Source organism: Choloepus didactylus, chromosome 1 (genome assembly GCF_015220235.1).
Source record: "Choloepus didactylus isolate mChoDid1 chromosome 1, mChoDid1.pri, whole genome shotgun sequence".
Taxonomy (NCBI): domain Eukaryota; kingdom Metazoa; phylum Chordata; class Mammalia; order Pilosa; family Megalonychidae; genus Choloepus; species Choloepus didactylus.
Window position 1 is genome coordinate 4967756 of NC_051307.1, and position 128796 is coordinate 5096551.

General features: G+C 51.0%; 1 protein-coding gene across 1 annotated transcript; it reads right to left on the minus strand.

Moving 5' to 3' along the window:
- Positions 1-18548: 18548 nt before the first annotated feature.
- On the minus strand, positions 18549-86889 carry UMODL1 (uromodulin like 1). Its single transcript, XM_037846512.1, has 23 exons — positions 86775-86889; positions 86299-86496; positions 83362-83604; positions 76449-76610; positions 75567-75688; positions 73010-73196; positions 71010-71150; positions 58041-58295; positions 55706-55818; positions 53917-54136; positions 50431-50568; positions 48701-49336; positions 39793-40050; positions 37827-37939; positions 35074-35287; positions 33107-33244; positions 31515-31852; positions 27321-27466; positions 26929-27165; positions 26561-26720; positions 25099-25183; positions 21527-21729; positions 18549-19491 (listed from the first exon to the last, which is right to left on the minus strand). Exons 1-22 carry the CDS (start codon positions 86887-86889, stop codon positions 21548-21550), a joined length of 4401 nt encoding a protein of 1466 aa, XP_037702440.1. The 3' UTR covers positions 18549-19491; positions 21527-21547.
- Between the last annotated feature and the right edge of the window lie 41907 nt (positions 86890-128796).

The window sequence follows — 128796 nt, forward strand, 5'->3', positions numbered from 1 at the left end:
GCTCCTGAGTTGTTGCCACCTTCAGCCCTTGGCCTCTCAGATTAGAGTGATTTTAATTGTCTTTGCAAAGCGCATGGCTTGAGTCATGTCCCCACAAAGACACAGTCAACTCCTAAGCTTGGCCCTGTGGGCGTGAGCTCATTTGTAAACAGGAGCTTCAAAGATCCTGTTGGTTAAGGGGAGCCACACTGGGTCAAGTTGGGCCTTACTTCGACATGACTGAGTCCCTATAAGCAGAGGCGATTCAGACACAGCAGGAGACAGAGGAGACAGATGGGGAGAGAGAGATGGCATGTGACGGAGGCAGAGGCCGAGCTGTGGGTGACCGGCAAGCCACCTCCAGAAGGCTACAGACTTCAGAGAAAGCTGGCCCTGCCGGCTCCTTGTCTTGGACTTCCAGCCTCCAAAGCGGTGAAATGAAACTCCCCTTTGTTCAAGCCGTCCAGGCTGCAGGACTTTTTTCCAGGAGCCCTGGAAAACCAAGACACAAAGTCACTGAAAACTCTGGTGATGCTCAGAACAGATCTTGCCTTAGCGTATTGTCCTGAATCTCTTCGGATTATAAGAGATTATGGTTCCTTGTGGTCAAAGGAGTTTGGTTCTCCCCGAAGAAGGCTTGTGGAGGGAGCCCTGCTGGACTCTGTAGCCAGGGGGACAGTGGGGGCTGGCAGGTGAGCTGGCGGCTTCCCCAGACGGAATGGCCAAGCAGTGGGTCCACGTGAGCTGCCCTGCCCGTCTACCCCTCCTCCGTCTCTCCTTCCTGTCCCCCTGTTGGCTGGGAAGCTTTCCTGGAGACCTGGCCACGCCTAAACTAACTGCAAAATCCCGAGCTCTAAGAATCACTTAAAATACACCCAACACTTTCTCTGCCTTCTCCCCGGATCTGCGGTTGTCAGCCATCGGCACACATTGCTGTCCCAAGCCCGGGAGGGAGGGGTTCCCGTCGACCGTGTACTGACATGAGGACAAACAACTTGGCCAGCTTGGAGGAGGTGAGGGAGGCTGGCCTGAGCCCCCAGCCCTCGTTGTCCTGCTCCCACCCTGTTCCTTCCCATGGGGCTCGTGGAATAGAAGGACCCAGGTAGTGCTGGGTTCCCACTCCGGGGCGCTCTCCATGGGGATCCCCGTAGAGAAGCTCCCTGTCAGGGATGCCAGGCAGCTGGTGCACTGAAGCACTGTGCCCGCCCTCTGGACACAGCAGCTGGCACATGCCATTCACCCCGCTCCCTCCCACATGCCCAGAAGACCCCATCTGCTGGGAACTGGCCCTCTAAGAACCGTGTTTAGACCATTGCTTTCTTTTTCTTTTTCTATCTCCTTCTGTGTCCTGGGAGATACTCGATGGCTTTATTTAGTCCTGAACGTTTCCAACTCCTTACATGAAATCTCCCACCCGTTCTACCACGCAAATATTCGTTGAGCCCCTCCTATGTAGGAATTGTGCTTGGCTCTGGGGACTTAAGAAGGAAAACGTACAACCCCGTCTACGAGGCAGCCACAGCCCAGTATGAAAGCTGGGGGAGCAAACCTCGATTCCAGTGGCACGTGGCACATGCCGTGCCGGGGAGAGGCCCGGGGCCAGCAAGAACGCCGAGGGCACCTCACCTGACCTCCCAGTCAGGGACAGCCTCCCTGGGGAGATGGCTCCGGGGCTGTGCCTGCAGGACAAGGAGGACCAGTTGGGCAATAGGGCAGGGGTGCGGGGGCCACCCCACACAGAGGGAACAGCATGTGTGCAAGCAGGGGTGCTTCCAGAAGCTGGGAGCAGTTCACAAGGCGCAAGCACAGGGCGTGAGCTGCAGAGAGCAGGTGGGAGCAGCAGGTGGGCAGTGGCCCGCTGACCAAAGCTGAACGACCAGCTCTCTCAAAATGGTGAGTGTGTGTGTATGTGTTTGGGTGTGGATGTACATAAGTTTATTCTAAATTTTGCTGATATAAAGCATGTTTAGTGTGCAGTTTACAAATAATAATAGAATAACCACATAAATTCCTTTTGCCAATGATTCACAGAGGATGCTTCTGTTGATTTTCATCAAACTCGTGTATTCATAGTTGCAATTAGACCACACTTTGAAACATTTTTTTGCTATTCACAATGTAACAATTATAGAGGAAAACAGGTTAGGTTAATCTGTGTAAGATATTTTTTTCTCCATCACTTTCTTAAGCCTAGACCGTCAACAAAACAATAAAACCAAGCCCTGAACTGCAGCGTTGGTGGAGTCCTGGGTTGTAAACACTCACAGCTGGGGCGGTTCCAAGCTGCCAACTTGTTGCTGGGACGGAGCTGGGACCGAGGCCCCGCGGTTCACTGCGCTGCGATGTTTCCAGCACGCCCGTGTGATTGGCGCAAATCGGCTCAAACGCATCGGGAATACTAAGATGCAGGCATTAGAAAGAGACGAGCACTTTTTATCTCTGTTTTAACTGTAACTTTGCATTGTTTGATGTTTGAAACTGGCTGTTTGACACAGGACTCTGGGGCGTGGGTCCCAGCCAGCTCTGGCCCACCCTGGTTAGATCCGGGAGCCCCCAGGCCCAGTTAGGGAATGAGAGGCCAAGGGAAGGCTAAGGTTGGGGGCATGATCAGACCCCTGCTGTAGGCGGTTCAGCCAGGCTGGGGAGGCTGGAGGAGGCAGCTCGATGGAAGCAAAGCTATAATGAGAGTGAGAGGGGAGAGAGGGACAGACAGACAGACAGACAGGTGGAGACAGAGAGAGAGAGGCATATTAGAGACCTCCACGCTCTGCTGTGGGACAATCCTGGCAGGTGGGAGCAGCACAGGAAGGAAGGAGCCAGTGGGGAGGAGGAGGACAGCGGAGGGGTGGAGGGGGACAAGCAGGGGGTCGGCCAGCGGGACGCGAGGGGAGTGTCGGTGCACGGGCAGATGCCCGAACTGGCACTTTGCAGAGGTGACGGGGCCAACGCAGGAGGAAGGTGGCACGTCTCTACCTGATCCTAACCTCTGAACAGCAACTCACCTGCGTGCAACAGGGAAACGAAACAGCTGTGGCCGGCGGGGTGATGGCTCAAAGACGCTTGTGTCCTAATTCCTGGAGCGTGTGCAAGTGTCACCTTGCGTGGCGGGGAATTAAGGCTGCTTATCAGCTGACGTTAAAGCTGGGCTTATCTGATGGGCCCAGTGTTACCACGAGGGCTCTGAGTGGGGATGAGGAGGCAGGAGGCTCAGAGCCAGGGTGCTGTGCTGGGAGGGGGACTCGGCCGCCGTGGCTGGCCCTGAAGATGGAGGCCAAGGACTGGGGGCCTCGAGAAGCTGGAGAAGGCTGGGGAACCCATTCTCCCCTGGAGGGGAGCCAGCCCTACCCATACCTTGGTTTTAGCCCCTGAGGCCCATTTTGGACCTCCAAATCCAGAACTGTAAGAGAGTGAGTTTGTGATGCCTGTGGTTGGTGATCACGGCCGCAGAAGGAAAGTCACACTCAAACCCTCCATCTGTCCCTGCTGTTTGTTGACCCCCCGTGAGGAGGCCACGGGGGCACATGGGGAGCACCTGGGGAGCCTGGGGTGGCCCAGCCCTACCTGGCCTGCCTTGCTCAGCTGCTGGGGGTCACGAGGATGAAGGAAGGTTGAGTGGGAATTGCTCGGGGTGGGCCTGCATCTGCGAGGTGAACAGACACGAGCTGGGCCCATTATCACTCGGCAGTCGGACGCCCCGGGCCCCAGTCCTTGTTAAGCTTCTCTGTGAAAACTAGGTTTCCTTTTCCCAGAAAAACAGCAGAGGCTGAAAAATTGCCGAAGCCCAGCCCGGGGACAATGACTACTGTGCACTGTTTTCCCACAGACGCAGCCTGCATGATCTGCTGAATTCCTGACAGTGGCCGCCCAGAGCCTGAGAACGGGGGTGTCTGTGTGTTTGCCTTTGTCCTTTAATGGCTTGTGGGGAAAGCCATCTTTGGGAGCTGTTCCCTTCAAACAGAGCAGCAGAGCAGGCCCACAGCCTGCCCGTGGGGCGCCGCGTCCTTTCCAGTGAATTCCTGAGCGCCTGCAGCCGGGGCCTGAGAGAAGGGCAGGAGGAAGCCAAGGCTGTCAAGATCAAAGTTAGTGACCCGAAGCAGAAGTTTCCACGTGCAAAATCAGAGTGGTTTCTCCCCAAATCACGGCTAAGTGAATGAGGGAAAGCAGATCAGAAAGCAGGATAACTGTTTCAGGGGCCACGGCCCCACACCTCCTCCTGCAGGCTTCATCTCCTCCCCAGTCCTTGCCAAGCCACAGGACCCCTGAGTGCTTCCGGGGTCAGAGATGGGGGCCCCGGAGTCGGGAGAAATCCACGGGGCAGACCAGATGGGCAGAGCATGGGCAGTCAGGGGCCGGGAACGTCGTCCTTGGGGTCCCAGCTCCCCTCCCCGCCCCTGCCTCCTGGCCGCCTCCTCCCCCTGCACCTCCGAGGTCTCCAAGCCTCCCCCTCTCCAGGTGGCTCCGGAGGTGGACGGGAAGGGACAAGCATCAGACTCTTACATGGCTTGATCTGGGGGTGGGGAGTCAATGGCTTTTTCCCGAAGGGCCTGGGGAGAAGATGGGCACTGTTGGGCCAGGAGGCGGGGGAGCGGCATCTGGATCTTTCCAAAGGTACAAGCCCAGAGCCGCCGGGGCGGGGGCGGGGCGGGGTGGGTGTTCAGGGCACCCGGCAGCACAGGTCCGGGTCCGGCCGGCTCACAGAAGACCCCGGCTCCCCTTGCCCAGCGTCCTGCTGGGGACACGGATGCGCACTGCAGGAAAGCAGAGAAAGGCCTCCCAGTTCTGCCACCCGGAAGTGTGGCCTCAGCTGCGTTGTGGGGTCCTGGCCACAGGGCAGTCGGGAGAGAAATCTCCAACTTCACAAAACACCTGGAGTGCACCCGGGGGCCGAGGGAGAGAGAGTGGCCGGGGAGCAGCTTGGTCTCCCGGCAGCTAAAACACTCATCGTGCAACGGGCTGCGTAACTGCAGGGATTTATCGGCTCGTGGTTTAGAGGCTCAAGGCTTGCTCCTCTGGAGAGCCTCATCTCCGGCTGGCTGGCAATCTTTGGGGCTCCTTGGCTTTTCCATCACCTGGCAGTGCACATGGTGGCATCTTTTCTCTTCTCTTTCTGGCTCCGTTGACGTCCAGCTTCTGGCTGCTCCCGGGCTTCTCTCTCTATTCCCTCTCTGTGAAGACCCCAGTAACAGGATCAAGACCCATTCTGATCCCGTGGGGCCCACGTAACTGAAGGAGCCTCGTCAAAGGGTCCTATTTAAAAGGGTTCCCCCCCCAGGAATGGATTAAGATTTAGAACATGTCTTTCTGGGGTACACAACTCCAAGTCCCCACGAGGGATTTGGAGGGTCTCAGGTCAGAACCCAGTGGGGTAAGATCGGCCTTGCCAAGGGGCCGGGTTTGCTGTTTGCAGAGCCAAGGTAGAGTGCCTGTGGTTCTGCCAGCCCCCACTTGGCAGGGGTCCTACCTGTTCTGCCCCCCACTTGGTGGGGATCCTACCTGTGCACCTCTCGTCCTCCTGGACCAGGCCGTGTGTCTTACTCTCCACTGCTGGTGCTAAATAAATGTTTCCATCAGACAGCAGCTCTGCAAACCACTCCACCACACCCTATGAACGCAGACCCTGGGGAATGGCTGTGGGGTCCGTGACCTCAGATTCTGGCCTCTGCAGCTCTCACAAGCAGTGACATCTCGAGTCACCTAGAGCAGTGGGAATCTACCTCGTGTTTTAAAATCTGCAAAGAAGGTTCCAGTCTTGCTGGGAGCCTTGGGGGAGGGTGGAGGGATGGAGGAGGGTCACCTGCCTATTTGCAAGAAATGTGGGTAAGAAATGAGGGCTGCCTCCCCTGGTTGAGCCAGAAACCCTGGGAGTGGGGATTGGGAAGCTGCGTCACAAACCCCGCAGACCCCAGCTGGCTCTGCCGCCTGGGAACGTGTGCGAAGGCCCTTCTGAGAGCAGTGTGTGCTGTGCCCCGGGCACGCGGAGCCTCTCTGCATCGTCTCATTGTGCGAGGAGCACACCTGGGCAGGTGTTTGCCTGTATACCAGGCACCCCTCCCGCCTCCTCTCTGAGCTGTGGTGTAAGTCCAGAATCACCGCGGTGACCATCGGAATGCTCCATGGTGGAAAGGTGGTACCAGTCCACTAAGCCTTTGCTCCAGGGGGTTTTTCATCCCAGCCTGGTCTCCAGTCCCCAGGGAAAGGCAGGGGTCTCGATGGTGAGGCCGAGGGCCAGTCTGCAGCTGGGAGCCTGGGCCAGGCTGGCCAGCTCTCACGCTAGCACCCAGGAGTGTGGGCCTCCCAGTACCCAGCCTTGTGCCTCTTCCTCCCCGTGCATCTGTGGCCGTGGAACCTGCTGGACTGTGTGCATCAAAGATTGCAAAACCTCAGGGAGGAGGCCTGTGGGGCTGGCTGCTGGAATTTTCTAAGAATTCTGAAACGATTTCCACAAGCGTTTCTTCTGACACTACCCACCCCAGATGAGAACACAGTCAATGTGGGCGGTGAAGAGGTCAAGCCTCAGGAGCCCTGGGGTTTGGGCCCTGGTCACGCCCTGGGAGCCCCCTCCCCGGGAGGGTGCACAGTCTTGCCGCCCGCCTGGGGAACAGTCCCTCCCCAGGTTCTGCTTGACTCCCCCACCCCGTGGCCACCTTGCCCCTCCTGTCATCTAAATGCACCCCCATCTGTCTCCTGTTCAAGGATTTAAGAAGCTTTAGACTCAGTATTTGCATCCTAATACAGATACGTTCAGCCCACTGAATGCAAAGCACACCAGACTCAGGCTCCCTCTTTAGAAGTATCCTTTTACACCTTTCTCTTACCTGAAGTTGCATGGATTTGCATGGGTGGAATATGTTAATGACTTTTACAGACAATCATAGGCACAGCTCCCAAACGTGTGGGGAGGCTGTTGTTGATGACTTGGGTGTAATTTTCCATCGAAAATCCTGCATGTTAATGATAAATTCCCTCACCCTTAGTTCCCTTGGACTTTTTCTCTTCTTTTCTCTTCTTCTTTATTATTTCCTTTAACCTCAAAACTCACAGAGATTAAGACTCAAGTTTGCTGGTGCATGTTGTAATACTCGGACTTCCTGGTGCCAACTTAAAAAAAACCCACGTAGATCCTCACCTGGCCTTGTGCACTCATTACCTACAGCTGCTGCCCGGGGTGGGGGTGGGGGGCTGCTGGAGCTTGGCCCTGGTGACAGCAGCTTGTTGTTGCTGGGACTCCGTGGGTTGTGAAACGGGAACAGCCACCCTGGAGGAAGTCCAGGGCAGGCTGGTTTTCAATTTGATCAATTCTGCCTTTAATCAAACCCCCTGGATTAGCATATGGGCTGCAGAGGGAGCAGACCCCCACCTGTGGCCATTTCTGCCCAGGGCTTGAGTGCTTACGTCACCATGGTTACCAGCATGTTTATTTTGGGTAGCTGGTGAGTTCTACTACTCTAAAGAGAATATTTATAAACACTTTCAAAATACTATGCAGCCAAAAATAGACTTAAGGGAATCCCTGCCCAGTTTCACACTCTTGTCATACCCTCCAGCCAGCACCTATATTTTTTTACACAGCTGAAATCAAGGAAATCCTGGGCTGAAGTCTCCTTTGGAACCTTAGCCCACTGGTCCATGTCTCTGGATTGGGTGAATTCCCTGCTCCAGAAGGCCTGGCCATGAGCTGGGGCAGGGGGCAGGGGTGCCAGGATATCCCCTTATGAGAATTCAGAACCCAGAGGGACACTCCACCATCAGACCCTCGCTTCCTTTCTCTCCGTGCTACAAGTCCCCTGTGCAGTAATGGGTTAACTCAGCAGCCTGGGGTACCCAAACCCTGCACACTCCAAAGGATGGATGAGACTTTGCCCAGCTCCTAGAAGATGATCTGTCAGCTTTGGGATATCCTGTCTGATAAGAATGCCATCACCTGGGGCTTGGGGTCATGCCAGGTAGTTTATGCTAGGGGTGCAATATGTGGTGGACACCTGTGTTTGTGTCCTGGGGCCCTGGGCTGCACTGTATCAGTTTGGCCTCTGGGGATGCTAGAGAGTGAGTAGTTTAAGGTCAGACACAGGGGCTCTCCCTGCCTGTGTGACTGGCCCCCGATAAAATCCCTGGACACCAAGGCTTGGGTGAGCCTCCCTGGTTGGCAATACTTCTGGGTATTGCCACACATCGAGGCTGGGAGAATGGAGCTCTGTCCACACAACTCCACTGGGGCAGGGGGTGGGAGAGGGGAGAAAAACTGGAAGCTCTCACCTGGTAGCTCCTGGATTCTGTCCTGCATGCCTTTTTCCTTTGCTGATTTTAATCTGCATCTTTTCACTGTAATAAACTGTAAGATACAGCATCCCACTCCTGGTACCAAAATCTGTTCCGGTTTGCTAATGCTGCTGTTTTGCAAAACACCAGAAATGGATTGACCTTTATAAAGGGGGTTTATTTGTTTACAAAGTTACAGTCTTAAGGCCATAAAGAGTCCAAGGTAAGGCATGAACAATAGGGTACCTTCACTGAAGGATGGCCAGTGGCATCTGAAAACCCTCTGTTAGCTGAGAAGGCATGTGACCGGCATCTGCTTGCTCCCAGGTTGCATTTCAAAAGGGTGTTCTCCAAAATGTCTGTCTCAGCTGCAGCAAGCTCCTTCTGTCTGAGCTCTTATATAGGACTCTAGTAAACTAATCAAGGCCCACTCTGAATGTGGGGCCACACCTCCATGGAAATAATCAGAGTTATCACCTACAGTTGGGTGGGTCACATCTCCATGGAAACAACCTAATCCAAAGGTTCCAACCTAATCAACACTAATATGTCTGCCCCCACAAGATTGCATCAAAGATAATGGCGTTTTGGAGGACATAAGACATCCAAACCACCACACTCCATGTTCTGTGAGTCCTACTAGGGAATCATCAAAACTGAGTATTCAGTGGGGATTCCCAACACATCTCCTCCCCTGCCAAGAGGCCCTGACTGGAATCTCCATTGGAACAGGATTTAAATGATTCTGGCCCTTTAATTAGAGAAAGCAATTTGTCCATTTCTAGGTCTTATAAAAGAGTGGTGGGCAGCAAGCTGGGGGTGGGGAGGAAAACAACAGACTGAGTCCCAGGCTCCACCACCTTCTCTGCCCTACCACTAAGACTCCCTGAGGTCCTGGGAAAGCCCAGCCTCACTGCAGTGCCTGGGGCCCATCCCAAGAGAAGGAGGGTGCCGACCCCTTGTCCTGAGTTCCAGGGCTCATCCCAAGCAGGTTCTGGCTCCCAAGCCCAGGTTTGCACACTGTGCTGGTTTGAATGTATTATGTCCCCCCAAAAAGCCATATTCTTTGATGCAATCTTGTGGGGCAGACATATTAGTGGGGATTAAGTTGTAATGTTTGGGTTAGGTTGTTTGCATGGAAATGCACCCCACCCAACTGTAGGTAATAACTCTGATGAGATATTACCATGGAGGCATGGCCCCACCCATTCAGGGTGGGCCTTGATCAGTGGAGCCATATAAATAAGCTGACAAACAGAAGGAACTCCATGCAGTTGAGAGTGGCAATCTGAAGAGGAGCAAGAGCCAAGAGGGACACTTTGAAGAAAGTACAGGAGCTGCAGATGAGAGACAGTTTGAAGACGGCTGTTGAAGCAGACTCTTGCTCCAGAGAAGCTGAGAGAGGACAAATATCCCAAGTGCACTAAGAGTGACATTTTAGAGAAGACCTGCAGCCTAGAGAGGAACATCCTGGGAGAAAGCCATTTTGAAACCAGAACTCTGAAGCAGACGCCAGTCACGTGCCTTCCCAGCTAACAGAGGTTTTCCAGACACCATCGGCCATCCCCCAGTGAAGGTACCCGATTGCTGATGTGTTACCTTGGACACTTTACGGCCTTAAGACTGTAACTGTGTAACCAAATAAACCCCCTTTTATGAAAGCCAGTCCATGTCTGGTGTTTTGCATTCTGGCAGCATCAGCAAACTAGAACACACACTGAGCCCACCCTGGTACCAGCCTGCTGTGGACTGAACTGTCCCCAGTCTGGATGCGTGTTCTTGTTCTCGATCTGCATTCTGGTGGGTATGGACCCATTGTAAATAAGATCTCTTCAAGGTGTTGCTTCATTTAAGGTGTGACTCCACTGAATATGGTTGGGATTTAATCCAGATTACTGGAGTCCTTTATATGCAGCGTGAAACTCTGATGGGAGAGGAGCCATGGGAGCAGCCAGAACCCGAAAGAGAAGGGAGAAGCCGGGAGAGGCCACCCTGTGCATTGCCACATGAGGGAAAGGCCAAGGACACAGGATAGCTGGCCCCAGCCCCAGAACGCCAGTCTTTTGGGAGAAAGTATAAGCTTGATGATGCCTCAAATTTGGACATTTCCTAACCTCAAAACCATAAACCAATAAATCCCCATTGGGTAAGCCAACCCACTGTATGGTGTTTGTGATAGAGGCTGGGACACCAAGCACCCTAAGGGCAATGTGTGCTGGGTTAGAACCCAACCCTGCCACAGGCCATGGTGACCTTGGGCCAGTCAGGACCCCTCTCTGTGCTCCATTCCTCCAGCTGAAGAATGAGGATAGTGGTGCCCGCCTGCAAGGATAGACTAAATGGCAAAATCTGCATGAAGGGCATAGACCAGTGCCTGGCACATAATAAAAGCTCAATAAGTCAATAAGTGTTAGCACTAGAAACTGTGCTGGCTTAGAGCTATGCACCCTAGAAAAACATTCTTAAACTTCATGACTTCCTGTGGAAGTCCATTATAAATAGGACTTTTGCATAAAGATACTTCAGTTAAGGTGTGGCCCAGCCGAATCAGGATGGGTCTCAATCCTATTACCAAAGGCCTTATGGAGAAGGTCACAGAGAAAAAGAAAGCCAGAGGGAGTGACCAGGAGCTGAAGGTCAATGAAACCCAAAAGAGAAAGGAGAAGCCAGCAGAAACCGCCACGTGCATTGCCATGACATAGAAAAGTCAAGGAACAAGGATCACCAGCAGCCAGCCCCAGAGTGGAAGAAAGCATTGCGTTGGTGATGCCTTAGTTTTGGACATCTCTTAACTTCAAAACCATGAACCAATAAATTCCCATTGTTTCAACCAAACCCATTGCATGGTATTTATTTTGGCGGCTAAGAAACTAAAACGGCTTTCAAACTTCTGTATGGCATGATTTAGCGTCCTGGCTGTAAAAGCAAATGCCATATGATGGGTTGACTTAACAACAGGAATTTATTGGTTCATGGCTTCAGAGGCTAGAAGGCTTGCTTCCTCTAGGATCTGTATCTTCCTGCTGGCTGGCAATCTTTGGGGTTCCTTGGCTTTTCCATCACGTGGTGGTGCACATGGCAGAATCTTCTTTCTCTTCCGGGTCTGTTGACTTCCAGCTTCTGGCTGCTCCCCGTGGCTTCCCGTCTGTCTCCAATTTCCTGTGCTTGTAAAGACTTCAGCCCTTTTGGATGAGGGCCCCTTCACTCAGTTTGGGCACTGTGCAGGTGTGAATATATTATGTCCCCCAGGAAAAGCCATATTCTTTAATGTAATCTTGTGGGGGCAGATTGATTAATCTTTTTGATTAGGGTGTGACCTCTTGATTGAATGTTTCCACAGAGATGTGGCCCTTCCCACTCAGGGTGGGTCTTGATTAGTTTCAAAAGATCAGTGAAGAGAGGAAATAAAAACACATCAAGAGATGTTGCTGATGCTTAGAGATGCTTGGAGATGCAAACAGAAGGACATTTTGAGATGCTAACCTAAGAGATTCTAGCCTAGAGTTTGCTCCAGAGAAGCTCAGAGAGGACCCTGACACTTAGATGCACAAGAGCTGAAGAAGCTAAGAGAGACCCAGAGACATTTTGGAGAAAGACATTTTGAAACGCAACCCTGGAGCAAAGGACAAGCAGATGCCAGCCACGTGCCTTCCCAGCTGACAGAGGTGTTCCAGATACCATCGGCCATTCTTCACTGAAGGTTTCATCTTGCTGATGCCTTAGTTTGGACACTTTTATGGCCTTCAGTCTGTAAATTTGTAACTTAATAAATCCCCTTTATAAAAACCAATCCATTTCTGGTATTTTGCATAATGGCAGCTCTAGTAAACCGGTATAGTACCTTAACTAATAACGTCTTCTGAGGCCCTATTTACAGATGGGCTCACACCCCCAGAACCAGGGGATGGGACCTGAACATGCTTTTTGTGGGACATGATTCAATCCCCAACAAGGCACTAGTTACACGACCTTGAGAAGGTCCCTTTGTGTGTTTAGCATCAATGTCCCCAGTGGGAAACTGGGAAAATACCAAGGTAGGGTTTTCTTGAGGCTCAGATGATATAACATAAGTAATAATCTAAAAAGTCCACAGCCCTGTACAAAAGACAAATGGTGCTGTGCTTTCTAGAGGCACATAGGGTTTTTGTTTAGAATAGGCCGACACTCTTTCCAGAGCACAGGTTGTCCTGGGACAGCAGCTGGAGAGCTGGAGACAGGGATGCAGTCGGACGTGGAGCAGTGGACACACAGAGTTAGCCTGTCCCCAACGCAGCAGCCGGAGAGCCGGGCAGCTGGAAGACACAGAGACCCTCACGGTGAGAGTCGTGAGTTCTCCAGACAGAGAGAACCTACATGAAACTTAGAATCGAGTCAGGGAAGAAGTAGAGATGCTGAATCTAATCCGGGGTGAAGGCACCTGCGAGGCGGAGCAGACTGTGATCCTATGGGAGGACTGGGGAGCATGGCTCGTGGCGGGTGACAGAACCTTCCCAGATCCTTGCAATCGCAGGACTCTAATCCTGAAAAAAATTTCTCAGCACTTTGAGAGAGTGATCCATTCTTGCTTGGGCCAGTGAAATTTTCTCCACGGGAGAGAAGCCTCTTTTAACTCCAGGTTTGGAATCAGACACAGATGGTAAAGCAAATCAAACCCACCTTTAATACTTCCCTGGTGAGGGTGTTTAAAGTATCAGGAATGTTCATGAGGACAAAGCATGTTAGGGGCTCCAGCAGAATAGCTTTGTGACCCTAGTTTAAAATGTGCCATTCCTTAGTGACTTAAATGGAAGGATGTAAGAGTAGTGAATGAAGTATGCCAGCAGAACCAGAATGTTTACTATAATCTGAGAGGTGCCATGTTTATAAATTTAATTGGTTGTGCCTTTAAAAGAAAATCAAACGACTAAAATTTATAAATACATTTTTAAGTGGCCGAGGGAATTTAATTCACAGGATTGATGGAGGGGGTTTTGATTGTTGAGTTCATCAAACATTAATCAAAGCCTCTTTGAAAGTGATTGTTAAAAGATACCAGATGCATGGGGGAGAAAAGATTCCTGAGTTGAATTGGATTTATTTAAGGAAACAAACGGTTTTTAAAAATTAAACTTCAATGGATTATAAAATAAATGCTAGGGCCTCAAGTAACTGTGAAGATATTTACTGTCACAAAAGCCTCCTGGGACAACAAAACCTCTTCCTGACAGGCGTGTCTCAGCACCTGGCCGGCGGCCAGAGCCGCAAAGCTGAAGGCCCAGGAGAGGCCCCAGAGCCTGGGCAGGCTGGGGGAGAGTGGGGGCAGCAGCCCTGACCCCCAGGTCTCCTCCTCCTCCCATCATGAGGCGTCTCGCTTGCTTCCCACAGCAGGTGTTGACCTGGCAGCAGGTGGGGCAACCGAGAGTGCACCTGGCAGAGAGGACCAGGCAGCTGGGGGCTGTCACCATAGCTGTCCACGCCCAGCCCCCTGCGCAGCCCCTGGTCCTTCCTCACACCTGGCAGACCTCACACCTGGCCAGCCAGGTTATCTGCAGGTATGCCCTGGGCCGCTGCTCTGGGCAGGAGACAGAAGCAACCACTCAACGGCCAAGGGATCCAGGCTGAGAAGGGGTCCTTGAGGTATGTGGGGGTCCCATCTGCCCCAGGGAGAATGTGGCTGCCCTTGTGAAGTTAGAGATGTCAAAGCAATGGAAGCCTCCCAGGGAAAGCCCATGGAGAGCCCAGAGGGGGGCTGCCGGAGTGGACCCCTGCGCAGCCACCCCCTGGAGACGGCAACGGCCTCCGACGAGATGTGGGAGCCTGTCCCAGGACACGCCGGGCCTTGGGCTGCCGAGTGGGAACGTCAGGACCCCAGTATGGAGATGCAGGGAGAAGTGGGGGGAGCCGGCCTAGGTGAAGGGTGGGCGCTGCGGAAAAGCAATCAGGCCCTGGGTGCTGGGCCCAGGGTCGCACAAGGCAGTGTCAGGGTCTGTCGCAGGGACCAGGGAGCCGAGGCCAGGCCAGGCGCACACTGACACTGGCCTCGTGGTGGCTGTGAGCAGAGCACCGAGGCCTCCACCTCCCCGGCCAGCGGCCCCCCTGAGCCCTTGCCCCACTGATGTGGCCGCACCCAGGCGTGGACCCCATGCCCACCCCAGCTCCCTCCTGGAGCAAGGAGGCCCCTGGAAACCTTTCCCAAGCCCCCACCCTGGGGCCGGACACCACACAGAGAAGCTCAGAGGCCACCGGCGTGGCCCAGCATGGGGACAGTGTCCAGTCTGGCCTCGTCCACGCAGGTTGGAACAGAAAAACCTCTCCTGCCCCACAGCCTGGGGCACCCTGTGGAAGGCACGTTTTCAGCTGCACTTTGGGAAATGGTGTGATGGGCGCAGGGGCCTGAGCTGAAGTCCAGCCTATCTGCATTTGGAATCTAACCCGAGGCTTGTCATGCAATGTCCAGGCCTCGCGTTTGCTCAACGGTCTGGTGGTGCAATGCGGCCCCCCCAGGATAAGTGCCCCAGGAACTTAGGGGATGTGTGCCCAGCTCCCAGCCCGCCTGGGCTCCTCTGCCACATGGGAAGGCACGTGGCTGGTGTCTGCTGGCCCTTCCCTCATTGCTTTTAGGTTCTGGCTCTTTCGGTTTCTGTGGGTCCTTACTTCTCCCTGGACTTTTCTCCCCAAGCTCTCTTAATGTTTTTCTCTCTGAGCTTTCTTGGCTTTTTTTGTCTTTTATCCTCATAAAGGGCCCCAGTAAAGGATTAAGGCCCATCTTGGATGGGCTGGGTCACATCTCAATTGAAACACCCTAATAAAAAGCTCCCACCCACAGTAGGTCTGCACCACAGGGATGGGTTAAAAGAGCACGGCCTTTTCTGGGGTGCAGAACAGCTCCAAACCAGCACAGATGCCGTAAGCCTGGCCCCCTCTGGGGTGGAGGGGAGCCCATCCGCGTGATTCGGCTCCCAGCCTTCATCGTCATTTGTCTTTCCGGAAGGACGGGGAGGTGGGGATGGGGGTGTGGGGAGGGAGAGAGCAAGGATTTGACACTCCCTCTCAGGACGAAGTGGGGACTCAAATCCAGGGTGTTTATAACCACCCAGTCCCTGCTGGATACTGGAGTGAGAAGTGCTCGTCCTGCCCGTCCTATTGAGTTTAGAATATTCGTCATCTCTTTCGAACACTCACTTTTGGTTTTGTCATTTATTACCAGTCTGTCTCCCAATCAACCCAGGTGTCACCCACTCCTGGGGACGCTGTACTTGAGTTAGCACCCTGAGTGTCACCCCACATTCATGCCCCCAAGGACACAGTTCCTGAGCTGGGAGTATCTCAACGTGGGCATTACCCTGGCACTGGCCTTTCATGCAGCCATGCCTCGTGGCTCCCTGGGGGCTGCTTGTGCCCCGACTGTCTGTCTCACTCACCTGGCTGAGCTGCTCTCTCTCAGCAATGGAAAGGAAGGGGCAGAAGGTGCTTTCTCTGCCTTGGAAAGCAGGCATCCCCACGGGCCTTGCCCATGCGGGCATGTTTTGGTCCTGTCCATCTTAATAACTCATTGTCCCTGAAGCTGGTTTGACTAGTTGCCCCTGAAATACGGGGGTCATCTTCTGAGCTGCTCGCAGGGCCCACAGGGCACCACCCCAGCAGACACGTGTCCTAGGGCCCTGCAGCCCCGAGGAACCACTTCAGGCTCCAGAGGACCAGCAAGGGAGCAGGCTTGGTGCTGGGAAAGGCTGAAGGAGCGCGAGGGGCAGCGCGGCCACAGCCTGGTTTGCGGCGCCATCTGGTGGTGGTCATGGGGGGTGCAGCCTGGACCGGCAGGTGCGCTGCGGAGCAGGGGCTAGAAGCCGTCTCTGGTGGACCCCCCGCCCTCAACCCTCTCAGCCGACGGGATCACAGCCTCGGTCCAGTCCCGGGCAGTAGGATGCCAGGCCCCAGGGGTGCTGGATGGGAGAACGGCCTGGGACCCAGAACCCCAGCAGGCTGAGGTCCACCAGCCTTGGGGACATCCAGGTTGTGTCTTCCCAGCTCAGAGGCCTCCGGGGTTATCAGGGCCTCAGGGGACCCCTCCCACTCACCCTCAGCCAGGTCCTCCCTGGGGTCCGGAAGAGCAGAACTGGGAGTGAGAAGACCTGGGTTTCCGCTCTGGGCCACTCGGGCCAGAACTTTGAATCTTGGCCTCAGTCTCCCTACCTGTAAAATGGAGCTAGCAGCACGTCGCTCAGAGGGCGGCTGCAACAACTGAGTGAGCGAGGTGGGAGAGCTGATGGCCATGCTCCCTGTCCCAGCATGGCCTGCTGCAGGAGGCGGGGCCCTGAGCAGTGACCGTGACCTTCCCGAACAGAGGCTGGTTTAAATCCAGCTGCAGCACCCGCTTGGTGTGTGACTCGGGAAAAGTGTAAAATGCCTCCATGTGCGCATCTGTAAAAGGAGGATAACCACAGCAGAAGGCTTTGCTGAGGACGGAATAAGATAACATCTGCAGTATGTGCCTAGGTCTCACACAGCCCCTTCCCCACCGCAGGCAGGAGGACCCAGTCAGTGAAGGGGTCCTCTCAAGGCCCTCCACGGCTCCTAAGTCTGGCCTCCCACGTTGCTCACTGCACAAGCCCAGGGATGACAACTCCCTTGACAGCCTCTACAGATGTCCAGGGCCCCCCTGGATCCCTCCCTCCCTCCTTCTCTTTCAGTCCACCTTGGATTTAATCCCTTGAGCCCTGACAGCAGAAAGGCTCTGGGTCTGGAGAGTTTAAACTACAAGCAGTGTGCACACAAGAATATTCCAGCAGTATCCCAGAGCCCCCTTAAAGGCACTGGATGCACACACATACACACATGCATGCCTTCTTTTTCTCTTTGTCTCCCTGCCTCCCTTTTGAGGGCTCCCCAGCCTTACTGCACGTTGTAGTCACAGGGTTTTTTCTCCAGATAGTTTGTGAATACCTGGGACAAGGACTCCACCTCATTCTCTTTGTCTTGCTAACATCAGCATAAATGGTAGGACTGAATATACTCCTTGGTTAGATGGATGGATGGATGGATGGATGTTGGAGGGGTGGATGGTTGGGTTACAGATAACTAGAAGACATTTGCAGATTGCTTATTTTTCAGTGATCCTTTTCATGTGAGTTTTGCACATCCACACACAATATACAGGGTGTTCCCAACCCCCCAGTAGGACTATAAAAGCTTCGGAGGGTAAATGCATTTCTGAGATCCCAGGCCCTGACTCTGGGTTTCTAACTTCTGCAGCTGGCGGCAATTGCCACATCGCAACTTGGATGACACGTCTTGGAGGAACAACAGTCTTAACCCATCCAAACTCAGACACTGGACCACCCCCCCAAACCTCTCCCCTACAGCATTCCATGATCCAGTCTACAGTGTCACCATCCATGAGGTTCCCAAGCTGTGAACCTGGGGTCCTCCTGAATCCCCGCCCCTTCATTGCTCACACACCCAATTGGTTGCCACGTTCTGTCCACTTCATGTTCACTGCCTCCCTCCCAGTACAAGCTAGTAGCAGCTTTGCCCAAATTTGTGTAATCACCTCTTAACCTGACCTCCCAGCACCCACTCTTTTCTCCTTCAATCCACGGCTTAACTGCAGCCACAGTGACATTTTACAAACACAAATCAGATCTTGGTCACTCTGCTGACTTGACAGCTCTCCGTGGCTCTTAGAATAAGGTACAGGGCTCACCCCACAGCCCCTGAGCTCTGTAGATTGGGCCCTGCCTCCCTTCCCCACAGCCCCTGGCTCCCAGCCAGGCCACCTTCTCTCTGACCATCACGCAGAGCCAGGGACTTCCTGCCCCAGGACCTCCTGGGGTCCTCTGTCCCCACTCCCCACTCGGGTCCCCTGTCTCACCACTGCACCCGCAGCACGGAGCCCAGCACAGGGTGCACCACGGGCGTCGGGAAATACTGACCGAAGGGACAGGGGCAGGAGAGGGGAAGGGAGAGGAGGCCAAGTTTCCACTCTTCCAGGTAGCTCGAATGCAAACGGCACGTCTAACAGGAGTGCATGAGAATTGCAGAAGCAGTGAGATTTAGAAGTCCATGTCAACCACTGTGACCTGAAATCCACAGAAGCACACAGTGCAGGTGCCCACTGAGCACCTCACTCTTTTCCAAGAAAGTTGAGGGGCAGGTATTGAGCTGACATCAGAACAAAGGGACACCACTAGGGTGGAGCCCCAGGGCCAGCTCAGACCCCGTCCTCGGCAGACGGGCAGGGGGCACCCACCACGGGCGGCGTCTGGGAGAGCACCCAGCATGGCCAGGGGTCTGAGTTACACGCATTTGAGTCATTCAAAGTTGGTTAACCACACACATTACAGACTGTAACTCTTTATTCACTCTGAGAATGTCCAGTAAATCAAAGCATTCCCATTTCCCAAATGTTCTGTAGGAATGACAGTTAATTGCATTCAGCAAATTTAATCTCACAATTAAAAACTAGGACCATGTTACAATTCTCAGTTCCATGACAAAAACACAGCCATTTCTGGTGCCACTTATATAATACTATTCTAATTTTTTTAAATAAAATGAAGAAGGATTTTCTTCTAGAAATGGGGGAAATTCTATGCTGAAATACTTCAATTCTAGACCCATATCCTTGTGAATTCATTTTATGACCTCAAGTAACTCACTCACTCTTTCTCTAGTTTCTAAATAGTACATTCCCCTGAGGCAGGATTAAATGAAAAAATAGCTGTGAAATGCTTGGAAAAATATCAGGGCTCTGTAAGTATATTATATTATTTTTATTAACTATAAAGATTTTCATATGAGTGGTGTGCCTTTTAGTCATTGATGTCTAAATAAAAACAACCTCCTAGTAATGCAGCTGTGAAGTTTCCCACCAACTTTTAAAGAGAATATACACTACTTAAAATAACACCAGCAATATATTTATAAGACCTAGTTTTAAAAGAACTTCAAGTGCAGTGTCAAATATCTTTGAAAATGTGAGCCATAATGTATCTGACAGAGGGTGCTGGGTGATGCACGGCCATCGTGAGCCAGCCTGGGAGGGCTGCACTGAACCCCCATCGACGCTAAAGCTGCAGAGGCCTGGGCTGGAGGGGACGGCCCAGAGATGGGGGTGCCGCGGTCATGTTGGGTCTGAAGATCTTGGGTCTGTCATGTCGGGCACTCCGGGGCCCCTGCACCGTGCCCACGTTGCACCCACCTGCTGGGGCCAGGTAGCGGGCATCCTGGGGCAAACCGATGCTGTTTCTGTCATCTCCAGGGCTCCTCCAAGCACCGGCCCTGTGTGGGGGACACAGTGACCCCTGTTAATGCTTGATGGATTCGTAACTGAGCCTGAGTCACTGCTACTGGGACAGGGAAGGAGGCCATGCAGGTGAGCTTACCTGCAGCGAAGGAGCAGTTTGGAGGAAACCCCTCCAAATGTTGGTGGAGGGAGGATGTTATGATTATGGAATCATTTCCCCAGATAAAATAGTATAGAGAAAGCCCTGGGGATCCCTCAGAGACAAATGAACCCACATCCTCTTGAGTGTTCTCTTTATCAGTTGAAATTTGAACTCCCCACCCAGACAAGTGACCGAGACAGCCAACCAAACCCCTGGTTCACTCCCTTAGACCAAACACAAAGCCCACCTGCCCTAAATCTGCCCCTGTAGGATGGACAAACCCTATCTAATCACTAGGAGTCAAGCCATCTTGTATACAAAAATGTTTATAAAAATTGTTTGCCAGCCTTGGAACTCCAAAGCTACTTCTGTTTTACTGCAGCAAAACTTTGGTGTCCAGAATAAAACGTTGAAATCAGCAAACTCGACTCCAATTTATCTTTCACACCCCAAAAACGACAGTCCTCACCCCAGGCCCACGAGCGTGACCTTATTTGGAAACAGCTGCTGTGAAGACGTGGTTAGTCAACATGAGGCCACACTAGACAGGTGGACCATCTTCCAACATGACCAGTGCCCTTTTAAGAAGAGGAGAAGTGGACACAGATGGACAGAGTGGCCAAGGCCACTGACGACTGAGGAGGAGAACACCGTGGGTGCAGCAAGCCACCCCCAAAGCCAGAAAGGTGGTGTGGGACAGATCCTCCCCTGCACCCTGCAGCAGCCGGCTTCGTTTCACACTCGCAGCCTCCAGCACTGGGAGAGGATAAAGCTGCTGTTTGAAACCCCCCACTTTGCTTTGTTAGGGCAGCCCTGGCTAACTCCGATGGAGGGTCGCCTCCATCCTCCAGGACACGACTTCCAGCGCCTCCCAGACGCAGGTGGAACGGGGGCCATGGGGACTGGGCCGGGCGCAGCATTTGTGGACTCAGCTGGGGGAGCCCCCACCCCATCACTTAGTGGGTGTGCTCAGCACAGACCCCAGGCCAGACAAAGAGCTTTGCTCTGCCTGCAGGGAGCCTGCTGGGATGCCGAGCGGGTCTCAGGGGGACTGCTGGGGGTGTCTGATGCTTTTCTAGAGAACAGAGCTTTACAGGCAACTCTTAGTACCTCAGAGATCACGTTCTTTTAATCCATCCCTGTGGGTGCAGACCTGTTGTAGGTGGCACCTTTTGGTCAATTGAGTTGTGACCCACCCCATTCAAGATGGGTCTTAATCCTCTTACTGGATAAGACAGGAAAAAGCCCCCAGAGAAGTTTAGAGAGAAGGACACACAGAAGCCAAGAAAGACCAAAGCAAAAAGAGGGAAGCGCACAGAAGCTCAGAGAGGAGGCCATTGAAGCCAGAAGGTAGAAGCAACGAAACCCAGGAGAGAAGGACCTGCAGACGTTGCCATGGGCCTTCCCATGTGCAGAGGAGCCCTAGCTCGCCAGAGCCAGTCTTCAGAGAAGGTATCGTCCTGTCAATGCCTTAATTTGAACATTTTCATGGCTTTAGAACTGTAAACTTGTGAGTTACTAAATCCCCATTGTCAAAGCCAAACCCGTTTCTGGTATATTGCATTTCGTCAGCTTTAGCAAACTGAAACACCCACATCTCAATTTGGGAGGCCTCACTTTCAAAACCATGGGCTAAGAAACTCCTGTTGTTTAAGCCAACCCATCGTGAGTATTTGTCCCAGCAGCCCAGCAGACTGGGACAACCCCGTGGCCAGCTGTATACATGGAGGGGAACCCATCGTGAACCCCCTGACTGGCCGTCCTCCCCTCTCCAACTGCTCATCGCTGGATTATCAGGTGGGAGGGTGTGTCCCCAGTCCAGAAACACAAATGCCAACACCCTGAAATCTACACCCTGCCGAGAGGCTGGCCGGCATCATTTGCGTCCGAGGTGGGTCAAGAGCACCCAGCCTCTCTCCCATACCCACCTTTGGTTCCCCCGAGGCCCCTTACTGACGGAACGCCCGGTAGGTGAAGTCGTCCGGCTGTCCTGTGAAGCTGTTTCTCCCGCTCACCCTCTGGGAATGCACAGTCAGAAGGCCGGCGACCCCCACCAGCACGGCGAAGACGGCCGCCCCGATGAGGATGCTGTAGCCCACCCCCAGGCTGGGTCCTGCACCTGGGGGGTCCCCTGTGGGGAAACGAGACAGGCATGAGGTGACATGTCTGCCCAATGAGGGGCATCCATCTCCATGGGCACCACCCGGGGTCCCAGCACCTGCAAAACTGAGGGTGAGGATGAAACAGGGAGCTGAGGGTGGCACCTGGAACAGAGCAAGCTCTCTACAAGTGTTAGCTACTTTAAAGACTAGTATTATTATCTGGAGTCGATTGCTCAGAAGCACAGTGACACTGAGGCCCCCCTGTGTGCCCAGGTAGCTGTGGGTTCCCAAAGATGATGGAGGCAGGAGGCTAAAGCCCAAGGGAGCTGAGCAGCGAGGACAGCTCAGTGCACCCCCTGGATCTGGGACAAGGGTCAGCCCAGAGGGGGAGGCTGCATGGGGAGCAGTGGGCCCTCCACTCAGGGAAAGGAAAGCTGAGCCAGATGGGCATTGTGGAGATACCGCTGGGCCTGCACTCGATCCCCAGGGTGGGGCTGGGGCCTGCCAGAGACCACAAGGAGTGGTGAAAACACACCACAAAAGATTGAAAGCAGGGACTCAAATGGATGCATGCACACCAATGTCCATGGCAGTGTCCATCGATAGATGGACCAATGGACAAATGGTGGTACATCCATACAATGGGGTATTATTCAGCTGAGAAAAGGAATGAGGTGCTAATACATGCTACAACCCAGAAGGACCTGAAAACAGCACGCTACATGAAAGAAGGCAGAGGAAAAGGACAAATATTATGATTCTACTTATACAAAAATGTGCAGAAGAGGGAAAACCACAGCACCAGAAAGGATAAGTGGTTGCCAGGGGCTGGGTGTGGGGAATGGGGAGTGACTGCTGATGGGTACAGGGTTTCTTTTTGGAGCGATGAAAATATTCTGTATACAGATAGTGGTGATGTCTGCACAACACTGTCAATACATTAAATGCCCCTAAGGTGTACACGTAAAAATGGTTAATTTTATGTATGTAAATTTCATCTCAATTAAAACACTCACACACACACACACACACACAGGAGAAAACTGTGCTGCCTGAGAAAATGGAAGCCACCAGCCAATCCTCCAGCCTTGCCTCCATCACTTCAGGGGAGAGACCACCCCATAAACCCACCAAGGTGGCCCAGCATCATGGAAGTAAGTGTGTGTGGCAGGTTGCAGAGGGCATCTCTAGCAGGTGTCAAAGCTGCACCTGCAGTAGGTTCTTCTCTGTCCAGTTGCAAGGAAACTGCCTTGGCATAACATGAAGGTCTTATTTATGAAGGATTCTTATTTACTGTTAACCTGTTGGACACTCACAACTCTGTGAGGTAGGGAGAACAGGTATTATAACTTCTGTGTTGCAGAGAACAAACAAAGGAGATGGTGAAATAATGCATAAATGAATGGATGGATGGATGGATAAATAGATGGATGAATGGATGAGTAGATAAATGGATGGATATGGATGGATGCATGGATGGATGGGTGGATGGATGGATGAATGGATGATGGATGGATGGATATGGATGGATGGATAAATGGATGAGTAGATGGATGGATGGATGGCTATGCCTAGATGGGTGGATGAATGGATGGATGAGTGGATGGATGGATAGGATTCAGAAGGTTCTGTAATTTTACCAGGACAATAGAACTCATAGAACTCATGGGTGTCCAACCCAATATTCAAACCCAGGTGTCCTAACTCCAAGTTTCTGCTTCGCCCACTCCAGTTTTGACATTCCCTATAATATCTATGAATAAATGAAAATGTACCCTTCCTATAAATGCATTTCATATGCATTTCATTTCATATCAGGGCCTGAGGCCAACCAGTTCCCCCAACTATTAAAAAAGAAATGAGGAGGGCAGGAACAGCATGTCATCCTGGAATCTACACCAGCAGTCCCCTGCAGACCAGTTAGAATGAGCCTGGGGTGCAGCTCCACAGGTTCTGAGTTAGCAGGTCTGGGGTGTGGCCGGGGACCTGGGTCTATTTATGAAACATCACAAATGCTTTTGATGAAAACCAGTAGATGAGAATCACCAGCCAAGAAGGCTTCCTGTCCTGCATCCCCAACTTCTTCCCCAAGGTCTGATCAGAACTCAGCTTCCAACCCATACCTGCAGCCCAAACCAGAAGTTCTAGTACAGGAAATTACAGAGGCAAGTGGGGTCATTAATGTTAGGAAGAAAAAAGTAGGGAGGAAACCAACTAGCATGGATTCAGTTGCAAAAAATAAGAAAATCCTAAATAAGAGTGGCTTTTAAAAAGATGGATGGAAGTCTTTCTTTCCTGCATAAGAATGGGAGGTCAGAGCCAAGGCCTGGCCTGGCAGCTTTGCTCCGGTGTCCTTGGCACCCAGGCTCCTTCCCGCTCACCGTAACCACATCCCTTGAGGGTGGCCCTCCACCTCATGGTGTAGGACAGCGACTGGCCACAGCGATCTCATCCGCACATCAGGCAGCAGGAAGGGGATAACAACAAAGAAGAAAGGGGCAAAGGACAGGAGCCAGGAGATTTTAAAGAGGGTGACTCAAAAGTTGTCACCTGGCCTTTCTGTTTGCATCTCGTTGGCCAGAGCTTACTCATTTGGCCACACTTAGCAGCAAGGGAGTTGGGACTTACGGATTTCATTCCAGGCAGCCATGCGCCAACTAAAAATTGGATTCCTTTTCTGCAGAAGGAGGGGAGAATTCATATTGGGGGACAGTGGGCAGTTTCTGACACCTAATGTACACAATTTCATCAAACCAAAAATTTTTTTCAAAACAATAAGATAGATCGTATAGAAAATAAAATCAAGTTTCCCTGGAAAAGGTATCCTGGAGTTCTGAAAATAAATGGGTGAAATGGGCTGATGGAAGTTGTGTATGGAAGGAAATCCACAATGCCACTTTTTGTCTTTTCTGATTGAACAGAGCCCTGGATAAAACAGCTTTTTCACGTGAGCACACATGAGCGTGCACACCAACACACAGAATTTGACATTGCCCGGTTATAGCTTGAGTTCCTTCCTCTTAAAAACCCACTTGATGCACCCACCCAGCGTTAGAAAGCTTTACTGGCTGCATGTTATGCAGCTCAAATTATTGCATTATTTAAACTTGTGCTTGACCTCTTGAAACTTCCAGTTCTTCACCTAAAACACGGGGCTAATAATAGATCCTACTTCACGGCGCTGCTGAGGGGCATAAATTGCACTCTGCACGTTGCCTGGCGCAGAGCAGGCTGTCCATAAACTTTAGCTACTATCATTTTTACTATTATGTGTCTTAAGAAAATATTAAGAATTTCATGTTTCCAAGCTTTTTTTGTTGATGTTGTTGCTAACACGCTGGTGGAATGGAATTGGTTTCATCTTTTCTTTAGTTGTTTAAACCGAGTCATCGCCTCACCTTCTGACCGAATGAGGGGTCCCCAGGATGTTTGGTGTGTTCCAGACGCTTCATTACTTCTCAGTGAACGGAAATCATTGCAGTTCTGTTTTTTAAAGGAGAGAAACTTCAAATTAGTTGACAGTGTTGATGAGCTACTACCTCACTATCAGGGATGATAATCTGATTCATGTAGTATTTCCCTGCTGGAGAAATCGAGTCACTGGATGGCGAAGTTTTGACAGGGGCTAGGAGACCTGGAGAGGCCTGGACCCCGGGGACACAGGAGGCCAGAGGAGGGGGAAGGAAGAAGGTGCACCAAAGCGGGGAGATGTAGAAAGCCCTTGGCATGTCTTCAGTTGCGTGCGGGACCTTCTCATCCCTCCAGGGACCGCGACTCAGTCCCAGCTCCCAGAAGCACCACAGGCCACCACTGCAGCCGCTTTGTCCTCTTAACGCCTCTGCCTTACAAAAAGGCTGCCTGGCTCAGTGACGTTATGGGATCTGCTCACCATACGCCCATCCCAAAGGAACTGGGTCATGTTGCAAAGAATTTGAGGACTGGCAGCTCTCTGCAAATGCAAAGCGTTATTGGGGCTGATCCTCATTATTCCTGAGGGTTTCGTGGGACCAGGAGCAGCTGGAGGTCGATACAACTCTCTTCCTTTCATCTCATTGCTCAGGAAGAGCCTTCGGGTGAGAAGAAGTGACACCGACAAAATCGACCATCATTGCGTTTTCTTCTCCTGTTGACGTCCCACTACCACTTGCAGGTTGTCACCAAGGAAACCTGCTGGAGCTCTGTGTCATCCTCACAGATGACCTTGGGAAAAACTATACCCCTTAAAGCAGGGGAGCAAAAGGCCAGCACAGCCCCCAAGCTGTCCTCGCCACAGACAACACGTGACCAAAAACATGGTCAGTTCACATACATGTCGTAAAAGGAGAACAAAGGATGGCTTTAAAAACTCAGGATGGCAGAGCACATTTCAACCTCAAAGGTCTAAGGAACTGAGAATGCAAAATTATTCATAATCCCAGCATGAACGTTGAACACGGGGGAGAAAAACCCTCATTAAATACCTCAGTGCCTGCTAGTTAGCAGACCTTTTGTAAATATTGCTGAAAACACTATTAAATTAAATAACCTTTTTATGTCTGAATATTCATTAAATCGCCTTGACGGGAAGCACCGCTCACCTTTACAAATTTGTGCTGACTGAGCCAACCCACTGAATGGTCTGGCCTTGCGAAGGACTCAGTTTAGGCATCGAAAACGCCAGAATGCCCCAGGCAGCCCTGGCCTCGGCCGCCACCCAAGGGCTGCTTGTCATTGAACATCATTCCTCATCATCAGGTGCCACGACTGCAGGGTCCGGGGCCTCCTTCCTGAAGTTGGGGTCCAGAGACCCCCAGAGCAACTTTCCCCAAAGCAATAAGGAACAGCAATCCAGACAAAAGTTTAGGAAGCAAAAACACCTACTATTTTGCACGTGGCTTCCGGGGACTCCAGGCAGATGCGGAGCTTGCAGTGCAGATAGACGATCGAGTTATTGACGAAGGAGAAGATTTTCAGCTTAAACTGGGCCTTATTGGAGTTCCCGTTCTCGATCACCTTGGTGTGGGTATTGGGGATGGGGCAGCTGCAAACAGAGCGGACAGGCCTCGCTAAACACACCCTGGCTGTGCCCAGTGGGTGTGCTTGTTGGGGACCACTGAGGCTCTCCCAACAAGGGCTCTGGGGGAGTCGGGGAGATGGGCTCCCCTCCCCAGCACCCCAGAGAAGTGTCCAAAACCCAGTCCCCCATCAGTGCTTGTCCAGAGCCGCCTGGAGCCCACCTTTGCCCCCACCTGTTGTTGATGAACCCGAACATCACCGGGTCCGTGGCGTCGCTCGACGGCGTTGCCCAGCACTCTGTCAGGACCACCCTGAGGTTGCTTTTCTGTCGGTAGAGCCCCACTTCGATCTTGACATCATCACTGGCAGACACACTGTAATTTTGAGGTATGGGAGACTCTCCAATAAATAACTGCATCTCCGTGAGAAAAATTCCAGCTCCATGGAGGTCCTCAATGATGGTATAAACCCTGCAAGAGGACGGTTTGAGGACACCCCTTTCCATGGTGCCTCTCCCACTGACCTGCCCCCAAAGGGTCCACAACCAGCAGAAACCGTAAGGAACCCCAAGTGCCTGTGAGGTTGTAGAGAAGCGCCCAAGCAGCAGGAGGGAGGTGCCACTCACCCCCACTCCGGGGTGTACCCTGACGACGTCAGGAGGTCGTTCCGGAAGGCGCAGTGGATGGGGCTGAGGATCTTCAGGTAGTGGATGACGCCCTCCGGGGACAGGTCATTCCGAAGCGTGGTCGTCACCACTGTGACCGTCATGTTCTGCACCGAGAGGGCGGCGTGAGCCAGCTCCTGGCCCCAGCAGAACCCCCAGACTCTCTGGGTGCTGGGGGAGGGGGTGGCTCTATTTCAAGTGTATTCCCCCAAATTTCAAGGCCCCAGTGATTTTTTCCTAACATTGCCTAAGTGAACAACAGGTTTTGGCTCCTGCTCTAACCCGTTTCTTGTTTACCAAAAGTAGGAAGAAACCACCAACATCTGTGCACATGGCATTTCATCAAGGAAGTCTTCAGGGGAACCTAAGTTTGCCAAATGTCAAAAAACATCCAGTGGTTCTGTGGACTCCAGGGGCTTGGATGGCTCCTAAGGGACAAATTAGCCTTAGCGCTGAACATGCTCTGAACATTTAGAACTTAATTGCCAGGCCAGGTGTCTGTCTGGCTCTGAAAAACAACGGGAGGGGGCCGTCATCTGCCGGGGGACAGTCTCTGGAGCCCCCATCACCGGGGGAGGCGCCGAATCACTGCTGGGAAGGCACACCTTTAACTTATGTTAAACTTTAGCACCTTTAACTTATGTTCTACAAACTCTGCCCCAGCTGCCGCATATCTCGGATCCGAGTGCGGCTCTGCCCACACCAGCCTCCGAGTCACGCTGCCTGCCTTCGGCAGCTCAGGCTGAAGGCTGCCAAGAAGCTGCCACTGGGCCGCCAGCTCGCAGCGGCTCTCCCCTCCCAAACAGTCCTCGGGCTGAACTTGTCCCTCTCCTCCAGGTGAGAGTCTTACGAATCTTAAGAACTAAACCCAGGTGGTATATTTCAGTGGTGCCAGTTTGGGGGTTTGGAGCAGGGCAGTGGAAGCTGTGTGGCGCAGGACCCTCCGTCAACCCTCACGTCCCACTGTCGTGGGTCCAAGTTCCTCCTGGAGGCGAAGCTGTGCTCGGCAGGAGCCGGCCGGACACACTGCCCAAGGACAGCCCTCTGTGGACGGCCCCAGCACTTGACAGTTTACCTCCCAGCTCTGGAGCCCCCACGTCCCCGGCTTGCTGCTGGCTCTCCACTCCACTCCACAAAGTCACCTTTCCTGGCCCCATCTCAGAGCTCATTGTGTCCCCAAGTGCGTCTCCTCCATGGCCACTGTCTCTCCCCGGCCTCGGGAGCCCCCTGCCTCCACGCCCCAGCGGCACACTCTTCTCAGCCTCAGGGTCCCAGTCTGAGCCCCCCTATGCAGGGTACATGCCCTGCTCCCCAGACGTCACCCCTGGCCCGTGGGACCTTGGCCCATATCTTAGCTTAGCCCCAAACTTGTCCCTGCAAGGGAGCACGTCCAGGCTGTCACCAGGAGCCCCGATGTCTGCGTGTGGAGGGTCTGAGGGGGAGGGTCCCCTGCGGGCCTTGTGCCCTGATACAAAATCCAGGCCCCTCGAGAGTCTGGGTCATGGAGAGGCCAGGCTAGGTCCCCAGTGGCTGGGCTGACCTTGACCTTGACCTTGACCACCTACAGACTTGCTGAGCCTCTGGTCTCGTGGGTTAAACGAGGATAACAGCACCTACTCCTCGGGGTTGTTCAGGAGTAAATACCGGCCAGAAAGAGGGTGGATCAGGGCACTTTATCCCCCCAACTGTTTCTGGGAAACAAGGCCTTCCCTGACTTGCTCTCATGTGCTCCTGGGTTGGTGCCCCTGGAGCTACTCTGTCTTGTCCCATGTCCCTGGTGTCACAACCTCCCTGCCCCACATCCCTGGCCAGGCTCTGCTCTTTGCTGAGATCCTCCCACAGTCCAGTCTTTAACCCTGAACCCCACATCCCACCCCCTTCCATGCATGCCCACATGGGTGGGCTGGTCCCCAGGATGGAGACCCTCGGATGCCCTAAGTCTGAGCCCCACCCCCCACCTGGCTCTCCGGCCACTGCCAGCACGTCCCCACCGGCTCTCCCCACTGGCCTCATGGGACCACCCAGCCTTCTTCCAGGGGGCTCCCCTTCCCAGAAGGCCCTGTCCCCATCTGGAGCCATCCCAGCCTTGGGAAGGAAGCCAGGAACCCCCTGCCCTGCTTGGGCTCCCTGCTGCCCCAGGCCCACACCCTCCAGGCTGCTGGCTCAGCTCTGAGCCAGGCCACCCCTGCTACCTGCGTCATCACCTGTCTGTGAGCCCAGCTCTAAGGTCACACATTTCTCCAAGGGACAACCAAGCCCTGCGCTCCTTCTCTCTCTCCCCTGCACTCAGAGCTGTGCTACGTTCTAGAAGGTGCTGGGTTTCTCCCTCCGCTGCAGCTGGTCTGCCCAGCAGTGCCCGCAGAACGGAGCCTTTGAGCTCAGCGTGGCTGGGTGTGGGGAGCAGCATCAGTGGAGACCTGGAGCCCCAGGCCACCCTGTGGGGGCTGCAAACCAGGGGGGCTCCTGGTGGGGCCCAAGGGTGACCCCACAGTCACCTGCAAGGGGCACATGCCCAGAGCCCCCACCCAGAGTCCCTGGGGAGCCTCTGGCGTGGGAGCGTGAGGGCCTTCAGTGAGGAAAGCCCACTCTCCTACTTGAGAAGGCCTGCGCTGCGTCAGAGACCCTGGGTGAGGAGCTTCTGATGGGACCACAGCCCCCAGGCCAGGCAGCTCTGACCCACCAACACACAAACAATTCCACATGTGCACACAGACACACACACAGCACACACAAACTCCACGGCATGTACTCTTATGTGCACATATTCATGCACTCACACAGAAGCGTACACACAATCTTATACATTCACACACACACACATACATACACACTAGTATACATTCCTATACACTCACATAATACACAAACACACACACACATGCGCTCACATTCACATACACACATGCACACACATTGGCACATCTACACACAGTCACACCCCCCGTATTGTAGGGGACCGAATCCTGCCCCCCACAAAAGGCACGTTCAGGGCCCAGCCCCAGTCCTGGGGTGGGAACCCTTTGTAAACAGGCCCTTTAGAGAGGTATTTGTTAAGGTGCTTGCACTGAATGAGGGGCCTCAATCCACTGGGGCCAACATCCTATCAGCAAAAGGAGTGGACACAGGGGAGAGCCCCAGGGAGGACCAGAAGCTGGAAGGCGGTTGAACCCGGAAGAGAGAGGAGAAGACACTGCTGCCACGTGACGGGAAAGCCAAGGAACCCCAGGGATTGCCGGCCAGCCGGAAGGCACCGACCCCAGGAGGAAGCCAGCCTTCCAGCCTCTGAAACAAAGAGTCAATAAATCTTTAAGCCAACCCGTTGCGTGGTATTTGTTTTAGCAGCCAGGAAGCTAATACACATACAAACATACATGCATACACATACATACACACACATGCACACGCAACCAAACATATGCATACACACACATTCACACACATGCACATCTGCACACACATATAATCCACACATATACACACACCCATACATACATACATTCACATACATGCATAACACCCATACATATGCACACACATACTCACACTCACATACACACACTCATACATTCACAGACCCATTTATACATTCACATACATAGTCACGCAATCACACTTACACTCACATTCACACACACCTATACATAGACACATTTTCACACATACAAACAGACCCATACATACATACACACACATGCACACATGTCCATATATATATATATACACACATGCACATTCACACATACAAACAGACCCATACATACATACACACACATGCACACTCACATACACACATATTCATATACCCACAGATTTACACACACACACACACACAGGCTCCTGGACTTCCCTATCCTCATCCTCTCCCACTGGCTCTCATTCCCGCCGGCTCATCGTGGGAGGATTTGCAGGGATGCTGGTGCCACCGGCCCCAGGTCGCTACATGAGGCCCCTGCAGGGTGGGAGGCCCACAGCCCACCTGCCTCCCGCCTCCAGCTGGCTCTGGGCTCAGAACCTCAGCCCTCTCCTGACCCCCTGGCTGGGCCACCCTCCCTTACAGACAGAGACTTGGGGTGCGGGGTCCTCCCTGGTCCCCAGGCCAGGTGTGAGCCTCCTCCCAGCTGGGATTCCCGGAGCTTGGCTCATGTGGGCACTTACGCTTTGCACGATGGTCCCGCACTCGCTCCAGCCGGCCGCCAGGAGCACGTGGGTGTCGTTGGCGCTGCTGACGTTGCAGGCCGGCTCGCCCAGGTACAGAGTGGGCTCGGGGATGGACTCCTGCTGCAGGAAGCGCTTCTGGACGGCGATGGTCACCTTCTCCATCTCACACAGCACGCTGACCGCCCCGGTCAGGCTCAAACGCCGGGGCAGGCCCTGGGGGGCAGCAGAAGCGCCTGGTGCCGGGGTAGCCCCCATTCCCGCTGGGGTGGGAGGCCCCTCTGGGTCTGGGGTCACCGGGGATCCAGGGGTCCAGGTGGCATGGCTGGGAGAGTCACCTGCAAGGCATGAGGGAGACCGAGGTGAAGGCTGGGTCTGTGTCCGGATGCCCCGGGGGCCCGGCACCGAGCAGCGGGGAGGACACCAGATGGGGCCTGGCAGCCCCAGCCTGAGAATGGCACATTCAAGCCACAACCACATGCACACTAGTGTTCCACATTTCTGCCTGCCGTCAGCAGGCTGTGCCTGGCTCGGCTCTCCACGGACTCCCACGGACCCCCGCGGACCAGGCACCAAAGGGCCTTCTGCCCCTGCAGCCTCTCCCAGGTGGCTCTGGGTGTGCACTGAGCCCAAAGACTGGGGTACATTGTCTACACCAGGGGCCTCCGAGTCCTGATGGCTAAGATGGGGTGAATGATACCACCCCACCCCCCCAGAACCCCACGACCCTGGCTCCTTCTCCCTGTCCCCAGCCACACTTGAATTCAAAGACTAAGAAAGCAACAGAGGGTCACGGTGTGTGTCACCAGATTCTCAGATTGCTAGTCTACACTACAGCAAGAGCTAATGGCACCTCAACACGTTCTCAAAAAGCTCACCTTTTGTCTACACTAGAAGACTGACAAGGGCTGATGGCCTGCCTCCAGGTTCTCAGTGAGCTCACCTGTTGTCTACAGGGAAGCAGGGGAAGGACAAGTCACAGTCCAGAAACCTGAGGCTCAAGCCACAGCCCTGCCTTGGTCTCCTGCTCACCTCGTGCTCCTTCCATCTCACGGCCTGAGCTCTCTGAGCCCCCCAGCTTCACCCGGCTCACCCCCATTGCCCTGCATTTACCATAGAGCCCTTAAGGCTGCGTCATCTCCGCATCACGGCCGAATCCCCCACGTCCCTGTTTAATAGAAGTGCTGGGTACAGGGTGGACAAGTTTCCCACCCGCCCTTCATCATAACGTCATGTTTTGCAAGGTTGTCTTTTAGCATCTGAGCGCTCACCCTTCCCCTGCCTGAGCTGATGTGCTGCTCCAGAACTAACACCTGTAGCTGTAAGGCACCCCCTGGAAGGCTGGAGATGGAGAGAATGTGAAGGGACACACACACATACACACTGTCACACTCACACACCCACACTCACACCGGGTCACACACATGCATAAACCCCCCTACACGTGTGCACGTGTGTGCATACAATAAAGGAACTTGCCCAGGCCACAAAAATAAGCTGACCTCATTTGGAAAAGGAGCACTTTGAGAACGACAATGCTTAAAAGCCCAGGCTCGCGGGCGGTGCTCCAGGCAACGCGTCGCACTTGTTACCTTCACAGCCTCGTCCAGGGTTCTCCACGCCGGGGTCAGGGACCCCCCCTGGGCAGATGCAAGTGAAAGACCCCAGCGTGTTGTGACACGATGCACCCGCTGCACAGTCATCCTCGTTGTGCTCACATTCATCATAATCTGTGTGACATTTAGGAAAAGAAACATAAAACGTCACAGTGCACGAGGCCGAGAGTGCGGGCACACCTGCAGCCCCTTGCAGCCAGCCTGCAGGCAAAGTGCATCTCAGGGAGCAAAGAGGAAAAGTAGGAAGTGAGGGCAAGCCATGCTGCAGAGCCGCGTTCTCGGGGGGGCCGGGGGGGAAGGCAGCACCCCAATTGTCTGTGGCGGGGGAGGAGCAGTGAAAGGACATCCGCAGGGGCTGCCTCTGGTCTGGGGGGCAGCTGGCTCTTTGGGGAGGACCCTGGGAGCTGGGGCTTGGAGGGCAGGGGGCCAGGTGGCGGGACCCACCCGGGCAGGGGCCCGCACACAACCTGCCTACCCTCCTTGGCAGGCTCAGTTAGCGTGTGACAGTAACCCAGGTGGACTGCGGAAAACGCATGAGAGCCAGAAGAGTGTGCGAGGAATATAGCATCTATCCCGAAGGCCCAGATGTAGCAGTGTTCCCTTGTGGAAGTACTTCCTTCTGGTCTTTCAAATTACAGATCACAGCATCGCTAAGATCATGTTTCACACACAAATCAGCAATATTTTCTCTCTCAACAAACCTCATTTTAAATAATTTTGTAACAGTCTATTGTATTTACTTAATATCTTGCCCTATTACTGGACTATCAGTTATTGCTGACCTTTTGCTTTTAAAATATCTTGGTATGTCAACCACAATCCATATTGAGATCCATTTCCTTAGGAAAAAGTCCTGGAAGTGTTATTCTAAAGTCAAAGTGGATGATCATTTTTTAAAGCCCTTGACACAAATTGCCAAATTGATTTCCAGGAAGTATTAGCAGTTTCTATTGCCACCAGCAACATATGCAATAGATGTTTTGCCACACTTCCAGCAGTAGTAATACTATCAGTAGAAGTGTTATCATAGGAAAGAAAAACAAACAAAAAGCACATTGCACTGTGTATGTCTTTCTTACATCTTTGTTAGTCATTTGTACGTCTTCTTTTACATACTGTCTGTTGAGATCTTTTGCACATATACCCATCAGGTTCTTAGGATTTTATTATTAATTTGTGTGAGCTATCGTGCTCTATATATTTAGGATATTATTCTTCATCAAATTTGTTGAAAGTATTTTCTTTTGCAGGGTGGGGAGCTTGTTTGCTTTTAATGTTGTGTCTGACACGTAGCCAAATATTTCAGTCTTCCTTTGTGGGTTGTTTTCCCTCTGTTTTAAACTTTGGAAAATCTTTCTCATTCCAAAAATCAGAAAAATATTAACCTATATCTTCTTCAACTTTGTTTTGATACGTAACTATAAACCATTTGTAATTTATTTTCAATTAATTTTCAATAATTAATTTAATTTAATTTTTCATTCACTTATTTTCAAATAATTTACTTTCAATGACTTCAATATATTATGAGGAAAGCACCTAGATTGCCTATTTCCTCTGCTTTCTTTTCAATTATTTTTATTAGGCTCTCCTTGCAAACTGTGCTTGGGAGGAAATCCGGCTGCAGAGAGGAGCACGGTGCCCTCAGTGCATTGAAGTGAGGGAGTCATCGGGCGGCAGAGAAGCACCCGGGCACCGGTGCACAGCCCTGGGAAGCTGTGCGGGTCCCCCCGAGAATGCCTGAACTCTGACGCCTTCCAGCAGCCAATCGCTGAAGCAACGAGAGAGATTAGGGGGTGGGGGTGGGGTGGGGGGTGGCGTGCATTTCATGGTTGCATCTAATCCCCAGGAAAGCCCACGCAATGAAGAGCACGGGAACAACCTCCTCCCCACACGAAGGGACGCAGCTGGGCTTTGCTGGGTGGGGTCCATCCCCCGCGTACCCTCTATGAAGGTGTCGTCTCTGATGACCTCCAGCAGCGACGTGTTCTGGAAGGCGGTGAGGAAGACGGCAGACACTTCCCGGGCATCCACGTCTGCGACTATCAGCAAATGGAAGGCCACCACCACGCTGCCCTCCGTTATGCTGCTGATCTCCAGCCTAATCCCACCGGTGTCCAGGTGGTGAAGCATGGCAGCGGGCAAGGATTTCCGCACCTGTGCAGAAAGAGCCAGGAGAGAAGAGCTCCACACCCTGCTGCACCCCGGGCAGGAGCAGGGCTGGCCCTTGGCAAAAGGTAGAAGCCGCAGGTCCATTCTGGGGCCCCATTCCCGCCTGCTGTCTCCCCAAACCCAGCCCAATGGCCTGGGTGTTTCTGTGACACTGAGAAGAGCCATTGCCACCATCAAAACCAGCAAACAGTTACAGAGGGATTTCTGTGGTTGAGGGTGGGCTGGGGGGCAAAGGCAGGGGCTCTCCCAAAGGGCAGGGGCCACGAGCACATTTAGGATCTGCTATTCTCAGCTCAGAGCTGCTGGGGGCTGCGGGAGGAATGAGCAGTCATGGGGGATGGAGACCACCTCCCTTAGTATTTTCTAGAACAAGTCTTTTGCTCCTGACGCTGTACAACATCTCCCCCTTCCATGCTTCCTCCCCAGATTGCTTCCCCATGAGCAAAGCTAATGTCCCTTTTAGGATGAGCCGCTCCTGCCCTGAAAAGCCTGGTTTTATATTCCATAACTTTGGACGGAATCATACACTATACATTGTCTTATTTCCTGTCTAACCCATCAAAGGCCAAAATGTCCTGGAAAGATGTAATCTTAAACAATGAGTTTTAAATATCCGATATAATGCAAATCTTCTATGGAAAGGTGCACCTCTGAGATTTACCCTCAAGGGGAAGACCCCTTCCTTATCTGAATTGTTTGGGGGCAGCGTCTCAAAGCATGAGCTCGTGGCCACATTTCTGGGCTGTGGAGTGGCCCAGTGTGAGCAAAGCCGTTGTCACCTGTCACCCACCAAAGCCTGCAGACCCCGAGAGCTCCAGAGCGCCTTTGGTGGGTGCTGCCACACAGCTGTCACCACAAGCCTCTGGACAGACAGCCTCTCTCTCTCTCTCCCTCCTCCCTCCCCCTCCTCCTGCCCCCTTCTCTCTGCCAGAAAAGGGTCTGTCTCAGGCTTGGATTAATGTCACTTTTAGTTGTGTTTCAAACAAGTCCCAAAGTGGAGCCCCAGGGTCCTTGCCAGGAAGTGATGGGAAACTAACCTCTCAATTAACCCACCACCTCCCAAAGTTGGTTTTGACATCCTACAGACGTAAGAGACGGCACAACTATTTGCTATCCTGAAATTCTAGAAAACAAAATAAACAAAAAAACAACTATGCCCAAAAATGGACAAAGAAGGAAACATTCATCAAGAAATGTGGGGTGGAGAGGGAGCTGAGGGGGTGATCTCCGTGTTGGCTGAGAGCGATGAGTAACTCGCTAAACCTGAAGGAGACAACGGAGCTCAACATCCGTCAGACCATCTGCGACTCTTGAATGCAGACACTGGGCCAGGAGCTACAGATCCCAGGTGAATGAGGCAGGACTGAGCCCCTGAGGAGCTCCGGGGGACGGCCCCGGGAGGAGGCTGGATCCATGGGCCGGAGAGGAAAGCTGCTGGGTTGAATGGATCCCTGTCGTGGACACTGGCGCCGCCGACACTGTCCTCCCACACTCCGCCACCAGGGGGCACTGCGAGACGCTCTCCATTCTGTGTCGTAAAATCAAACTCCCAGACCAAGGAAAAGCTACAATTTATGAGATTCCCACTCTGCCAACAAAATCCCTAGATTGTCATTTTCAAGTGCATCCTCTATTCTTCAAAGGGTGAGCTAACCCTTATCCCAAAGAATATTGATCCCTAATAGGGAACCCTAGTAAACAATATGCATCCTGAAGAACGCTAAGGGGATGCACGAGAAAGTGGGCAAGTGGTTGCAGCAGCGTTACTCACGGTAACCAGAAGGTGGGAGCAACCCACAGGCCCATCAGCCAAAGAATGGATACAAAATGTGGCATATCCATTCAAAACGGAATATTATCCAGCCATAAAAAGAAGGGAAGCCCTGATGCACACTACAACCTGAGGAACCTTGAAAACATCGTCCTAAGTGAAAGAAGCAAGACACATTTGGTCCAATTCCATTGACAAGAAAGATCCAGAATAGGCAAATCCAAAGGACAGAAAGCAGGTGGGTGGTTGCCAGGGGCTGGGGGAGGAGGAATGGGGAGTGATGCTGATGAGAACAGGGTTTCTTTGGGGGGGATGATAAAAAACTTTCTGGAATTAGATCATGATGATGGTTGCACAATTTTGCGGACATACCAAAAGCCACAGAACTGTATGCTTTTAAATGGGCAAATTTTAAGATAAGTGAAATAGATCTCAAATTGTTAAAAAATTTAAAGGCAGTGGAGCAGCTTTCCACTCCATAGGGTCCCATAATCATTCAAGAAGTTTCAATGGAAAAAAAAAAATCAACGTGAAGGAAGGATGCAGCAAAGAGTGAAGGCAAGTCTCCTGTCCACATCGAGGTCCTCAGAGATGGGGGAACCCAGGGCACCAAGCAAGGGTTTAGGGTCCTACAGGAGGCCGTGGGGACTGACAAGCCCAGTTCCTGGTTGGTTGGGACTAGAATTCTACCCCTCCCATCCCGCACATCCCAAAGGAAATAATAATAACAATAAATTGATTTCACCAACTTACCATCCTAAAGAAGAGTTCTAGGAAATCCTGGTACTCCTTGCTGCTTGCATTGCGAAAGGATTCTGAATACCTGACATTGGCGATTCGGACTTTCCCACTGAGCTTTTGGGCCGCTGCAGGATGCAGAATAAAAATACTTGGAATAGCTTTGTATAAGGTAAAGGACAATCATTTTACTATTAATGATAGTATACCCCTCACCCCCGTGGCCGTCTGGGCCCCAGGAAGGAGGGTCAGCACCCGGAGCTCACGGACACAGCCCGGACCCCAGAGGGGCCACCCGGGCGGCCAGACCCGAGGGCCTGGGAGGCCGAGGAACCCACCTTAGCCCCCCACCCCGCAGTAGCCTGCCTCCCCCTCGCTGCCCTCTTCCCTGCCTGGAGGAGCATGACCTGGGCTTGGGGCCTGCAGGCAATGTGCCGGTGAGCCAGGACCATTTGGAACTTGGAGTGATAATTTTGAGAAAGGGGGCTGTGCATAGTGAGGCCAGGGCCACAGGTGCAAACCGGGGTGTCCCAAGCAAGGCCAGGCCTGGGGTCACCTTCCAGTGCCTTTGCTCACAGTCCATGGCCCACGGCAGGTGCTGGGGGGCCTTGGTGAAAGTCAGCTCTGTTTTCTGCCTCGACGGCCCTGCCTCACTTAGAGTTCAGGGTGCTCCCTGCCCTGCACAGGTGTGCTCCTCCATCTGCATCCCTTTCCCTCCAGCGACGGCTTTCAGGTGCACGTGGTTTGCAAGCGAGGTCCGGGGAAGGCAGCCTTCTCATGCCCACTCGTTCCTTCACCCAGCGAGAGTTCAGTCCCTGGTACATGCCAGGGGACCCCTGGGCAGTGAGCAAGGAGATGAGGGTCCCCTGGTAGGGGGCATCCAGCCCCTCTCCATGGGTCTGCCCAGCCCACCTCCTCTCCTGGATAAGCCCCAAGCCCACGTCCTCAGGGACCGTCGCTGCTGCTACACCTGAGGCCACTGGTCCCGAGTCACGACAGCTGGAGCCCTCCACCTGGTCTGAGAGCCATCAGGAGGAGGACAGGTGAGTGGGTGAGAGGGGACGTGGGCTCAGGCTAAGGCTGGGTCACAGGCCAGCATGATCCCTCCCCGCACGGCCTTTCCCACGAGCGCCCAGCTCCAGCCTCCCTCGGGCCGGCCTCCCTGACCGCTCCGGCCACGCTGACGTCCTCTGCTCATGCTCACCACCAACTTGATGTCCATCTGGCACAATCAGCATAATCAGACCATCTTTTCTTCTGATTTCCCAATCCAATGCTAACTAGCACTTTAAACTGTATAAATGAGAGTTCCACACTTCTCTTGCCGCACCCCAATAGATCATCGTATGCGTCCTCCGAAGGTTTGCACCCCACCTTGGAGAACACAGCTGTAAGGTCTCAGCAGCTCCCCAAGATGTGAAGACTAACCCCAAGCACCATGCACTGGCTATTCTGGGAATTTAGAGATTCCAGAAACATCTGGATCATAAATTCTCCTGAGGAGAAAGAGGAATTTTACCAGGCTCTATAATTATTGACAAGGATTAGCTCCGGCTTTTTGGAGTCTACTTTTGATTTGTTATCACTCAATTCTACTCCTGCCCCATTTTCTTCGTGCTCCCAGGCTCTGGCAGGCTGGTGACAGACTGACTGGCTGACCGCCCGTGGCTGTCCTTCCTAAAGCCAAGTACACGAGGACATGTAGGAGTGAGCGGCTGTGACTTCTGTGGGCAAAGCTGGAGCGCCCGGCAATGCTGCCCCTTGGCCAGCAGTCTGCCCGACACCTTTTCCTGAACGAGCCGACTCACATCTGGCAGCCCCATGCCGGCCAAGTAAGAAGGAGTCCACGGAGCAAAACACGAACTCCAGCAGCCCTCAAACAAGCCAAGCTCTTTTCAAACCTTGACCCACCCAAAACCTCCTCGAGCATTCCTTCCTTCCTTTTGAGAACAAGTGGTGACACCTTTCTGGAATCCAGTACCTGTCCTCACTTTCAGGCGGACCGTGGCACTTTCTTCTCCACAGGCTTTGGCCACGATCTCAACCACGTGCAGTACGCCAGGCTCCAGCCCCGACAGTGCCAAGCTTGTGTTCTGAGTCTCCAGGCCCTGGATGAGGTTTCCCGTAGAGATCAGGGTGAGCTGGAAAGTGGGGTGCAGGGAGAGATCTGCTGCCCACGCCACATGAAAGCCAGTGCTGGTCACATTGGAAACCCTGATCCTTTGGATGGGGACCGGAGCTGGGAAGGGAATGCAAAAGCCAAAGTGAAAACTAATCAGGCCATCCTGAGGAGGAAGGAAATGAGAAGCCACACTTCATGCCAAAGCCTGTAAGGACCTGCTATAGGGACAAGCATTTTTAATGCTATTATAAATCAGAGGCTTTTATTTACAGAAATGCTCAGCCTGTGGTGTCTGTGTTCTGATTCTGCCACATCTGTCCCCAGACCAGCAGGCTTTTGTTGTTTGGTAAACGCCACATGTGAAACCCAAGAGCCAAACATCCCAGATCACGGGTGGATGCAGCAACCCTTCAGAGCTTGCCCCAAATCTTTCAGGTGCTCCCCACCCATGGCTAACCAAGAACGTGCAAAACAGAAGACAGTTTAAGAAACAACTATTGGGCATTTGCCGTGGGTGAGGCACGCTGCCAGAGGCTGTGGGGGGAGAGGCGGGGAAGAGATATGAAAATAAATAAGGCAAAGTTCTTGCATTTGGAAGCACATAAGGGGTGCTGGGGTTCAAAAGACCAGGACTTTTGTGTCACCGAAAGCCACTGGGCCCAGGGTGATCGGATATGCCAGGCAGGGCCGACTACGTAAGTGGGGCCCAGTGCAAAATGAAAATGTGGGGACCCTCATCCAGAAAGGAGTCAGGATTTCACGACAATGACAGTAGAGCACTAAACCAAGCTCAGGGTCCCTCTGAGTATGGGGTCCTGGGTGATGCAGGCCAGCACCCTTACGCCAGCCCTACGTGGGAATTCCAGCATTCCTCGGGGAAAGGAGACGCAGACGCCTCCGGTTTTCTTTTCTCCATTGGCGGTGTGGCATCTGCCTGCTCCTGGAGGCTCTTAAAGTAAAGACAAGGCCCGGGGCCTCGGCTAAGGTGGCACCTACTCGGCACGGCTGAGTCTGCTCACCCCTGGGTGCTCCCACCTGACGGAGACAAACGGACACACCGAAAGGAGCATGACTTGGTGAAGGCAGCAGGGGGTTTGTGGTGAAGCCATCTGTGCCAGTTTGAGTGTATTGTGTCCCCCAAATGCCATTATCTTTGTAGTCTTGTGTGGGGCAGAAGTTTTGGTGTTGGTTAGATTTTCTTGGAGTGTGCCCCACCCAGCTGTGGGAGATAATTTTGATGAGATGTTCCCATGGAGGCGTGGCCCCGCCCATTCAGGGTGGGCCTTTATCGGTGGAGCCATATAAATGAGCTGACTTGGGGGGAAGAAAGAGAGTGCAGCTGGGAGTGATGTTTTGAAGAGAAGCAAGCTTGCTAGAGAGGAACGTCCTGGGAGAAAGCCGTTTTGAGGCCGGAGCTTTGGAGCAGATGCCAGCTGCCTTCCTAGCTAACAGAGGTTTTCCGGACACCACTGGCCATCCTCCGGTGAAGGTACCCGATTGCTGAGGTGTTACCTTGGATGCTTTGCGGCCTTAAGACTAATTGTTTAGTGAAATAAACCCCCGTTTTATAAAAGCCTATCCATCTCTGGTGTTTTGCATTCTCCAGCATTAGCAAACTAAGACACCATCTCAGACTCCCACCCCTGTTTTTCTTTTTGTTTTCTTTTGTTAATTAGAGAAGTTGTACTTTTACAGAAAAATCATGCAGAAAGTACAGATTCCCATATACCATTCCCCCAAACACACACGCAGTTCTCCCTATAATTAACATTTTGCATTAGCATGATAATTTTATTACAATTGATGAAACAATATTATTATAATTATGCAATTAACTTTAGCCTACTGTTTACATTAGGTTCACTCTCGATGATGTACGGTTCTGTGGGTTTTGTGTATGAGTGGTAATTCATATATAACCGAAAATTTCCATTTTTATCCCTTTTCAAATAAACAATTCAGTGGTGTTAATCACAGTCACAGAATTCTGCCTCCATCATCCACTGCCAAAATTTCTCCATCACCCCCAACAGAAAATCCACACCAGTTAGACTCCCCGCCCCCTCCCCCACCTGGACCCTAGCACCCCATCTTCTAGTTTCTGACTCTATGAATTTGCATGTCCTACTTAGGCGTTCTTTATATATTCTAGATAGCAAACCCTTATTAGATATATGGTTTCCAAATATTTTCTCCCATTCTCCAGGTTGTCTTTTTACTTTCTTGATAAAGTCTTTTGATTTTTGACATACAAAATTTTTTTATTTTGAAGGGGTCCCGTTTATCTATTTTTCCTTTTGTTGCTCATGTTTTTGGTGAAAAGTCCAAGAAATTATTGCCTAACAGATACAAGTTCCCAAAGATGTTCCCCTATACTTTCTTCTAGCAGTTTTACAGTGTTAGTTCTGAAATTAGATCTTTGATCCATTTTGAGTTAATTTTTGTATATGTTGTGAGAAGGGGTCCACCTCATTCTTTTGCACGTAGCTATCCAGTTCTCCCAGCACCATGTGTTGAAGAGACTATTCTTTCCCCCGGAGTGGACTTGGCAGCCCTCTCAAAAATCTATTAGCCAAAGCTACGAGGGTTTATTTCCAAACTCTCAACCAGATTCCATCAGTCTCTTTGTCTATCCCTGTGCCAGGACCAAGGTGTTTTGATTACTGTAGCTCTGTATAAGTTTTAAAATCGGGATGTGTGAATCCAACTCTGTTCTTTTTCCAAGATAATATTGGCTATTTGGGGCCCCTTCCCCTTTCATACAACTTTGATTATTAGTTTTTCTATTTCTGTGAAGGCTATTGGAGCTATATATCACTTTCAGTAGAACTGACATTTGAAAACATTTAGTCTTCCAATCCATGAACTTGGAATGTCCTTCCATTTATTTAGATAATCTTAATTTCTTTCAGCAATGTTTTGTAGTTTTTCAAGCACAAGTCCTTTACATCCTTGGTTAAATTTATTCCTACATCTGTGATTCTTTAAGTTGCTATTGTAAATGGTATTTTTTTGTGTGTGAGTTCCTCTCTGGATTGTTCATTACTAGTGCATAGAAACACCACTAATTTTTGCATTTGCTCTTGTTCCCTGCCACTTTGCTGAATTCGTTTATTAGCTCCAGTAGCTTTATTGCATATTTTTCAGGATTGTCTATGTATAGGATCATGTCATCTGCAAAGGGGATTTTTACTTCTTCCTTTCCTAATTGGATGCTTTTTATTTCTTTTGCTTGCCTAATTGCTCTGGCTAGAAGTTCCAATACTGTTCTAGTTTGCTAATGCTGCCGGAATGCAAAACACCAGAGATGGATTGGCTTTTATAAAAGGGGTTTATTTCATTACACAGTTACAGTCTTAAGGCCATAAAGTGTCCAAGGTAACACATCAGCAATCAGGTACCTTCACTGGAGGATGGCCAATGGTGTCCAGAAAACCTCTGTTAGCCGGGAAGGCACGTGACTGGCATCTGCTCCGAAGTTCTGGCTTGTTATTGGCTTTCTCCCAGGATGTTCCTCTCTAGGCTGCAGTTCCTCAAAAATGTCACTCTCAGTTTCACTTGGGGTATTTGTCCTCTCTTAGCTTCTCCAGAGCAAGAGTCTGCTTTCAATGGCTGTCTTCAAACTGTCTCTCATCTGCAGTTCTGATGCTTTCTTCAAAATGTCCCTCTTGTCTGTAGCTCCTCTTCAAAGTGTCACTCACAGTTGCACTGAGTTCTCTCTGCCCATCAGCTCATTTATATGGCTCCACTGATCAAGGCCCACCCAATGGGTGGGCCAACACTCCATGGAAATTATCCAATCAGAGTCATCACCCACAGTTGGGTAGGGCACATCTCCACAGAAACACTCAAAGAATTACAGTCTAATCAACACTGATATCGTCTGCCCACACAAGATTACATCAAAGATTATGGCATTTGGGGGACACAACATATTCAAACTGGCACAAATACAATGTTGAATAACAGTGATGAAAGTGGGCATCCTTGTCTTATTTCTGATCTTAGGAGGAAAGCTTTCAGTCTTCCACCATTAAGTTTGATGTTACCTTTGTGTTTTCCACGTATGTCCCTTATCATGTTCAGGATATTTCCTTCTATTCCTGGTTTTTGGAAAGTTTTTATAGGAAGAGGTGCTGAATTTTGTCAAATGCCTTTCTGTATCAATCATGATGATCAAGTGGTTTTTTTCCTTCATTTTATTAATGTGGTATATTACATTACTTGATTTTTTTCTGTTGAACCACCCTTGCATACTTGGGATAAATCCCACTTGATCGTGGCATATACTTTTTTAAATTGCTGTTGGATTTGGTTTGCTAGTATTTGGCTGAGGATTTTTGCATCTATACCCATTAAGGGATATTGGCCTGTAATTCTCCCTTTTTTCTTGTGGTATCTTCATGTGGCTTTGGTATTAGGGTGATGCTAGCCTCATAGAATGAGTCAGCAAGTGCTCCTCCTTCTTTAATGTTTTGGAAGAGTTTGAGCAGTATTGGTGTTAATTTGTCTTTGAATTTTCAGTAGAATTCACCAGTGAAGCTATCTGGTCCTGGGCTTTTCTTTGTTAGGAGGTTTTTGATGATTGATTCAATCTCTTTGCTTGCATTTGATCTGTTGAGATTGTCCATTTCTTCTTGAGTCAATGTAGGTTCCTTGTGTGCATCTAGGAATTTCTCCATTTCATCTAGGTTATCTAATTATTCATGGCATCCTCCTATAATGCTTTTCATTTAAATATTTTTATTTATCAATACTATTGACCCCCTTTGATTATAGTTATTTACATCTTCTCTCTTTTTACCTTTGTCAACCTAGGTAAAGGTTTGTAGATTTTATTGATCTTTTCAAAGAACCAAATTTTGTTTTTGTTGATTGTCTCTTTTGTTGTTTTGTCCTCCATTTCATCTGTCTCTGCTCTGATCCTTGTTATTTCTCTTCTTCTGCTCACTTTGGGTTTAGTTTGCTCTTCTTTTCCCAGTTCCTTCAGGAATGAGATTAGGTCTGTTACTTGAGCACCTCCTTTTTTAATGTAAGCATTTAGAGCTAAAAATTTCCCTCTGAGCACTACCTTCACTGTATTCCATAAGTTTTTATACATTGTATTTCTGTTTTCATTCATCTCAATATTTCCTGATTTCCATTGTGATTTCTCCTTTGACCCTTTGGTTATTTAAGAGTGTGTTGTTTAACTTCCATATATCTGTGGATTTTCCAGTTCTCCCTCTGATACTGATATCTCACTCCATTCCATTGTGGTCAGAGAAGATGCTGTGTATGATTTCAATCTTTTTAAATTTATTGATATTTATTTGTTGTGACCTAACAGGCAGTCTATCCTGGAAAATGACCCATGTGCCCTTGAAAAGAATGTATGTTCTACTATTTCAGAGTACAGTGATTTATATACGTCTGTTAAGTCTAGTTCATATATAGTATTGTTCAAGTTCTCCATTTCCTTATTGATCTGGGTTCTACATATTCTATCCATTGATGAAAGTGGTGTGTGGAGGTCTCTAACAGTTATTGTAGATGTGTCAACTTCTCCCTTAAGTAATGTCAATGTTTACCTCAGGTATTTTGAGGCACAGTGGCTAGGTGCGTAAATGTTTATGATTATTACTTCTTCTTGGTGGGCTGACCCTTTTATTGATGCATCATGTCCTCTTTGTCTCTTGTAATGGTTTTTTACTTTAAAAGTCTATTTTGTCTAATATTAGTATAGCTACCCCAGCTCTCTTCTGTTGACTATTTGCATAGTATATTTTTGTCCATCCTTTCACTTTCAACCTATTTGTATCTGTGGGTCTAAGGTGAGTCTCTTGTAAACAACATGTTTGGATCATGCTTTTCAATCCATTCTGTCAACCTGTGTCTTTTGATTGGGCATTTAATCCATTGACACTCAGTTGACACAGCAGTTATGAGTAACTGCTCATAAAGGCAGGTCTTCCTTCAGTCATTTTGTTCTTTGATTCTTACACATCTTATTTTCTTTTTTCTGTCCTTCTATTCCTTAATGGCAGCCTTCTTTTGTGAACAGTTGATCTTTTGTGATGTAACTGATTAATTCCTTCCTCATTTCTGTTTCTGTATATATTTTAAATACCTTCTTTGTGGTTACCCCAGGGTTTGTATTAAACAACCTAAGTTTATAATCTACTAGTTCAAAAAGAGACCAACTTAACTTTGATAGCATACACAGCCTCTGCTCCTAAACCCCTCCATTTCCTCTCTGTATGTTGTTGTTGTCATGCATTCCTTCTTTATATTTTGTGTGCCTGTAACATGAAAATATGATTCTTTCTTATTCAATTGCATTATAAATCTTATAGGAAATAACGAATAGAGTTATATATTGAGGACACACGGGTTTTGCATTCATCCACGTAATTACCTTTACTGCAGATCTTCACTTCTTCACACTGCTCCAAGCTACCAGCTCATTTCCTTTCATCCTGAAGAAATTCCTTTAGCATTTCTCATAGGGCAAGTCTCTTCGTGGCAAACTCTCACAGTTTTTGTTCATCCATTAATGTCTTAAACTTTTCCTCAGTTTAGGTTTTGCCAGATAAAGAATGTTTGCCCCTACCCTGTTTTCACACCAGTGATTCTCAGACCTGAGTGTGCAACAGGAGCACCTGCAGGGCTTGGAAAAACAGAGGGAGGGCTGGCCCACTGCAGAGCTCCTGGTTCAGTAGGTCTGTGGTGAGGTCTGAGAATTTGCATTTCTCCAAGTTCCTGGGTGATGCTGAGGCTCAGACCCATGTGGATATACATGTCTGTGTGTGCCTGTGTGTGTGTGTGTGACTACAAGCACATGAGAACACGCCTGGGAGAATTCTTCTCTTTGCTGAGTGGTCAAACCACACATGGACTGTGGTGCTTGATTGGGTGAGTGTGTTTGTTAGATTCAGTGTTGAAGAGGTACAAAGAGTCTTGACATCATCTAATCTACTCCCCTCAGTCTAGAGATGGGAAACAAAGGCAAGGCAGGGAGCCCCCTGAGCCACACAGGGGCAGTGGGGTAGCAGGATAGGAAGCACACACACGTGTCCTCCACCTGCTCTCATGCACACACACTCACACACTCAAGCATCATGGCTGATTAGAAGTTGAGCACACAGAAGTGCCTTCCATTGAAGCGATCTGGCTTTCTAACACCAAAACCACTCCTAAAAGACAAAACCCAAACCAATATTGCTAAAAAGGGAGAGCCTTGACAGGGCAGCATCCAGCCCACTGTGGTTTTCTGGTTCTCACTTGCCTTTTTTCCCACTGTCCCTCTCAATGGCCTTACTCGAGGTGCTATGATTCAAGGACAAAGTGCACCCCAAGGGCTCCCTGCCCAAAGGAAACATTAAATCATGGAAGCATCTGCTCCAGGTAAGATAGCAGAGCCCAGAGCATGAAAACACAATAGAACCCCATCACCAAACTTGGAGAACAGCATTTCATGAAGGGCCCCCCAAAAAGGGCACAGAAGGAATGGAAAAGGCACAAAACCACACAGAACTGAGGTCGGGGGGTGGAGCGGGCCAAGGTCAAGGTGAAGCAGAGCAGAAGAGGAGTGTGGAGTGCGGGGAGGGGACATTATTTTGAATGTAAAAGCCCCTACGTCGCTCTTGTTTCCATCGCCTGGTGAGAACCCCCCCACGGAATGGCTGCTCAGCCAAGAGGATAATGCTCCCCACAACTTAGGGAGGTAGAACCTCTCAAAGCAAAACTCCAGGGAAGGAATTTCTGAAACCAAGTCCTCATGGGCAAGCTCTGGGCAGCTCTGCCGAGGGGCTGCCCACCTTCAAGCCCCTGGGTGGACCTACTGAAGGGTCGGCAGGGTGGACACTGCCAGCCAGGAAGCCCTGGGGGCCCCGATAGGACAGGCTTATGCAGGCTTTTGGGTTTAGACCAGGAACCTTCTCTACATTTAGCAGACAAAATGCATGGATGGCACTCACAGTTAACAATGAGCTTCATTTGGGTGAAATCCAGGGCTGGGAAAGCTCAGTGATCTCACATAGACACATCAGCCACATTTCCAGCCCGTGTCCTGCACAGCCCAGCCTATGTATCCCCTGAGGGTACCCTCAGAAGAGGGCCTTGTTAATGTCTAAGCCCTCTCCGTGCAATGTGGAACTCCTGGGGATGCAGCACTGTGGGGGTGCAGCACTGCTGGGGCTGCAGAACTACTGAGGTGTGCAGAGCTGTGGGGGTTCAGAGTGGTGGGGGACACAGAACTGCCACAGGATTTGGAACTGTTGAGGGGTGCAGAACTGTTGGGGTGCACAACTATGGAGGGTGCAGAACTACTGGGGAGGTACAGAGCTGCTGTGGGGTGCAGAAATGTAGGGGTACAAAACCGTGGGGGAGCATCATTGTTGGGAAGTGCAGAGCTGGGGGAATGCAGCATAGTTGGGGGTGTAGAGCTGTGGGGGATACACCACATGGCTGGGGGGTGCTCCAGGGCTTAATGTAACCCACAGACCCAAAGGCCCTCCCCAGGTGCCCAGCTTCCTGCCCAAGCAGCTCACTACCTGGTGACTCATGAAGCAGGAGGAAAGTGCTAGAGAGAAAGAAGACACCCAGTTCTCACTAAACCAGGACTCAGCACTGAGTGACCCGGCTTCTCTGCATCAGGTAGCTCCAAATGACTTTGGACTATGATTCTGTCTTTGCCAACTTGAAATCACACAGACTACACGGTTTCCATCACTCTCTGGTGTTTTCCGGTCCCAAGAACTACAAGACGCGCTACTCAAGCACTCACCACAGGCAGGCGTCCTCAGTGAAGCGGGGCTGGGGGCCGATGTCAGGCCTGGGAAGCTGGAGGGTCCAGGGCCCATGTTCCACGGCAGCGTAGCGTTCAGAGGTGCAGGAGGTGCTCCCTGTGTGGGGACGCTAGGGTGCCACAGGACATGGCCCGTGGGGATCTCGGTAGGGGTGGGCCGGGAGGGCAGCTCAGTGGTCGCGTTTTGCAGGAGCTGTCCAAAGGGGTCCAGCAGGCCGTCTGCAGCCCCCAGGAGGGGGCCGTGGGTTGGCCCGGGTGACCTGGAGGGGGAGACGGTGCTGGCCAGACCACCGGTCCTCCTCTGGCCCGTCACCAGGCCTGGGGCCAGGCTGGACACCTCCTCCTCCACCCCTACCCCCGTGCTGTTCCGGTCATATCCAACCACGTCTCTGTCACCCTGTCTTCTGGGTGGGGGTCCAAGTGTCTGGGCCTGGCCTGCTTCCGGGGTGCTCCGCAGGTGCCTGGGGCTGTGAGACATGGCGGAGTTCTCTGGGCCCGGGGTGGAGCTGCCTGCAGTTTCCGCTGTATCATAAGGTGTGGCTCCACTCCCGAGAGCTGGGGCCATTACCCCTGTCGTGGGAGACAGCGTGCCTCCCATGGGGCTCACCATTTCACCTGCCAAGACACACAGCTACTCTCAGACACACAGCCAGTCTTGGAAGGGGCATCTGGTCTACCTCTGATGGCTGAAGCAGTGCTGCACACGGGCCTGAGACCTGCCTGGGAGGAGAGCTAGGCTGCACCTGCACCCCCCAGGTGGAACCAAAGCTGGGGCTCGGGTTGTGTTGGCTGGTATTTATGGATGTTTACTGGGGTCCATGTCTGCAGTCTCCCCAGAGCCCTCAGGGGAAGCAAGGTGGGCATCTCCATGTTGTAATGACTAAGCTGAGACCCCGAGAGCAAGGGGAACCCCTGGATGGATGCAGAATCAGGACGCAGGGGCAGGGCTCGGTTCTCGCTGGCCTCGGGTCAACCTTGCAGCTGTCGGGAAATGGAACAACTCGCACTCAGGGTGGGACGTGGTGCTAGCTGACTTTTGAGTGAATAAAAAAAAAAAAAAAACAGGAGAAGAGGAGATGGGGAAAAAGGAAGCAGAACAATGCACCTGCTCCTTGAGGGCAATTCTCTACCTGCCCTTCCAGCCAGAAGCCTCCGCTGGGGATGCAGACAGGGGTAAGCGTCCCCACCACCCACCCCGCGTCCAGGGCAGGTCTGGCTAATCCATCACCGCATTTGAAGTCGGGATGTCGCTTCCTCGCGCTTCTGAACCCAGCACTCCAGGCAGCCTCGACGACCCCCCAGAGCTGCCCGAGATGGGGCTCGGGAGGACCAGGTCAGGGCACCTCTCCACCTCGGCTCACCTGGGCTGCCACGCGCTCCGGGGCTCGCGGCACCTGGCGAGGAAACCCTCCCCTCCCAGGGCCAGGGCCACGTCTCGTTTCCGTGGGCCCCTTCCTCCACAAAAAAATAAAACAAAAATTACATTTTACAACTGCCTTGGTATAAGATGACTAGAACCCTGGCTGGATTCATCATTTTATGTTCATTATCACTATATTAACTTTTTCTTCTGATTTTTAAAAGAAATTAAAATGGAAACATTTCCGTGGGCTCCTAAAACTCCAGGGGATTGTCTAGACAGTGCCCCGGGCGCTGATGGAGAGTCACCCCCCAGCCGGCCCCCATCCACCCGGTCCCGGGGGACGCACCCTCACAGGCCCGGCCTGCCCGGGAGGGGTTGGCGTCCCGGGCTGTGCGGCACTCGCAGGTGTAGGAGCCTTCCAGGTTGACGCAGCGGGCGGCCGGCGAGCAGTCGTTCTCCTGGCTGTCCGCACACTCGTCCCAATCTGCCAAGGGAAAATGATCAGAGGCCGGTCGGAAAATGGAGCCCTGGGCACGTCTTCCTGGCTCTACTTCGCAGGGAAGGGCCGGGACCACCCTGGCTGGAGATGGGGTGGGGGTCCCACCAAGCATCCCCGGAGGAGGGCAGGCCCCTGGGTGGAAACCTGCACTTGACCCCGGGCAGCAGGCCGAAACCCTTCTGGGTGCCTGGCTTCTCAGGGGGCAGAGATGGGGGCTGGTGGTTGCTCTGGGTGCTGTTAACATACAACACAGCCAATGCAGTCCTCTCGTTTATTCTTTGTTCCCAGAAAGCTGAGATTTTCCCCCCTTTCTCCCATGTGCCAACATCCCCTAATAGTTGCAGCTTCAATCAAGAAACAGAAAAATGAACTGAGCCGGGAGGTATATGGTGAAGTGTAACATAAACTTCACACATTGATTTAGAACGTCCAAGTGTCATGACAGGTGGAGGATGGTGCTTGAGTGCCCCCCATGTGTCCTAGAATTGGCTCTGAGAGCCCTGTGTGCCTTGAATTGTGTTCCCCAAAAGACACACTCAAGTCCAAACTCCCAGTCCATGAACATGACCCTATTTGGAAATAGGATCTCTGAAGATGTGATTCGTTAAAATGAGGCCAACTTGACTCCTGAGGACGGTTGTATGACTGTGTAGCTGGCACTGTGTGACTGTGTGACTGTGAAAACTTTGTGGCTCCCACTCCCTTTGTACAGTGCACGGACAGATGAACGGAAAAATAAGGACAAAATGTAAATGAATGAGGAGGGATGGGGGGGATGGGATGTTTTGGGTGTTCTTTTTCAATTTAACTTTTACTCTTATGAAAGTGTTCCAGGAGTGAGTGCGGTGATGAATTCACGGCTGTATAATGGTGCTGTGAACAATTGATTGTACACTGGGGATGACTGTATGGTATGAGAATATATCTCAATAAAATTGAATTAAAAAAAAAAGATGACATGTGGATTGAAATGGAAATTTGAACACTAACTGGATACTTGATGAATTTAGAAATTACAGTTAACTGTTTTAGACATGTTTTGGTACTGTGATCCTTTTCTTTTACAGATAAATACGAAATATTTATGGATAAAATAATATGGCATCTGGGATTTGCTTCAAAATGTTATAGTATGTCCTTGAGTAGAAAATTGAACTCGGGTTGATAATTGTTAAGGCTGAATAATAAGTACATTTGCATCTGTTTGTATATGTTTTAATTTTCCAGTTATCAAGGATTAAAAATGCATTTTTGGAAAAGCTGCTATTTAAAAAAAAAAAAACAAAAAAAACAGTGAGGTCAAGTGGGTAGGGTGGGCCTGATCTGATAGGACGGGTTGCTGCTAAGAAGAGGGACTTTGGACACAGACAGACAGACACAGAGAGGAGACGGCCACACAAGGGCAGAGCAGAGACCAAGTCACACCACAAGCCAGAGGACACCTTGGATTTTGGCCATCGGCAGAGCCCCAGACCTCCGAAAGCACCTGGCCCTGCTGACACCTTGAATTCAGGCTCTGCCCTCCGGAACCTGAGACAATACATTTCTGCTATTTCCAGCCCCCCACTGGGGCCTTTTGTTACAACAGCCACAGGAAACAAAGACAAGCCCCAAGGACGCCATGCAGTGTCCCTTCATAGCCCAGTCCCTACTGATTCAGGCAAGAAAGTGGGTCAAGAAAGCCCCTACCCCTACAATCACCCCGATCACTGACTCCCTCACCTGCACCCAAGGGACCCCATGTTTCCCAGTTAGCTGGGACTGACATTAGGCCACATTGGGGGCAGAAAATTGCTCAAGGGCACTATCCCCTTCCCTTTCTCCTACCTCTTCCTCTCCTCCCCTTTGGGTCTCCCTGGTGATGGCCGCCCCCATCCCACACCTGCTCTAAGAAAAGAATTTGACAGTCTTGCGTATTTTGACATATGACTGAACAATCAAGTGTTGATGCATCAAACCTGCCACAAAGCCTTAAGGAATGAACGTCTGGAGCTGTATTTCAAGGGTAAAGGAGCCGGGGTGGAACAGAGTTTCCCACAACCTCACGTTCCATCCTTTAGCCCAGAGCCAGCTCTGCAGGTCACTCACTGCCTGTCCCCTACCCCTCAGGGAAGCAGGCTGGGTAGGCAGGGCTGGGACGTTGCGGGACACTGATTACGTGCTTCAACTTGGCGGGCCTGGGCCAGGGGACCGGATCCGCCCCTGGGGAGGGTGGTGGGCACGGGCGACAGCGCCCTCCACTGCCCCCCAGGCCTGGGAAAGTGAGGCCGGAGGCAGGCCCCATTTCCTCACCCAAAATACCACCGTTAGGGGAGGCTTGCCGGAGGGAACCGCCTTTTTCCCACCCCCTTATCTTGCCCGGACACTCCCCGTTGCCAGTGCAACTCCCATCACCACCAGTGCGCATACATTGTTGCCAGACACCGTTGCCAGAGCAACTCCTGCCCCTTTTCAAACAACCTCCGTGCTCTCTTAGAACCAATCCTAACCTCCGCACCCTCTCAGAACCAATCCTAGCCTTTATCCCCTCAGCATTGACTTGTAACAACCCCCGCCCTCTATGCCAGCCTATATGACCTGTGCTCACCCCTAATAAACTCTCTTGGCTTCTTCACCCTCAAAGACCGTGTCCTGCCTGTTCCTTCTCGCCGCCCTCCACACCTTGCACGCCTCCGCCGGGGACCTGGCCAATTCCCCCGCCTCGCCCTCGCCTCCGGGAAAGAGCCCCCGCCGCCGGTACCCTCCGAGCAACGCCGAGAGCCGAGGGTTCAGCAACCGGCCGCCCCCCCCGCCACAGATAAATCAACTGCGACCGCAGGACGTCACCTGGGGTGGGTGCTTGGTGGTCAGGGAAGGGGCGGCCTCGGCTAGAAGGATGGGGTGCCTAATGCATGGGCCTAATGTACGGGCCAGGGAAACAGCCACACATCGGCAAGTCACACAGTCTCAGGGCGAGGCCAGGGCCCCTGAGCATAAGACGCAAGCAAGCACCCCAGGCTCTTCCCCTTCCTGGGGTCCCTCACCCAGAGTTTCACCCTGGGCCCTGGGCCTGCAATAACCAAGAGCTTCATCTTTGCGGGTTTGAGCTCAACCCCAGACTCTCTGGAAGCTTCTCCCACCTGGGCCAGGGAAGGTGTGAGATGCAGTTGGACTTGGTGTTTCAGGCCTTAAGTCCCCACAGCCCCTGATTCCGGTGGAAGAACACAAACTAAGGATTTGTATTTCGTTTACTCTATCTCCCTTTGGGGATAAAATACATGTTGACCCAAAATAACGCAGCCTAGTAGTTGGAGGGCATCATGGCACACACAGGGCCGGAGAATGAAAACCTACCTCGCACCAGCGTCCCCTGCTGGTCAATCTGGAACACTGCGCTTGCCAATAGCCGCGGGAGCATGGGAGCCAGTGTGGACACGTCCACGGGGAACTCGGGGTCTTGTATTGCAATTCTGAGTCTCACAACCACGCTTCCAGCCTGGAGCGACACAATCTGCATCTGCAACTTCCCTCTTCTGTGCAAGTCAGAAACAGGCGGTGGGAAAGACTTTTCAACCTGGCCAAGAAAAAGCAACTCAACTCAGAGACAGCATATATTTCCATTGTCACCTGCTTTAGAACTATTAACCAGGGACCTGGTGTGGCCGATGCATGGTTCACGGAATCCTTTTGTCCCCTTTGAGATCAAGAAGAGACACCCAGCAGCCAGGCTGTCCGGGGCAAGCAGAGACACCTGTTCGGCTCAACTGCACTTTCCCCGGACAACTGGGACTGGGCCTGGTCTTTGTCGGGGAGCTCACAATCACCCCTGCAGTCAAGCACCTGGTCACGCAGCATTGGATGAAAAGCTCCCTCTGGGTGCATTAAAATTTGGTGTGAAGTTAATTTGTATGAACGGAGAGAGAGACAGAGCCAGAGACACAGAGAAAGACAGAGGACATTGGACTGACTGATTGATTGTTGGATTGAACGATTGACTGACTGATTACCAAGGAGCAATCCCTGTGGCTATTTGGAGCTATTCTTCTCCCCACCCTATGTCCCCCAGGAAACCCACAGGCAAAGCCGAACGCTCAGGGTCACTCCAGCCCTGCCCCTGCCTCCCTACTGTTCTGCTCCTGCACACACAGCTGAATTATCAGACACAGAGAGAGAGGGAATTCTCTAAGAAAGTTCAAACGCTGATCTCCCTTGCAGGGGACTGGTGGCAGAGAATTCTGCATGTCTTAGGAACAGAGGCACTAACTGCCATTTTGCTCCAGAATATTTTTTCAAGGATGCCTGTATAGTAAGCAGTCTCAGAAAACAGAGGTAGCCTCTGTCTCTAGAGCAAAGGGAAGGTCTGTCCACTGTCCAGTGTGATAAAGATGATGGTTGCTTCCAGCCCATCATAGAAGATTTGGGTTCCCTAAGCTCGGGGTTCCTTCGCTATGACACAAGCCACCAGGTGTGAAGCATCCACCTGGGCTTCCTGCACCACCCCGAGGAACGTGGGGGCAAGGGGGAGCAGGCACGAACACGAAGCTCATGCCACCTGCTGTGCCGTGAGTAACAAAGTTCTTTATCTCTGACCCAGGAGCTCGTGTCTTCTGCCAACAGCCATGAAACCATGATGGACAGAAAGGGTGAAATCTCAGACGTTTCACAATCTTGATGGGTAAGTCAGTCGTTTTTCCTCCAATTCATCGTCTAGAGGTAGCTACTACCTAACACTGGCCTGGTCCTCCTGGCACGTGTGCTGATGTCTCCCTTTAGCCATTGCAGCCATTGGCAAATGCTTAGTCGGCAAAGCCACATCAAAGCAGGACGACAGCTCACCCAGGTCCCGCAGACAGAAAAAAATCCGGGTGTACAGTTCAAGTGGGGCAGCCCACTGGAATCGAAGGTGTCTGCTTCAAAGATGGGGCAGCCCGGTCCAAAGTCTAGATTAAATATCCCAGGAAAGGGAAATACAAAGAGCCTTTCTGTGACTACCATTAGATTTGGGTTTCACTTTCCCTGAAGCTGTGATAAAAGATAATTTTGCCTCAACCACGGAGGGTCAGGCAGGTCTTACTGGCTCGTGTTTGATGTTCTCACTTGGAATCTCTGTGAAAAGCTCAGCGTCTCTGCACTTGGGCTTTACCTCATGAAGCAACTGTCTGGAAAAGCCCTGGAACTCCATGCTCCTGCGGATGAGTAGCTCCTCCGTGACGTTGCGGTTTGTGATCCGTATGGTGACTTCGAATACCCGGGCATCTGAGGCAGAGAGCAGGGCACATTAGCTGAAATCAGGTGATGGACAGTCACACACTTTTCTACCACTAGGTTCCATAACACCTATTCTTTTGAAGGGAAATTCTTTAAAGAGCAGGTGGAAGCATGTGTCTTAGCTTAGCGAGTGCTGGGATTCAACCGCGCACGTGGGCATAGGGAGGGCCCCTCCAGCCGTCGGCTCACGAGAGGGGGCTGCTGCTTTCCCTTGAGCCGCTCACAGCCCGGGGACCGCCAGGCCCCAACACCTGGGTGACCAGCTTGTCCCAGTTGGCCCAAAACTTACCCAGCTTTCACACTGAAAGTCCTGCTTCCTGAGAAAGCATGGGGGACATCAGTAAAGGCGTTCAGCCCACAAGGAAGCTCCCGTTCTTTGGACATAAGTGAAGCCAGAAAAAAGGCTCCAAATGGAACACATCTTTCATCACTGAGAATAAATCCACCCACGACCGCCTCTTAGTTGGTGGGCATCGCAAAAAGATCCTACTGCAACTCCGTGCATTTCTCTGATTATCCAACAGCCACCAACTGCTCTGCCCCCATCCTGGTTCATCCCCTGCTGGGAAGCTTTGGCCCAGTTGACTGTGGGGGGATCACACAGTCCATCACCTTTGCTTGCCCCCGTTTAAGGCCATGGAAATGTCACCACTTAGTATTTGTATATTTCCTGCTCCGCTCCACTCTGAATCTTCTCCCATCCCAGCAACACAGACAAGAAACCTTTACAGTCCATGATTCCCAGGCCTTGGGGTCAGTTCCGATCCTCAGTGTCCTGGGGTCCTGGGTTCACAGTGAGCCCCTGGGTATCAACAGCTACACCAGTGCCTGCTTCTTCCCCATGTCATGGGCTCACAGTGGTGGTTCAGGGCTCTACATACCCCAGAAAAGCATACTCTGAAACTTCATCCATCCATGGGTGTGAACCCATTGTAAGCAGGACCTTTTGATGAGGCTATTTCAGTTAGTGTGAGACCCACCTCAATCAGGATGGGTTGTAATCCTATTACTGGAGTCCCTTCAAAAGTGCTCCACTCAATGTGGGTCCCAGGGGGAGCAGCCAGAAGCTGAGCATCAACAGAACCCAGAAGAGAATGGAGACGCCAGGAGAAGCCGCCACGTGCGTTGCCGTGTGACAGGGGAGCCCGGACGGAGCGTGGCCGGCAGCCAGCCCCAGCACCACAGTCTTCAGGGATGACGCCTTGATTTGGACTTTCTCTTAGCCTCAATTTCTTGAGCAAATATATCCCCCTTGTTTAAGCTGACCCACTGCATGGTATTTGCTTTAGCATCCAGGCAACTAAAACACTCATCAAAGTGGAATTAAACAAAGTTTCAAAGCAAATTGAGTGCCATATTTAGAAGAGCTTTACAAGAGAAGGGCATTTTTTCAACACTGAGATTGAACAAGAATTGCAGCTGCAGCACAGAACAGCCAGCAATTCAGGGATCCCCCAGATTATCCCTGGAGTTGGAATGTAGGTATTTTTTTTCTGAGGACTTGGGGTTAGAGGAGTGGAGGGTGAACTGGAAGGTCCTATTGCGCATCCCCATGAGGATATAAATTTGGCCCATTTAGATAAATGCATGGCCCCACGATAGGCCACGCCAGCTGCCGTCTGCAAACAGGAGCTCCAGCCGTACGCGTGTGCCATGTTTGTTTGGGAAAAACCTTTCCCCCTGGCACAAACGTAGTGTGTGCATCACATTCACTTTTCATGTGTATCCCCAGGAAATGGGGCATGCTCTGTGAATACTTTAAGGAGACGCTCACATTCGGTTTTGGAAGTTATACAGACTCAGCCTGTGGGACTAAGGGTGGCAAAAGGCTTTTAAATACATGCAAATTACTGCTATCTTTGGCTTTATTATACTTTTGCCCCACTCAGTCTGATTATTTTATTTAAGTCCTTTGAAATATAGAAAGATGGAATCTCCATGGAGCTCCTCTCTGGTCACCTGGGACACCAGAGGAGGCCCAGACCAGAAGGAGATGCACAGAAGTGAGAGAGGCCCGTGGAGGTCAAGTCCAGCAGGAGGCAACCCCTCCCAGCAGAGCCACCCTGACCCGTTAGCAACCGTGCACCCAGCTCCCTCACTTCTCTAGCCCTCGTGCAAGCAGAACAATGATTTGAAGCACCAGGACAGATAGAAATGGATGGAAAACAAACTTGTGAAGCAACACGTGGGCCTGGGACCAGGGGTCTTACCGGTCTTGATGGTCAGCGCAGCTGTGATGTTGGCCCCACATGCCTGGTAGCTGGTCTTCACCCCGTACAGCACCGCAGCCTCCAGTCCAGTGACCACCACAGCCCTCCCCGTGGTGCTGGTGCTTCTGAGTAACTCATCGCCCTTGTAAACCTGGACGTGGAAAGTGTGGTTCTGGGTGGAATTTAGACTCCAGGACACCCGAAAGCTGCTGCTGGTGACGCTGGAGAACATGTAGTTTCTGATTGGAGGACAATCTATAAAAGCCCAAAACAAGGAAGGTTCATAAAATGTTAGAAAGGATTGCTTTCTCTTCTGTAATAGGTTATATGGTTTTGTCTTCATTTAGTTCTCACCTATTTATTGATAAAGCCAACAAATGCAAGACAGCACTCACTTTTTAAAAATTTACGAACTAAACCCATTAGTTCAAAAAAGAGATACCAAGCCTTTCTCCTTGAAACTTCTGAGTCATTTTGGAAGGTGACATGGGATGGCTCTGTGGTAACTGGGAAATCTGAGATGAAACAAAGGAGAAGCAAAATAAGGCAAAGCGTGAACTCTCAGCCCCTCTGCCACGGAGCCAAGTTCAGGGGCAGCTAAGCCAAGGTCCACATTGCAAATAACATGTTGTTGTGCTACTCTTTTGGTGATCCAGAATCTGTGATTACCAGAGAGCCAAACACTCTTCTGGGCCTGCTGACAGATTCATCCTACAGAAAACGTTCAGTAGTGACAAGTGACAGCTGCTGCATTGTGACTTTTCCTGTGCTCCATCTATAAATATCACCTCATCACCAAGTCACAGAGCCCCCGGCCGTTCTGATTCATGACATGTACTTGATCATTTGCACAAGGGATTTCTGCACTCAGCTAATTCACCACGCCGGGAGGCTGACCCCGTTGGACAACACGACTCGGGGGTCACATTGAGATCCCTGGAATAGGATTAAAGCTCTTTTCTTGGGTGGCGGGGCATTTCTGGGTCTATCTACTACAGGCAGCTGAGGGCAGACTGGGGGCCCTCAGCATAATCACCATCATTTTTATATCAGAATTTTTGTTCTGTGAAAAACAATCAATGAGGAGATTTTATCTTTTGCAAAACCATATTTTAAAAAACTTTTAAGTGTGGGACGTTTCTCAAAGTCCTTTATGTAAGGGTTCATAGGATATATATACTAGAAATCAGCATCATGAAAAAAAATTTACATGCTTCCAGACAAATTTGTATGCTTCTTTTCAGTAAAAAATGAGAACCATACAACTCAACCCATTTCCCTTTTTGCCTTGGCTGCCAGGAGGCTCAGAACCAAGTTGAAGACTCAATCACAATTGCATGGCTTAGCCCTGCTGGTGCCCCCTATGACTGAGTATTGATATGACTTTTCTCATATCTGCAGCACCAGAAGCCCTCACAGATCCACTTCATAGAAGGTGGATATAAATTATTGGAAGCACACAAGAGAGGCTGAGCCCAGCTCTCCCTCCTCTGCCTTACTTGGACAAGTCTGTGAAATCCATCCAAATGCTTACTGTTCCTAATGCTTTCCTAGCACGGGAGGTCAAGAATATTTTGAAGAAAGCATATCGGTAGTTTTCACTAACTTGCCCATCCAAACAGACATGCACACAATTGTTCATTCTTCATGTTTTTTTCTTTGTGGCAAGAAAAGAAGAATGTGTTAGAGCTGAGGAGCAGCCAGCAACTTGAACCCTGAGACAGCGTAGCCCACACCCCATCTCCTCGGTCACTGGAACACTGAAATCAATAGCCCCACCCCAACCCCCACCAATACCATTGCCTGAGCCCTCCAACAACCATGTGGCTTTTGGTCTGTTGCTTGGAAACACATGTCTCCCTGGGTACAGTTTCTTTTCTGAAAACCTGCTGAAAGCACTGAATGTTCTATTTTTATACCATAAAATCACGCGACACCAAATGCTTTCCGAGCCCTGCTTGTGGGTGACAAGGTGTCTGCCAAGCACTGTGAGCGTGCCGTGGGGGCACCTGTGCCTCTGCGGTGACCCAGCAGCTCCCTCTTTTGTCACCTTGCTGCCATTTGGAAATATAACAACTTGGAAAGAGCAAGTCAGGGGAAGGCAAATGGCTAAGACGGACTCTGGGCTTGGTGGGAGCCTCTGTGCAGCTCATTGCACAAAGAGCACGTCAAAGCCGAGGGGAATAAAAAATCAGGCACCTCCAGGAATTTGAAAAGACCCCAGAGGAGTGGTGCTGGGGTTGGAGTCTAAGAGAGAACCAGGGCTGGCAACGCCCACACCACCTCTCTCACAATGACAGAGTCACTCGTTAAACAAGGTTCCAATGGGCTCTTAGACCACGGGGCAGGGGAGCTGCAAATCTGCCCACTTCTCAAGCTGTGAAAGCCTCCAAGGCACCTGCAGGAAGTCCTGCTGGTAGAGGCTGTGGGTGCTGGGAGCAAGACAATCCCTTTTAATCCAAAAAACAAATTCTCCCTGAGGATCATGTTACCACTGAATATTTCTGTGGCTCTTTTCCCAATTTATTTCTGGCAGGCACTTGAATTTGCCAACAGCCAACTATTTTTGACCAATCAAAATAGTGATTTCATGTGGTTCCACCTAACATTTCCATCAGCATTGATCGAGCATCTCTTGTGCACCAGCACTGCAGGAGACATTTATGGGGAGACACAATGAACTCACACCCACAGCAGATGCAAGACACAGCCCCGGCTCCTCTAACCCCACGGGGCCTGCCCTGCAGCAGCAGGAGGGACCCGGGGCTGTGGGGACACTGTTCCCTGGAAAAGGCTGCAGAGAAGGAGTTCATCTCACACCCATTACAAGAACGGAGAGAATGTCCCCAAAGCTCCTAGTCACAGAATGCACTAGGGCTGGGTCTACTTCCTCCCCCATGTTCCAGTGATGTACCCACCCACTCCCGCCACGTGGCTGTCACACCGCCATCCAAGCTAGCAATGGTGCAGTTGGAGCTGACACTTTCCGCGTGCCTTGTGTAGCAGGCGTGTGATCTCATTCAGTCCTTCCAACAATACCAGGCTGCGGGTTCTTCTGTGATTTCCAGTTTACCTAGGACGAGGCCGAGACTCAGGTCAAATAGTAACTAAATGGCAAAGCTGGCCACGGACAAAGTCCACTTACTGTCCTACCCTCTGTGGTAGGCTGAATTACAGCCCCCAGAGATATTGGGTCCTCATCCCTGAAACCTGTAATGTCACTGTTCTGGTTTGCTAGAGCTGCCGGAATGCAAAATACCAGAAATAGACTGGCTTTCATGACGGAGATTTATTAGGTTACAAATTTAGAGTTCTAAGGCCATAAAAGTGTCCAAACAAAGGCATTAACAAGAGGAGACCTTCACTGAAGAATGGCCAATGGTGTCCAGAACACCTCTGTCAGCTGGGAAGGCATGTGGCTGGCATCTGCTGGTCCTTTGCTCCCAGGTTGCTGTGCTTTCAGCTTCCAATTCCAGTGGCTTCTCTTTAAGCATCTGTGGGTTCTCACTTAGCTTCTCTGGGGCAAACTCTGGGCTTCATCTCTTAGTTTAACATCTCCAAATGTCTGTCTCTCTGTCTGCATCTCTGAGCATCTGGGTCTGTGTGTGCTCTCAGCTACCTTAAGGGCTCCAGTAAAAGAATCAAGACCCACCCTGAATGGGCAGGATCACATCACCGTGGAAATAATCTAATCAAAAGGTCCCACCCACTATTGAGCGGGTCACATCTCCGTGGATACAACCTAATCAAAAGATCCCATCCACAACAAGTCTGTGCCCACAAGACTAGATCAAAAGAACATGGTTTTTCTGGGGTACATAATAGATTCAAACCAGCACAGTCACCCTATTTGGAAAAAGGGTCTTTGATTAAGTTAAGGATCTGGAGATGGGAGGTTTTCCTGGATTCTCTGGCCAAACCCTAATTGCAGCCACATGTACCTTTCTAGGAGGGAGGCAGAGGGAGGTTTGGCACACACAGGGGAGGAGATGATGTGACACTGGAGCAGAGAGAGACTGAAAGGTGCTGGCCTTGAAGATTGACATGATGAGGCCCCCAGCCCAGATTGCTAGCAGCAACCAGAGCTGGGAAAGGCAAGAAAGCTTTCTCCCCTGGGGCCTCCAGAGGACGTCGAAATCCTGAATTAGGCCCAGTGATAATGATTCTGGAGTCCTGGCTTCAGAACAAGGAGGGAATAAATGACTGCTGCTTTAAGCCACCCTGCCTGTGGTACTTCGTTATAGCAGCCACAGTAAACTCATACACTTCCTGTTCTAGCTTCCTAAAGCTGCTGAAATGCAGTATACCAGAAATAGGCTGGCTTTTCAGAATGGGGATTCATGAACTTACAAGCTTACAGCCCTGAGGCTGTCCAAATTAAGGCATTGTCAAAAGGACACCTGGACTGTGAAGACCGGCTGTCGGGGATCCTCAGCCCCTCTGCCACAGGGCCAGGCACACGGTGCGTCTCCTGGTCTCTCTTGTCTCTCGGGTTTCGTTGCTTCAGCTTCTGGCTTCTCCATCTGCAGCTTTCTTTCTCAGCTTCTGTGTGTGTCCTCTCGCAGCTTTTCTCTATTTCATCCTCTTATAAAGGACTCCAGTAAGAGGATAAAGACCCACCTGGGGCAGCCTCAACTGAGCTAATCTAATCAAAAGGTCCCACCCACAATAGATCTACACTGCAGGAATGGATTAGCTTTGAGAACATGACTTCCTGGGGAGCACACAGCCATCACGCCCCCCAACTCTTCTCCATCTAGCTTTTGGGGCAGCAGCCCTTGGCTGCACAGCACGGCTTGTTGGAAAGCTCTTCTTGGTGTTGCTATCAAATTGGCCAGTTTCTAATGCAGTAATTAATATTAATCCCTCTTCTCTATGGCAGACCTTGAGATATTTTAAACTAGAACTATCCCCCTCTCCTGCTCCAGAGTAAGCCACTGTCACTTGGCTTTTAGGTGCCCATTAGCCAGGACACCCTCTTTTGGTTACACTTTAGCTTTTCAATATTCCTCCTAAAGTGTAGTCCCAGAAAATAACACTCAATCCTTGACTGCGAGCATCACTCAAGGGCAGAAGCAACACGGATAATCTAAAATTCACACACCAAGATCCTTCAGCTGGGACTTTCCCCATCTTGGACTTAATATTTATCTTGGTAAAATGCATCGATTTCCATGGCCTGTGACCCTGCAGCCCTGGTCTGTTCCAGGCAGACCTGATGAAAGGGCACTGCTGGTGATGCCTCTTGCCCGTTCTCTCATTGCAGCTCTACGCCTCCATCAGGGAGCCTGCCGGCTTCACACCTGACACAACGAGCATTTGAGCCAAGATTCTGAACGTCCAATTGTTGAAAATCTGCTTGGTGTTGGAGTGCTGGCCCGGGAGAACTTGAGCTGCTACTTCTTGCCAGCCCCAGCTGCCTCCCCAGCGGCAGCTCTCCCCTTGCTGGGAGTCATCTCTCTCCGGAGCCGAGTGGCCAGCTGAGCCGCTGGGTTCCAGCTAAGACATGGAATCATGACAGAAGGTGATGGGATGACCCTTGAAATCAGCTCCATTCCGTTTTAAAAGCAGAACATGTTCCTGGACTCTTAGGTGCTAATCGTGCAAGTATTTCCTTCAGTTTTCATTTGTGCAATCACCCAGAGGCCCTGCGTGTCATTAATTGGGTGACTAATTTCCCAAGAAGTGTATCTGGAATTTGTGCTGTATTTTCCAGGGATTTATACCTCTAAGCCTTTCCAGCAGATTGCTCATTTATATTTGCTTCGAAATGTAAAACATATGTTGTTTCCCTCAGTAAGATGTGATTGGAATCCACTCTAAATTTCTGATCTGGAAACACTGGATGTGTCTTTCCTGCCCTTTTAGAAGTGAAGCCTGAGCACTGCAGATTTCCCGAGCAGCCCTTTATCTCGAAGGAATCCTGCAACAGGTGACAGCAGGTAAGCACGGCGGGCTTTGGCTGACAACCTTCCTGACTGTAAATAAAATATATATATATTTTAGATTACCAACCAGCATAAAAAGAGCCATATTCCAATCTAGTGTTCTCACTCAAGGACAGGACACCACTCTGGGTGCCATAACCTGGAGACGGGGGACGGTCTTAAGGCGAGTTGTCTGCAAAACTTCGTGGGTACATTTTGGGGGGTGGGGAGCATGGCTCTAATCAGATTCTCAAAGGTCGTGAGCTGCCATATTAGAGTAGGGTTTTGTCACCACAGATAGGGCTGATGGTTGCTTTTATTTTTTTAAACATCTAGAGACCGTAATACGAACCACCCATCAAGCATCCCTATCCATTCACTTAGTCAACAAACATCTATCGAATGCCTGCTTTTTGCCAAGCACCGGGCACTCGTTTGGCAGCAAGCAGGAGACAAGGTTCCTTCCCTTGTGGAGCTTCATTCTGGTGGGAGAGAGAACATTCCAGTGGACGAGAACCAGCCCACAAATGGTGCTAGGAATCAGCCCAGGTCCCCGCATTGTCCAGCGTCGCCCTGAGCCTCCAGCCCTTCGCCAGCAGGAGAGTGAGAAGGGTCTGTAAATAAGAACCTTGGGCTTGTTTTCCAGGTCTGGTTCTGGAACACCGAGGATAATAGCTCAATTGCTCTCCAGCTCCGCTCAGTTCTTGGTCCTCCTGTAGTGCACAGGGGAGGGTGTGGCCATTGGCTGTCACCTCCCCAGAGCACTGTTCAGGGAACACACTGGGAGTGGCAGCCCTGGAGAACTTCCCGGGGGCAGGGTATCAATCACCCAAATTCACAGTGGCATCCTCCTGCTAGGGGAGGATGGCCACAGCACAACGATGGACAGGGATAAACGAACAGCCTGGGTCATGTGCAAGTTCTGTCTGTTACCATCTCTAAGCAAGCTCCCTTCCTTGCCTCAGCTTCCTCTCCTGTAAAATGAGCACAGGAGCAGTTGTGTCATGGGGTTAATCTAAGAATTCAATGAGTTAACGGTCACACGTTGCTTAGAACAGAGCTTGGTGTGCCCTATGAGCCAAGCAGCTCTTAACTGTGTTATTTATTATGGATAAAGAGTGAGTCCTTTGCAGGGAAAAGAAGATATGCATTAAATTGTTAATTAACTCAAACTAGGTATAACGAGATTCTCTATAACCACCTCGTGATGTCAAGGAAAGTTCTAGCTTTCATTGCACAATGTTGGAAACAACCTAAATGCCCTACAGGATGGAAATAGCTCGAGGTATTATATCATGGCTACAAAATATCATTATTATTCAATCACTGAAAATTATTGTTATGAAAACCAGGTTGCTTCTTGGAAACTTTACATGTTATTACGTTAAGCTAAAAAGGGAGAATATAAAGTTCTATCTATAGCGGGATTTGTGTAAGGTAAAAACAAGCATTCATGGTGTAAGATCCTGGAAGGGAACACGCAACAAGTGAAAACAGTTGATTTGCTGAGGTGGTTGAGACCATGGGTGGCTTTTCCATCATTGTCATTAAAACATTGTTAAAGTACTACGTCAAAATTGGGAATGACAAAGAGACATACTTAGCGGCCAACTAGGATAAGCTGTCCGCCCTCTAGGCTGAGATGTTTGAGAAAAGGGTACCAAGGCCACCAAAGTCCTCTCCTTACGTAATGCAGAAATGACAAATTTGGGAAAGTGGCTGTTCCATTTCTTGCTGGTTGTCAGGGAAACTGCGAGCTCTGTGAGTCCAGCGGCCCTGCCGACTCTGCCCTGTCCCTTGTGCCTGCAGTTTACCCTTTGGTTCTCCCCATGCCCCCCGTGGCTGCCTGCACCCTGGCCAGTCCCCTGCCCGGGAGACACCTCCCCACCGCTCAGCCCATCCCACTACCCTGCTCCAAGCTGCTTACAACTGCTCAGCTGGAATCGGGATCAGCTGCTACGTGGGGTAGAAAACCCAAAATAACAGAGGCTTAGACACCTCAGGGTTTATTCCCTCACGTAGAGGATGTGCAGTTCCCAGCTCTGGCCTGGAATCGGCTGTTGCACCCTCCCCAGACCCACCTCCACCCTTATCTTCCAGGCACCACATGTCCAAACGGCCAGTGGGGCCTTGACCATCACCTTCCTGCTCTGGCATGTTCTCGGCAGGGTCCGCACCCGTTACTGACCTCCCCGATCCCACAGGACACTTCCACGCTCTCTCGCTGGCTGGAGCTGAGTCCCGAGTCCACCCTACAGCAAGGGAGGTGGAGAAAGGCCGTCTTTTCAGCCGACACTTCTCCACACAAAACTCCGCCGAGTTCCATCCCCAAGGAAGGATAGATGGATTTGGGGTCTGCTACGACCCCTGCAATCCATTCTCCACCCAGCAGCCAGAGCAAGGCTAGACACAGGTATGTGGGAGAGCACCGTCCACGGCTTGCGGCCTCCACAGCTCCATCCTACTCCAGCAGGGTCCGTAAGCACCCGGTGTCATTGCAATGCCCACATCGCAAAAGGAGCAGCACCAGCTATTGTGAAAGGATGGAGCAGCCCTGCAGAGCTGTCTCGCCACCCCCCGCCCCCAAATAAAACCGTGGGAAACAATATGGCGGTCGCTCGAAAAGTTCCATACAGAATTGCCACATGATCTGGCATTTCCACTTCTAGGTATAGAAGAAAATGAAATCAGGGACTCAAACAGACACTCGTACGCCAATGTTCACAGCAGCATTATCACAATAGCCAAAGGCTGGAAACAGCCCCAATGGCCATCAACACATGAATGCAGAGACAAGATGCGGTAAATACAGGCAACAGAATATTCTTCAGCCATAAGAAGGAATGAAATTCTGAGACAGGCTGCACAAGGGATGAACCTTGAAAATATTATCTCAGTGAAACAGGCAAGACACATACGACAAATACTGCATGATGTCGCTTATAAGCGATGTCTAGAAATAGCAAATCTGCAGAGACAAGCAGTAGATTAGAGGTTACCAGTCGATGGGGAGAAGGGGGACAGGGGGTGTGTATTTGGTGGTTATGAAGTGTGTAAATAAAATTAATTTTTAAAAATCAACCCTGAGTTTGCTAATGCCTCTGGATCAGGGGTTTTTAACCTGGGTGGGGAACCACAGATGGAATTCAGGGTCCCCAAAATTCAGATGGAAAGACATCTGTCTACTGTCACTGATCTCCACCTGGAAAACAGCCCTTTCTGCAGGGTGAACTCAGGCTGACAACAATCATGGAACGGGTTCCTGTGCTTTTGGGACCCACAAAATCACGGAGAGCTTCAGATCACATGACAGGTGTTGCACATCTCAAAATATTTATGCTCACAATTGCCATGGTTAAATCTCACCAGTTAATAAATGAATCAAGATAGAGATTATACCTTAGTCTGGGTTCTCCCAGGTGTGGGCCCAGGGACAAGGATCTGAGTGCAGCTTCTTTACTTGGGAAATTTGGGAAGTAAGGAGGTGATACAGGGAGGGAAGGCACTCAGTAAAGTCTGGATAATGGGGTCCAACTCATCCCCTACTCCTGAAGGGTGGGGGAGCTGGGGTGTTCATACACCAACTCCAGGATCACTGGTTAAGGGCTGCTGGGGGCCCCGGGCTCTCAGCACGAGCTGCAGATCCCTGCGATGGGCAGCTGGTGGGAGCCCACTGAAAGCTCCAAGGGAGGGGAGGGACGATTGCTATGCTGCAAACTTGGGGTGGTACGTCTTGAATCACTGTGTCTCAGTAGAGTTGGTTTCCTGTCACCCTACATATTTTATGCATTTGGGATCCAGGCACAAAGAGAAGGTGCCTCTACTCCAGAGACACTGCAGTTTGCAGGAAGCCCAGCGGTTGGCCCCGGCAAAGGACAACCCAGTGTGTGACCAGCTACCCCAGACCACAGGAAACCCAACTGGTCAAAGGACCCAGATTCTTTGACAAGGAAATTACAAAAAGTAGGAAGAGAGTTGGAAAGGAAACATCTAGGTTTAAACAAACAAACAGAAAGCAACTTGAGATGTAATAACTAATTGGTCACCTAATTTAAATTTTAATTCAAACAAACTTAAGAAATTATGACAATGATGAGACAATAAAAAATTTCAACAGGATATTTGATGATTTAATGAATTGTGACTCTGGCTTTTTAGGGGTGATAATGGTGTTGTGGGTTTTTCAAGTATCTCTCATCTCTTAGAGATACATCCTGAGCTAGTGACAGAGAAAATGCCGTGGTGGCAGGGCTTAGTGTCAGATCATGTGGGACGGGTGAGAGGAGCTTGGTGGGGATGTAGAAGGAGCAAGATGGGCCTGAGGGGCCCCGAGGCAATAATTACGAGAATTCATTATACCTTTCTCTCTGTATATGTTTGTTTACAATCTTCTAAAAAAGTAAAACATGCCTTGGCCCTGCCGGTTCCCTGCCTTGTCTTTGACCCCTCTCCTCTCAGCTCTGGCCACAGGGCCTCCTGGGTCCTGGATCCCACCAAGGACGCCCCACCTCTGCAGCCAGGAGCTGCCTCTGTGTGCGTTTCCTGTTGTTGCTGTAACAAATTATACAGCAAATGTCCTGGCTTAAAACCACACAGATGCATTCTCTTACAGTTCTGGTGGGCAGAAGTCTAAAATCAAGGTGTCAGCCAGGCTGCAACCCCTCTGGAGCTCTAGGGGAGGGTCTTTTCCAGCCTCTAGAGGCTGCCCACAGCCCTTGGCTTGGAGCGCCTCCCTCCATCCTCAGAGCCAGCAGTGCAGTGTCTTCTCTCTGCTCTAACCTCTGCTTCCAGCGTCGTTGCACCTGCTCTCTCTGATTTTGCCTGCCCTGCCTCAGTTGTATAAGGACTCTTGTGATGACATTGGACCCACTCGAATAACAGAGGAGAATCCCTCCATCTCAAGGGCCTTAACCGAGTCACATCTGCAAAGCACCCTCTGTGTACCAGGTAATGTACCCAGCTTCCAGGGATTTAGACATGAACAACTTGGGGGCCACTATCAGCCCCCCGTGGGTTTACGTCTCCCCCCGACTGCCTGTCCTCTGGATGGCCCCCCTCACTCCCTCGGGTCGCTGCCCAAAGGCTGCCCTTTTGGAGGGCCCTGCCCTGACAGGTGCTGAGACAGCACCCTGCCCGGCCGCCTCCGACATCACTTCTCTTTATAGCACCTAATCATCAGCTCTGTAGTTTGCATTTGTCCACCTCTGTGTCCTCTTCCCTGAATGAGACCTCCATGGCAGCAGTGCCCTTGGACCCTGCAGAAGCCCCAGTTGGAGAGGACCTGGCATTTAGCAGCCACTCATTAAAATGGGCATTGAATGAGTGAGCAAATGAGTGAGTGATGTTAAATTGACCCTCACCACCGGCAGTCTGGAGATCAGCATCACCACCCACCTAAACTGAAGCCCCACCGTCTCCTGCTCCACCATCCCACCTGCCAGGCCAAACCCCGGCCCCACCCACCCAAGCAGCTGACAGCCCCGCAGCCTCCGACCATCACCCTTCCTGAGCCACTGAAGCAGGTGCCAAGTGACCTTCATCCCTGCTACTGGAGTCCATGGAAATGAGGGGTGGGGGTGGGAAGAGGAGTCCAAGGGTGGCTTCCCAGAATGGAGAAAGCTGTAGGAATTGGCCAGGATCTCTCCCATCAGCACACAAGTAGGATTTAGTATCCTGCATCTTGACAAAGGACACCCCCCACCAAAGTCCCCATCCCCTGCAGCTTCCACCAAGTTCCTCTGAGCCACTTTGCAGTGAAGCTTCCACTAAGGATCACCTATTGCTGAACATACTTCCTCCCACTGCTCCCCAAAAGGCCACTGCTGGCCCCCCGGCTTCTGGTGGTCACTTCCCTGCACTCCTGTCACGTGGTGTCGTGGTCTCTCTGCAGCTCTCCATGCAGTTGGCCATGCCTAACCTGCTGTGCTCCCTTCTCTCTTGACCCCGTGGGTGCTGTCCTCTGCAGCTCTTCTTCCTGCCTCACTAGTCTCCTTTGCTAGCTTCGTCTCTGGCACTGACCTTGAAATGTCAGGGTTCCTTGGCCATAACCCCAAGGCCCTCTCCCCACCTCCCAGCCATGCCCATAGTTCAAATGCCGCTTGCATGCTGATGACTCCCAGGTGTACAGGTAGACCAGACCCTGCCTCCAAGCTCCAGCATCAAATATCCAACCCAGTTGCATTTTGACGTCTCCATTCAATTTAGATCCCATCTCAATTTTAACAATTATTTGTCAAAAATAATAAAAAATAATGACAGTAGCCCCCTTGCTAATCTCATTCAACAGACCCACCATCCTGTCAGTGTTCAACCAAGACATCTGGACCTGCCTTTACCCCCATCTTCCTCTCCTGCATCTGATGAAGCAGTGGGTGCTCTGGGTTCTATCCCCAGCATTGTGTCTACCATCTTCACTGCAGTTTTCTAATTTGAAAGTATGTACTTACTTTCACCATACACTCCTTCATGGCTGAGGCCAATCGCGTTTCCCGGCACCTGGCACATACCTGGCAACCCTCCCACCTGGAACGGAGCTAGACACCTTCTCCGCTGAGTCACCCCCACATCCAGCCCAGGCTTTTGCTGTCCAGATGGACCACATGACCCCAGGGACAGTCCCAGGTTGTCTCTGTTGTCCCCATGTAAGTGTTAACCATGCCCTTTCACTATCAAGTGTCCCAGTTTAAACAATAAATGGTGCATACAGGCATCCTTACACATCATGCATGTAAATATCTGGCATATCTTTTATGAATTTCCCCAAATTAAGATTACGCTCTATTCGTGTATGTTTGGACACTGACATCTAACATCTAGGGAACAGAACTTAAGCAAAAGAACGAATGCAAGAATAACCCACTGTGAGATCCAGAACACCTAAAAGAACTGAGTGATCATTCCATCTCATGAACTAGATGAGAAGTTTCTGAGAAGCTTCCCAGTTTCTGAGAAGGAAGAAGGCTCTGTGCTCCGTGGACCACCTGGCCATGAGTGAGTTCCGGAAGCCTTCCTAATGCCATCTCGGAAGAGCCCAGGCCCTTACCTTCACACGTGCCGTTCGGGTGGGGGGGAGGCGAAGGCGTGGAGTCCGGGTGACACACGCATTGGTAGGAGCCCTCCACGTTTAGACAAAGTTCCCTTCCAGAGCAGGCATTGAGTTCATCGTGTAAGCATTCATTCACATCTATCGAAAAGGAGACTATTTCAGAAACACTCATTCCACCCTGACATTCTCATTAACTTTGGAGTGTCCTCATGGACTTGGGTCACGTGAGCTAAGGAGGTGCACAGAGCAGTGGTCCTGAGAGTGAGAATTAAGCCCTGCCTTGGAGACCCCCATATGGCCTGTGACCTGCAAGCTTCTGGCCACGTCTCACCACACCAGCTCACCTTGTGGTCACCATAAGCTCTCTGGTAGCTGCTGTTGCCTGAGCAAAACCCTGAGGGGCTGTGTTGAGTCTGAGTGCCATGAAATGATGGAGACCACATATAAACCTGGTGAATAAGCAACGTTATGAACTGAGCAATAAAAAAAAGAGCATCCCCTGCTCTTAGCAGCTGGCCCAGTCTCACAGCCAGGCCACCTTGTTCTCCTGTTAGACAAATCATCTCACAGGAAACCAATTTCAGATGAGGTCACTCTCAGGCCATGGTTGGATGAAGCCAAAGCAAGAGCACTTCAGACTTTTGTCTAAGCACAGATGAAAGCAAGGCCTCTGTGTCACCCACGAATTACCCCCAGCCTCTTTGGCCAAAAACAAGTGACTAAGACTTCTCCACCAACTACAGCTTTACCTTCTATATAGATCCTGCTCTAACCTTCCTATAGATAAGGTTGACGGAGATACGCAATCATAAGATTGTTCCCGTTTTCTGACAGCATCTAATCTAGAACAAATCCCCACTGCCTTGGACCTTCCTGCAATCACCTAATCAAAGCCAAAGTCCTGTACTAGGCTCTTTTTAATGCTCTCTTCCTGAGCAACCCAGTGGTTTCTAGCGATGTGTGTTCTCCTTGCTCTACTAGTCACACACCAAACTTGGTCAACTGCAGGTGTGTTCCTGCAATTTGGTCTTTGGCTGATGGGCATGGACAGAACAAATGACAAGATAAGCACTGACTGGCACTGGGACAACTTATCTTGGTTTTCAAGAACAGTTGTGGATTTTGAAGGAAAATAAAGGCAATGACTCAAGCTCTCACTGAGCTCAAAACCCAGTAATCTTTAGTGTCACAGAAGACGCTTCTACAAAAGCAGCCATCCTTCCTGTAGCCCAGGCGGCAGCAAAGTATGGCACACCTGCTTTTGGAAAGGAAGTATTATTGGCACCCAGCTACGCCCATTTGTTTATGTATCATCTATGGCTGCTTTTGCACTACAACAGCATGGCTGAGTAGTTGAGCCAGAGACCGTGCAGCCTCTGCAAAAGCCAAAAATATTTATTGCCTGGCCTTTTAGTGAAAGGTTGGTCAACCCCTGTCATAGATTTTAAAAAAGAAAGAAAAAGAAAGGAGCAGGAAGTTATTTCTTCTAGACCACATCTACAGGATTTAGAGTATAAATTCAGCTTTGTACAAATTCTGCTGAAAGAGCTTCTTGGTACAAAGACATCCACAAGGAGAGTGGGAAAGAGGTGAGAAGGCAAATTTAGGAACCCAGAGGACTAAAGAAACAATTATTCTTGTGTTGCTCTTGGATTTTATAGTCCGTGCCAATTTGGACAGAGATAAACCTACCTTGAAAAGTGTGAGAAAGGCATGCGGGAGTTTGGAGGAGACACAGAGTGGAATAAAGTGGGGAGGTGACATTGGAGAAAACAAGAATTCTCCTCAAATCCTTATTTCAGAACCTGGAGTTTAAACTTGGTTGAGCCTAGAGTGAGCTAAAGATGTGTCAAACCACACCAACCAATGGTTCTCCCACTCTGAGTTTAAACTCCTTTAAGACATGAAGGACATAGTCTTGGCTTTGGACCCTCCCTCCCATTTTGGCTGTTCAGCCCATTTCACAGCCTCCCCCGGAGGGCACAGGGAAGCACAACCTTGCACCTGAATGTTGATCACTTCGTACGTTCGCGTCACGATGTCGTCCAACATGGCGGAGACGTTGGCCACAGGCAGCGGCTGTGGCAGGCCCAGCAGCAGCTGCGACACCATGATGGAGGTGTCCTCGCTGGCCGAGTGCAGGTGGTGGACCGCGGAGTCCAGTGGTTGCAGGGCACTCATGACCTGGGAAACCAGAATCAGAGTGTCATTTGGTGGGAGGGCACCCCCATTTGGCAGAAAAGGAGACTGTGGTCCAGAGTAGTTAAAATTAACTGTCCAAGGTCACTCAATGGATCAGCCTCAGGCTTCAAAGTCAATGACCTTTGCACAAAGTGCTTACTAGATGAACATGATTAAAAAAAACTAATAAGGCACGTGTGAGCATACACACATGCAAACACCATTCTGCTCTACAGAAAAGAACCTCAACAATATTTTTATATCTGTAATCATTCCAATAAAAGTCCTGCAAACCAGAATCATAAAAATTTTGCAGCAGCTGTCAACCACAGGACTCTCAGCCCACTTCCCCTGCCAATACTATGTGTCTTTTGCAACTGAGTTCAAAGAAAATTAGAACTAGAATTAGAGAATTAGAGATCAAAAGCCATGGTCTTTTGTATACAGCTGCTTTTTTACCAGAGGTGGGGGGGGGGGAGGTTTAATGATTCCTTTTCTCATCTCATATGAATTCTCTTTAATTTCAGCCTATCTTGAAACTCGAATCCTTGCCAAGTCAGGCACATTGATGTGATTGCCCAAAAAGTACAGCGTCACCAAAGCAGATTTTCTCAACAAAACCTTAAGTCTCTACTGGGAACAAGAAAAGAGTTTGGGGAGATAACCACAGTCTTTCGCCTTGCAGCCTTTGGACACCTTCCCAAAAGGAGCAACAACTCATAATTTAGAGGGCAAGAAAGAGAACCAAGACCTGGCCTCTTAGGAATTCCTGATTCAGCAGCAAATGCAAGCCCAGCACCTGCCCATCAGATCCTGAGCTGGGCGGGCTCCATCCTTCAGGGAGAAAGAAATGCTACGCATATGAAAAGATGACTGGTTTCACACAACAATTACAATATTTAAAACACCATTGACCCTAACGCCTTGGAACCCACACATGTCAGGCACCATCTTACGCTCTTTACGTGTACTACCTTGTTTAAATCTCACAGCCATCCTCTCAGGTAGGATTCTGATCATTCCTATTTAAGGAGGTAGGGCAGGTGAGGGACCTGCCCAAGGCCACACAGCTGATGATTTGAACTCAAGCCATCCGAGCTCAGAGCTATGCACTTACTGGCCAATCAGGCAGTCCCCGCCCCTGAAAAGCTAAGAAGGGATAGAAATTACTTCCAGCTGGGGTGGTTAAGGAGGCTTCTGGGTGAAGTAGAGGATTTGGACCAACTCTCAAGCAGCTGTACTGGACACGGCACAGGAACAGGGGTGGCTGCGTCTGTTCTGAGCCTGCCTCAGCCAGCTGGGTCAAAAGAACAGGGAGGGACCAGAGTCCGTGTCTGACACCACCATACCCTGTCACATGTGAGACACACCCTGGGATCTGAAAATATCTGATAAACATAATGGGCAGGGCTCAGCGCAGAATGAAAATGCACAGCCCCTTGTTCTAAAATTAAGAATCTTAGGAGGCAACTGTAGAGCGTCCTTCTGAGTGCCAGGCCCTTGGGATGCCTTTGGTTGCCCACCCCTGGCACTGGCCCTGAGATCAGGCCACTGCCCAGGAAGGCCACCTCAGGGTTATGAGCCCAGCCCTGTCCACCACTGCTGCTCCCACAACAGATGGCGACACCTGGCGAGAGCCATTCAGATGGAAGATCAAGCTAAGGTGTCAAAAAGCAAAAGCTGTGTCGACCAGTGGTTCTCAGCCAGAGGCGATTTTGTCCCCCAGAGGACATTGGATGATGTCCAAGGACACTTCTGGTTGTCACCACTGGGGGACGCTACTGGAATCTAGTGGGGAGAGATGAGGGTTACTGCCAGACACTCCGCAATGCACAGGATACCCCCACAACTAAGGATTATCTGGTCCAAAATGTCAATGGTGGCATCTAAAAATTTCCATCTCAGCACTTTCCAGGATTCCAGCACTTTTTTCCAGGATCTGCTGAATTCCATAAAGCAGGGGCGAGAACTTCAGGAATTTGTGGACCAGGTTACTGAGGGTGGAGCTCATGGACCGAGTCCATCTTCCCTGGGCCACGAAGTCTTCCTTTGTTGACTGGACAGTCCACGGCATGTTGGAGGCTCTGGGTTCTCGACCAGGGTGGGGTCCCTTACAAGGCACATCCTTCAAGACTCACCCAACTAGACACTTAAACTCTTGTGCAATTTGCTGTATGTTAACTATACTCCTTGAAAGCTGTCTTTTTTTTAATTAAGAATTCAAACTTGGTTCAGTGTCAGTCATTTTCAGGCCACTCAGGGAATTTCCCCTCCCCAGACCCCTCCCCAGCCCTCGCCCCCCAGCCCCCATGTCAGCTGCAGAAGCTGCCGCAGGAAGAAACCCACCCATGCTCTCTCTCCCTTCTCACCTACCAGAGAGCCCAGAAGTCTCATGTGGTTCAGGAGACCGGGGTCCACTTGACTGAGTTCCTGAAAGCCCATTTTCACCAGGACGGTCACATTGTACCAGAAATTTGTCAGGTTCTTCTCTGGAGCTGCATGAATGCAAGGGCGCATGGGTTGCGGGTCCCAGGCCAGGGCAGGTGCCCTATTAGGGCCTCGGGGGTGAGAACAGGAAGGGGACAGAGGCCTGGCAGGCAGGAGGGAGGCTAAGGAAATCTGCCACCAGAGACAGCCTGGGAGCCGGCGGTGACAGCCTTCCCCTTGAAGAAATGCACTTGTATACATGATATGTGGTCTTAAATAACACTGAATAATTTAGATGTAGTAAGATTTAAAAGTTCAAATATATATAATATTTTAAAATAAATATTTTCTATAAATATACATCCTTTTTTTTCCCCACTGAGCCTTGACTGACCAGTTCTGCCGGGTGCAGCCCACAACCTCAAAAGAACTTTCCAGACCAGCCAGGTGTGCACAAGCGAGCCAGGGACCCACCAGATGTGTGGCCTCAGACAGACTTCCGGAGGTTTCTGGGGTCAGGGGTCTGTCACTGTCACCGCTATCTGGCAGGTGAGTTTCCAATGAGCCCCACCAGAGCCCCAGGAAAGTGTGGGAAGTTTGGCTCATTGCACTTCTCTCCCAAGACTGTCTTCCCTCAACAGGGCACCTAAGCGGCTGTGAGCCCTCTTCTCCCCCAGAAATTCCACTGGCCGGATTTCGGTAAGGAAGCTGCTAGGGAGACGACCCTGGCCCAGCGCAGAGCTAGCCCCCCTGCTCTGCGCCCTCACCCAGGTCGGCGCCCCCAAGCCCCCTGGACACCTCCTTGTGCCGCAGATGTGGGGGCCTTACCTTGGGGCTCTGGGGCCACACAGCGGGGGCCCCCTGGCGCAGGGCAGCACTTCTGAAGTCCCGGGCAGTCGGCATCCGTGGTGCACAGCTCGGTGGAAACTTCCAGCCCATCCTTCGGGCAGACCCCAGGCCTTGATGCAAACTCCCCGGACTGATTCAGGGCTGGGGGGAAATGACACGATTAGCAATGGTGACGAGACAAAACCTCTGGCCACGATGTCAGGCTCGCACCTGCGGCAGACGCTGCCTGGATTCCTGGAGGTGTGGTTTGGGCCTGCTGGGAACCCCCGGGCTGGGGCCACCTCGTCCCCGGACCCACAGGTCAGCCACCCAGGCCCTGCAGGGCCGCCCCTTGGAGGCCATTGGATTTGTCTTCCATATGGTGTAACAGGCAAAAACTGCACACCTATTTTATCTGAAAAGAGGTTACACATATGGGGGCAGATGCAGCAAAACGCAAGAGCTGGTCAATTTAGATGAAGGCTATCTATACATTGTTCTTGTTTCTGTCTTTTCCAACTTCTTTATCAATTTAAAACTTTTCAAAAGAAAAAGTTTGAGAAAAGATTTCACAGCAATAGGACAGGACAGTAACACTGAACAAGAGCTTGAGAGTAAGACTCAGACCCTGGGAGAATTTACCCTAAACGCTGGAGGGAGCATCTCTATGGAGAAGGACGTTCTCCCACAATATGCCATCTTCACACCCAGGAAGATCAAGTTGTATATATTAATTTATAGAAACCTATATGCCTTTCCCGGAAGAGGCCATTCCAGCTGAGGCCTCAGGTGCCCCCTTTTCTGTGTGGCTTAGGGGTCCCCTGGCTGCTGAATGTCCAGATGGCTCATTCACTCATTCACTCATTCATTCATTCACTAGATATTGACCGAGCACCCACTCTGAGCCAGGCGCAGTGCTAGGTGCCCGGCCCAGCGCTGGGCCACAAAGGGCGCTGATTCTGGTGGGGGGAGAAGGATGTGCACGTGGACGGGCAGAGGTCAGTGGGGCTGGCGCTGCTGAGAAGGAGGCCGGGCACAGGCTGGGAGGTCGGGAAAGGCCGTCTGGAGAGGGGAAGGGAAGTCGGGCAGCCACGCAGTGCCCAGCCCTGATGCCTCTGAACACCCTCCCACACGTGCCCTGGGGTCCTGGTGTGGGATGTGGTGGGATCAGGCCCACGGAGGGACTGGACTGGGGCCCCCCCGAGATTCGGAGTATTTGTGTGGTGATGCCAACACATTGGTGCCCTACTCGGATGCTCAGAGGGCTCTGCCCAGCTCTGTGCCCCCTCCCCGGTGGGCTGTCCCAGGCCCGGGGTGCCTGGCACTGTGCAAACTTCCTTCCCCCTTTGTGGCCAATGCCACAAGGTTGCCGCTGTGCTGGGCCCCATCCCGCCTGCTGGCTCCTGGGAGCACCTGCTGGGAGCACCACCAGGGGTCTGCTCATACCCCACTCCAGCTCCTGGTGGGGAACAGCCTGGGGAGGGAGGGGCTGCCAGTCTGAGCAGGGGGCCCTGCTCAGGGGTGTCACAACAATCCAGGCCAGAGATGGCCGGCACTGGACCGGGCTGGTGGGTGGAGGCAGCGAGAAGCATCCAACTTGTAGATGGAGGCACCCACAGGATGTGCTCGCAGATGGGATGGGGGATGTGAAAAAAAGAAGCATCGAGAAGGCCCCAGGGCTTCCAAGTGGGGAAAGGCTGCCAGGAGAGCCACCTTGGGTGGAACTGGAGTTTGGCCGCGCAGATGTCATGTCTGACATGCAGATTGGACAGCCACGAGGAGATGCACAGCGGACGGCACCGTCCACTCCCCCGGTGAGTTTGAGGGAGATCAGCCGAGGTCGCTCAACCTGGTTGTTGGGCTGCACACCTCCAGGGGGCACCATTCGCGTTGTGCTCTGTGCAGATGCCTCCCCTGGGGCCCAGCTCTGCACAGGTGACGGATCCATGCAGAAATCCAGGCGATCCACTGGGGATGCAAAGATGATCAGGAACACGCAGCCAGACATGAGATGGGACCCAGGGGGGTCACTTGGCGATCCCAGTGACCCCAGACTACCAGGGAAGCAGGTGGTGGCCAGGGTGGGCTTTGGAAGAAAAAGGCTCTTGGAAATCAAAGAGCTGGAATCGTCCGAGAATCCATGGGCTCCAAAGGGGAACCGGCTGGGAGCCAAGGGTGCTGATACTCAGGGCCGGTGAAAAGCATTAGCAAGAGGGATGACAAGAAGCTGACCCTTGAGGACAGACTCTGCTCAGGAAAACTCGGCCAGGAGTGTGTGCCTGGTGCCAGCCCCAGGGAAGACAGGGCAGCAGGACAGATGTCATGGGACATGCAAATTGGAAAGGGGAGCTGGGCTCGGAATAGGCCAGGACCTCCTTCTACCAGACACAGAAGGAAACAGAGAAGACAGGGGCCAGGGGGCAGAGGGAGGTGGAAGGAAAGAAGATGGGACACCGATTTTGGGGTCCAGGGAGGGGCCAGTGAGCTCAGCAACCTTCGTGCCCAGCCTTGCCCCAAATGACAGAGGGCCAGCCAGACTGGGTGCTATTCAAACCCCCTTTGGCTAATGCCCAGACCCGTTTAGAGCCCCGCACATCTCCAGCTGCCCACAGGACACTCGGAAATGCAGATCCAGGACCCTGCTGACTCAGGTAACCCAGACACAAGGGAAAATTGGCTGAGCCCTGTGGAAGGTCAGTGGGGGGCTGCAATCCCAAGGACCAACCCCCTGGGTCTCCCTGCTGGTCTTCACCAAAGGTTTCCACAGCCGTGAAGGAGGAGAAGGCCCTTCCTTCTGATGAGGGCACATCACCACCAAGACAGACAAGAGGAAGCCCGGGCTGCTCGTGCGCTGAAAGTCATCTTCCCCTCTTCTCACTGCTGGGGGCTGCACTGTCCTGCTCCACTTGACTCATATCATTGATGGAAAACTTCCTAAGACTGGATTTGAGGTTCTCTCTCCATGACGTCCTCCTTCCAACGTTGTCCTTGGCCCACTCTTCATCTCCTAGTCATCTGGGCTGCTAGCCCAACATCTAAAAAGGTCTTGGAGAAATCATGGGAAAGTGATGGGCTCTGGGGCATGAAAAATAGACATCCCTAATCAAGAACCTAAAGGTCATGGCTTCATGCCCCATTATAAAAAGCAATGGTTTCAAGGCTAAGGAGACGTGACGACTAAATGTCAAGTGAGATCCTGGAATGGAAGAAGGACATCAGGAAACACATATAGTGGAATCCAAATAAAGTGTGGCGTTTGATTAACAGGGATGTACGCTATCGTCTCCTGAGTGGTGACAAATGTAACTGGGAACCTCCGATGTTAGTATTAGGGGAAACGAGCTTGGGGTATCCAGAACCACCTGCATTATCTTTGCAACTTTGCTGGAAGTCTACAACTATTCTAAGTTAAAAAGTTTATTTAAACCAAAGGAAACTATAGGCTACTGCCCCCCAAAATGGCTTCCCAAACTGTCTGCCTAATAACAACCACAGTGTTTTCAAGTTAAAGTTCTTCATCTCAACTTGGGCAATTCTGGGAATCCCCCGCCACGGCTCGGGGCTGGCTCGGTTACAGAAGCCCCAAGAGAACAGCCCACGGTTCCCCCGGTAGGAAGCCAAAAGCCTGCGTGTCCTTCCCCTAACTCAACACAAACAACGAAACAGGAACTCCCATTGCCTGGCAACGGGGGCTCAGCGGTGACAGCAGAAGTTCTGTTTGAGGGACGCTATCAAAGGCTGAGGGGGTGGTGAGTAACTGGCCTGGGAGGTCCTGGAGGTCTCCCCACGGGCCCTGCTCCGTGCCTGGGTCAGTGGGGTCCCGGGTTCCCCCAAGGAGGGAGAGCCTGCCAGGAAGTGAGCCTGTGGAGAAGGGGGGCTGTGCAGGGACCGGGGGTGTCACCGTGGTGTGGGAGCATCAGCTGAGATGCTAACTTCCACTTCCAGGGACGCATCCTGAGTAAATAATCCAACTTGCACTCAGCAGAGCTGGTCCCAGAGCACGTTCGTTGCGACGTTCCTTATGATGCACGTTGCACGCTTGGTGTTAAGTGTGGGAGTTAGTTTAAGCAAGGCCGACGCGTTTGTAAGTGTCATTCCATGTGCCTCAGTCATCCTGGAGAATGTTTATCCACCTCGAAAGGTGTTCAGGATGAACTGCTGATGGAAAAAGTGTGCTGCAAAAGATCTTGAGCAGAGTAGCCGCGATGCTATAAAATGTCTGCACTGAATAAAGTCTAGAAGAAATGCTAATGGTGGTTATTCTTGGATGGCGGACTTAAGGGTAATTCCTCTTCTTTGTGCTTTTTCTGTGTTTCCAAATCTTCTGCATGGATCACATATTCATTTTTGCAATTAGGGAAAAATGCATTTAAAGAAAGTAATGTTCTACTTACTGCTGCGCTGCAAATCTGGATTTAAAAATTGAAAAAGTCATTTAGAGCGAGAGAACTATCCCGTGTGTTCACCTAATTTCTTCCTTTTTGGTAGATACCTTGTTGTTGAGGGGGGTGGAAAGGAGGCACTTGGGGGTCTCGCAGCTGCCTCGGGTACGTCTGGGCTCGGAGCACCGTGTTGCTGAGATGTGTCACACCACACTTTGGCAAGCTTGAGGCCCTGTCCCCAGAGGAGATCATCCTCTCTTCCCCCAATTTCCAGGCTGTTCCTCATGTCTCCATGGCCGGGCTTTGGCCCCCGCCTCGTTCGACGTGAATCAGAGCCCCCGTCTGAGACCATCTCGGCTCTGGGGCCCAGCAGCCACCCGTCCGAGGCGTCTCCGAATGAGCCCTAACGTCCCAGCTTTCAGCAAAGGAGCGTGGAGCAGGCTTTGGGGGTGACCCCCATCCTTTGGGGCGATTGTGAAAAAATTGGGAGTGAGGAACTCCTGCTGCTGGGCTGCTCGAAGGAGGCCGTCTGGGGACCGCTTCGTCCCCTCCTCCTTCCTTCTGGCCCCAGGGGGCTGCCTCCCGGCTGCTATTCGGGAGATCCTTCTAGAACCCCACTGCAGGACCCCTGGCTCCCAGCAATGTCTCCTGCAACAGCCCCACTCCCCGACATCCCACACCAGCTCCCGCGGCTCCCAGAGCCCCTGGGGCTCTAAGTGGAATGTTCTCGCCCTGGTGATTTAGGCTCTGAACGTTGGGGGTGGGGGTGGGCTGACGACCCCTCAGAGGTGTTTGTGGAGAGGGAGGGGGAGATGCAGATGTGGGATGAGCTCCTTTAACAGGCAGAAGCGTTTTCCTCCCAGGGCAGGAAATGCCACAGAGGGGGAAGGCTCTGCACTGACGCAGGACCCCGGGGGGGTGGGGGGAGCCACTGATTAGCATCCCTAGGGGCCCCTCCTGCCCCTGGCAGGGGAGGACGGGCGGGCCAGGCCGGGCCCACTTTCTCCCACAGGCCTCTGCCCTCGCCCTTCACAGCCAGGGGGTCCCAATAGGACCCCAGCCCAGCGCCACCTCCCAGGAAGAGAGGCTGCTCCCAGCTGGCCGCCCTGTCCGTGCAGCCCCGACAGACTGGGAGAACAAGAACGGGAAGGGAGGACCCCCCCAGGACCCCTGGGGTGGGCGGCCAGGCCACCAAGGCTGGATCTGGAGGCCCCTTCCCTGCAAGTCCCCCTTTAGGAGCCAAGGGGCATGAGGACAGGGCCTGAGCAATTGCACCTCGAGGTGAGCTAGCCCCGTCAGGGTGTACAGGTGGAGGTGGGAGTGGCGGTGTCATTTTAACACCCCAAAAGAGGAGGGCTGCATTAAACCACTCAGCCCTGCCCCGTCAGGACCCTGGCCTCAGCCTGGCCCTCTGAGCACATTCAACTGAAAAACATTGGCCATCCTTGTCCCCTGGGAAAGACGCTTTGGGGGACCCAAGGTCATGCACGAGATGACTCACCGTGCCAAGCCAACTTGGTGTTCTGGGGGGACCCTCCAACTTGCAGCCCCTGGTTTGGGGAGGGGGCCAGGAGTGGTCCATGCCCTTGCCTCGGGTCATGGGGGGCCATCTGGGGTCCCCCTCCCAGGCCCCCAGGCTGGCCTTTCCCTCACCATGGGCAGCAGCCCCCGGCCTCGGGGTGGGCCCTGTGGGAATGTAAGTGCAGCCATGTGCTCCTCACTTCCCCTCCCCAATGGGGTGGGGGCACCTTCTGACTGCGCAGGAACGCATGTGGGGTCTGCTCCTGACTCACTCACGTCCCTGTCTCATACACACAGGCGCACACACCTCCCCCTGGACGGGGTCATCTGGAAAGTTCCCTGGGTCGTGTCAGGGGACAGAGCCAGGCCTGGAACCCGGCCGGAGACCCTGACACAGCAGCCGCTTCCAAAACAACAGGGGGGCCGGAGCTCCCACGTGTTGCCTTGGGGACCTCTAGGCAGTTAAGTGTGGGGGGCCCTAGGAGGACCCCTCCCATCCCTCTCACTTATCAGGATACAATTTCGGACTTTACTGGAATAAAACATTCTGCCTCCAGCTCTTAAAGAAAAGGTTGATCATGGCCAGGGAAGAGATTGGAAGGCGGGCTCTCGAATTCTGCTGCACATTAACAACCCTCGGGAGCTTTTATGAACCAGATGACTATGCCCCAGACCCATCCCGCCCCAGCCACTGGGGGCGACCCCTGCCTCGGCATTTTCAGAGCTGCCAGCCCCGGGGGTGCTGCCAAATCTGCGAACCTCTGCCCCGATCTGCGTTCTCAGGGTGGGGTGGGGTCCCGGCTGCACAGCCTCACCTGGGAGCTTGCCGGAAAGGCAGATTCTTAGACTCCACCCCTGACCCCCTGGGGTGGGGGCCCGTGACCTGTGCTTCCACAAGACTTCCCGGGTTCTAGAAGACTCTACATCCCAGGGCTAATGGGACCATCCAGGTGACTAAGAAGTCCCGGGGGACAGCCCCACCCCTCCCAGCCCGGCCGCCCGGGACTCACGCAGGACGCAGTAGAGCCCGAGCTGCTCGAAGCCCCCGCAGCAGCGGGTCACGTTCCTGGTCTCGGGCACCTCCACTGCGCGGTACTGGGTCCTGGAGACGGTCTTGGGGCAGCGCCGCCACGGGATCCAGCCGCCGCAGGGGGCGTCGGTCGCCTGGGGTGCCTGGACGGCCACCACCCTCTGCACGTTTCGGGTCACGCGGTAGCTGCACAGCTGGTAGCTCAGCAAGGAGAGGCCGTCCTCTACGGGGGGGAGGGGGAGGGCAGGACCAGGATGCAAAGAGAGGAAAGAACCAGCAGCTGGGATCAACACAACTGGTTTCCTGCAAGTCCTCCCCGCCATGCCCAGTGCTTCCACGGAGCCGTCAGAATCCAGCCTCCGCCTCATCTGCAGGGCCTTTCCCTGAGCTCAGAAACTCGCAGGAATAAAGCATGAAGCGGGGCCTGCAGGCTGCGAAGCCCACTTTTGCAGGCTTCCTGCAGCCCAGGGTTCTGACAATACACTGAAGGAAGAGCACAGACGAGGGATCAAAAATCTGCGGCTCGTGGCCGTCTGCACCTGGATTTCTGATGCTGTATCTGTGGAATCACACAGACCTCTCAATCTCCAGGAGCCTCCAAATCGCCATCTGGGAAATGAATGTGCAGCAATTTCCTCAACAGATACATTCGGAAAGCCTAAAATGTTTCATGCAAGATCACCCTTTCTTTAAATGAGGTGGAAGATAAATAAACAAATATTTAAAGCGTCTGTGAGAAGATTTACAGACATTTCTGTGGCTGTCGGGACGATGTCAGCCTAACGGGCTTGGGCCAGAGGGAACCCGCTCCACGGGGAACCGTGACCCCCAAAGGGACTCCCACTGTGGGATCCGTGCAGCCTCTGGAACGGGGACAGCCCCCTACCCGTCTTCACGAGGGGCTGGGTACAGTCAGCGCTGGGAAGGAGGGGGGTCCTCCTTATATGGGGTGGGGGCAGAAATCCATAGAGGGCTTAAGCTGCCTTGGGGGAGGGGCTGCAGAAAGCGGCCAGAATGAACACGGTCCTCGATCTGGTGATCATGTTGGGCAGGACAACACCTGAGGACTTGGGGTGGTGAGGAAGTAGGGAGGCAGAGCTGGATTGTTTTATTTTGCATCTGAACCTGAGGGGTGCTGCCAGCACATTAATTAAGGTTAAATCTCCCTGTCTCCAGAGAGTTCCTGTGGCTTGACAAGTTTCCATCTGACCATTAGCAGAGTCCTCCTCCCCACACACATCATGCACATTCACACACACACACACATGCACACTTATGCATGCACATGCACTCATGCACACACACGTGCACACTTAGGCATGCACACAGAACACACACATGCATGCGCACAGACATGCACACATGTGCACACATACATGCAGGCACACAGACATGCACATGTGCATACACGTGCAGTTGTATGTACACACTTATGTATGCATACACAAGCACACACAACAGACTCACACACGTACACATCTGCAGAACTCTGCCTGGCATCCGTTCCATTTGTTTTCCGCATCCTACCCGAGGCCCCCTGTCATCTCCAGGCCTTTGGGTGGACCCTGCATCCAAATCCCTTCAAGAGCCATGAGAGTGGAAGTTGGGACTCCTGGGATCTGGTCCCAGAGGTGGGAAAGCTTTGGAGCGAGCATGGGCCCTGGGGCAGCCCGAGGGGCGTGCTCACCAGCTTTCCCGACAACAGCTGTGGTTCTGAGCACGTTCACTGCCCTCTCAGTGCCCCTTCCTGTAGTTTGTGTGACAATAGCTGTGTCCTGGGTGAAAGACGGGTCTGTGAAATCACACCTGAGAAGGCAGCGCCTGACACAGAGTGAGAATTCAATTCAGACCTCACGGCTCTTGGAGCTAAGAGCAAAGAGCTGTGCAGCTCTGCTGAACCAGGGATCCTCTGTTCCCCATCTCCTCTTAGGCATGAGGGGTCTTGCAACTCCCCAAAAGACCCCCTCCAGCTTCTCCATATCACAGATATGCCATGGGGCTGGGTGGTTTCCACGTTACCCATTCCAAAGGGAAAATCAAGTTCAAAAAATCACTATTAAACCAAAATCCTGCTTGTGGATGAAAAGGCTCTTCAACTAAAATCAAATAAAGTTAATTTTAGAAACAGAACGGATCTGTCTAAATTCCCTACAAAATAAGACAGATTATAAAAGGGAAACGATTAAAAGGAGATTTGCCATCTCCGTCCCCTAAAATCTGGGGTTTCAGAAACACAGCGTGGTTTGGAATGGCTGCTTGGTCAACCCTGGGCTTCTGGCGGTTGTGACAGGTGCCCTCACTGGCTCCTCAACTCCCCGTCAGCCGTTTTCATCCCCGTTTTACCCACGAGGAAACCAGGGCCTGGCAGAGCCCAAGGCTGCTCGTCCGGGGAACAGGGAAGATGGGTGTAAGAGCCCAAAGCCCTTTCCCCTTCCTCGTCCTGCCTCCCCGAGAGGAAGAGAGACTCTCCAGGAGAGGCACCAGCAGCCCGGGTCACCTGCTCCAGATTCTGCCCTGGGAGAGCAGTGGCATCTGGGCAGGGCCCCAGCGAGCTGGGTCTGTAAATTGAGGACCCTAACATCCCAGGGCTCAGGAAATCCGCCAGCCTGAGGCTCCCAGCCTGGTCCCAGCAGCGCAGCTCAGCAGCTCCGGTCCTGATTCAGACCCGCTGGCTGTGAATCTGCATTTCCGTCCAGCTACCCGGGTGGCTCCCAGGCACCCTACCCCTGGCGCAGCCTCGACCTCCCTCCGCAAGCGAACCTGGTGCCCCGTTCCACCTCGGGGCCGGCTGCCCGGGTGGTGCCCGCTCCACTCCTCTGCGGCTGCTGGGAAGCTTGGCCAGAAGGACCAAGCCCCACATCTCAGGGCAGATGGTGCTGTCCTGGGGAGCCCCCCATGCCCGGCCCAAGCCCCTTACCTGTGAAGCCGCTGGCCTGGCTGGGGTCCACTGCGCTGAGCAGAGCCAGCAGAGCCAGCCCAAGGGGCCTGAGCACCGTCCGGCCAGGGTGGCGCGGGGCTCCTGGCTCCATCGCAGCCGTCTTGGTCTCTCCCGTGCTGTGCACAGCAGGGCCTGAGCCGCAGGAGCGCAGAAAGGGCGTTTCTGATCCTCTGCAAGCTGCAGCAGCGACGGCTTCAGAGGGAGCGCCGGCCCCCGGGGGAGCAGCCCCTTGTGCTGCTCATTAAGGCCTGCCACCGCCACTGCCGATCCCCCTCGGGGCCGTCCCTCTCCCCTGTCACGGCCGACTCCCACGGCAAACAGACGGCGTCTTTCAGGAAAGGTGAGCAGCCGACGGCCGGAGCCCCACCTCGCGGGCCCCCGTCTCATTGTTACGCAGAAAGCACATTTCAGACCCAAATCTGACTCCCTCCATCAAGGACAAGGTATTCTCTTACCCGATCGCTCTGAACTGGCAAGAGAAGACAGCATCAAATCAAAGTGGTCCATCAGATTCAGAAAAGCATCCTTCAAACGACTCGGGGACACAGCCCAAGCCACAGAAGTGTCCATGCGCCTTGACGCGCCTTGACCCGTCCGTCCCCACCCGAGAACGGGTCTGAGGGCGGTGAAGCCAAGTCCATAGATATGCTCATCATTCATCGTGACTTGAAATGGTAAATTAGAGAATCAAACGACCGCAGGAGAACTTGTAAGTCAATTATCACAGAGCATCAGGGTGCAATATTCCATAGACATTCAAATGATCATTATGACAATTTAGCATGAAAAAAAATACCTAACAATGTGAAGTCAAGAAAACAACTCATACAATTTTGTCTCCATGAAGATGACATCCCTGTAAAATTGTATAAATGTGGACAAAAGTCAAAAGGGACCATAGTGTTAAAAAAAAAAAGGAAACGCTTAGAGGAGATAGGCGTGGAGGTGATTTGTTTATTTCGGTGATATCCATCATGTGCTATGTGAAATGGATCTTTTGATTTCATATCAAGTACTTTCAGAGCTTGGGATGGCTTCTTGCTACTTTGTTGGATTGCTTTCACTGAGGGGTACTGAAAATGGAAGCACCGTTTTTAACACTGGGTGAGGATGGTCTAGGAAGGGTTTATGAGAACACTTTCAAATAGGGTTAACAGAGAACCATTTGCTGTCTGGTTCAAAAGTGCAATTCCCTTGTGTTCTAAATACAGAAAAACATTCTTCCAAAGGGGAGCTTCTCTCCTAACTCCGGCATCAACATTGCCACATCTTTTATTCTCAGGAGTTTAATCTCTAAGTTGATGAGTTTCCTTGGAAGACTTCACCCTTTATGGAAAATCAAAGCTTTGTGCAGTATTAAACCCTAAGCTGTGGTTATGAGGTTTAAAAAAATTTTTTTTAATGAGAAAAGAATAAATTTTAAAGCTATTAATATAATATTTAAGGAAATAAAAATTTGATTGGCTCTAGCAGAATAAACTTAAAAGTATTATAATTTAGTCAATCTGGACCTATTACTCAATACATCATCTGTTAGAATTTTTGTTCCTATAATGTATGAAGGTGAAATCAGGAATTAATGTTACATTGTAAAGCTCAAAATTGAGAGTCTCTTTGCAGCTTGGTGTCCCCCTCAATCTCCATTTCATACAGGCACAAGAAAAAATGCCCATATGTGCTTTTTTAATTTAACCCCCAGTAAGGTATTTTCCTCCCAATATTATTCATGCATATTTTCTGCATGATGCCATAGGGTTTTTCCACATTTGCCTTTTCCGAGTAAACTCTTTGAGGAGAAAATATCCACTGCGCTTCACCCAGTGGGGAGAGAATTCTCCAGATCATCCTGTGCGCCACTCCCAGGGTGTGCCCAGCTCTGTGGGTCCCTCCAGAGAGCCCCCGAGGTCCGGTTCCTCAGGCGGGTCCTCAGGGCAGGAAATCCAGAATCCGGCCTGAAACGGTGTCCGAGACCCAAGAAACAAGGGAGACCACAGGCCGTGCAATGCTAGGTTTAGGGATGGCACACTCTCACGTACCCACACTGATGCACACTCACACATGCACACACATGCACAGTCACATGCACTCAACCCACATGCACACTTACACTCATGCTCTTCCTCACAGTCACCATCACTCACCCGTATACACACATTTCACACTCACACTCACACACATTCACACACAGGCATATTCACACATCCACACTCGTCCATACGCCCACACTCAGTCTCACATATGCACACACACACTCACACCTACTTGCACACTCACACGTGCTCACACACCCACACAAGTACACAAGAGGAGGATGTGCTTCCCGTCCCTGGGAACCAGCTTTCCCCCAGACTTTCCCTGTGCTCCCTGCTCTGCGTGAGCCTGGCTAAGCCGAGTTCTGCCTCGTTCCCTTCACCTGTAAGAGGAGGGCCTGGAATCAGATGACTCCCAAATGGCCTTTCTCAAAACAAGGTCTGAGTTCTGGGACCATATGTGTATAACCTCACAGAGGTTCGACAGACTCCGTTACAGAATTCCACGTCTGTCGTCATCCTACGGACCAAATGTACAAACCGCAGTGCTGTCCTGGGAGGTGGAAGTTGTGCTCCGAGGGACAGACGGTGCAGTCATTCGTTGGCTCAGGACGTTGGTCTAAGGCAGGGTGGCAAACGCAGCGTCACTCACCGATCCCAGCTGCACATCCGCTCAGCAGGCAGCCAGGTGGGGCAGGGCTCGGGGGCTTGGTCACCGCACCTGGTCTCAGGGACTGGGGAGAGGCAGGGGTGGCAGAAGCAGGTATTCCAGGTAGCTGCCCTGGTGGGAGGTGAGACATCCACCCCATGACCTGGCTGGGCAGTGTGTGGGTACTTAGGGGTTTCGAGTTGGGGACCGGACCAGAAGCCTTCTCTGCTCTCTCAGGGAAAGGTGAGCTGCTCACCAACTGGTGAGGGAGATGGGGGCATGCGGCAGGGAGGTGCCTTCACCCTGCGAGGTCAGCAGGGTCAGCCTGATTCCAGGGAAAGCCACACAGTGGTCACGAGGAAGAGCTGGCGAGGGCCTTTGTGAAAGGGTGAGCCTTTGCATTTGGAAGGGACCCAGGTCATCGGGCCCGGCTTCCCACCAGTCCCGGCAGCCTCTCTGACAGCAGCAGCTCCCTAAGACGGTGCTTCTCGGGTGTGGGTGAGGACACCTACCTTGGAATCAGGGGGCAGGGGGCACACTCCAGAAGATGCAGATTCCCAGCCTCACCCAGAACTAGAGTGTTAGGGGAGGGGACCCCAGCATCCACCCCTCAGGAGACTCATGTGCACACAAAGGCTGGAGGACACCAGTGGAAATGCTCCCAAAACCATAGGATGTGATCCTGAAGCAGGCGGCTCACTGTGGAAATTCTCCTGATGTCCAGCCAAAGTTGTCCTCCCTGGAACTACCACCCCAGTGGGCTCTGATTTCCCTTGGGAACTCGGTGGGAAAACCCAAGTTCTCTTCCAAGAGATGCTCTGCAAACTCTTCTGGAAAGTCCTCTGGGGTCCTGTATGGGAATGTGAGTATGTGTGTGAGAGAGTGTTTGTGTGAAAGTGTGAGTGTGTATATCTGTGTGTGAGAATGTAAGTGTGTGAGAGAGAGTGAGTGTATATGTGTGTGTGTGTGTGCATGAGAGTACAAGTGTGTGTGAGAGTGTTGTTACAGTGTAAGTGTATATGAGAGTGTATGTGTGCAAGAGAGTGTGCATGCATGAGTATAAGTGTGTGAGAGGGTAAGGATATGTGAGTGAGACAGTGTCTGTAGGTGTGCATGAGTGTGTGAATGCGTGTGTTCTTCATCCTCCCTCCCCAAACCCATCCCCTGTCTCTCACTCTCTCTCAAACACACACACACAGGTTAGTCCTCTGGAACAACTAGCATATTGCCTGGAACAACTAGTAATAGCCTGGAACAACTGTTAGGGAACATCTGTGACTGGACACATGCGGTACACCAGACTGCAATGGATGGAAGAGCTGAGATGGCACCATAAGAACTGTAAGTAAAGCTCCACAAACTGCGGAGCTGGCACTTCTCCCCCACCAGCATAGCAGGCTGAGCTGAAACACTTCCCTGTGGGAAAAAGCAGCAGTTCCTCCAAGTAAGGAGGAAGGAAAGGTAGCTCAACCAAGCCCCAAGTGTGGTTTTAATTAACAACTTTGGACTACTGAATACAAGCCATGAGCACAGATAAACCTGGAGCAAACAGGAAAAGAACCATGAGGTTCCTCCTGGCAGAGAGAAGGTGGGACTGATGTAAAAAAATACATAAATAAAAATAGGGGTTTTTGGAGTTAGCTGAGCTCAGAATACTGGAAAAGGGCTGTGTGCCAAGAAAAGGGGCACAAAGAACTGGGCACCATCCTCCAGTTCTTGACTGGTATCTGGGGGGGCTGGGGACTGGCTCTGAAAAGGGGATTTCTTTCTTTTTTCCTTTTTTTTTTTTTTCTTCTCAATCCGAGTAGCTCATTAGAGAAAGCCTCAGGCATTTTCAATTGTCAGTGGTGACCCACGCAAGGGTGGAGTTAAGATAGTCAGAATCAAAAGAAAAACTCAAGTGTAGAAGATAAATCCCCAAAGGTCTTTACTTCCCAAAGAAAAGGGAAAGGTGGGGCCCAGCTCAAGTGGCTGCTTTCCCTCAGAGAACTCAGACCCCAGGGCCTGGGAGGAAAAAAAAGCAGAAACAGCTTAAGCTTGCCTTCTGACACTCTCAGCTCCTGGCAAGGACAGGTCTACTGAGAATTAAAGGCAGTGGACCTCTTTATGCCAGTGGGAAACTGAGGACTGACAAGCACCACCCGCTGGGCAGGATAGGAAAAGCACAGAGTCTAGAGGCCTCACAGGAAAGTCTGACAACCTTCTGAGTCTCATCCTCAGGGAAACATGATGCTGATTACACCCTCTTCCTGAGACCTGGGCTTGTCTGATCTGGAAAAATCTGATTGGGGTAATCAAGGAAACCAGATGCCTAGACAACAAGCAATTATGAATCACACTTGAAAAAAATGAATATATGGCCCAGTCAAAGGAACAAACTTGCACTTCAAATGAGAAACAGGAGTTGAAACAAATAATTAAAGATCTTCAAGCAAATATGCTAAATTAATTCAAGAATCAAATCAACAAGTTGAAGGAAGATATGGCAAAAGAGATGATGGATATAAAGAAGACATCAGGCAAACATAAAGAAGAACATGAAAATTTGAAAAAACAATTGGCAGAACTTATGGGAATGAAAGGCACAATAGAAGAAATGAAAAACATAATGGAGAGATACAACAATAGATTTGAAGAAGCAGAAGAAAGGACTCGGGAACTAGAGGACAGCACATATGAAATCCTATACAAAAAAAGAACAGATAAGGAAAATAATAGAAAAATATGAGAGGGGTCTCAGGGAATTAAATAACAACATGAAGTGCATGAATATATGTGTCATGGGTGTCCCAGAAAGAGAAGAGAAGGGGAAAGGGGCAGAAACAATAATGGAGGAAATAATCACTGAAAATTTTTCATCTCTTATGAAAGACATAAAATTGCAGATCCAAAAAGCACAGCATACCCCAAACAGAATACATCTGAATAGAACTATTCCAAGACACATAAAAATCAGATTATCGAATGTCAAAGACAAAGAGAGAATTCTGAAAGCAGCAAGAGAAAAGCGATCCACCACATACCAAGGAAGCTCAATAGGACCATATGCAGATTTCTCAGTAGAAACTATGGAGGCGAGAAAACAGTGGCATGATATATTTAAGATACTGAAAGAGAAAAACTGCCAACCAAAAATTATATATCTGGCAAAACTGTCCTTCAAAAATGAGGGAAAGTTTAAAATATTTTCAGAGAAACAGACACTGAGAGAGTCTGTGAACAAGATAACTGCTCTACAGGAAACACTAAAGGGACCACTACAGACAGAAAGGAAAAGACAAGAGAGAGAGGTTTGGAGAAGAGAGTAGAAATGAAGACTATCAGTAAGAGGAGGGGGGTGGAATAAAAATAAGACGTGACATATGAAATCCAAAAGTCTAAATGGTAGACAGTAAGACATTACATTGAGTGAAATTAGCCAGGAACAAAAGGACAGATATGCTATGGACTCACTAATATAAACTAACATTGATGAGCGAAATTTGAGTTAAAGTTGAGAACACAGATTGTCAGGAGATAGAAAGAAGTTAGAAAATGGTCATTTGATGCTGAAGGAGTACATAAGGTTCAACGGGATTCTCTGTATAGATCCAGAAATGGATAGCACAATACTTTGTGATGGTAGCACAATATTGTAAGGAGTCTGAACAAAGATGAGTGTGAGTATGGTTGAAAGTGGAAGGCTGAGGGCATGTATGACACAAGAAGGAAAGATAGAAGATAAAGACTGGGATTGTTTAACTTAGCAAAACCTAGAGTGGTCAATGACATTGATTAAATGTACAAATATAAGAATACTTTTAAAAGAGGGAGAATAAATGAATATCAACATTGCAAGGTGCTGAAAATTGGATGGCATAGGGGAAAAAAATACAATCAATGCAAACTAGAATCTATAGTTAGCAGTAACATTGTAAGACGCTTCCATTAATTGTAACAAAGGCAATATACCAAAGCTAAAAGTCTCTAAGAGGGGAATATAAGTGAGTGATATGGGATTCTTCGTGGTGGTGTCGTCTGACCTTTCCATTGTATTTTATTTTTATTTTTCTTCTAATCTTTCATATTTTTACTCTTCATTTTTTTCTCCATTTCCACTTTCTTTGAGGAAAAAATGGAAATGTCCTCATATAGATTGTGGCAGTGAATGCATAATTATGTGATTATACCAGGAATCATTGATTGTTTATTTAGAATGGATTGTATGGTGTATGAAAAAAATTATTTTAAAAATAAACAGAGGGATGCAAGTGCTGGAGAAAATGTGGAGAGAGAGCTGTACCTACTCACCGTTGGTGGGGAAGTAGAATGGTGCAGCCCATCTGGAGGGCAGTGTGGTGGCTCCACAGGAAGCTAAGTATGGGGTTGCCATATGGTCCTGCAACCCTGTTATTGGGTATATACTTGGAAAAACTGAGAGCAGGGACATGAGTGGATATTGTAAACTGGTGTTCATGGTGGCAGAATTCATGACTTGCAATGGATGGAGGTGACCAAACAGAACATCAACTGACAAATGGAACGGTGAACTGTGGTGTATACATATAATGGAATATTGAGCAGAGGCAAGAAGAAATGAAGTTGTGAGGTGTGCAACTTGGTGAATGGACCTTGAGGACAGCATGTTGAATGAAATAAGCCAGAATCAAAAAGATAAACATTACAATGGCTCATTAATATGAACTAACTATAATGTGCAAACTCTGAGAATTGAATCTGACAGCATAAGATATCAGAGGAAGGCTTATGGTAAAGGTTCCTAGATTGTAAGCTCTTACTGCAGACACTTCTATTCATGAGTTGTAATGGTTATTTCTAAATCCTGAGATGAGTTGTTTGTGCATAACCACGTTGGTCCCTGGAACTTTGGGTACCTATGTGACACCTGAGACTCAGAACCAGAGTTCAGCAGCTCTGAATGTCAGCATTACTCCATACAGCAAATGTTAAAGAAGCTGAAAAAGAGAACAGACTTTAATGAGAGATATGAACAAAATGGACTTGGTTAGGACTAAAGTAAACCAGACTAAAGGGAAAAAGATGATACTGTGTTTTAAATCTTCAACTTCTGTGTGAGACCACAGGAAGAGATGTTTATTTTGTGGAAAATCTATATTTTCTGTAGCACACTATATAATGTAACTTGTATGGTCAGTTTACTTAAACACCATAATTACATGGAACCTTGAATAGGGGGTGAGATCTGGTTGGTTTGTACAGGATAGCATGAAACCTCAATATATCCCAGAGTAATTCGGGCAGAGAATAAAAAGTATTTGTATGGTCCCCTTGAGGGACTGGGGAAAAAATGGAAATATTAAACCTCCCCACCTGGGGAATTCCTGATATTCTCATAAGCATTGGAGGCTACCATTGTAGTAGGCCAATCCCTCAATCTTGGGGCTTGTGCTTATGAGGCTTATTAATACAAAGCAGAGGCTAAGCTGACTGATGGTTGTGCTTGAGAGTCACCCCCAGAGAACCTCTTTGTTGCTCAGATGTGGCCCCTCTCTCTCTAAGCCAACACTGCAGGTAAACTCACTGCCCTCCCCCTACATGGGACATGACTCCCAGGGGTGTAAATCTCCCTGGCAATGTGGGACATGAGTCCCAGGGGTGTAAATCTCCCTGGCAATGTGGGACATGACCCCCAGGGATGAGCCTGGACATTGCATCCTGGGATGGAGAACATCTTCATGACCAAAAGAGGGATGTGGAATGAAACAAACAAAGTTTCAGTGGCTGAGAGATTTCAGATGGAGTCAAGAGATCACACTGGAGATTATTCTTGTGCATTATATAGATATCCCCTTTTAGTTTTTAGTGTATTAGAATAGCTGAAAGGAAATACCTGAAACTGTTGAACTGCAATCCAGTATTCTTTATTCTTAAAGACGATCGTATGACTATATGGCTTACCCGGTGTGACTATGTGATTGTGAAAACCTTGTGGCTCACACTCCCTTTATCCAGTGTGTGGATAGATGAGTGGAAAAAAGGAGGGACAAAAGTAAATGAACAATATGGGGGGTGGGAAGGAGTATGAGATGTTTCGGGTGTTCCATTTTACTTTTATATTTATATTTATTTTTATTTCTTAGAGTAATGAAAATGTTCAAAAAATTGATTGTGGTGATTAATGCACAACTATATAATGATACTGTGAACAGTTGATTGTATACTTTCAATGATAGTATGGTATGTGAATATATTTCAATAAAATTGCATAAACACACATACACACAATGACAGGAGTGGCTGGGGAAAGAGGCTGACTGGTATCCACAGAAATGGGTCATCTTAACCACTTGATTAATAAAATCTTCCTCTGCTGAAGTCACCCGCTGGTGAGCATTCTTATGGAACACAAATATCTTCATGTTTTTTACCCACTCAGAAAGGTCTATTCACATAACCTTTCCCCAGACTTCTTTGTCACCAATTTTCCAATCATGTTCCTTCCAAGTCCCTGACCATCCAGCCAAACCATTAGCAACAGCCCAGGAATCACTTTACAAATGCATGTCTGGCCAGTTCTCCTCCCAAGCAAAATAAATGACCAGGTGCACTACTTGAAGTTCTGCCCACTGGGAGGATTTCCCCTCACCACTGTCCTTCAGGGACATTCCAGAAAGAAGCTGCAGTTTTGCAGCTGTCCACTTTCAGGTAGTGCTTGCATATCATGCAGAACCATCTGTAAACCAGGCCTGAGTTTTCTCTTCCTAAGTCAACTGATTGTAAGGAACTCCCCAAGATGCCATAGCTGTGGGCTGGGAAAGAAAAGGAAAGGTAGAAGCAGTGGGGGCCATGGGCATTTGGGCCACTTCCTCATGTAATTGACTTGTACTTTCAGACCTGCTCAAGTCCTACCTCATATATACCATTTCCATTTTATGATGGAGTGCTTCTGTGTACACCAAACCTTATGGCTTGGTGGGTTGGACAACACCCAGCTCATGATAGGTAACTCAAGTCTCATGGTAACTTGGTGGCCCATGGTTAAGTTGCTCTGTCTCTACTAAGGCCCCATAACAGGCCAAAAGCTGTTGCTCAAATGGAGAGTAGTTATCTGCAGAGGATGGTAAAGCTTTACTCCAAAATCCTAAGGGCCTGCACTGTGATTCTCCTATAGGAGCTTGCCGAAGGCTCCAAACAGCATCTCTATTTGCCACTGACACTTCCAGCACCATTGGATCAGCTGGATCATATGGTCCAAGTGGCAGAGCAGCTTGCACAGCAGCCAGGACCTGTCACAGTGCCTCATCTTGTTCTGGTCCCCACTCAAAACTAGAAGCTTTTCTGGTCACTTGGCCAGAGTAGGACATCCAAATGAGGAAAATGTGTCGCCAGAATCCAAACAGGCCAACTAGCCAATGTGCCTTTTTTTTTGGTCCTAAAAGGGGCCATATGCAACAGCTTATCCTTCATCTTAGAAGGGATATTTCAACATGCCCCACATCACTGGACACCTAGAAATTTTACTGAGGTCGAAGGCCCCTGTATTTTTGAGGGATTTATCTCCCATCCTCTGACATGCAAATACCTTACCAACATATCTAGAGTAGTTGCTACTTCTTGCTCACTAGGTCCAATCAACATGATGTCATCAATATAATGGACCAGTGTGATGCCTGGTGGGAGGAAGACATGATCAAGATCCCTGTGGACAATATGATGACATAAGGCTGAAGAGTTGATATACCCCTGAGGTAGCACAGTGAATGTAAACTGCTGGTCTTGGCTGCTGAATGAAAACTGTTTCTGGTGATCCTTACTAACAGTTATTGAGAAAAAAAAGCATTTGCCAAATCAATAGCAGCATATCAGGTACCAGGGGAAGTGTTGATTTGCTCAAGCAATGTTACCACATCTGGAACAGCAGCTGCAATTGGAGTTACCACCTGGTTAAGCTTACAATAATCCACTGTCATCCTCTAAGACCCATTTCTTTTCTGCACAGGCCAAATAGGAGAGTTGAATGGGGATGTAGTAAGAATCACCACCCTGCATCCTTTAAGTCCTTAAGAGTGGCATTAATCTCTGCAATCCCTCCAGGAATCTGGTATTGCTTCTTGTTTATGATTTTTCTAGGCAGGAGCAGTTCTAGTAGCTTCCACCTGGCCTTTTCTACCATAATGGCCCTCACTCCACAAGTCAGGGAACCAATCTGAGGATTCTGCCAGTTGCTGAGCATGTCTATTCCAATTACACTTTCCAGGACTGGAGAAATAACCAAAGAATGGGTCTGGGCACCAACTGGACCCACTGTGAGATGGACTTGAACTAAAACTCCATCAATTACCTGACCTCCATAAGCCTCTACTCTGACTGGTGGACCAGAGTGATGTTTTGGGTCTCCTGGAATTAATGTCACTTCTGAACCAGTGTTTAATAATCCTCAAAATATCTGATCATTTCCTTTTCCCCAATGCAGTTATCCTGGTAAAAGGCTGTAGGTCCCTCTGGGGAAGGCTGGGAGGAAGATTAATAGTATACATTTTTGGCAGTTTAACAGGGTCCTTCCCCAAGGGTACCCGACCATCTCCTCATTCAAGGGGCTCTGGGTCTGTAAACTGTCTCAAGTCTGGGAATTGATTAAGGAGCCACGACTTTCGATTTTTGTAATTCAAGGTAGACTTTTGCTCACTTGACCTAGAATTCTTCTGTTTACACAGAATTTAGTAGACTTCCCATTTATTCTACTTCTAGGTGCTCCATGATCTACTAGCCAATGCCATAAGTCTCTATGAGTAGATTATTTTGACTGCTTCCTTGAGCCTGTTTTTCATCACAGTAGCCATTCCCACCTTGTCTTTGGTGATTAACTGCAGCCATGTGGCTTCTGCCAATTCGGGATCTGATTATCTCCATTGTGTTTAAGGATTCCAGCTCAGTGACAGCTGTTTCCACAGTAATATCTGACCTACAGAGAAGGGCAACTACAGAGCTCTTCAGGGATGATGGAGCTAGGTCTCACAAATTGATTCCTCACAGTCCTGATAAAAGGTGTGTCCTCTGGACATTTCAGGGGTGTGTAAGCAGGTCTTCCATGATAAATCCTCTCTAACATTCCAGTCTCTCTAAGCCTTTGAATCCTCTCCTCTACATTATACCAGGGCAATTCTGGCATTTCAACCTCAGGTAATGTCGGCCACCTTTTGATCCATGTTTCAGCCAGCCACCCAAACAAACTGTTAACGCTATTTTTAATCCCTCAATCTACAACATTGAATACAGAATCTCTGCTTAGTGGGCCCATACCAATAAATTCAGCTGGATCCAACTTTATATTCCTTCCACCATTATCCACACCCTTAATATCCATCCCCACACATATTCCCCTGATTTCTGTCTATATAAATTGGAAAACTCACGCAGTTCTTTCAGAGTACAGTGTAACGTCCTCATGGGTCACACTTTGTACCTCACCCTTCAGGGCCTGTTGGGACTTTAGTCTAGTTATAAGTCTGGTGGTGGGGGTGGGTCATGAGAAGAATTGGAAGTATCCGTTTAGCCATTGACCTCAGGGAAGTCCGCTGCACTTCCATCTCATGAAACAGGATTGATCTCTCCAGACAGAGGAGTGAGGGCTGCTTCTTCAGGGGCGGTGACTGTGGTTTAGCAGGCACTGAAACATTAATCTCTTTAAGTGGAGGTTGGATGGCAGGCTCCTCAGGACAGACTGGAGGTCTGGAAACTGTTTCCTCAAAGCAGGCTGGAGGTTGGGTAGCTGTCTCCCCAGGATGGACTACAGGTTGGGAAGCGGTTTCCTCAGGGCAGACAACTGCAGGTATGTCTAGCAATGACTCAGCAGAATCCAGGGTTCCAGTGTCCTCACTGCCATTATTATCAATCCATATGTCCCCATCTCAAGTTTCAGGATCCCATTCTTTTCCAATCAATGCCTTTATTTTAACAGTAGGCACCCTGGGAGGTTGAGATTTTAGTTTATGTTGTAAATCTGCTACTCAGACAATGAGATTCTGGGTCTGGTTTTCAGAAATCTCAAGTCTGTGGCCACAGGAAATAAGATTTTCTTTCAGGACACATATAGAAACCTTTACATCTGTTATATGGCTCTTAAGTTTCAAATTTGAAGCCTTTAGCTCACCCCTTTCTCTTATAACTTTATCCAGCATATCTAAGAGCAACTCGCCAATGTCATTGTAACTTTTAACTCCACAAAATTCTGTTAAGGTATCAAAAACACTGTCACCCAGAGCCTTGCTTTGTACAAGAGTATGATTAGGATAATCAAATGGTGATATTTTGTGTATCTCCATTGCCAACGCACACCATGGACTGTCAGTGCCATCTTGATTATTGGAAATGGAGTCATAAGTGCCTTTGAATCTAGTCAAACTAGAAAATCAATTGCAAAGTCCATTTTAAGATTCTGATTCTCAAGAACCACTCCTGGTATTAGTTAAGGTTCTCTAGGGAAACAGAACCAACAAGAGATATCTATAAATATAAGATTTTATGTGTCTCAGGCAACTGTGGGGATGCATGAGTCCAAATTCCATAGGCAGGATGTACGAATCCAAATTCCATAGGGCAGGCACCCAACTGGCAATTCCATTGAAGGTATTTGATGAACTCCTCAAGAAATTCTTCACCGGTTAGCCGAAGAAGAAGCGGATGTCCTCTGGCTTTCTCCCTTAAAAGTCTTCAACTGATTGGATTAAATCCAGCTGACTGAATTCTCTCATTGTGGAAGACACACCCTTCATTGATATAATCAGGCACAGCTGCAGTCAGCCGACCTTCTGGTTTATTAACCAGCCATAAATGTCCTTGCAGTAATGGTTAAGCCAGCGCTTGCTTGACCAGACACCTGGGCAGTGGGCACCCTACCAAGTGAGATGGGAGGACTTTCTGGGGTCTTACCTGGTAATTTCAGCTCCTTGCTTCCATGGCTCTCTTCTCTCACATGCACTTCTGCCTCTCTCTCCCTCTCTCTCTCTGTCACTCTCTCTCTCTCTGAATTTCATCCTCTTACAAAGGACTCCAGTAATAGGATTAAGACCCATCCTGATTGGGGTGAGTCACACCTTAACTGAAGTAGCCTCATCACAAGGTCCTACTTACAATGGGTTCACACCCACAGGAAAGGATTAGGTTGAAGAATATGTTTTTTCTGGGATACACACAGCCCCAAACCACCGCAGAGTCTACACTCTGACATATTGGAAAACTTGCTGCCAAAAGATTCCTAACAAATTTTGCCTTAGGCAGGGGGAATACTCCAGGCCCACCTGTCTGTTCCACTGTTAGCCACATCAACACCGTCACCTTGGGAAAGCCCCACTGCCTCAAGGCAGGGAGTCTTTCCACCCAGGGCTGCTGAGTTGGGTTAAAAGCAAATCGAGAAAGTTAGCTATGACTAACCTGGGGGCGGCTTTTATTTTTTGAGAGGAAAACAGGGGACACTCACCCCCAAGGGTTTTAGAAATCGAGAACAGGAAACAACTGATTTGATAAATGCAATAAATAATTTTCAAGTTCTCTGACTTGCACTGTTCCAGTTTGCTAACACTGCTGTTATGCAAAATACCAGAAATGGATTGGCTTTTATAAAGGGGGTTTATTTGGGTACAAAGTTAAAGTCCTAAGGCCATAAAAGTGTCCCAAACAAAGCAACAATATGAGTATACCTTCACCTAAGGAAGGCCAATGGTGTCTAGAAAACCTCTGCTAGCTGGGAAGGCACATAGCTGGCATCTGTTGAACCTGGGTTGTATTTCAGCTCCTCTCTCAGATCCTGTGCAGTCTTCAAAATGTTGCTCTTGGGATGTTTTGTTCTCTCTCAGCTTCTCCAGGGCAAAGTGTCAGCAAAAGCCTGCTTTCAATGGCCCACTCCAAAATGCCTCTTTTGGCTGTAGCAGCAAGTTCCTTCTGTCTGAGCTCTTATATGGGACTCAGGTGATTAAGTTAAGACCCACACTGAATGGGTGGGGCCACACCTCCATGGAAATAATCTAATCAAAAGATTCCAACCTAATCAACACTAATACACCTGCCCACACAAGACTGCATCAAAGAACATGGTGTTTTGGGGAGACATAATACATCCAAACTGGCACATGCACCCATTTGTATTTCCTAGTCTCAGCCTCGAGTGGCCGATGGAAACTTACAGAAAACTTGCTGAAGACTACACAAGACGCTGGCCCAGGCGAGCTTTGGATCACGGGTGGAATGACATCTTTTCTGGACCAAGAATTGTTCAAGCATAATCTGATAAACATAAATGCCCTGGAAGGACGATGGAAAACATATTGAAAATTGAGTCCACCTGGGAGATCTGCCCCTGTGTGACATCTGTGCCCAAAGGGCCGGGGCCACCTGCCCCAGACCCCCAGCTCCCTCTCGCCAGGTGGTGTCGTGGCACCAGAGCTGCAGAGACCTGGCAAAAGTGCCAGAGCCACAGGGATGTAAACTGAATCTGAATACAGAATCAACACTGCAGCTGCACAAGGGCTAGAATTTGAGGACAGAGCATGCAATGCCGCCTTTTTTATAGACAGGGGTACAAACGTAATTGGTATTCAACTCTACGTAAAGTAATGAGCTTTTGTTTGAGCTGTTTTCTGACAGGGATGGTTGGTTTGGGGTGAAGTGAATTATAAGAGAAGAAACTGTAATGAAGATGGATAATTACAGTTTAGCCGGAGGCAGTGCCTCTCTCCCCACTCTGTCCTCCTCCCCCCAGCCACCCTACAAACACCCAAAGAGAAGGGAGGGAGGGAGGGAAGGAAAGACGGACAGAGGGATGGAGAGAGGAAGGAAAGAAGAAAAATAGCATCGCTGCTCAGTGAGAAGCACGTGCGTCCTCCGCCCTGCCCCTTCTTTTCAAGCCCCAGGGTGAGCCGTGCGCTCCTTGGCCAGCCCGGGGAATAAAGGCTGCTCCGGTAACTACGGTTGCCATGGAGGGCACCGAGGGACAGCAAGTGGGAGGCAGCGTTTCAGCAGCAGCCCGTTAAGAGTCAACATCCATCTTGGGAGAAGTTCGATCTTTATATAACTTTTTGTAATAACCTTCCAGAATGTCCTTAGGTGGTCAGGATGTGGCGTGCCATTCTTCCTGTGCACAGCTCACCCCTCCCCTGCCCTGCCCTCCTCCTTGGTGCTCATCGCCGGGCTGAAGACTGGGGACCCAGCGCCCCCTGCTCCCCGGGAAAGTGCAGGTTCAGGGAGGGCAGGTGCCCAGGAACCAGGGGAGACGAGGGGCTGGGGGATCGGCGGCCTCGGGATGCGCGGGTCCTTGCTGCGTGTGGGGTGGCGAGGGGCGTTCGTGGCTCATCGTGCTCCGTGCTCGGGGTGGGTGGGCGCGGCCTGCCTTCCAGAGGACACAGCTCTCATCTCTGAGCAGTCAAAGGTCTCAGGATGAAAGCCAGGCAAGCCGCGGGCCCAGCAGGGTGAGCTGGTCACCGACCGAGAAGCTCCTCAAGAAATGCTGATGCCCGGGCCGCACCTGGGGAAGGCGGCCTAGAATCTCTTTAAATCTCGGTATTTCTCTAACGCCTCTGGGGGCTTCCCGGGGACAGCCAAGGCTGAGAGCCCCCGGCCCCGTCCAAACCTAGGGCGGTTTGCCAGTGGGAAAAGGACATGAGGTGACCTTGGCCAAGGTCACGCTGAGCCAGGGGTTGAACAGAGGACCCCAAAAGACAGGTCCAAGTCCTAGCCCCTCGCCCCACCTTGAAGGTGACTTAACTGGAAATAGGGACTGCGTGGATGTAATCAAGGGCGTTGGGATGACATTGTCCTGGGTGTCGCCTGGAGTTCTCATTAGAGAAAGGCGAGGGGAATTAGAGACACAAACACTGAGGAGAAGGCTGTGGGAAGACGGAGGCAGAGAACACAGTGATGCAGCCACAGCCGGGGAATCTGAGGATTGCCGGAAACTTCCAGAAGCCGGGAGAGAGGTGTGAGCAGATTCTCCCCCGGAGCCTCCAGGCGGAACCCACCCTGCTGACAGCTGGGTTTCTGACTTCCGGCCGCCAGAGCAGCCAGAGAAGACACTGGTTGCTGTAAGCCACGAACCCTGGGGTGATCTGTTACAGCAGCCCCAGGAAACGGAGACCCCCGTTTGGTCACGGGCAGCGCCTCACCCAGGCCCCCCACCCCCTCTCACCCTCTGTCCCCTCTTCCCCACCCCCTCTCCAAGGCCCCACTTCTGGCAGCGTTTATTTGGGGGTAAACGATGAGAGACGCTCAGTAGATGTGGGGTTCGTGGGCTGACAGATGCATTTCGCCCTTTCGGGACTTGGAAGCCGGAAATCGTTGACCAGGTCTCCATGCCTTTCGGGCTCTGGGTCCTCCCCGTCGGCAGAGCCCGAGGCAGACCTTCGGGAAGGCGTTTCACAAACTGGATCCCTCGGTTGCTTCTCAACAGCCACCTGCAAACCCCTTCCGGCCGCGCACCTGTGGGGTCCCTCCCTTGGGTGCAAGGGGCCTACGGTGCTTTCACCCACCGAGGAGACCTCTCTCCCCACCGCGTGGGGTGCTGTGTTCGGGGTTCCCGCAGGCCGTGTGGCCACCCCGGCTCCTTCCCTCTGCAGCGGTGGCTCGGGTGCCGCAGGCCCTGGGGGACGGCCAGACTTGGGCTCCCCCCCCTACTACCTGGAAATCCTCTCACTGTCTCGGTTTCTCACAACATCAGCACTGGGTGGTTTTCAGGGAGTGTTTTGTCCTGGGGCCTTTTTCCCCATTGTGTAGGCCCCAGGTTTGGGGAGGCTGACTTAGGGCAGAGAGGAAAGTGCCAGAACGGCTCAGGGGTGGCCATACTCCCAGCCGGGCCCGGCCTTCGTGCACTTGGTCCCACACAGCGGCCCTGGTTTCAGGTCCCAGCGGGGGAAAGGCCACCGGCCTTGATCCCGGGTCCTGGTGGAAGAGCTGCCATGGTGCTGACCAGGCCTGGCTGGTTCTCTGGGGTGCGGCTGGGGTGAGCACGGAGCTGGTGGCTGGAGGAGAAAGCACTGGGGATCACAGCAGCGCCCGCGTGAGGGGCAAGGGGGTGAAAACGGGGGCAGGAGAAGCTGCGGCTGCTTCACGCTGCGGGTGTCCAAGTGGCCACCCTGGTTGACACAGGAAGCTGGGGACACGTGGGGGGCAGGGTGCTGGGGGGAGCTGGGTGCCCACCATCCGTGGCCGCCCCGGGGAAAGCAAGCCCTCTCTGCGGTGGTTTCAGCTTCTGACAAGAGGGAGGGAAACAGGAAGTGAGAACTGGGGGAGAGGGGAGGGAGGGGAGGGAGCTGGTGATACAGAGATGTCGCATTTGAGAAGAATCAAAGCCCACGAGGAAGAACGAGAAATCATGGGCCTCAGGCAGACTTTGCCCGGATGCTCCGTTCTCTTCATTTGCAGCCTTCATGCAGAGACCAAACCCCACCTTTCCATTCCCTCACCCCACAGACCTTCCCATGGGCCCTGTGCAGGCCGTGTGGGGGCTCGGTGGTGGACAGGGCCTGCCCAGACTCTGAAGTGAGGGACTGACGTTCATTTCCCAAGTAATCCCGCCGTGAAGATAGGGCCTTTGGCACAAGGGCGAGCTCAGAGGGTTGGAGAAGCTTCTCTAGAGACGACCCTTCAGCTGAGGCCTAAGGGAGAGGGGTCTGGTGGGCCTTTCTGAGGTGACACGGCCTGCGGAAGGTTCTGGGGCTGGGAGCTTGGTTCATTCAAGGACCTGAAAGGTGGTCAGGGAGGCTGGAGCCCGGAGAGCACGAAGCGGTCCCGGCCCACCAGGTCACGCCATCCTGCCACCTGCAGCCCTCCCCGCCCCCGGACGATGTGGCCTCTGGGGGCCGGGCCTCTCTGGACGTGGGCATCCGGGTGACAGCAGTGGGGTCATCTAGGGTCCTGTGCCCGGTGCTGCCGCCTCCAGGGGTGCAGGGACATGGCCAGGAGCCCTCCACCTCCCTCAGGGCAGCCAAAGAGGTGGGCTTAAATTTCAGCACAGGTATTTGGGTCAGATAATGAGGGCTGCTAAGCCCTGGAATGCCTTGCTGAGGGCCTTGTGATGGGAGAGCTGACCCTGCTCCCGCCCCAGCCACACACCAGGGTCCCTTCACTGGGGGCCATCTCCAACTCGAGGGGCCTGCAAAGAGCAGAGCCTACGGAGCAAGAATACGGGGGGGTCAGACCCTCCAGCTGCCCAGGGGGCGAGGGGGGCACAGTGCTTCCCTGGGGCCCTCAGGACTCAGATCCAGTTCTTTCCGGCCCAGGGGCCTTGGGAGAGTAGCCTGGCTCCTCCACTGCAAACTGGGAGCGCTCAGGTGGTTCTGGGAGCCAGCTTACCCAGAGACCCTAGCACAGGCTTGGTGCTCAAAAGAGGTTGGTTTTCTCTCTTCCTGGTGGTGAAGGTCGAGTGCAGGTGTGGCGCTGAGGTAGCCTTGTAAGCTGGAAGGTGCATGTGGTGTAATTACTCCCTGTGGATGCACGGGCCCTGCTGGCCAATGGCCCTCACTGTGGAGGGCCCCTCAGGATGCGGGTAGGCTGGGCCAGCACCGGCACTTGGTGGCTGGCAGTGGGGTGGGGACCTCGAGCCGGACCCACCACCAGGCAGGGATGAGGCCGGCAGTGCTGGGAGTCACCCCCACTGGTGGGGTAGCTGTGGACACTCAGCCTGGGCCAGGCCAGGGCTGAGGCCAGCAGGGTGACAGCACCGGGGCCAGGAGCATGGAGACATGAAGACAGACATGGAAGCCGAGACAGGGAATCAGGGCTGAAGGGGCACCCGCCGTCCTCAGGAAGGTTCATCGGGGGTGGCAGGTCCCCAGCCCCTACCCTAGAAGCTCAGGGGTCCAGAAGGGACAGCAAGGAAAGACTCTCACTGTGGCAGCATAAGGACAAAGGATGACTCAGAATCAGGCTTTTTTCCCCTTTCATCATCCCAACTGTTCTGATTTTCCAGGCGCATGGAATATGCCAGACACTGAGGGAGCCCGAGATGCAGGGCCAACATCGCAAGGGGCTCCTTCTGGCAGGCAGGAAAACCCACCCGGAAAATCCTGGCCCAGAATTTAAACATATAACACCATCACAACCTCAGGCAGCAATCCCGGCTGGAAACGACACCTTCCCAGGAGGCTGGAAAATGAGGTGGCTACAATTGCCTTAAAACTTGGAATTTCCTTCCCAATGAGTAACTCCTCGTTTTAATTTTCCAAAGGTTAGGGAGGTTTTTGCGAAGAAGCGCATTTGAAGTGATGTTAGGGAAAAACATACCCTTTCTGAAAACCTCAAAGTCTGTGAAGAAAGTTCATCATTGTTCCAGGCCTCGTGGGGATTTTCTGGGGAAGGGAGGGCTTGGGACCCTATCCAAGCAGCCCTCCCTGCTTTGGAGTTTGTATAAATAAAAGATAGACAGATGGGAAGGCCCATGTGGAAAGATCAGCTTGGTGGAGCCGTAGAGAACATTTTTCCAGCCCAGAAGGAAAAAGAATATAGCCGCGTCTCCAGCGTGACCTCCCGGGAATCTGCTGAATCCGTGAGGGGAAACAATATATGCAAGATCATGTGGGTATCTCATCAGAGTGTATGAAGGAAAAAAGAGAAAAAAGAACAAGTGGGGGGCACCCAGAGGAGGAAAAGTAACAAACAAGGACAGTATTTGTACTGGGAGAATGGTGTCCCCCAAACCCATGACCACCCAGAACCTCAAAACGTGACTTTATTTGGAAATAGGGTCTTTGAAGATGAAATTAAGGTTGGGATCGAGATGACACCATCCTGGAGTAAGGGGTCCCTAAATCCAGTGAGAGTGTCCTTAGAAGAGACAGAAAGACCCAGAAAAGATAGCGTGTGATGATGCAGCAGAGACCGGGGTGACGCAGCTACGAATCAAGGGCCACCAGGGGTTACCAGGATACTGGACATCAGGAGAGAGGCCAGGGGCAGTGTGTCCCTCAGAGCCTCCAGAAGGAACCATCCCTGCCGACAGCCCGGGTTCAGACTGCCAGCCACCAGAAATGTGAAAAAAATAACTTTCTGTCGTTTTAAGCCTGCTGGTTGGTGGTGCTCCGCCACGGCAGCCCCAGGCCCCTGACACAGCCGTCAGTCACTCAGACTCAGGACCGAGGTCGAGCCGGGGTCTCCCCAGTCGGCAGCGGGCAAGGGACCAGGCTGTGCCCTTCGTCCCATGGGCTGCCGGGGGCCCCTCGGAGTGAATGGCAAATGGCTAAAGTCTCAGATTGAGAGAAATGGTTCAAGCATGAGAGTAGCTCAAAAATACTTTTTCTTTAAACCTCTCAAATGACCTGGGCCACCAGATACAGGTACCTCCTTTTCCCATTTGTAAGTCACAGGCTCTCCACCGTCACCGAGCGGGTGGTGCCAGCGTCACCAACATTGGGGCAAGCGGACCTCGGGTGCCTCTGGACACAAAGCACCCGGAAGGGCTCCCGATCGCCTCCGGGTGCCACTCCTGCGAAAAACGTGCAACCCGAGTCTCCTCTCACGGAAAGATCAGGCCGAAAGCCAGACAGACAGGCTGCAGGGTACCTGGCCTGGGCTCGTCCAGAATGGCAAGGTCACGAAGCAGAAGGCAAGGTTCAGGTCTTCCAGCTTAATGCAGCGGTGGCCCCGGACTTGGTCCTGGACGGGCGTAAACGGCGCTGAAGGCGGTACCGGTGGGACAGCTGAGGGCGTCTGAGTGTAGACGGTGCAGGAGGTGGAAGTAGCCGATTAATGTCGAATTCCTGATTGTGATCACGTTGCCACGGTTACGTAAGACCTCCTGGGCTGTGCTCCTTCCCTGGGCCTTCCGGTCAAAGCGGAGAGGCAGCCCTGAATAAACGACGGAGAAGGGCAGCTGGGCTTGGGGGACACACCCCAGGCTCCAGGCAGGTCAGGCTCCCACCACCGTCGGGGCAAACCCAGCTGGGGTCCCCCGAGCCCGCCCTCCAGGGGAGCGGTCTCCACAGCGCCCTCTGGGTTCTTCCACGGCCGAACCCAGGAGGCTAAATAGTGTCAAGTTCTTCTTTTCTCGATTTTTATAAAATAGAAATAAAGTGGCCTTTTGGTTATTCAGGAGCCCTTGAGAATACTCTTCCTTGGAAAAACAGAAGGAAAGAAACATGGAAGAAAGGAAGGAATGGAGGGAGGGAGGGGAGGAGGGAGGACGGAAAGTCAGTTCTTTGGGGTCTGGGGTCAGGGCATTTCCTGTGGCTTCATTCTGTTCCTCGCAGTCCCTCCCCCTGCCTCACAATCGAGCACCCGGCTCTCGGCTCTCTCGGCCGTGACATGCAGCCGTGGGCACCACCTGCTGTGGCCTGTGTGGCCTGTGTGGCCTGTGTCTTGGAGTCCCCGCAGAGCGTCCCCGGGCTTTGCCCGCAGGGCCACATCTGTGCCTGTCATCGAGGAACCAGAATGAGGTTCCTCGTCGCCGGCGCCCCCGTGGCCCGGACAAGGTGGGGACAGGCCGGGTCCCCTCCCAGCCCTGCTGTGGCCCACGGGCTCTGCCCCTACAGAGGGCAGAGGGTCCCCAGGGCAAGGCCCTCGCACAACCGGCTGGGACTGAGCTCATACCACCAGGCTGCCCCTCAGTGTGCCTCTGCCCATGAGCCTGTCTCTCAGCCCGTGGGCTCAAGGACCCCCCATTTTTATATGCATTTATATATAAAGTAAAATGTGTCATTTAACAGTTTTCAATGGACATCTCAGCGGCATGAATGACCTTCATGATGTTGTGCTGCCCTCTCCACCATCTATGTCCAAAACCTTTTCTCTCTCCCCAAACAGAAGCTCTGCACCCATTAAGCAGTGGCCCCCAGCCCCCCGCCCCGTCACCTCTCAGCCGCTTTCTCTCTCTGTGAAGTTGCTTATTGTAGACACTTCACAGGTGGGGGCGCAGGATGCTTGTCCTTCTGCATCTGGGTCACATCACTCAGCGGGTGGCGTCGTGGCTGGTGTGTGTCCTGGCGAGCAGCGGCCCTTTGTTCCCTGCTGCGGACACTTTCCCCTTCCCTGGGGGCCCTGTTCCCCGGCTGCCCAGGCTCACAGCCCCCACCCCTCACCATCCCAGCCCCTGGAGCCGGAACAGTCGGGGCGCCTGGTGTGTGACTCGAGACCCGCCAAGGCCCCAGCCCCCTCCCGCCTGTCACGCCGTCTCCACCACGACCCTGGATGCTCACTCCTGAGCCCGTGTCTGCTCGGGCCAGCCCCAGCCAAGGTGCCGAGACCCCGGGTGGATGGGGCCGCACCCCTAATCGACACCACCCAGAGAAAACGCTGGTGGAGCTTGGATGCTCTGTGGTGGGGGTGGAGGGGGGCGTCTGTGGGAATTGTTCCCCAAGAGAAAACCAAAGGCAGGCGCGATGGCTGACTTCAAGCATGTGAAGGTCTGTCATGGGGTAGAAGCACCTGTTTACTTGGAGGAGAACCAAAAATCAGAACTAGAGACTATGGCCTGGTTACCCCAGGCAGGTTGCAGCTCAGTTCAAGGAAGAAGTTTCTAATAGTTAGAGCTGCCTTGGGGAGTAGTGAGCTCCCAGAGCCCAGGAGCATTCGAGCAGACAGAGGTCCATGCAAGGTTGTAGGAGCTAAGCCTGGGACGGGGTTTGGAGCACGGCCCTATGCCGCCTGGATCAAGCTAAGGCCTTGCTCTGGATCGCAGGGGAAGGCTATGATACAGGGGGAAGTCAATGAAGGGAGAAGTGAATCTGAACACGGAGCAGGAAGGAAACTGTGGAGGAAGAGGACAGAAGCAAAACAATAATCTGAACTAGGACTGCTTAAGTACATCCAAAGGCCAAAGACCATCTCCATGGCCACCCTTGCTTTGGGAAGACAGGGCCGGCGTGGGGTCAGGACTGAGTCTGGGAAAGAGGCAGGGGCCTGCTGGGCACCACCCGTCTCCATTTCCCCTCAGTCGTGGAGCTGGGCTGGGCTGAGACCTTCCCAGCCTCGGTGTCTGCAGCTCCATCCTATTGGAAGCCTTTCAGGCAGAGGCCAGGAAGATAGCGAGGGGAGCGGGGGCACACTGGAAGCAAGGTGAGTTCTCCATCGGGGTCGCCCCCACACCCTCCCACACTCCAGCCTGGTGCAGCCTGGGGGGCTGGGGGGTGCAGGGTCCTCTGCCCGGATGTCTGTCCACCACGAGGCTGGAGTGGCCCTTCGACCCCTCGCTTTGACAACTTCCTAAGGACTGTGGCACCCACTCGGAAGGTTTCTTAGGAACTGAGAGAGAGATAGAGGTAGGAAGTTCTCCAGAAAAGACCCCTGCCCCCTGAAGTGTTTCAAGGCTGGGGAAGTACAGGACCACCGTGAGGTGGCTGCACAGCACTGTGGGGTCAGCTCAGCTCATCTCCGCTCTGCCCCTGGGAGATCTAAGGCCTTGGGCAATGAAGCTCCCTGGGCCTGGTCTCTGTCAGATGGAGAATTGATGAAATAGGCAAAGCACTGGCAGGAGCAAACGGTCGTTCTTTCTCTTACCTCCTGTATTAGTTAGGGTTTTCTAGGGAAACAGAGCCAACAAGAGAGATCTGTAAATATAAGATTTTATAAGTGTCTCGTGCAACTGTGCAGATGCACAAGTCCAAATTCCATAGGGCAGGCAGAAGACTGGCAACTCCAATGAAGGTGTTCAATGAACTCCTCAGGAAACACTTCGCTGGCTAGCTGAGGAAGTAGTGAAGGTTTCTCTCTCTCTCTCTCTCTCTCTCTCTCTCTCTCTCTCTCTCTCTCTCTCTCTCTTCCCCCGCCCCCCCTTAAGTCTTCAATTGATTGGATTAAATCCAGCTGACTGCATTCTCTCATTGTGGAAGACATGCCCCTCCTTGATGTGATCAGTCACAGCTGCAGCCAATTGACTGATGATTTAATAAACCAGCCTTCTGGTTTATCAACCAGCCATAAATGTCCTTGCAGGAGCGATTAGGCCAGTGCTTGCTTGACCAGACACCTGGGCACCATACCTGGCCAAGCTGACACATGAATCTAACCATCACACCTCCCCAGGGCAAGGCCCACTCCTGAGGAGTGAGCCCATGACAAGCTCATTATACAAAGATGCAACTAACTTATCCCTGATGCTTTCCTGGAAACAGTAGGAAAGATGAGAAGCTGAACTCCTGGTGCCCAAAGCAGAGTAGAAGCACCAGCTGGGGTGTCTCATAATAGGAATGATCAATTTTAGGTTCTTCATAATTTTTTAAGATCTGGCTCTGGGCATATTAATACAGATAAATCCTAACAAGCCCTCAAAGATGAATGGAAACAAAATGGAACATGAAGCTGCATTTTACCAGAAGGTTATTGAAACTGCCCTCCAGAATGGCTAAAACTCACAAGGTCACACAAAATGCCAGCAAGGGAGTGGAACAAACATTGTTGGTGGAAGTGTCAAATGGTGCAGTCACCTTGTCAAAGGATCTGGCAATTCCTTACAAAACTAAACATAAATCTACTCTAGGCCTGACAATTCCAACCCTAGGTATTTACCCAAGAGAAATGAAAATGTATATCCCTGTTCCAGTTTGCTAAAGCTGCCGTTATACAAAATACCAGAAATGGATTAGCTTTCATAAGGGGATTTATTTGGTTACACAGTTACAGTCTTAAGGCCATAAAATGTCCAAGGTAAGACATCAACAACAAGTACCTTCACTGGAGAAAGGCCACTGGCATCCAGAAAACCTCTGTTAGCTGGGAAGGCATGTGGCTGGTGTCTGCTTGCTCCCAGGTTGCATTTCAGCTCCTCTCTCAGCTGCTGTGCAGTCTTCAAATGTTGCTCTTGGGGCGTTTTGTCCTCTCTTGGCTGCAACTCTTCCAAAATGTCACTCACAGCTGCACTGAGCTCCCTCTGTTTGTCAGCTTTTTATATAGCTCCAGTGATTTAATTCAGACCCAACCTGAATGTGTGGGGTAACACAGCCATGGAAATTATCCTATCAAAGGTCTTGCCCACAGCTGATGGAGTCACATCTCCATGGAAACACTCAATCAATAGGTTCCAACCTAATCAACACTAATAAGTCTGCACCCACAAGATTGCATCAAAGAACATGGCATTTTGGGGTACATAATATATCCAAACTGGCACAATCCCTAAACCAGATTTGTACTGGAATGCTTGTAACAGCTTTATTCATAATAGCCAAAAATTGGAAATGACCCAAGTGTCCATTAGAAGAAAGCAAGAAGTAGTAATGGAATACTACTCGGTAATAGAAAGAACTATTAACAGACATGACATGGACAAATCACAAAAGCATTACGCTGAATGGAGGAAGTCAGATACAACTGAGTACATACTATGTGATACCATTCATAAAACGTTCTAGAACAGGCTAAACAAATGAGAGCAGTGGTTGCTTCTGAGAGATGAGGGATTGCTTAAGAAGGGGCAATAGGGAACCTTCTGGGATCCTGATGATGGTTTGTATCTTGATGGGGGATTATGCCTTTGTCAAAACTCAGTGGATGTACACTTAACATGTGTGCAGATCACTGTGTCAAAAAACAAAAGAACTGTGAACAAATGCTGAAGTCCACTTTAGCAACAGGCATGGTGAAGTATTTAGGGTGAAATGCATGCACGTCTGCAACTTTGATATGAATGCATCAAACACAAGAGAAGACAGACTGATGGATGGACAGAGGAATAAATAGCTGGACAGAGAATGTGAGAAAGCAAATAGGGTAAGTGTTAGCTGTAGAATCTTGGATGTTCACTGTCTTAGTTTGCTCTGACAAATACCACTCACTGGGGTCAGCTGAACGGGAATTTGCTGCCTGACCGAATTGGAGGCTGAAGTCCAACATCGAGGTGTTGGCTGGCTGTACTTGCCCCCCGCGTCAGTGGCATTCTGGCGCTAGCTGGCCGCGGTCCTTGGGGTTCCTTGGCTTTCCCCTCTGTCTCATCACAATGTCCTTGGTTCCTCCCCCATCCCCCAGAGCTTTCTCTGACTTCTCTTTATAAATCCTCCAGTAACCCACAATAAAGGCTCACCCTCATTCATCTCAACTGCAAATCACGTCTTCAAGAGGTCATCTTTACAAGAGGTTCACACCCACGGGGGCAAGGATGAAGATCAGGAGCCTGTCCTTTGTCAGGGTGCATGGTTCCATGTTCTGCATGTTTGAAGGTTTTCATAATAAAATGTTTAAGAGAAAAATGTTGACTGCTGGGGGGCTCAGGTGCTCCTTGGATCAGAGACAAGGAGCCTTTGGCATGGGCAGCACCCGGCAATTTACAAAAGGTTCTTCACTTCCTCTTTATGGTTTTATTTTTCTTGGGCACCCATTAGGAGCCAAGCAATGTACTCAGTGCTTTTATACATGAAGTCCTGAAATCCTTATGCTCCACGAGTTGAGAGGAAAAGTTACAAACGTGCTTGTTTCTGATGACAAAATGAAGATTCAAACCCAGATCACCGGAGTCCAGTCCCACAGCCTGCCTCAACCAGGAATGGGATGCTTTTAAAAGAAACACAGACCCAGGCAGTGTCATTTTGGAAACTGTCAGCCCCTTAATCAACAAAGGGACTGCAGCCGAGCTCTCGGAGCAGGAGCCTCCAAGATCAGAGCTGGTTCGGTTTTCCCCGCGGTGGCTGCTCCCCATTATTTCTGTTTTCCAGAACACTCCAGGAACCGCTCTGTGACCAGGTGTCACCTGGTTCCCTCTAGGTCAGTGACACCAGGTGGGGATACCAGTGTGGTTTCTCGTTCCACTTACTGCTTGTCACCCTGGGCAAGACTCTTCCGCATTCAGAGCCTCATCTTCCTCTCCTGTCAACGAGGACAAGGGTCTCTTCTTATCACCATGACTAAGCACACCGAGGCAGGTGAAGCACCTCCAACACCCCACATCAAAAAAATAAAACAGTTCATACGAGCCAGGTTTAGTTCATTGCTAAAAATTTTCTATTTATACACAAGGCATCCTGGATATTTTCCTGTTTAATAACAAAGTTTCATGGACTCTAAAAATATGTTTTACAGAGAAGGCAGGCTGAACATATTTTAAGCTTGCATGTGGACTCTTAACCTTCTGGAAGGACTCTGCTGCCCACAGCGCTGGATCTCACCTGCTGGAGACCTCGCTGGAAAGCCAGGTCGGGCTGCCCTAGTCTGAGTCCGCCCCTGGCTGGGGGCCTCCAGAGAGTGCAGCCAAGGGCAAGCGCTTCGTCGCCTCGCACTCCCCTTATCTGCACCCTGCAGGCCCTCTGGGAGATCAAGTCACCCCACAAAAGGGCTTTGAGGCTGGGGGTGGCCGACATCCCATCAGGACAAAGGATCACTCTGCAGTGACAGAAAGACAGGCTGGTGGAGTTGAAACGTGGCCACGCGCGGCTTTCATTTAGCCAGGAAGTTTCCATTCCTTCAGAGCTAGAGCAAAATCTATAATTAAATTCACGGTAGAAAAGCATGGCCAGAAATCTGCCTCTGCCTCGAAAACCAGGTTCAAGGCCCCTCAGTGATGCCACCGCAGGACAGTTTGGTTTCATCACCTGCACCCTTGAGACAGGCCCGTGCACACCTGCACACCAGATGTTGGCCACATGGAGAGAACTGCTGGGCAGATTTGGATCTGGATTTGTGTTTGCTGATTGATTTGTGGATTTCAAGCCTTTAAATAAAAGCAACTTTTAAGCCATCAGTTGTAGCTTTAAACTTCTGTACTTTTCTTTACTAAATATCATTCTGATTATGACAGCCGAATGCTGAAGTGGATCCTGAACTGGAAAAAAAGTATATTTGAATATGGACAATGGGTTAGAGAAAAGGATGAAGCAAGGTTAAGTGTCCCAATTTTGATAATTGTACTAAGATGATGAAGACGATGTCTTTGTTCTTAGGAAATATACACCAAAGTATTTAGAGAGTAAGAGGAATGAGTTCTGCAAATTCCTTTCAAATATAGACAGAGAGACGGATAGGTTAGAGAGAGACAGAGGTACAGATCAATACATAGAGCTTATACTTTCTCTTTCTCTCTCCCTCTCTCTGTATATATGTAAGATTATACTAGAAAGAGAGAGAAATAGAGAGAATGTTAAGCAAATACAGCAAATGTTAACAAGAAGTAGTTAAAGGTCTAGATATTTCTTCGTATTATTCTTGTGTCTTTTCTCCAATGCTGAAATCACATGTCACAATAAAAGAGTTGAAAAACCATTTCAGTGGCAACCAACCAGACTTAATCTAGTTAAAGCTGATCTCAGAGAAGCCTGGCACTAGCTGGAAAGAACAAACAGGTTAACGAGGTGCTGTGGGACCCGTCTTCTCAGTCTGCTTGTGAAGACTTGTTAAAGCCAAAGCCACTTCCCAGAGCTTGGCGGGAATGGCAGGTTTAAAGGGCACCTACGAAAGCCAGACTTCCTGGGAGGCATTAGAGGAGGGCTGAGGCGAAGTGCTGCAGGACATGCACCTGGGGGCAGGGGTCCCGGGGACTGGGTCCCATCTGGCTGCAGACACTCTTGCTCAGAGATCCCCACCCCCACCCCTTTGGTCTCTGGGAGCCGGGCCCCCAGCCCCAGCACACCGCTCCACCTGAGTAGGCAGGCTCTCCTCCAAATGTTCAGGACAGCCCCGACAGACAATCGTACCCAAATACCTGGAGTCAGGTACCCAGCTGGGCTGGCTGCTTGGTCTACACCCCCACCTCCACTCACCTTGCTCCCCTCAGACTCTCAGACTCTCAGGATTTCTGCTCCAGGGATTCAGGCTCTGAGCCCAGCTCCTTCTGCCCCTGTCTCTCTACAGTAGGCCCACAGCCAGCCACTGAGAAGTAATGGGTTTAGGACGTGCTGGCTAGGGACAAGGAAAAAGAGGGAAAGAAGAAAAGAATAAGAGGTGAAGAGAAGGGAACGGGGTACAAAAGGTAGGGGAGAAGTCCACTGTCAAAGGGAGGGAATTAGACAGGGGCTTGTTTTTGTGAGCCTTTAAAGAAATGCCAGTGGGTCCCCAAGGTGACCTACGGCCCTTGGTTGGTGTGCCGGTTTGGACGTATTGTGTCCCCCCAAACGCCATGTTCTTTATTGCAATCTTCTGGGGGCAGAGGTATTAGTGTTGATTAGGTTGGAATCCTTTGATTGTTTCCAAGGAGATGTGACTCAATCAACTGGGGGGTGGAAGTTTGATTAAATTATTTCCATGGAGATATGGACCCCAACCATTCAGGGTGGTTCTTGATTTAATCACTGGAGTCCTATAAAAGAGCTCACAAACAAAAGACCTCAGAGCAGCTGAGAGGGACATTTTGGAGGCAGCTGCTGAAAGCAGACTTTTGCTGACACTTTGGAGATGCTAGACCAGTGTTTGCTCCAGTGAAGCTGATAGAGGGCGAAATGCCCCAAGAGCAACATTTTGAAGAATGCACAGGAGCTGAGAGAGGAGCTGGAACACAACCCAAGATCAGCAGACACCAGCCACGTCCCTTCCCAGCTAGCAAAGGTTTTCCAGACACCATGGCCTTCCTTTGGTGAAGGTATAATTGTGTTGATGCCTTAATTTGAACTTTTTCATGGCCTTCAGACTGTACATTTGCAACCAAATAACTCCCCTTTATAAAAGCCGATCCATGTCTGGTATTTTGCATAACGGCAGCCTTAGCAAACTGGGACAGTTGGCCAGCCGACAAATGGTGGCCTTGGTTTCCAGGGACCTGACAAGAATGGTGGATGGGGCAGCTGCTGTCAGCCCACGTGGAACCTCCCTGTGTATCCACAATGGACCGCAGAAGAGCCATCACTGCTGAGACCAGCCAAAGCTGGACAGTGTAGCCAGAGAGCAGGACTCTGGGGCCAGCAGGGCCAGAGAGGGCCCCCACTTTGTTATTTCCTAGCTGGCCAATTGATTTAACTTCTCTGTGCCTCAGTTACCCCCTGGGAAAAATGAAGTTAAAGAATAATACCTGGCTTACAAGTTATCGTGAGGCTCTCACAAGACCATGTGTGTAAAAACATTTTATAAACTGTAAAGTGCTTTTAGTTTTTATCTTTACTGTGGCTATTAGAGCAGGTGCATGACCACAGGGCCCCCAGAGGCTAGAATTCTAGGTGTCTGGACTCCTCTCAACATTGACATGTGTCATGGGATATATCGTAGCCCCTCAAAGTGGCATGTTGACGTCCTCTTCCCCAGCCCCTGCCAATGTGATGTTGTTTGGAAATAGGGTCTACAGATGGACTTAAGCTCAGATGAAGTCATACTGGATTGGGATGGCCCCTAAAATCTGTGACTGGCAGTTTCATAAGGAGAGGGAGAGTTGGACACAGAGTTATGGACACAGACAGGGAGGAGGCCACGGGAAGTTGGAATCACAAGGCAGAGTCTGGAGTGAGGCAGTGCCAAGCCACAGAGTGCCAAGCCATGGAGCACGAAGCCACGGAGCATGAAGCCATGTAGCATGAAGCCACGGAGTGCCAAGTCATGGAGCACCCAGCCAGGGAGAACTAAGCCACAGAGCACCAAGCCATGGAGAACCAAGCCACGGAGCACCAAGCCACAGAGCATGAAGCCACAGGGTACCAAGCCACACAGCACCAAGCCATGGAACACCAACCCACGGAGCACAAAGCCACAGAGCGCAAAGCCACAGAGCATGAAGCCATGGAGCACTAAGCCACGGAGCATGAAGCCACGGAGTGCCAAGCCACAGAGCATGAAGCCACAGAGCACCAAGTCATGGAGCACCCAGCCATGGAGAACCAAGCGACAGAGCACAAAGCAACAGAGCATGAAGCCACGGAGTGCCAAACCATGGAGCATCCAGCCATGGAGAACCAAGTGACAGAGCACCAAGCCACAGAGCATGAGGCCACGGAGCGCCAAGCCACAGAGCATGAAGCCACAGAGTGCCAAGCCACAGAGCACCAAGGGCTGGAGACCACTGTCAGGAGCTGGAAGAGGCGAGGAAAGAGCCTACCCCTGCACCTTCGGATATGTCCCGATCCTGCTGACAGCCTTGTGGCCTCTGGAACTGTGAGAGAGTACCCCTCTGTTTCAAGACTCTAGTTTGTGGGACTTGGTTAGGAGAGTCCCAGGAAGCGAAGACAACACAACGGGTGTCCTGAGGCTCCCACATTTCACCCTCCCGCCTTCAGGCAGAGATAGTTATCAGCGTGTAGGTGCCACCACCCTGGGTCTCCCACTCCTTAGGGGACAGCCATGTAGGAGCCTGAGGGAGGCTCTGCCTTGGAGGGGGGAAGGGAACGGGACCATTGGTCCCTAACAAAAGGGTAGACGGATGCTCTGAAATAGGATGCCATGTTTTAGACTGTTAGATCCCCTGACTCCACCCTACCCCCGAGCAGCCCACCTGGCTCTCCTAGCGTGAGAGTTCATGGCCCAGCATTAGATGGTGGCGATGAACAGAGCTGGCCCAGCCAGCCCACGTCAGCAACGTAACAGGCTAAATATAATTAAGTACGTCATGTCGAGCCCTCTGTGCTTCATTCTGGTTTTGTCGTTGACATCACAGACCTGTAGCATCAGATGACAGACAACCACAGGAAAACACGTGTGGACGCAGCCTCCACCTGCCCTCAGCTCTCAGGTGGGTCACCTCAAAGCGTCTACTTTCTTGATCACAAGCACTGTCAATAAAAAATCTGGGTCAAGAGCTCCTGGGGGCTTCTGCTTTCTGTCATCTGCATCTCCCACATGCTTTTACCTGTTTCAGAGCCCACCCTGCAGGAGAGACCAGCCGGCTGGCTTTGGAGGGAAGGGCTGAGTTTACAGTGGGTGTGAGGACAGAGCTGATCCAAGACGCTGCCCGGGCAGGTCCAGCCTCAGAGTGATTTGAACGGCGTTGGGAAGGTCACCCGACCCCACACACATCACCACTGCATTACTTCCATCTGTCTCCTCGGACCTGAGCTGAGTGGCGTGGCAGCGTGCAGCCAGGCATTGATTTCACAGGGCAAATAAATCCAGGAGCACATTTTTAAATGTCAGAAACACCTAGCTCCACACATTTTGTTATTCTCCAAAGATCGCAATAAATAAACTGGACTCTTCTGACTGCATGGACTTTATCAAGAGCTTTCACAATGCCTTCGTTTAGTTTTCCCCCAAAGCAGACCCGAAAACAAGGGCTTGGGAGCAGGTAGCTGATCTGAGTGGAGATTCCAGGGAGGGAGGACGGCTGCTTCAGTGCGAGGGTCCCCACTGGGGACGCCTGGGCTCGACCCCACTGGGGCTCTGCTGAGAGGCACTTCCAAATTGCCTGAGTTGGGGGTGATGTATTCACCGACCGTCTTCATTTGTCAGGGCTGCTGCAACAAAACACACAGACAGGGATCTTGAACAACAGAAAGTTGTTGGCTCAGCAGTTGGAGTCCAGAAGTCCAAGTCTGAAGCGCCCTGGGGTGGCTCGCTGGCTGTCCCTCTGCCCCCGTCACACAGCCGTCCGTCTCCTCCTGTCCCTTCCTGTGGCTGGTGCCCCCTGCCCACATTCCCTCTGCTTCCAAGGCCTCCGGGCACGTGGGGTGAGGCCCAGCCTCATTCAGTGTGGCCTCAACTTACAGGATCTTCAAAAATCCCATCTACAAACGGGTCCACACCCACAGGCCCGGGGTTAGGACTGGACATGCCTTGGAGGGACGTGCGACCATCTCCCACGGCCACCCATGCCCCTCCATCGCCGGCTGAGCGTCACGCCTTCCTCACCCGGTGGCCGTTCCCACCTGCCCAGGGAGCAGGACGAACCCCGGAGGAGACCAGAGAATGTCCTCAGCAGAGAGCGCCCACAGCAGCCCGTCAGCGTGGGCCGGAATTTCTACAGAGAAGCATCAGACGTCTGGGTCCGAGGGCTGAGGGGCTGGGGACAGCGAATACGATGAACGATATCTGGTCGTGTCCTCAGCCTGAGGTAGAGCCTTCATGTGCATGTGCGTTTAAAGAACGCTGGTGCTGCAAAACAGCCACGTCGGAATTCTCCTCACCCTTCTCCCTGCTCCATTCCGTCTCTTCCCAACCTCGCCCCGCCCCAGGCGCGGGCAGGCAAGGGGAGGGCCGCCAACGGGCCTGTGCGTGTCCACAGCGGACCCACAGTTCCCGCACCACATATTAGGAATCCATCCCCTGCCCCTGCTGTAAACACACACACACACGTGCGTGCACACGCACACCTCATTCACACATGCAAGCACGCAGGTACACGCACACAGACGTGCACACAGACGTGCAGGTGCAGGCACACAGTCTCCTCACCCACTCACACTGCAACTCTTAACCTAAATGTCACTAACTCAGAGGCACTTTCCCTGACCCGAAAACCAATGAGGTCCTGTGGCCACACCTGGACTTCTATCACAATGGAATGAAATATTTGTGTGATTCTGTCTTTGATCGTCGTCTGTCTTCGGGGCAACTGTCAGCTTCTCAGGGGCAAAAATAACCACAGAATCCCCAGACCCTGGTACCAAGTAGGTTCTCGACAAAATATCTGGGGGAGGCACGGAATGAGGCAAATTGAATTTGGAAAGTCAGATAAGACTCTGGATGAGGGGACTTGATAGGATGCTCACTGGAGTTTGAGGAAGTGGTGCAAATGAGCTGAGAGCTCACAGCCACTGTCAAACTGGGAACAAGAACCTGGATGTGTCAGCTTTGAAGCCAGAAGGGGCAGGAGGCCACCAAGGATGGCCGGAGGAGTTCTGAGGAGCCAGGCCCCAGGGTCTTGCTCCGCCATCCCCCGGCCAGGGACAGGGGCTTAGCCAAGCTACCAGCAGAGAACACAGAAGGCAAAGCTGAGCCTCAGCCACGGAAATAGCCATCCTCCTTAGCTGGCTGCTGGGCATCCTCCAAGCCAACTGAACTGTGCTGAGAGTGTCAGACCTGGGGGAGGGGATGCCTCAGAGGCCAGGGCCAGGGTAGCAGGAGAGCAGCCAGAAGCCAGGAGCGGAAACTACAGGGCTGCCTAGGAAATTCCCAGGCCCAGGCAGGCCTCTAGGGGCTGGAGCCATCGAGCCCTCCGGACAGCATCCAGAAGCAGCCTGCAGGGGTACACAGGGCCACCTGACATCTGGGGGGACCCACAGCGCTCTCCCCTCCTCCCCAGCAGGCCGGGGACCCCTGAAACTCTGGAGGGTCTGCAGAAAGGGTGCGGGGAGCAACTCAAGAGTCTCGGACCAGGGCACGGGGAGGGTCACACCCAAGTCGGGCAGGGAAGAGCCTGAGAATCCCACCAGACCAAGCAGGGGGGCCCTCAAGCCCAGCTCACCCAGCCCAAGCACGAACCTGGCCAAGGCTAAGCAAGACTGACCCCTGAGCAGTTTACGCTTTCCCAGGAGAGTCAGAGGGGAAGCTCTGAAGGAACAGACCAAGGCCTGTTCATGCTGGGAGAAAACCAATGTCCACTAGAACCAGTAAATTTCAGGATTTTTTGTTACATCTTGCCCATTTTCCTGTCATTACCAAGTAAACCCCTTATATTCTCTTCCTGTGGCTGCTGTAACAAATTACCACAGACTCCATGGCTTTACACAACACAAATTCATTATTTTCCAGTTCTGCAGGTCAGAAGTCCTAAGATCAGTGTGCCAGTGGGACTGTGTCCTGGCCGGATGCTCCAGGTGGGATCCGTTTCCCGGCCTCTTCAAGCTTCTGGAGGCTGCCCCCATACCTTGGCTCATGGCCCCTCCCTTCATCGCACGGTCAGCAGCACTGCACCTTCAAATCTCTCTCCCTCGCTGACCTCTACCTCTGGTGTCTTGCTTCCTTCCCTCTCTGAGCCTCCTGCCTCCCTCATTACCTTAGAAGGAGCCCATTGGGCCCGCCTGGGAAAACCAGCATCACTTCCAACCGCAAGATCCTCAACTGGAGATCCTTATCCGTAAGCCCCTTTTGCCATGTAGGTTCCAGGGATTAGAGGTGGGTATCTGAGAGGGCTGGGCAGGGGGCATCTCGCTGCCCACCGCAGCCCTTGAGGGTGGATCGGGCTTGTGTGCTGGTTCTCAAGGCAGCAGAGCAGAGAAAGCAGCAGGGGTGGGGTGTGAATCCAGCTCCAGGAGTGGGGAGGAGGTGGCCAGGGGCCCCGGGGAAGGCGAGTGGTAATAGCCCGAGCAGAGTGAAAGGAGGTGGAAGTTCGGACCTGTGGGAAGACAGGAAATGGCTGTGGGCAGCTGGGTGGAACTGAGAAGTGGCTCCAGAGGTTTAGCCAGCAAGTGGCCTGGGTTTTCCAACTTGGATGTAGGCAGGATTTTGTTGTCACATTTTAGAAGGCTATGTCAGCTTCTGGGGTCATAATCTTTCTAAAGTCATTGTGAAAGGAATGGTTTCCTGTTTGGCAAGGGCTGTAGAATCACACAGGCATTTAGAGCCATCTAATGCCTGCTTCCATTCTCTGAGATCCATAATATGTGGCTCCAAATGCAAAGAACAAGATTAATGCAAAGAATTGCAGCAACTGATAAAGCTTAGCGTCAGATCAAGAAGATGAAACCTGGCATGTTGATTCATGTTTCTAACCATTCTTAATGCTGAAATATTGCATCTGTTTATATCTGCTACTCATTTATTCAGTTATACAACAACCAATTACACAGCCAAAAACTGCCAGGTACTGCTTAAGACCTTTTATCATCTCCCACTAGGTTTAGGGCCTCTATCTCCACCAATTTAACCAGAAAGAGCCATTGCAATGGGTCAACTCACTCAAGACTAAGGGACACAGAGCCAGAGTATGGCAGCTACGAATGTCAGCGTTACCCCATACAGCAAATGTTAAAGAGTCTGAAAAAGAGTTCAGACTTCAATTAGAGATATGAACAAAATGGACTTGGTTACAACTAAGGTAAATCAGACTAAAGGGTAAAGGACAATACTGAAGGAGTTTTAAAACTGCAACTTCTGTGTGAGACCAAAGGAAGAGATGTTTATTAGATGCAAAATCTGGATTTTTTGTAGCACACCATATAATTTAACTTGTATGATCAATTTATTCAAACATCATAATTACATGGAACTTTGAATAGGGAGTGAGAGCTCGTTGGTTTGTACACGTTAGTGTGAAGCCCCAATACATCCCAGAGTAATTTGGGCAGAGAATAAAAACATATTTGCAAAGCCCCCTTGAGGGACTGGGGGAAAATGTGGAAATGTGAAACTTCCCCACCTGGGGAATTACTGAAATTCTCACAAGCATGGGGGACTACCATTTTAGAAGGCCAAGCCCTTGATTTGGGGACTTACTTTTATGAACCTTTTTACCGCAAAGGAGAGGCTAAGCCTACTTATAATTGTGTCTAAGAGTCTTCCCAGAGAACCTCTTTTGCTGCTCAGATGTGGCCTCTCTCTCTAAGCCAACATGGCAGGTAAACTCACTGCCCTCCCCCCTGCGTGGGACATGACTCCCAGGGGTGTAAATCTCTCTGGCAACGTGGGACATGACTCCTGGGGATGAGCCTGGACCCAGCATCGTGGGATTGAGAACATCTTCTTGAACAAAAAGGGGAAGAGAAAGGAAATAAAATTAAGTTTCAGTGGCTGAGAGATTTCAAATAGAGTTGAGAAGTCATTCTGGAGGTTATTCTTATGCAATATATGGATATCCCTTTTTAGTTTTTAGTGTATTGGAATAGCTAGAAGGAAATACCTGAAATTGCTGAACTGCAACCTAGTATCCTTGATTCTTGAAGATGATTATATAACTATTTAGCTTACACCATGTGACTGTGTGATTGTGAAAACCTTGTGGCTCCCACTCTCTTTATCCAGTATATGGACAGATGAGTAGAAAAATGGGGACAAAAAATAAATGAATAACAGAGAGGGATGGGGGTATGTTTGGGTGTTCTTCTTACTTTAATATTTATTCTGGGGTAATTCTTTTTTGTGTGTGTAGTAATGAAAATGTTCAAAAATTGACTGTGGTGATGAATGCACAACTATATAATGGTACCATGAACAACTGATTGTACACTATGGATGACTATATGGTTTGTGACTATATCTCAATAAAATTGAATTTTTAAAAAAAGACTAAGGGACAGTACAACAATGAAGTGGTAGGACCAATGTGCTCTAAAATAGAAACAGGTGGGGAGGGAGTGGCCGTGGAGGGGGGTCGAGGAGGGCTCTGAGGTCAGCTCTGGTGACCTTGACCCTCCCTGGCTGTCTCCTGGCCAGCCTGCCTGAGCCCATGGTTCCTCTTTTATTTTCCCTTCCCTCCCCTCCCGTTCTGTCCCCTCCCCTCCGTTCTCTCACGCCCCCTCTCTCTCTCTTCCTTGAAATATCTTTCTATTCAAATATAACTCACATACCATACAATTCACCCATTTTTCATCACCCCAAAAAGAAATCCCATATCCTTTAACTATCATACCACTACACCTCCCTCATCCCTGTCCCTCCAACCACTAATCTACTTTATCTCTGCATAGATTTGCCAATTCTGGACATTGCATATAAATGGAATCACACAATATGAGATCTTTTGTGTTGGTTTTCAAGGTTCATCCATGTTGTAGAGGGTATCAGAGCTGCATTGCTTTTTGTGACTGAATAATATGCCATCATATGTGTAGGTGTTCCCGTTTGCTAATACTGCAGTTATGCAAAATACCAGGAATGGATTGGCTTTTACAAAGGGGGTTTATTTGGTTACAAAGTTACAGTCTTAAGGCCATTAAGTGTCCAAGGTAAGACATCAACAATAGGGTACCTTCACTGGAGAAAGGTCAGCTTGGAAGGCATGAGGCTGGCGTCTGCTTGCTCCAGGTTGCATTTCAAAATGGCGTTCTCCAAAGTATCAGTGTCAGCTTCCAACAGCTATCTTCAAAATGTCTCTGTAAGCTGCAGCTAGCTGTGAGCTCCTTCTGTCTGAGCTTTTACAGGGCTCCAGTGAACTAATTAAGGCCACTGATTAGTTGAATGGGTGGGGCTACACCTCCATGGAAACATTCAATCAGAGGTCACACCCTAACCAAAGCTGTCACTCACAGTTGGGTGGGTCACATCTCCATGGAAACAACCTAATCCCAATAACCCATGAGATTGGATTAAAAGATCATGGGCTTTTTCTTGGGGGACGTAATATATCCCAACTGGCACAGGAGGGGACTGAATTTTGTACCCCAACAGAAGGGAAGTTCTTAGTTTTGATCTGTGTCCCTGGAGGTGTGAACCCAGTGTTATTTTTAGTTGAGGTGTGGCCCAACTGAATCAGGGTGTGATTCAACCCATATTACTGGAGGCCTTAGGAAGAGAACCCAGGAGTCACAGAAGCCAGAAAGGAGAGGACATGGCCATGTGATGGGAGCAGAGATCCAAGCCAAGGAACCCAAGGATGGCTGGCACCCAGCACGAGAACACAGACTCTGGGACAGAGCACGTCTTGCTGATGCCTTGAGTTGGCCTCTGGCCTCTGAAACCGTAGCCAATAAGTGCTGGTTGTTTCAACCAAGCTGCTCTGCAGTATTTGTGATCATAGCTCTATAAACTAAGGCCACATTTTTCTGTCTGTCAATTGGTGTTTCGGTTTGCTAAAGACGCCATAATGCAATACACCAGAAATAGTTTGGCTTTTTCAATGGGATTTTATTAGGTTACAAATTTACAGTTCTAAGGCCATGAAAATGTCCAAATTAAGGCATCAAGAGGAAGCTACCTTCTCTGAGGAAAGGCTGCTGGCATCTGGGGTTCCTCTGTCACATGGGAAGGCACATGGCAACTTCTGCTGGTCCTTCTCTCCTGGTTCTGGTTTCAGTGGCTGTTTACAAATGTCCTAGGGCATTTCTCCTTCTGCTCTCCTGCTTTACCTGCCTTTTATCCTCTGACAGATGACTCCAGGGAAGCATTAAGACCCACTTTGAATGGGCTGGGGCATGTCTCAACTGAAATAGCCTAACCAAAGGTCCGACCACAAAAGGGCTGCCCCCGCAAGGAAGGATTAAAAGAACATGTTTTTTTCTGAGGTACAGAACAGATTCAAACAGCACAGTTGGGTTGTTTCCACCTTTTGGCTGTTGTGATAAAGCTGCAGCCCTTATTTCTTAAGTTCTGCTTTCTCACAGAAGAACAGGGAGAAAGTGGTCTTTGCCCAACACAGAACAAGCTCCATGGAGCCACCACGGGTGTCCCCATATCTGTCTCACTAGGGAAAAGCTCCAGGGAGCACCCCAGTTCCCTGAAAGCACCCCAGGCTCTCATCTCTGGGGCAGCTCTGTCCTGCTTGGTGTACTGGCTGAGGATGTGCACGGCTGTGAGCAGGGAAAGCCAAGGCCAGTGCCTCCCCAGACCATGTGCATCAGTTCAAATCCTGCATCAGGATTTTCAGGGACCTACTGCTTCTGGAGGGGGGGGGGGGGCAAAACATTAACCCTATGCCAGCACCTCCCTAGCCCTGAAGACCCCAGGCTGAGCTCCCCCAGCCCACCTTCCATACCACGCTCAGCCACCAGCCCCACCTCATGCCACAGGGGCCTCCTCGGGGTCTCAGGACACCCCAATGTGGGGGGAGAGTGGGCTTCAAGGCTCTCTGCAGTCCCCTGACTGTGTTTAATTTAAACAAAGTTGAAGGCTCTCCTTCAGTCATGCCAAGGAATTTGGCGATTCACACATGCCAGTGTCTATAAATTCAATAATCAGTTTTTAACACTTGATCCAAAACTCATGACTGTCATTGTCGTGTGTAATGCCTACACCCTGAAACTATCATGAGAACATTCTCAGGCCCAAACCTTCCCCTGCATAGTCATGCAAAAGTCTCACTTGTGCTCCCTTTACTTAGACCAAATCCCATTGAAACCAATTTATTATTTCTGTTCTCTCACTGGGAAATCAATGTGGCTCTTACCTAACAACTGGGCAATATTGAGCCCGCTGGGAATTAACACTGCTGGACAAAAGGGGAAAGCAACTCACTGTGTATAAATTACAGAGTACAAGACACACACACACATGCACACACACCCAGTGTCGACTTGTCTGTCTAGGCCACCAAAGGTCTTTGGGATTATGCAGAGAGGAAGGGACAGAGGGCAGTGGGTTGAAAGATGTTGGAGCATTTGGTAAACTGGCCCAATCACTGGGGAGGAAGGAGAGAGAGTCTTTGAGTATTAGAAGCTCAGCTGAGCTTTTAGGCTGCACCTTGAGCCTGGCCACGGAGACAGAGTTCATCTGGCTCCACCACAAACCCCTTCCATCAGTGAGCAATGCTTGTCGGGAGCCCGGTGGGCTCCTGGCTCTGCCCTGTTTGTGGCCAAGTCTCTGCTCCTACTTGTAACTGGGCCAGATGCCTCTTTCCCTGCAGTGGGTCCGGGCCCTGCAACCACAGAGGACACCGCAGCCAGCTCGGGCCATGGCCTGCAGGGTCCCCTGACTCCCTCCCCCCAGGGGATGGGCGGACCATGGCCCAAAGGTGGGTTCTGGCCACCACCCCAGGTCTGGTCTGACCCAGCTCTCCCTCACCCCACTTATTCTTCCAATCTTCAAAGCTCCAACTGATTTCCAAAGTCACTCATTTTACAGAGAGAACACATGGAAGGCTGAAATGGATTAAGAGCAAGCCAGAGCCAAGGAGAAAAAAAACACAAATGAAAGGAAGGAAAAAGCAAATCACTGCACTCACTGCCCTACTGTCTTGAATGGTATGTGGCTGCCTCAGTTTTAAAAGAGCTCTCTGCCCAGCAAGGGAGGTGGGACGGGGGCTTCAGATTTGCTGATGGAGGATTTTATTCACTGCTTTCATTTCCATCACGGACCGAGAGAGTCATAAATCTGGAGATGAGGAGGGCACCCACTCTGAGTTCACCAGAGTCGTTTAACCCAACTTCTCTGATCCAACAGTGCCTGCAGGAAGGAGGAAGGGATTTCTAGTCCCCAAATGACTAGCACCAATTTGGTCTAAAGCACTTTCATTTGCTCTTGAACCAGGGAGAATAATAGGATGAGGCCGAGCTGAGAATAGCAAACATCTGACCACAGAGGCTTAAACACAGAAAGGTTTAATTCTCCTACATAGAAGTCTAATGGAAGGCTCTCCAGGGCAGAGATGGCAGCTTCATGGAGCCAGCAGACCCCCATGCTGCTTCTATGTCCCTGTTCGGCCACATGTGGCATCTCTTCTCAGAGTCAACTCACAGAACAAGGTGGCTGCTGGAGCTCCAGCTCTAACATCCACTTACCAGTGGAAAGAAAGAAGCAGGGGATTGCAAGAGAAGTGCCTCCTCCCTTTTAAGAAGGCTTCCCAGAAGACTCACACCACATTTCCACTGACATCTTTTGGCAGAACATTCATGAAGCCAAGAGAGCCAAGAGGCTGGGCTTTTTCGCTGGGCACATAGCCACCCCAAATAAAACTGGAGTTCTATAACTAAGAAGGAAGGAGTGGATGGATGCTGGGGAGGGCCACAGGTACTTTTGACCCCATGCAAAGAAATTCCTCATAGACAACCATCATTGCAGTTCTCCTTTGTTTCCAGAGCTAACAAACGAAGAGGGTCACAATTGTAATTGGCAATGAGAGCATTGTTTCCTGGGTGCTTGAGGGTGGCCATAAAAACAAAAGCAGATGGGATGGGGTTACAGGGTCATCATAAGGTGCAACTTGTCTGTTTGACAGTGTTGCAGCGTCTGCTTCCATGGCCCCATTTGTGGACCAAGCCATAGTTTCCAGGCGTTTGTCCGCACTTGCTGACGGTGTGTGCTGCCCAGCCTGGAGTCTCGCACCGGGCTGTGTCTCTAAGAATTTTCATTTACACTTTACCCTCAAAGCCAGATGACTGTCCTTGTTCTGTATTTAAGAAAATGTTAATAATTTAATGGGTCTATCTTTCAATATTTCCCAATATTTCATCCCTGTTTCACTGCAGCAGGGGTACAATAACGTCGGCTTCAAATGATTCG

Excerpts from the sequence above, each read along its gene's own strand:
- UMODL1 (XM_037846512.1), bottom strand. The coding sequence starts at position 86,889 with ATGGACACTTCTGTGGCTTGGGCTGTGTCCCCGAGTCGTTTGAAGGAT. Across the intron at positions 75,689-76,448 it reads TGTGGCCCCAGAGCCCCAAG|CTCCAGAGAAGAACCTGACA; the intron begins GTAAGGCCCCCA and ends GCATTCATGCAG. Across the intron at positions 73,197-75,566 it reads TGAGACTTCTGGGCTCTCTG|GTCATGAGTGCCCTGCAACC; the intron begins GTAGGTGAGAAG and ends CTGGTTTCCCAG.